The sequence below is a fragment of the Myxine glutinosa genome, chromosome 3 (genome assembly GCF_964187855.1).
Source record: "Myxine glutinosa chromosome 3, kmMyxGlut1.1, whole genome shotgun sequence".
NCBI classification, from domain to species: Eukaryota; Metazoa; Chordata; class Myxini; order Myxiniformes; family Myxinidae; genus Myxine; species Myxine glutinosa.
The window spans coordinates 142,603,791-142,716,290 of record NC_136263.1 but is presented as its reverse complement, the minus strand read 5'-3'; the positions used below and the strand labels follow the sequence as shown (position 1 = coordinate 142,716,290).

The following is a 112,500-nucleotide window of genomic DNA, read 5'->3' as shown; positions in this document are numbered from 1 at the left end:
GGCTCCGCCGCCTTCAGTGCTTCAACTTCTCAGAACTTCCCTAATAATTAGGGTGGGACCACTGGTCCCTGTAGTCCCATGAATAGCGGTCTCCTTCTCGGCCACTACCAAAACTACCGCCCAGTTGTCCTCTCCTGTAGATCTCTCGACGCCTACGAAATGCCTTCCCTACTGTTATGGTCCGACCCTCCAAATCCTTGCCATTCCAATTCTTCTCTGCCTCTCTGGCGTCTTTTGTGCTGGCAAACGTGACAAAGCCGAACCCTCTTGACTGTTGCGTTTCCCAGTCTCTTACCAACCGCACTTCCACCAGCGGCCCATATCTGTTGAAGACAGAGGTCAGAACTTCTTCCTCTGTTTTGAAGTTCAGTCCCCCTACAAATAACTTGGCACTTTGGTCGCCATCCCGAGCTGGTGTGGTGTTATTTTCCCTGCTGGGCTCTTTACCAACCCTCAGGTTACCATAAACTTGACCCCCGGCCAAATCATTCCCGATAACCACAGATACACCCTCTACAGGAAGCGTGGCTTGTAAACCGACGGTGACCGGTCCTGACACCAAATCGGACTCCAACTGGATGACCTGAAGGGGAGCACTAACACCGCCCCCGATCCCCTGTAAACGAACACTATCCCCCGTTGCCGTCTCCTCGGACCATGGCAAAATGCCTTCAAGCATTAAAGATTGATGGGCCCCTGTGTCCCTCAATATCCTAACCGGTCTCCGGTTAGTCGAGGCTCCATCCAGTGACACAAACCCCTCTGAAATAAATGGTTGGTAACCCTTTTGATGGCGATTTCTTACGCTAGCCATCGCATTCGGAGTTGTAATAGTCGGACTCCGCTCTGGGTTGTCCCTTTTCATGAGGTAACAACTGGACATCAAGTGTCCAGGTTTCTTGCAAAACGCGCAAGTAGGCCCGGAGGAAAAACTCGGGGTCTGCCTCGGGCCCCCCGAACTATAAGTTTGTCTTGGGCCCGCATCCCTCTGATTTCGAACCGGTGGGGTATCATAGTTGTCCCCATAATCATCTTGAGGCCGCCGCCATGTATGGTCGTTCTCCGCACCTGCTGTTCCCCACCTCCCCTGCGGAGATCTAGGCGAGGAGTTAGGTTCGTGGACCCCTATTCGGTGGGTTAAGGCATAATCATCTGCCATGGTGGCTGCGTCCCACAACTTTGGTACCTTCTTTTCCTGCAGGTACACTTTGATGTCCTCGTGGACACACTGCTGGAATTCCTCCACCAGGATCAAGTCCCGCAATGTTTCAAAGTCTTTCCCGACTCCTTTTGACTCACACCACCGATCAAACATGTTTTCTTTCACTCTGGCAAACTCCACATGGGTCTCACTCTCCCTCTTCCTGGCATTCCTGAATTTTTGCCTGTAAGCTTCCGGAACCAACTCATAGGCCTTGAGGATGTGCTTCTTCAGTACCTCATAATCTGCACATTGGTCCATTGGTAGCGCCGAATAAATTTCCTGAGCTTTCCCCACCAGCACACTTTGCACGAGTATGGTCCAGGCCTCCTCCGGCCAGTTTAATTGTCGAGCCACTTTCTCAAAGTGTGGAAAAAATTTCGCGACTTCTTTTTCACTGAACGGTGGAACCAGCCTCACATGTCTGCCCACATCCCAGGTTTTCTGGTTAGGTGTCGACCCCGTCAGCAAGGGTGGTGCCTCTCCCCGTTCTCTCATTAACTCCAGCTCCTTGAATTTGATTTCTTGCTGAAGCTCCATGTCACGTTCCTTTAATTCCCTTTCCGCTTTTCTCTCCTCTGCTTCGAGGTCCCTTGCAGCTCTCCTCTCCTCTGCTTTTCTCCCTTCTAACCTTTCCTGGAATTCTCGTTCCACTCTCCTTTCCTCTGCTTGTTTCTCTTCTCTCCTCGCTTCTGCTTTCCTTTCTTCTTCTGCTCTTTCCTTTTCTGCTTTCCTTTCTTCTTCTTTTAACCTTTCCTGGAGTTCTCGTTCCACTCTCCTTTCCTCTGCTTGCTTCTCTTCTCTCCTCTCTTCTGCTTTCCTTTCTTCTTCTGCTCTTTCCTTTTCTGCTTTCCTTTCTTCTTCTGCTCTTTCCTTTTCTGCTTTCCTTTCTTCTTCTGCTCTTTCCTTTTCTGCTTTCCTTTATTCTTCTTTAATCCGTTCCTGGCTCCGTAATTGCAACTCCAGTTTCCGGAGCTCAACGTCTTCTGGTTCTTCGGGTAGCCACTCCCAGGCTAACTCGTCCCATGTTCCTAATCCCACCATAGATTGTATCACCGTGGCCTGCAACTCTGCCTTCCTCAAATTAGTTCGGACCTCCAAGTTAAAATGTTTGGCCAATTTCAAGAGGTCCGACTTTAGCAACGCTCGGAACTGTGCCTCACTCGGGGTTACCCCAAAGTTCTGTGCCACAAACGCCATGGTGCCTATCGTTAACACCTGTTAACCTTCACCCAAGACTTTACCCCAATTTCTCAAATTTTTTTTTACCAATTAATAATTAATTAATAAATTTTAATTAATAAAAAATATTATTATTTTATTATTTTATACAATTTTAAATCCCGGACGTAGACCCAATTGCGAAACCGCAAATCGTAATTTGGACGAGCCCCCAATTCTGTTACGTGGTCCCCTCGGTGAATACCTGGTCTCGGTGACCCCCGGACCGTGAGAGGAACTCCGCCAGCAAGCTGTACTATATATGCGCTTTCGCCACGCAATCCATATGAATTTCACCCAGGAGACAACTGATGTTCAAGGATATATTTCCAATGGTAATGATACCATACAATTCCAATGACACAACCACGGAGATTTTCCCCGAGCAATCAACAATACACAACCATCAACAATATTTCCCAGCCACAATCAATTCCCTATGAATAAGATGGCCATCTTATATATGTGTGTCCCGGTGAGTACTCACACCCCCTTTCGGTCTCTGCTCCTCACAATGTCGCTGGGCCCCTCCTGACCAAGATACGGGTCGGCGTCTCCGCACTCGGGCGGTTGAACGAACCCCGGGTGGACGTTTCTCCACCGGGCAGGTATCGTACCAGGCACCGTGGCTGCAGCCCCTCGTGGCCACGCGGAGCGGGTACGGTAGAGCAAGCCAAACCCCACGCCGCTTGCAAGGCGCGTTAGGCCCCAACGTGCGACCCGCACGCGTCTGTTTAGACGGTGCCGCAAACGATACCAGACGCGGGGTCGATGCACGGCCCCACGTCACTTGACGTCTCCACCGGGCAGGTACACGTCCCGGTGATTCCTCTCGCCAGACAGGCTTCGGAACGCCGCTTTTCCACGCAGCGCAAGGTCGATCCCGCCTTTTGGTCGGAGCGGGGCGAGGAAGAATAATACTCGTCCTTTTTTCCTCGTGTCTTTTCTCTTCCGTTTCCGGTCACTTCCGTTTCCGGCCACTCCCTCAGAAGGGCTCCTGACCCTCCAACCACAACAACTACACAACAACTTAATATACTACACACGGATAAGCAAAGACCTGAAAGGTAATTCACATACATTCACATAAATATGTAACAACATCATCCTGTCATGTGACCAGATCCTCAGTTCTGATTGGTATACGTTTGAGGGGACATCCATACAGACGGACAAACACTGTTCTAGACAGCTTTTGCCTATGGGATGCACCGTAAAAATGTAAATGTAGAAAAACTGTTAATTGACATCATCCAAGATGGCAGCACAGTGCCTTATCTTCTCCCAATATAGCTCAATAAATATTGCATTATCGTGATTTGAATGTGAGCACACAAAATTTTGAATGCATTGTATATATTATTGCTGGATGAAGATGTCAGTCAAGCAGCAATCCATAAATGACATTTCCGAGATGAAACGGAACAAAGAATCACATGCTGATATTTTGGTGGACCTCCAGAATACATTCCAACTGTATGACAAACTTGTATGGCCAGTATAATTTCTGCAGATGGTCTGTTCAGACGATCTGCTTGATGGTGTTCACCAAAAAGTTCTGAAGAAACAAAAAGCTGCATGTTTATGACTGCAGCCCATGGAAATGGTTGGTCTGTTCTGCCAATTTATCGCAGCAGAACGGCCATGGAACTGATCTTCATCTACAATCGATCCAAAATAAATGCTGCTGTTTTTATCTCCACCACCTATGGTGGATGGAGGTTATGTTTTCACCCCTGTCTGTTTGTGAACAAGCCATCTCAAAAAGTTGTGGACGAAATTTGGCGGAGAGGTTTGGTGCAGTGCATTCAGAAAGTATTCAGACCCCTTCACTTTTTTCACATTTTGTTATGTTGCAGCCTTATGCTGAAATCGTTTAAATTCATTTTTTCCCTCATCAATTGACACTCAATACCCCATAATGACAAAGAGAAAACAGTATTTTAGAAAGTTTTGCAAATTTATTAAAAAGAAAAAACTGAAATATCACATTGACATAAGTATTCAGACCCTTTGCTATGACACTTGAAATTTAGCTCAGGTGCCTCCCATTTCTCTTGATCATCTTTGAGATGTTTCTACACCTTGATTGGAGTCCACCTGTGGTAAATTCAATTGATGGGACATGATTTGGAAAGGCACACACCTGTCTATATAAGGTCTCACAGCTGACGATGCATATAAGAGCAAAAACCAAGCCATGAGGACGAAGGAACTGCTTGCAGAGCTCAGAGACAGGATTTTGTCAAGGCACAGATCTGGGGAAGCCTACAAAAAAATTTCTGATCTTGTTTCTCATAGTCGAGTCCTTTACATGCTTTTTTGCAAACTCCAAGTGGGCTTTCATGTGTCTTTCACTGAGGAGAGGCTTCTGCCTGGCCACTCTGCCATAAAGCCCATGTCCGTTGAGTTGCTATGATGGTTGTCCTTCTGGAAGTTTCTCCCATCTCCACAGAGGATCTCTGGAGCTCAGCCAGAGTGACCATCGGGTTATTGGTCACCTCTATTTACCAAGGCCCTTCTCCCCCGATTGCTCAGTTTGGCCGGGCGGCCAGCTCTAGGAAGAGTCCTGGTTGTTCCAAACTTCTTCCATTTAAGAATTATGGAGGCCACTGTGCTCTTGTGAACCTTCAATGAACCACCTTTGGAGGCCATTTTTCCCCGCAGAGCAGTGGTTGGCCTGTTTTGGGCACCGTGGTCCCCTTTTTGAAGCAATGTTTTATGGCCGGATGCTCTTCCTGCCGCCAACCCTGTTGGTCGCCTCTTGCGACACACAGGGAATTACCAGTGAGCTGGTCTTGGGAACCTTCAATGCAGCAGAAATTTTTGCCGACCTGGACCAAATCAGAAACTCGTCAAACAATTGAAACACGTCTTTCAATCCTGACAAAATTCACACTCGCTGTCTCTCTGAAAAGACCACCTGGACAACCCTCCCATCTACTTTCTGAACAATCCACTCCAAGAATTTCTGTCACTCAAGCTTTTGGGTCTCACTATCTGCCATGATTCCTGGGAAAACCACATTTCCAAGCTGGCCTCCAAAGCCAGTCGCCGACTGGGCATTCTCCGTCGTGCGAAGTCTTTCGTTGGCACGCGTGAGCTCCTCACCACATACAAGGCTTTCATCCACAGCTCAATGGAACACTGTTCTCCCCTCTGGGCTGGTGCTCCTGCCGCACATCTAGCTCGGCTTCACACTGTTGAAACCAAAGCTTTCAGAATCGTTGGAATCTCCCGTGATGAAGCTAATTCTGAGAGCCTTTCACTCACTCACCGCAGGCAGGTTGGTGGTTTTTCTTCAGACTCCTCTCCGGCCTACCTCCCCCAGCTCTGTCTGTGCTCTGTCCCCCAAATATTCCTACAGGTCACCCAACATCTGCCTGCAATCCTCTGATGGTTAAACTGCCAAACTAAAGACTCTCTATTCACCTTCACTCTTTCAAGCCGCTTTTCTCCCGCCTCTGGAACAAACTCCCTCACTCTCCAATTCAACTCCTCCCTCCAGGTCTTTAAAACAGCAGTTCACCACAATCTCTTATCTTCCCCTATCCAAAACCTAGATCTTTTCTACCCCCGTTAATTCACCCCAGATCCACTTTTTACCTCAACTGGACTACTGTCCAGTTGAGTTCATCACATAATGAGGCGTCCGTCGTCGTCGTCGGTTAACTTTTTGACATTAACACTCCAGCGTCCACAAATATCAACCGATTCTGATCAAACTTGACATGCAGCATCCTTACCCCAAGGAACAGGTTTGTATTTCATTTCAGCCCGATCTGTTGAAAAATGGTGGACTTAGGCGACCATTTTGTTTTTGGTCATGAAAACGACGTCAACACTAGCATCCATAAATATTAACAGATTTTGATCAAACTTAGAATATTTAACCCTTACCACACAAGGTAGGTTACTATTGCATTGCAACCCGATCCGTCACAAAATGGCCGCCATAGGCCGCCATATTGTTTGCAGCTCGGAAACGACGTTAAGACTTTAATGTCCACAAATATTTATGGATTAAATTATTACACAAGGTTGTTGGTTTTTCATTTAAGTCAAATCTAGTACAGACAACTGACCTACTTTACAGTTGTCCAGTCAGTTCAGTTGAATTCTGCTTCCCTGGAAGCTCTAGTTTGAAATACCGACTTCTTTCCTGAAGTCTTAACAGTGTCCATGTGTTTTATACCTCTCACAAACCCCACCCCCCTCCCCCACGTCCCCCACTTACCATGCCTCCTCCCCCCAGGCCCTCTCCCTCCCACAGATCTCCTGATCGCTCTGCTCTCAAATGTTGTACGTGTGCTTCCCTCTCTCTCTCCCCATCTTGTCTCCCGCTCGTTTTGTGTTTTTGTGTGTTTTGTGTTTGTGTCCCGCTTACACGAGCCTCGATCTTGTATCCAAAAAAAAAAAAAGTACTGCGTATCATTCCCATGGTGTTACAGCTTGTTGCTACTCATATCGCAAAGGAAGTGGGTAACATTATTAAACCATGGTGGGGAGAAATGTTCTGGATTGCACATTCAAGAAGAAGAATCTGGTAGTCTCAATGAGCCACAAGTTTTTTGAAAAATGTTATCAAGTCTATCCATGTGAATTGCCAGTTGATCTTTCAGCGTTAACTCTTGCAGCCAATGTTGTTGTAAATGTTGAAGAAACATTCAAATTTTAGCTCTGCAGCCAACCATCTGTTCTAAAAGGATTCCTTTGAGATGCAAACAAGCCTTCACTTGTTGATGCAATTTGGTATATATGATGAGGAACAGATGCCTGCACCAAACAAAAATGTGTTGTATGCTTGATGGTGGCTCATTCATTCATTGACTGCCATAGAAATGCGATGCAACATTCGACGACATTTGCATCGGCTACGTAGATTACGTTTATCACAAATGCAGCAGCCCCACCACTGTTTTTGATGGATATGATACAGGCCCATCTGCAGAATATACCTTGCATATTCGGTGATCAAAGGGTCTTGTTATGGCCCCGTGTGACCTTTATTGAAGGCATGCCCATCGTGACAAAGACAGCATTTCTTGGCCAACAGCACAAACAAACAATAACATCCTCGTACTCCATGACAAGCCGAAAGGAAACTGATTTTACAACAATCCATGAAGGCAATTCCAGTTCGATCATTAATCTGACAGCAGTACATTCTGCTTCTAAATGTTCTGCTACTCGCATAGATTTGGATCTCCGATATATTTTGCTTCCATGTGGATCCCAGCTCATTTGTCCTATTCTTCTGGTCAGAAGGAAGACAGACCACAATTAAGTTGTGTATTTTGAATCTTAACTGGATGCAGAATGTGGTTGTTCCAGAGATGTTGAAACTGGTTGCCATTCGTGCAAGCGCCACATCACGCTTGTTTGGCATTGGGAAGAATTGCGTGGCTCTTCGCAAGTTGAGACATGAACCTGATTTCAAAAGCAAGCTGAAGTGTTTTCCAGTAAAGTCTTGAAGGATGATGTGTTTGCTGGTGAGAAGGTTTTCACTTGTCTTTATGTAGGTTGCCTTGGTGAGGGCTTGGATACACTACATTACAGGTGCTTTTGTGAGATGTCCACCAACATCACCACAGCAGCAGTGGATGGGGAAATCTGACAATTTGGATCCAGGACATTGGAGATGGCTTCCAGTGAAAGTTCATCTTGAGACACAAACGATGAATTTGCCAGCAGCCCCAGAAGCTTTACTCTGGGTCATCAAATGTAAATGCAAAACAGACCGATACGCAAAGGTGCACCTGCAAGAAGCATGGACGAGAATGCGTAGTTTTATGTGGTGAATGCAGAGGTGTCAGCGCCACAAATTTATCCTTGCTTTCTAAGGAAAGCACAAGTGAGGAAACTGAAAGAGGATATAAGATTTCTTGTACATGTTTCACAACAGCTGGTTATCTTCATGTATTAGGTATTTATCCACATTATTTGGTAAAACAGTGATGCTGAAAATCACATCTGTTTTATGATGGGGTACCTAGCTTCAAACTCCTTTTCTGGTGGTTTTGCAAGACGGTGGGCTGAGCAGGCCTGTTTGTTCTGAATCTACAGGTATTAAATGAAAATAAAATTTAGGCCTGCAAAGTATAGGAAGAGGTGTCTGGTCCATCCTAAAATAAAGCCTTTTTGTCCATGTGGAGCCCAGACAAGTAACAATTTAAAAATTCTCGTATCTGCAACCACATCTTCACCAAAATTGAAGCAATTCATCCTTGGAAGACACACAACCTGTTCACCAAGTTTTATCTGAATCCGTACGTAACGTTTTTGGGACATTATGCTCTATATCGTTTTTGGCACCACCTCTAAATGTCGAAGAATCACTTAAATAATTACGGTAAATAATATCTTTATAATCTGAAATTCGTCCTCGTCACATGCCCAACCTGTTCACCAAATTTCATTTGAATCCGTACACATCTTTTTGAGATATCCTGCTCGCAAGACAGATGGGTGAAAACATAACCGCCCACCTTCGTTAGCAGAGGGCATGGCAATAAGTACATGTAATAAGTATTTCAAATACTTACCAATCCCACAAGATGGTGGTTTTGTTAAACGTGTGCCAGACATGAATGATGACCCCGTGTTGTGGATCTCCTGCTGAGATGGTGATCGCCATAATAAATTGCTTTCTATAAATTCCATTGATAGCCCTATCCGAAAATGCCATCAAACATAATGGCCTCAGATACAAGATGAAAATCTCCCTTAGTTCTTGCTCGAGTAGTTTGTAAACCTGCTGTCATTGCCTCGCTCCTCCATGAGCTTTCAACTATTATAGTAAAGCTTTGACATCTTGGTACTATTATTGTCGATTATTTTTTAAAACTCTGTTCTTTGTCTGAAATATTTCAGATCCTTTTCATACCAGTGAAGGCTTGCAGCCAGGGACTTCTGCACGTAGCCTTGTCTCAACTCGTACAACACATACATCAGTTGCATACACTATATGTTGTTCCATTCTACGATACCAAAACCAGGTGCATAAGGAGTCATATTTCGTCAAAAGGTTGAGGATTTTTAAAAGGCATTCATTCTCTTGCCTGTCGATATAAATGCATTTGTTTTGTTCAGTTTTGATTTTTTGCTCTCTGACACTGCAGCAAGAGGTAATCGACGTCCTGGCTGGGATCTTCGTGGGAAACTTGAAGACCAGGACAAAGCGTTGAGGAATTGTGAGGGTCGGATTGCTTTTCTTGAGGACCAGAAATGTCACCTTGAACGGTATGTTCAACGTAAATCTACATTTTCCTCTCCTCAAGGAAAAGAGTTGGAGGAATTCAGTCAACTGAAAGGGATATTTTCCTACAGTAGTATGTAATAGATGAATCAAGAAATTCAATGTCCATAACTTTTGTCAGAAGAAGAATCACAAATTTTAATTCCTGAGGAGGACAACACTTTTGTTTACAAGGGAATACACAGCAAGGAACAATAACCTTTATCAACCAAGAAGAGCATACTACAATTCACAAAAGCACATTGCAAGATTCACAGAAAGTCCCAAGTGAAAAATCCTGGTACAGTAGAGATGTACATCAAAGGAAACATCATAAGGATGCAGTAGCATGCACAGTATACAGTCAACATACAGTGTAAACATACAGAATCGACCAGCCAATTGAAGTATCCTAAGTACAACATTTACAACATTACAAACTCAGTGATAATCCTAAATATTTGGGCATCAGTCCTGATCTTTATACAAGTTGAGAATGGGAGGAGCAAGTGGAGGGGGAGGAGCGAAGAGAGGGGAGGAGAGCAGTAGGATTGGTTAGGGAAAGTGCAGGTGGGAGGGAGCAAGGATCGAGGGATACAATGTGATTGGTCGAGTGAAATATTGAGCAGAGGGATATCCCGCTGATTCAGGAATGCATATTAAAATCTCCTTAATGAGGAAGATATGTTCTTCGAGACTGCAACGCCAAGATTCTCCCAATTGCATGTAAAGAATGTAACTACAAAAACTTTATATATATTTACTAATTCAAACTTTTAAATATCATCTTAGAAACAAGCATATCAAATTCATCTTTGTCGACTGCAAAACTCATTTTAACATTAAGTCGAATATAATATAACATTACATTACAAAACCCATATATATATATATATATATATATATATATATATATATATATATATATATATATACAGTAGTGACCCCTAATTCCGAACGCCCCTCATCTCGAACTACTCTAATTCCGAACCGTAAATTCGAGAAAATTTTGTCCCTAATTCCGAATGTATTTCTATAACCGAACCGCCAACATAGCGTTAGCGTCGTTCATATTTCCCGCCGCGAGCGTCGTTCATATTTCCAGTGCTGAAATTAGAGAACTGTGCTTCCATTGGTCTAAAACACAGGCCATTGTTGAAAAGTGGCACCCTATTAAAGCAGTGGTTAACAGGAGCATTAACTTGTTCAGTGACGATGTGATTGACCACTTCAGAAAAATTAAGAAAAGTCGCCAACACCAGGCAACTTTGGAGAGGTGGTTCTCTAAAGAAAGCAAGCCTAGTGAGCCCCAACCCTCTACAAGTGGTGTTAAGAGACAAAGAGAGCAAACACCGTAAGTCAAGTCATCTGATGTTAGCTTGGAAGGTGCCTCACCTTCCAAGCAATAAAACCCTCTCCCTCCTTCCTCCTCTCCAGCCTCCACATGCACCATCAGAACTCTCCACGAAGGTAAATGCAGTTATTTTCATGTTAGTACATTTACTTCTTGTTTTTATTATTATTATTAGTTGATATTTAGGGCATTTACTCATCTTATTTTACCTTGAATCATGTGTATTTGCAGTTAACAGTGTCTTGATAATGGGTTTTTGGGGTCCAGGAACGGATTAATTCACTTTCCATTATTTCTTATGAGGAAAATAGTTTCTAATTCCGAACTTTTCCCAATCCGAACTGCCGCTGGAACGAATTAAATTCGGATTTAGAGGTTCCACTGTATATATATATATATATATATATATATATATATATATATATATATATATATATATATATACTGAAACGCAAAAGAAACTTACCACCTTTGAAACCTTTAAATATCAACAATAACACTGCGTGTAGTAAATGTGTGAACTTATTTGTGGACAATTGTGTCCTCTGTCAGACAAAACGGTCACGGATGGTCACTTGAACCTTCAATGGTCACTTCATAGCACAGCTGTTGAACAGCCGTTTTGACTGTCAGTGATTAGCCAAGGGGTATGGGATGATTTTAATGAGCTGCACGTGATGTCTTGATATTGGCTTTAAAAAGGCCAGTGCAAAATGGGCATTTCAATCAACATGCCACGATTGTCAAGGGATCAACGGCAGCGTGCCCTGGGCATGCTGCAAGGCGGACTGAGCTACCGTGAAGTGGCACGTCGCCTTGGCTGTTCACACCAGACGATATCGGCCCTGGTGGTCAGAGACACCCTCCACAACTCTGCAGATGACAGACCTCGATCAGGGAGGCCAAGAGTCACCACTGCAAGGCAGGACAGGCAGATGGTCCAAAGTCACCTGCGGGATCGATTCCGTCCAGCATCCCGCACTGCGGCAGAAACTCCGGGGCGTGCAAACCCACGGATCTCCAATGATACTGCACGAAGACGACTGCATGAGTATGGTCTGACTGCCAGAAGACCATACAGAGGCCCCGTGATGACGGCTGCCCATTGCCACAACTGACAGAGATGGTGCCAGCAGCATCAGCGGTGGACCTTGGCGCAGTGGAACGAGGTCGCTTTCAGCGATGAGTCAAGGTTCTGTGTGGACAGTCCTGGTGGGCGTGAGCGTGTCTGGAGAAGAACTGGCGAGCGATATGCCGATTGTTGCGTGCGTCAAGCCAACAGGTGGGGTGGCCCAAGTGTGATGGTGTGGGCCGCCATATCAGGCCGGTACAGGACGCCACTGGTGGTTGTGGATGGGAATCTTAACGCCCAGCGGTATGTGGATAACATCCTGCGACCTCATCTGCTGCCATTCCTGCTCGACCACCCAGAACTGAGAACCTTTCAGCATGACAACGCTCGTCCCCATGCTGCTCGCTTTACCACTGCATTTCTCCAAGGCGAGAACATCAACACCATGCAGTGGCCTGCGCTCTCCCCTGACCTGAATCCCATAGAGCACCTGTGGGATGAGCTTGGGAGACGCGTAGTTGGCAGGGCCAGGACATGGGCAGAGCTGCTTCAGACATTGAGGACTGAGTGGGGCAGAATCCAGCAGCAATCCATCCAAAGACTGGTAGGCAGTATATGCCGACGATGCACTGCCTGTATCCAAAACAATGGTGGCCACACACGCTATTGAAAGGGGACTGACATTGCACCCTGTGCTGTTCTGTACTGTAGAACAAACTGATGAGATGGTGTATCTTGGTCAAAAACTTGACGTCATCAATAAAATGCCAATGTTTCAATTAGCAATTGTTGGCTTGTTTTATTTTGAACAGTTACAATTTTATTACATTTCAAACAAGTGATAAGTTTCTTTTGCGTTTTCGGTCTTTTTGAAGTTGGTCAAAATGGTCAAATTTTTCGGTCAAAATGCCCATTTTGCACTGACCTTTTTAAAGCCAATATCAAGACATCATGTGCAGCTCATTAAAATCATCCCGTACCCCTTGGCTAATCACTGACAGTCAAAACCGCTGTTCAACAGCTGTGCTATGAAGTGACCATTGAAGGTTCAAGTGACCATCCGTGACCGTTTTGTCTGACAGTGAGGACACTATTGTCCACAAATAAGTTCACACATTTACTACACGCAGTGTTATTGTTGATATTTAAAGGTTTCAAAGGTGGTAAGTTTCTTTTGCATTTCAGTATATATATATGTCGGTCAAAGACCTCAAGGGAAGGAAGAAGAAGAAGAATCAGAGCAACAATGTTTAATAAAATCGATTACAAACACACAGTGTGGAGCAAGGCTCGAGAATGCACCGCCTAACACGCAGCGGGCAATTCCTCAAGACACTCGCTGAAAAATAAGCAAAAAGGCATTTCATATATAGCAAAATATCAGACAAGAATCTGCGCTAAAGACAAAGCAAACCTGGGCCGTAAAGGCCCACCTACCATCATTCCTTCCTGAAGAAGGCCAAACTTAGACAAAAAAGATGTAAGCATAGGATAATGATTGAATACACATGCTGAATACACAACTATCAAAGGATGTGTAATGTCTATATTTCTTTCCAAGGTTGGTTACATCCTTGATTTAGGAGACATACTAGAAACTACAAAGATATATAATTAATTATTCCCTTTGTGAAGAAGGCGTTTGGCAACATGTTTTCCCTGTACGTGGGCGGTGAGCATATTATCTACTGTCTGGCACATACATTCAAGGACTTGTTTATTGGGCTAAGGATCCACCCTGCACCTCGAGCCTCGAAACCACATTTTGTCCACTCGCCTCTGCCTGCAGCTGAGTTCAAATCAGTTTTCAGAAGCACGATATATAATTTCAGATGTTATGATCAATTGAGTCATGGGATTTAAACCCTAATGGCTAACAGTTCCTTCCTTTGTCTTTACAAGACAATTCCTTGGAAAGACACCGTATACCCCAGTGGTCAGCATCCCAATTAGTCACATGCCAGGCACGACATAGCGTCACGTATGCTCAAAGAGAGATACCGGCCCTAACTGGCCGTCTAACATTCAACGCATAAATTGTTAGCCATAATTCGCGACGACGGCGCCTGGTTAGGAGATTGCTGCCGCCCGGCCAGATTCCGAATCCACCCTCGTCACGGCGTAGGTGCGACCCAGTTGCCAGCCAGATTTGGGGCCCTCCTTATGCAGGCGTGGTCCTCGCGAATCAGGGCAAACAATCGACGTCCAATGCCATCAAGCCTTGTACATGTGATTGCTGGGTGGTGTAAGTGGTGGTGAGGGTGGTTCTTCCGGATACATGTTTGCCATCCGCTCCTTACTGCTGACATAATAGCAATAACCTTTAAAAGAACCTACACTTTCTAAATCACAGGTATAATCATCCCAACTAAAATAATCATTATCAGAATCCCAAGCATCAATAGGTTCATCGATTACCCCACATACTCCTTCCTTTTCTGCCAACAACATATCCAAAGCCACTTGATTCTGCATCACCATCGTTCGCATATGCACTAATTCGTTTTCCAATTGTAGTTCTGCGATTCGGGTTTCGTTTCCAATTCGTTCCATTACTAATGCGAGACTATCTATTCGCCAATCATTCATAATACATAAGAGGCGTTAGCCAGTACACGCAAGGGGTTTACCACACAAGTATCACAGTCATCACAAACATCAATACAGGCATCAGCCAGTTCCCACAAGGGATTTTCAACACAAGTATCACAGTCATCACAAAAATCAATACAAAATTCTGAAGCGCCGGTCACATCTGCCTTGTTGAAGGACCCATTCAGGTCGACGGCCTCTGTGGTCAAGATCATGGTCTTCCGACGGCGGTTTCTTCATCGTCCATCCTGAAAAATACTTTCTTACACACACCATGATCAAATTCCTAGCCCCCCGTCCCACCAATTGGCATTTAGTTACCTTATCTCTCAGATGGTTGGCTTATTCATAGCCGCATTTCCTGTGTCGTGTCTGGAAATTCGAATGCCATATTTACTTTCACCAATTTCCGAAAATACCTTCCTTTTAATCATCTTCCCTACATCTAATAATACATGATTTACCAACCATTTCCCCCCCAGTGCAAGCCAACCCCTTGTATCACCTTCTTATCACGAAACAACAGTCCATAACTAACCACTTTCCTTTATTTCCTGTCTTTTCCATTAACTTTTATAACCTTTTCCTCCACTTTCTCATCAATTCCTGCAGTCACCTGTCATTGACAAATAATCCATCTGATTCGACTTTCCACTCCAATCATCTTTGCACTTTCCATGACCTTCTTCACACTTCCTTTTAAACCTTTTTTTCAGACACAACCCACATGAGTTATGAATACAATTTCCCCTTTCAGGCACGTGTCTAGCCACTCACAAAGTGTCCATAAGACAACGTCATCATATTTCACACCTCAGCTCTCGAGACCACCCAGGGGTCCCTTGAGAGATGCATCCTAATGTTAATCAGCTCTCGAGAGCTCAATTTTGAACGGGGGTAAAACCAGCAATACTCAATTCTGCCGAGCAAGAGGCCAGAGCAGTATCACTCCCTCTTCCCTCTGCCCACCATAACTGGCAGACAGACAATGGCGAGCCATAAGCCCCAAAATGACATTGCACGAACCCTTTCAATATCTGTCTAAACCTACTGCCATTTAACGACGCTTCCCAGATGACGGCTCCCATACACTATTCTGGCACAAAATTGTTGCATCCCACAGATGCCACGATTATTTGAACAAATTCATTTTCCTAATCCACCCTTTCAATTTTCATTTCAATTTAAAGTCAATCCAATGTCCTCTAATACCTCTCTTAGCATCCCATGCACCTGTTGCAGACACCTGTTTTAGCCTCTGGCCCCAGATAACTCTCTGCCGGTAGACCTTAATGGTTTGGTCGCCATATGCATATGTCTCCGTGTTCGCCCATGCCCTCATGTCCCCAGTGCTGGCAAAGCGGTATATTAAACTAAGTGTGATTGCCACCCCTAACAGGCGGTGGTGCAGCATCCTCGATCTGTGGTGGTGCGTTTGAGGTGTCTGTGTTTGTGGGTATGGCCAACTTACAATGTGTGGCATGTACCCAGGACGACTTGCCCTCACAAAACACCGCTGTTGGTGTGATCAGAAGAACTTGGTATGGCCCCGTCCACCTTGGTTCGAGCGCAGTCTTACGGGTGAAATGCTTCACCAGCACGTAATCTCCTGCCTCGAAGGTGTGGATAGGCTTGCTTGCTGGCTCCGGCAGGGCCTCCCGAACGCGTTCATGTATGCTGCGCGCCACATGGGATAGACCTATGCAAAACTTTAGAAGCATGTCATCCATGATAGGTAATTCAAGGGCTGCCATATCCACTGGCGCCGATACCGGCAAACTCATGGGCCGACCCATTAATATCTCGTGCGGAGAGAGACCAGTGGTGCGCCCTGGAGTGGAGCGCACGCTCATTAACGCTAGCGGAAGGGCCTCCGGCCACTTGAGGCCTGTCTCGTCGCAAATCTTTGCCAACTTACCTTTCAGTGTGCCATTCGTTCGTTCTACAAGTCCCGCCGATTGCGGGTAGTAAACACAGTGGAACGACTGTATCACTCCCAAGGCCTTTAACACGGCTTTAATGACGTCACCTGTGAAGTGCCCGCCCTGATCGGATGACACTTTCTGCGGGACACCGAATCGACATATAAAGTGCCGCAAAAGGCACTTGGCCACCGTTATAGCGTCAGCCCTGATGCATGGGTAGGCCTCCACCCACTTGGTGAACATGTCCACCACTACCAATACATGCTTAAAGGACATACAAGGCGGTAAATTGAAAAAATCGAACTGGATATGACAGAACGGCCCGACGGGAGCCGGGTGACCCACGTTGTGGCGGCGTCTGGGGGGTGCCCCCCTATTATGCCGTTGACATATAGCGCACGAGCGACAGACCATGGTAACCGCAGCCGAAAGGCCTGGTGCTGCCCAGGTGGAAGTGACCTGCCTCATCACCCCCCTATGGCACACATGGCCATTTTGATGCGCCATGCGTGCCAACCATGGTAATAAAGCTCGCGGTGCCACGGGTTTGTCATTAATCGTCCACATTTGTCCTTCCGCGGGGCGCTGAGCTCCCAATTTAATCCAATCTTGATGTTCTACGTTTGAGGCCGCGGCTTGGAATTGTATTACATCGAACTCTGTAGGTGCGGATGTCGGAACGTCTGTCTGGGCGGTCGCTTTAGCGCCCTGTTTGCGCGTAACTACTGGCATATTATACCCAATCTGTTGGTTTGCCGCTTGTGCTGCTGCTTCGTCGGCTCGGGCGTTTCCACGGGCCACAGCGTCGTCTGTACGCTGGTGACCTCGGCATTTAACTACAGCTATTTTACGTGGAAGCATAATACTATGAAGCAGATTTCGCACTAAGTCCCCATTTTTAATGAGTGCTCCCGCTGAAGTGAGGAACCCTCTCATTTTCCATATGGCCCCTTTGTCGTGGACCACTCCGTGTGCGTATGCCGAGTCTGTATAAATTGTCACTGCTTTTTCCTCGCTTACTTCGCACGCTCTCGTGAGTGCGTACAGTTCAGCTTGTTGTGCTGACCAGGTGGGCGGGAGGCGGCCGCTTTCGACCGTCTCCGTATCCGAGCATACTGCGTACCCAGATAACAGGGATCCGTCCCAAGCCCGTTTGGCTGAACCATCGACGTAATAGGTGTGATCGGCTTCCTGTAGCGGTGTGTCCTGTAAGTCAGGCCTTACTGTTGATATTAACTGCACCACGTCCGTACAAACGTGCGGGATTCCCTCCTCCTTTGTTGGCAAAAGTGTCGCTGGGTTAAGAACGGTACACCGCATCACCGTCACGTTGGGTGCCATAATTAATGCCGTTTCGTATTGCATCAGTCGAGTGGCTGTGAGATGCTGTGTGTTTCGCTGTTGTAGTAGTGTATGGACGCAATGCGGTACCTGTAAAAGGACAGCATGTCCCTTTACTATGTCGGCCGTCCGCTCAACTGCGTATCGGGCAGCCGCCACGGCTTGTAAGCACAGCGGAAAGCCTTGTTCTACCGCATCAAGCTTTTTGCTGAAATAGGCTACTGGACGTTCCCTATCTCCATGAGTCTGAGTTAACACGGATTGTGCGAATCCCCCTACTGCATGGGTGAAAAGTGTGAAGGCCTTTTTATAGTCGGGAAGGCCCAAGGTTTGGGCCGTTACCAGGGCTCGTTTGAGTCCTTCGTAGCAGCGTATTCGATTGTCCGTCCAGTTTACCATCCGTGGCTGGTCGTTTTTCGTCGCCTCATACAGAGGTTTTGCTAATAACGCATAGTCAATTATCCATGTACGACAGTACCCTGCCATTCCCAAAAATCGCAACACCTCCCTTTGTGTACGAGGCAACGGGGTTTCCATGATGGCCGTGACCCGGCTCGCGTTGAGCTCGCGTCTCCCATGCGAAATCGCGTGTCCCAAGTATGTAACTATTTCCCGCACAAATTGCAATTTTTCCCGGCCTACTTTGTGGCCTTTCTCGGCTAGCGCATTTAACAGCGCTAGTGAATCCGTCTCGCAGGCTGCCTGGGATGGAGAGCAGATTAATAAGTCGTCGATGTACTGCAACAGCACCGAGCCGCCTTCCAATTGGACATCTGCGAGATCGCGGTGCAGCGCTCGTGAAAACAAGGTAGGGCTATCTGCGAAACCCTGCGGAAGCACTGTCCAGGTGAATTGTCTCCCCCGGAAGGTGAAAGCGAAGAGATACTGGGACTCTGGAGCTATTGGCACTGAAAAGAAGGCGGAACACAAGTCTATGACTGTAAAATGTGTAGCATCTGGCGGAATGGAAGTCATCAGAACTTCTGCATTTGGTACAACCGGATGAATACCCTGAATTATTTTATTAATCTCTCGCAAATCCTGCACAAATCGCCACTTTCCTGTCATTGGTTTTGGCACTGGGAAAATGGGGGAGTTACATGGGCTATTAGTTTCGATTATTATTCCCTGCTGCACGAGCGATTCTATCACCGGAAAAATGCCTGCGTCAGCCTCGTGCCGAAGTGGGTACTGCCAAATGTGTGGTAAAGGTAACCCTTCTTTAATTGGAATCACCAATGGGGGTGCATCCCTAATGCGCCCTACTTCATTCTCGTGTTGCGCCCATAGTGACGGGGTGACGGTATCGAGCAATCCATCGGAGTCCCCTGGAGTCGTGGGGACCGCCCTGACCATATGTGCCGCTTTGGGTGGCAGTTCCACCATCTCAAATCGAACTCGTCTGTCCTGAGGTGCCAAATTAATTATGAACCCTTCATTGTTGTCCAACACATGGACCGTTTGGTGTTCAACATTGTATCGACGCCTTACTGGCATTTTCCGTAGTCGGTCCATCATCCATCCAATGCTCTCGGGTGGCCATCCTCTGGCGGTACTAAGGGTAACATGCGCTACCATCCCCTCGGGGTACTTAGCCTTTGATCTCTGGCGCGGCGACAAGGTTACCGTAATCCCAATGCCCTCTCGGCCAATCCATATGTGTGATAATTGAAGATCAGAGGTTTCCCCTAAAGCTGCCGCAACCATGTCTAAATAATAATCATCGCTTCCAGTCGCGTCATAACATGCGGTGCAATGCGGCGGATTATATTTCAATTTTGTGGCTATGTGGTGTTCTTCTAGCCAATCACGAATTTCTTGCGTTTGCGCGCCAATCGTGTCGATCACATGAGTCCATGTTGCTAAAGCCCCTTCCTCCAACCGCCACCAATACACGGTGGGGCTGGCGCGCTGCAATGCCATCATTAACAAATCACGGTTCGATTCTCTGACGTCGACGTATACACCTTCCTTGGTGCACGCAATGTCACAACCTAATCGACACAGCAAATCCCGTCCTAGTAAATTAGTTGGGGCAGTAGTGGTCATGAGAAATGCATGCTTAGCTTCTAGCGGTCCGAACATTACTCGGGCCTCTTTTGATACGGGGAGAGTTTCTAATTTTCCTGAAACGCCCTGGATTTGGACGCTTTTGTGTGTCGGTTTCAAAGTAGGTAGTTGTCCCTTATTGATACAACTGCGAGTCGCACCGGTATCCACTAAGAATTTTAGTGGTTGTCCATTTACATCTAACGTCAAGGTCGGTTCCTCATCTGGGGTCATTGTTATCAATGGACATTCCTTTGGCGGCCCGCATTCGTCCCGTCAATAGGCGTTTCCATATGACGGCCCTTGCTGTCCCTGGGGTCTTCGTGGTCCCCTTGGATAATTTGGACAATCCCGTCTCCAGTGGCCCATCTGTCCACATTCAAAGCATGCCCCTCTCCCTGGGGGTCCCTGTCCTGGACCCCCCTGTTGGTTTGGCCTTCGCCCCCCTTTGTAGGGAGGTGGGCGCCCTTGCCCTCCCCTCGGCATTTGTTGGACTGGGGCACAAGGCCCGTATGGCATGCCCGAATTGGGGGTAACCCATGGGGTGGGGCCCATATTGGAGGGTCCCCATTGCGGTGCCCATCCTGGCATGGGTGTTTGTGGTGGCCAATAGGCCGGCGGGGGACCTAGCACAGAACATGGTGGAGCAGCCCACTGGGGTTGTTGGGGTTGTCTCCACGTCTGATTCCCTGGCCCACTAGGCCCTTGTGGTTCCCGGGGTATTTGCATCATAGCTGCCTGCAGTGCCGGACCGAGTGTCTCGTCATCACTTGACTCACTCTCACTGTCACTTCCCATTATTTTTGCCCCCTTTTGTTTCTTCTTGCTCCCCATTGTTCTTGTTGTTTGTTGCTGGGCCAATTTTTCCCTTACTAACATCTGCAACATTTCTTCTTTAATTTCCTTTTTTTCCTCCGAAGAGGAGCCCGGACATTGTTCGAGTTTTGTCCATAATTCATTGGTCCCCATTCCTTTCCAACCGAAAAGGACGGCATGCACTTGTTTTTTTAATGCGGGCCGAAGCCCTTCTACTAGGTAATTGTTCACCAGGGGAGCGGGTAGGTCCTCGACTTGGATTAATCCTAACCCGCCCCATCGAGCTATCGCTTTTTCTATTCTCTCTCGATAGTCGCCGATAGTCTCTCCTGCTTTTTGTTTTATGTTGCCAATTTTTCCCCAATCTGGCCCTCCAGGTGGCGCGAGCGCATTGCCAATGTTGGTCAGGAGATGATTTTTCAAAATGACCCAATCGTTTCCGGTCATGGGTGGATTCTGAGCCATGGGGTCATCTATTGGCCATAATGAAAGGGTTTTAGCCTTTACCCATACCTTTGGTGGCAATATAGATGCTCCCAAATGACAAATATCTCTCCAATCTGGGGCATCCTCTGTAATCCAGTGACGGAGCAATATTACTATATCCAAAGGTTGGTCGATCAACATTTCCTGAACCCTCTTTTGCATGGCCGTTAAATCAGATTCTTTCCAAGGCACACGTTCCCTTACTACCACGCCGTTTGCGTCTATTCCCACGCATCGCATGGGGAACACTCCCTTTGTTTCTATCGCACGTTGCACTGGTGCCTGATACTCCACTAGTGAAGGGTATACTTTCTGACCTGGACCTATCGGGGGTGGAAACCCCGGGGTGTCTGTGCCGCTATCTCTATCGTCCTCGACTTGAGGGGCTGATGGTTGTGGGGTCTTATGAACTTTAGGGGGTCTCCCATTTGTTTCCCCTATAGCGCCCTGGTGTCGGGTACGTGCCTTAGATCCTGGGACTGGACCATGGGGGGGGGTAGGAAACAGGGATTTCATCTTCCTCATCCTGTTCCTTCTCATCGGAATTAATCCGGGCTACCATTAGCCTCTGACTTGTCTGCGCTGCGAGCGCCTTCATCTGTTTATCCTGTTTCTTCCGACCCCGTTTGCGCTCATCCTGGTATTTGCCCAACTCTCCTCGCAAACTCGCTTGTCTGGAGGCTGCCTGTCTCTTCAAGGCCTCCACCTTCCACCAACTATAGACCTTCCATGAATCAGGTGGGAGTCTCTTCTTCTTCTTCTCTAGGGCATCTAAAGCCCCATATAGCACATCTAACCTGTCTATTGCAAATGACCCTTCCTCTGGCCAAGGCGTATTCAAACCCTCGGTCAATATAGTCCATGCCTTGCTCGGTTGCAAAGCAGCATACCCATAATCTCTTTTCATGTAAAACGCTGGAGTGTTCTTCAACGGCTCTCCCTCCTTTCCTTTCCTATTACCCATTCTTCCTACCTTCTTGGGTTAATCCCTCCTGGTAGTCCTAAGATCGGGTCACCCCCCGATCCCTAGCCTTAAACGCAGTTCTCACGCCGGAGTAACTTAACACCTATTATCTATCACCCACATATGGGTCTACCTGCTTCCCACGCAGGAAGCTTACCTGAGGGATATCCCTCCTTATCTCGCGCGCCCTGTATAATCGATTCGTTACCCACTGCTGCTCTGGTTTAAACTAAATATGGTTCGGAATACAAGCCAGGTAGTACAGCCGACAGAGGTCCACACGTCCAAAGCAAGGCAGGAGGCTTCAATTTCGATGTGCAAAAATGCTTACCCAAATTTGATGCCGGCAGGCCTCCTTCCCGACCTGGAACGTGAGGGTCCACCTCGTCTGCACACCTGGATGATCCCACTTCTGACACCAAAATTGTCGGTCAAAGACCTCAAGGGAAGGAAGAAGAAGAAGAATCAGAGCAACAATGTTTAATAAAATCGATTACAAACACACAGTGTGGAGCAAGGCTCGAGAATGCACCGCCTAACACGCAGCGGGCAATTCCTCAAGACACTCGCTGAAAAATAAGCAAAAAGGCATTTCATATATAGCAAAATATCAGACAAGAATCTGCGCTAAAGACAAAGCAAACCTGGGCCGTAAAGGCCCACCTACCATCATTCCTTCCTGAAGAAGGCCAAACTTAGACAAAAAAGATGTAAGCATAGGATAATGATTGAATACACATGCTGAATACACAACTATCAAAGGATGTGTAATGTCTATATTTCTTTCCAAGGTTGGTTACATCCTTGATTTAGGAGACATACTAGAAACTACAAAGATATATAATTAATTATTCCCTTTGTGAAGAAGGCGTTTGGCAACATGTTTTCCCTGTACGTGGGCGGTGAGCATATTATCTACTGTCTGGCACATACATTCAAGGACTTGTTTATTGGGCTAAGGATCCACCCTGCACCTCGAGCCTCGAAACCACATTTTGTCCACTCGCCTCTGCCTGCAGCTGAGTTCAAATCAGTTTTCAGAAGCACGATATATAATTTCAGATGTTATGATCAATTGAGTCATGGGATTTAAACCCTAATGGCTAACATATATATATATATATATATATATATATATATATATATATATATATATATATATATATATATACAGTGGTACCTCGGCTTACGAGTTTAATCCGTTCCGTGACGGAGCTCGTAAGCCAAATCGCTCGTAAGTCAAAGCAAATTTTCCCATTCAAATGCATTGAAATGCTATTAATCCGTTCCAGCCTCAAAAAAAAAACACCAATTTTTTTTGTTAGGTGCTTTTAAATAACAAAAATGTACTTTATAAATAACAAATAATGTATAAACAAGCACGACCTCGTATATACTGTACATAATACAAGAGAATGTAAAGAAATAAACTGGTTTTATTAAGCAGAGGAGAAGAGCATGCCAGGTGAGGTGTGCGTGTTGTCGACTTGGCGAGGCAGTACGATCGTACTCCTTCTACGATATGTACGATTTTGAAGCAGAAGGAGTCCATAAAGGCTATAACGCCAGCCAAGGGCGTTACGATTATTTCAAAGCTCCGGACCTCTATCCATGAAGATATGGAGAAGTTGTTGTTTGTGTGGTTGAAGGAGAAGCAGCTCGCAGGAGATACCGTGACCGAGAGCATCATGTGTTTGAAAAGATTGAAACTCGGATATCGAGCACGGACCACGAGGTGTTTTTTCTTTTTTCTTAATCTCGGTTTCAGTGAACTTTTGCTCTGTGCTCACGTGTACTGTACCTGTACCTGTAATGGTACGTCAGAGGATGGCACCTGTTGTCATCATATTAAGTGCAAGATGTTCTGCATCGTAAGTTGGTACACCGTGGTCTTTCGGCGGTGTTTAAGCCGGCCGTCTTGGCTTCTGTCACCATTGGCATTGAGTCTTTCGATGTAGGTAGGTCGTTGTGTGCCGGTGCCTTGGCCGAATTCCTTCATTGCTGCATTGTTAGCTCACCTGGTTTTTTATACCACATCTTTGGTTATCGGACCAGCGAATGACGTCATCTCCAAAGTATGGCTTATTCTCACTTGTCTTGGACGATCTTCTACTTCTAGCCTTCCACCGTGCATTTGGTGTCCACTGTACTTACTGTACAGTGCCTGGTAAAATTGATGTAATGGGTTTTTGACCGTCAACGCCATGAACCGTCATGAACCGTCATGAACCGTCAACCGCCATGAACCGCCATGAACCGTCAACGCCATGAACCGCTAACACTCAAAAGCCCATTTATCGCGCCTTATAAAGCAAAACGCAAACCGAAAGCCATGCCTCTCAAGCGAGGCGTGCTTCCGTGGTCACGTGATCCACAGGTGTAGCTCATTATACCCGCACGCGCGACACGCTTTGGCGGTCACGTGACCAGCCACTCTGGAGGCGGGGATCCCCGCCGATGACGTCACCGGCTGGAGCAAGGAGATTCCTCGCTCATGTATTTCGACGATTGCGTGTTTTATATCCAAGCACAGATGCTTTCACGGCAAGATAACCGCGTGACCGGAACCGGAAGCCACAACCGGAAAATTCAAAAAAATAAATTTTTTGAGCTCGTACATCGGATCTCGGCTCGTATCCCAAAGCAACAAACCGCCCGAGCGACGGCTCGTATCCCGAAAAACTCGTACGTTGGGGCACTCGTAAGCCGAGGTACCACTGTATATATATATATTACGGTTTTTCGAACCTTCACATGTAAATTTAGTACTAAATTCCCTTATAAATGACCCCTGTGTACATGTCCCCTTAATTGGCTGTTAATTAAAGATTGCACCTTAGTTAGTCCATATACAACACGTAGGACACTTTCGGATCTCAATAGTTATGTCATTAGTATGTGTTTCAGGTAAGGCTGTGTTTCCAATAGTTGACTCTACGTTGAATCAATCAAATAAGATAGGTCCCTTTCAGTTCCCCAATCATCTCTGCAAAGTGCCAGTAACAGTTGGGCTGTTTTCGTGGGCATCACACCGCCTCTGCTAGCCCAGCAGCGTTCGCTGCCTGGCGCCAAACTCCATTACGCACGAGACCGAGAAGGGGGGAGGAGCCGCCAGAGCACGGGCGTGGCACCACCTCGTCATCAAAGGTGGAGCCAGAGAGCCCTTAACCAAACAGGGCTCGGTGGGCATGGCTTGATAGGGCGTGGCAAGAAACGTCTGGAGAGTTTGAGAGGGTTCCAAGGGCGTGGTAATAAAACCCTTGGCGCGAGGCCCCCACCAGACGCGTGAGGAGGTTCAAGAGAGTCGGCGGGAAGCAGATGAGCGAGGAGCACTGAAAGACGCATGAGAATGGAGCACTGGAGAGAGACGCGAAGAGAGACGCGCTGACGACCGGGTTTTTGCTGAACCAAGAGCGAGTGCGTGCACACGGGACACCAACGGAGTGCCGCAATTCCCGAACCTCCCTGCCCACCAGTCCTGTGGACCGTCTGCCCTTCTCATCCTTCCCGCCATTCCTGACTGAAAACCCCATTAGTGTACGTGAGTTTGTTCTGTTTCTCTTGTCCCTGGGTATAAGTAAGCCTGTTTAAGAATTGCCCTGTGTATCTTCTTCTTCGCCCTGTAAATTACTTTAGTTCCTTTCTTGGTTTTGGTTTTTGTGTAAATATAATTAATAATTCCCTGTTCCTTCTTATTCTTTGGCTTCTTTCTCGTCCGATCGCTTTAGTGATTTCCCCATTGAGTACCTGTGGCGCGATTTCGGCCGAACCGCTTACAATCGGGTTTAGTCTTCTGTTGATGGCCCGCGTTGCAGCTCGCTTAGCTCGGCACAATTCATCTATTACGCTGCGGCTCGGGCGGGAGTATTTCCTCGCGTACCAGAAGGCGCTTGTACTCAGGTCATAGGAAGGATTGGCCTACTACCCTATTCAGCGCTGACCGGGCGTGACGTCATACCCCCAGGACCGGTCGGACGGCCACCTTAACAGGAAAAGGGGATTAACCCCCCCCCCCCCTTGCTAGCAGGAGTGCCGTCCCCCGGATCCGCAACAATATATAACAAAAGATTTACTGAGAAAGTGGTTTTGTTTTAAAACTCAATACTGCACGCAATCTCAACTTGGATATAAAGAAAGGTGCATGGACCCAACCCCCACAAATCATCCACCTTCCATTGTCCAACGGGAACTCTTTGTCCAACACTGCAAAATAATTACCAAGTATTTTGCATTCACTTATCAATACAATGTTAGCTTAGACTTCGCACTGAGTCGACCATCATAGTCACAATGAAAACAAGTTTACTGGGCAATGATTAGTTTTACCAAACACAATGGGATTTGTAAAGCAATTCAGTGAATGCTAATTACTTCAGACAGCCTAGTTGGACGATTTGTTACCAGCTGCTAGTTTGTATTATTTACCAAGAAAACAATATCTTTGCTCACAATTTGCTTATTGAACTTCAGCCAGACATACTCGATCTAATATTACATTATTTCCAAAAAACACCCTATCTGTAATCATATTACCCTCAGTCATAAAAATGATTTTACCATGACAATATGTGGTCTACCATTGCCTCTACTAAGAATTTACTTTTCTCGAGCAAACGAATTTGGTCAGAGTGTCGGAGATAATTCGCCTACTGAAGGAAATCTCAACTTCTGCATGGAAATCACAAAAAACACTTGCACGCGAGGTGAGCAGGTTGTAGCTCATAGAAATTACTTGCTTCATAAATTTTGCGCTTCCACACAACCATTTAAGTAATATTCACTGTTTAGTTATCTTCTGACTGGGAAAGGGGAACCTAATTGCACAACACGAGGTAACTTGTTCATTAATCTCTGCATTCAAGTGCATCCTTTTTAATCTGCTTAAACTTTTCCTCTGTTGTCACAGCAAGGCTGATAATGAGCGACTATTGCAACAGAATGAACTGCTGCGTCTGTAGCCCTTCGAGGTTGAATGTGGTGAACTTCAACATTCAGTGGCAGAACTGGCAGCTGCAAAATCTTCTCTTACAGTTAAGCTCGATTATTCTCATGCTGGTTTGATCAGCTGAGGGGCTAAGCTGTTGGTGTCGTTAAATACAATATAATTTATTTTTAAAATCTTGTCCGTTTCTTCCTGATGCAGATACAACTCCAGCTGCAGAAGGATGAGTGTCTCCAGTGCAGCCTGAAAAACATCCAGCTTGAGGAAGTGGTTGACAAATTTAAAAAAGAAAATGCAGAACAAGCAGAATCCAAATCTTCTCTTACAGTTAAGCTCGATTGTTCAGGCCGGCTTGATCAGCTGAAAGGCGAATCTGCAGGTGTAGATAAATGCAGTACAATTTATTTAAGCTGGAGCAATGTGACTGCGTCACCAATATGCCTCTGCGTCGTCCCTGCCCGTGACAACAGGTGGATGCCCTCGTTAACCGTCCTAAAAATAAACGAGTTTGATTTAAATCCCTTCAGCTGTTCTCGAGTATCACATTTTTACCAGATATGACAGGTTTCGCATCAATGGGAGTTTTTTTTTATTTTTTTTTATTTTTGGTTTTCAAGCTAATATGGCTGCCAAACCATGTGGCTTATGACATCAAAAATGTACACTCTGCATATGTATAGGTAGAGGATCAGGTTTGTGAAGTTTCGTGTTGATCGTATAAGGTTCATTTTTCTATCCAAGATGGCAGCCAAAGCATGTGACTTATGATGTCATCATTTTCAAACTATATGCAGCAATGGTTTTAGATGACATTTGTAAAGTTTCACATCGATAGGGTAAGCAGTTTCTACGATAAAATTATTTAATATTTTCCTTCAATCCAATATGGCTACTGCCACACCATGTCACGAATGCCGTTTTCGTGATCAACTTTTAATCGCCATGCCAAGTCGATGACACTTGTAAACTTTTGAGTCTATCGCTTTGGTCGTTTGGGAGAAGATTATTATTATTTTTATTTTTTAAAGGTTTTAGGTTTAATCCAATATGGATGTCAAACCATGTGACTTATGATGTCATAAATTTAATATTCAATACAAATGGGTCAAAGATCATGTGCATGCAATTTAAGATTTTAAGGACAAGGCACTCTATTAAAACATTTATGGCCACTTTCACCGATATACCACTTCATCACTGATGATGTCATCATTGTCATGCTTTTGTTTCCCATTGGGCATACTCGACAATGTGCTGAGTTTACAATTTTTCCATTCAGAGGTTTCTGAGAAATATATATTTAATTATTTGTGTTAATATAAGGTGGCTGCCATTACTTTGTGATCTATGATGTCACGAGTATCATAGAAACATTCTACATGGGTGTCGCTCCTACCCTGAAAGTTTGTATCAAACGGACATGTAGTTGCTGAGAAAAATGAGGTTTAGCCCGTACGGGCGGACCACCTGAAAACATAATGCCTCCAACAACTTTCGGGGATGGAGGCATAAAACTATTGTCTATTTCTTCCTGATGCAGGTGCAACTCCATCAGCAGAAGGATGAGTTTCTCCAGTGCAGCCTGAAAAATATCCAGCTTGAGGAACTGGTTGACAAATTAAAAAAAGAAGTTGCAGCACAAGCAGAGAAGATCCAGTCCCAAGAAATGGAGAGGAGACGTTTGCATAACATTGTTGAAGAACTAAAGGTTACCCTTGTCCAAGTCATTTTGTGTTGGTGTGCCTAAAGTGTTGGGCATACTGTAGAACAGGGCAGCATTGTCCCATCACTAGTATCGTAGGCCATGCTTCTAACATGTTTTGCTTAAGCCACAAAGTCTTCCCCTTGAGATTCTTAACATTTGTGGTGTACTTTTGTTTTATGACTTTTCACCAACAATATAGCAAGCATAGTGTATTTGAAAGGAAAGCAGAACGATCCTGAGCGTACCTTGTTTGATGAAAGGGTGAACAGAAACACAAAGCAGTATAATGAGGGTGCAATGTGCCGATGTGGGGACAGCTGTATTGATGTTTAGACCTGAAATATAAAATGGTGCGATGGTCGGAGGGGGGAGGTGGGAGAAGAGAGGCAGAAATGGGCAAATGAGCGGAATATGGGAGGATGGAAGGGAAGACTTCTTGGGGTTTGCTGTGCGTGGACATCTGATTGGCAGTTCGTCCTTCCAGTTCATCAAAGTTCATTTTCCCAGACCAGTTACATTATGATTTGCTGTTTTATTACCTCCTCCACCAGAAGTGGACGAAAGTTGTTTTCACCCCTGTCTGTTTGTCAGGATATCTCAAAAACTTGTAGATGGATTCTGATGAAATTTGGTGGTCAGGGTGTATGACAAGAACTAATTGATTCGCTCTTGGTGAAGATCCGGTTCTGGATCCAGATGCCGATACCATAATTTATAGTGAATCTTCACCATCGAGAGATAGAACCAAAAACTATATATATTGTTGCGGATATGGGATTTGGCCTCCATCCATATCCGCTTGTAAATATTCCCCTATTTCCCCAATACTCCCCAACTATCCCCAATCCCCCATTCCCTAGTCCCATTATCTGTAAACAACACTCTGTAGCCCCGACCTTCCCCTTTTTCCCCCATTAAATGTCGTACCCAGGTTCACCGCATCTCACGTAGACAACTATAGGACATCTTGCTAGTTATTCTTAGTCTATGTCAGTTAAGGACTCGTTTTCATTAATTCTGACTCTTCGTTGCACCAGAATGTGATTGTATGGCACCATTAGTAAGTTTAGGACCTCCCAATACCTCCCCGCATCTCTTCCTCATGGAACAACAACACCAACAACAACAACAGCGGCGGCGGCGCGGCGGCGGCGCGGGAAGTGTGCGTCCTCACTCCGGCTTGGTTAGCCGCCATTGAACATGTGCTCCGACGGGGTTACCACGCAGGGCTCACTGTCAGCTCCTCGTCAAGGGCGGAGCCCGGTAACCCCCCGCACCCAATAAGAAGCGGCAGACCGATTCCATCTGGGGCGGAGCTAACGAGCCGAGGGCGTGTCACTCCCCGCTGGGCATGCGCAGGAAGACGGAGGTGACGTCAGATGCGCCTCAGCTTGGAGAAGAAAGGACGCCACCTCCTAGCGCTGAGAAATACCTCCCCGCCTCTCTGGACCGGACCGTGTCGATTCTGCCCCTGAGCCAAGGTGCACCTTGAGCTATCGACTGCCTGCCCTTCCTTGCCATCAATCCCCGTGTAAGTCAGTCTTGTCCCGTTTGTCTGTGGTCTGTCGGGACTAAGATAAGACTGTGTCTAAGTGTCCATCTTGCTGTGCTTTACCTCTTGTCGTGTAATCTAACCGTTCTGCATAACCAATATTATATCCTCCTCCGGAGGTCTTGAGAACTGTACCCCTTGTGTCGTTGCCTTAATCCCAGCCGTTGTGTCCTTTTCCTTCATTGATTTAGCATAGCGCGATTCGGCCAACGTTCGAGTGTAATCGGGTAACTTGTGCGAACACGGCGGCCATTCCGCTCGGTCAAGCAACATCCAAGTCGTGTCCGTAACAATTGGTGTCGGGAAGTGGGATTGGACCCGGAGCGCGTTTCACGCGCTCGAAATTATAACGTCGAAAATTGATTGTGTTTTACAAAAATAAAAACCCGAATTTTGAAAGTCGCGCTATGGCAGATCAAGACGGCTGGGTTCCGGTAGAGGAGAGTGAGGCAGGGTCGATCCAGGACCAAATTGAGGGACATGAGGAGAGCGAAGCAGTGAGGGTGGCAGGGTCGCAAAATGGCGGCCTCGCGCACGAGGTTGCGGGCGCGCAAAATGGCGCCTCGCACATAGCTACGGCGGCCGCACCCGCTGCACAAGTGGGAGGGATGGCCCAAATGCAGGCCCTCATGGAGCAATTTATGGTGCAAATGCAGGCGTCCCTCAAACTGCAGAGTGAGCAATTGGGGGGTAATGGGGAACCGGATGGATGCTCAGGGTGAGCGATTGGAGGGCCAAATGGGGGTCATGGGGGGCGAAATGGGGTCCAATAGCGAGAAATTGAGGGAGGACATGGGGGCCAATAGCCAACGGTTAGAACAAAGGATGGGGTCCAATAGCGAGAAATTGAGGGAGGACATGGGGGCCCAGATCGGAGGGTTAGGGAGTAGAATAGAGGGATTAGACAATAGATTAGGGGAAATACAGGAGGGGTTAATGGGGGTAGAAAACAGAATGGCCGCTCAAGAGAATCAAATGGAAGGGATGCAAAAGGGGTTAGAGGGGTTAGAAAACAGTATGGAAGGCAAATTGAGGGACATGAGGGACCAAGCGGAAAGGGAAGTTAAACAAATGGGGCAGCAGATAGAGGGGGTCAGAATGGGGGTAGAAACTAAACTGGATGCTCACAGGGAGGAAATGGAGCAGATGAGGGTGGCATCTGGGCAGGAGATGCAAGTGGTGGGAGAAGAGATCAGAAGAGGGGTGAGTGAGGAGGTCGGAGGAGTGCGCGAGGAGGTGAGGCACTGTAAGGAGCGCATGGAGAAGGAGGTGAGAAAGGGGACTGTAAAATTGCAAGGTGGTATAGAGGAGTTGACGCTGGGAGTAGAACAACTGACAGTGGGACAAAAGGAGTTGGGGGACCAGGTAAAGAAGAACACAGCGGTAATAGAGGGTTTAAAATCGACACAGAAGGAGATGAAAAATGACGTAGGGGTAATTAAAAAAGAGTGTCAGACGGTACATGAGGACCTGATGAGGAAAATGGACAAGGTGGTGGAGGTGATGGAGGTTAAAGAGCGGGAGGTGCGGGAGCACATAGAAAAAAATAAAGTGGAGTTAGAGGAAGAACTTAAAGGGGCGCACGAGGAGATGAAGGAGGTGAAGCAGAAATTAGAAGAAGTGGAAGAAGGGGTGAGCGAAATTAAGAAGCGACGGAGAGAGGATAAGAAAGAGATAAAGGAGGAAGTAAAAGAATTGGTCCAAAGTCTGTGTTCGGATCGTGATGATGTGCTCATTAACCGGACGAGGGATTCGCAGGTGATGGAGGAGAAGCGAAGAGAAAGAGGACCCGGTGTAAGTGGTGACCAATATGGTCGTGCGTATGATGCGCCAGGTGATTTAATAAGCTTGGGGGTCGAGATAGACCCGGATGTTCGTGAGAGGCCAAGAGTGAGGTGTATGGCTGGTCCGGAGGGTATGGAACGAGAGGTGCGAGGTGTGGGTGAGCAAGGTTGTGGTGGTATGGAATGGGTAGCGGGTTGCGGAAGTGTGACCCATGCATCGACACCAACAGGGGTAGTTGTTAGAGGGACAGGGGAGGCACGAGAGCCCCTTGGGGGTAATGTACTGTGGGGGCCCGGCCGGTTCGGCCCCGCGCTGACCCCGCAAGGGGCGACGCACGGGGTCCGGCAGGCGGGCAACGACTCGCATACGAGGTGGTCCCACAAGGTCCCACTCGCGCCGTATGACGGCAAGAGTGATCTACGCGCGTACCTGGCGCAGTTTGACTGTGTGTGTAAGGGCAACGGTTGGGGTGAGGACGAAGGTGGAGTACACCTGGTGGCCGCATTGTGCGGCGCGGCGGCGGAGGTGCTGACGGCATTACCAGCGGGTGCTCTCACCCTGCCAGCCCTCCGCGACGCCCTAATTAATCGATTCGGCATTGAACAGCAGAGCGAGCTTGTTAAAGCTCAGCTCGCGCTGCGAAAACGCAAGCCCCAGGAAGCCATCGGGGAACTTGCCCACGACATTCGCCGCGCAGTGGGGATCGCACATGCTAGCATGGCAGCGGATTCCCGGGAAAGCCTGGCGCTGGACCATTTTATCCAGGCCCTCCCGGATATTGAGCTCCGGCAACAGCTCGCCATGTGGCGCCCGCAGACTCTGAGCCAGGCGGCTGACGCTGCGGCCCGTTGGGAAGCAGCGAGGCCCCTGGCCCGGGGGGGCGAGCGTCACGCAATGGCGGTCCGCCAGGTGGGACCCCCGATGGAGGGCGGACCCCTTAGGGGGCCCGCCCCCGACGTGAGTCCTGACCTGGCGGGCATGGTCCGGAGGCTGGTGGACCAGCGCCTGGCGGGACCTGGACCATGGCAGGCGGCCCCGGAGGTGGCCCGCGGTGGACCACGGGCGGGTAATCCAATTCGGACCTACGGGGGGGGGGGAAATTTGGAATTCCGGAGACAAGCACCTTATCAGGTGAGGTGCTATACTTGCAACCGTCTGGGTCACCTGGCGCGGCACTGTCGAGCCACGCGCCGGGATGATCCCCGGCGGTTGAGGTCCTCAACTCCGCCCAGGGGGGAGCGGGTTAGTCGACCCCAGACACCCCCCCGCCAGACCCCGGGAAACTAGAAGGTGTCGGGCACGTAGGGCGGTGTTCGGCAGAAGAGGATGGAGGAGAGCCCTCATTGACGCGACAGGTCATTTATTGTGGCCAAATTGGAACCGGTAGCCTGACAATCAGATGCAAAATTGCCGGCGTGGGGGTAGACGCCGTAGTGGACACAGGAGCTAGCGCCACGATCATCAGCCCTGTGGTCCTTGATTCGAGCGCAGGTGGCTGGGATAAGATCCAGCGCCTGCAAAATTATAGTTTGCAACTTGCTACCGGGGTAACGGCCCCGATCATAGGGCGTGGTTCTGTGACCCTCAAGTTAGGGTCGGTAAGGAGGGAGATAGATGTTTGGGTGGCGGAGGTGTGCGACCCATGTTTAATAGGGTTGGATTTGTTGACTGCCAGCGGTTGTAAAATCGACTTGTGCCGGGGGATCCTGCAGGTGGGAGTAGAAGAGCTGCCGTTAGGGGGAGTGAGCACGGCCGAGAGAGCGGAGCTGGAGGCTTCCGAGGCCGTGACCATCCCCCCAAGGGCCGAGGCGATAGTGCCGGCCCGGTGGGCAGCTCGCCAAACATGGCAGGAGTCCTGCGGCCTGGTCGAACCGGTGGCAGCGCAGTCCATACCGGGTTTAATCGTGGGCCGCACCCTTGTAAAAACGGACGGACCGGTAGTGGCCGTCCGAGTAATAAATATAAGTACAGAACCACGCACTATAGTAAGGGGCACGAGGGTAGCTGGCTGCACCCCAGTTGAGGAAGTCGCAACAGTGAGGGGCGAGAACGTCCAGCCGAGCCGGCCCCGGGGGGAGCCTTCAATAAGAAGTAGGAATTGGCCCGATCCCATTTGCGAGATGGTAAATCGTAGTAGCGTAGAGTTGGGAGGTACCCAGAGGGAGGCCTTACACAAACTGGTTGGGTCCCATTTGGACCTCTTCTCCCTGTCCACCGAGGATATTGGACGTACGGGCCTGGTGAAACATCAGATCCACACCGGTGAGGCCCGGCCTATTCGTCAGGCCGCCCGACGGCTCCCTTGGAGCAAGAGGGCGGAAGCTGACGAGCAGGTTGAAAAAATGCTCGACGCAGGCGTGATCGAGCCCTCGGGAAGTCCTTGGATGTCACCTGTTGTGCTGGTCAAAAAGAAGGATGGGACCACGCGGTTCTGCGTGGACTATCGCCAGCTAAACAACGTGACACTCAAGGACTCATATCCCCTGCCAAGGATTGATGACACCCTCGATGCCGTTGCGGGCTCAAATTGGTTCTCAACTTTGGACCTCAAGAGTGGGTATTGGCAGGTGGAGATGGATAGGGCAGGGAAGGAGAAAACGGCATTTTCCACAGGTAAGGGACTGTATCAGTTTACTGTGATGCCGTTTGGTTTGTGTAACGCCCCCGCCACCTTTGAAAGATTGATGGAGCATGTACTAGGCGGCATGCCATGGCAATCATGCCTGGTGTACCTGGATGACGTCCTAGTACATGCCAAAACGTTCCCCCAGGCAGTAGCTAATTTGGACCAGGTGTTCGGGTGCCTCAGACAGGCAGGGTTGAAGCTGAACCCGAGTAAGTGCACCTTGTTTGCCAAGGAGGTGGCCTATTTAGGCCACGTCATCGGTTGCGAGGGGGTAAAAACGGACCCAGACAAAATTAAAGCGGTAGAGGAGTGGCCCGCACCACGTACCATCAAAGAGGTGCGGGGATTTTTGGGACTCTGCTCCTACTACCGGCGCTTTGTGGCGAAATTTGCGGAGTTGGCCCGTCCCCTCCACCGGCTTACGGAGAAGGGGACGCGATTTAATTGGACACGGGAGTGCCACGAGGCCTTCCAAAAATTGAAGGGGTGTCTAACATCCGCACCCCTTCTAGCTTACCCCACTAGCAACGGGGCATTTACCCTGGACACGGATGCGAGCCAGGAAGGATTGGGCGCAGTTTTGTCTCAGACACAGGAGGGCGTGGAGAGAGTGATTGGTTATTATAGTCGGGCCTTAAGTAGGCCCGAGCGAAATTATTGCGTCACTCGCAAAGAGTTATTGGCTATGCTGGCTGCCATGAACCATTTCCACCCGTACTTGTACGGGCGGAAATTTTTGGTTAGAACTGACCATTCCTCCTTGCAATGGCTCCTTCGGTTCAAGGAACCAGAGGGCCAAATTGCAAGGTGGTTGGAAAAGTTGCAGCAGTACGATTTTGATGTGGCCCATAGGGCCGGGAAGGCCCATGGTAATGCGGACGCACTCTCTCGGCGTCCTTGTCTGGGGGAAAACTGCAAATTTTGTGCGAGACACGAGGAGAGGGAACAATTGGGCGATTCGGACCCGACCCTCGTTGTCCGGGCAACCCGGGTGAGAGGGCCAATTTTGCCACTAACCGCAGATGAGGAATTCGGAACTTTGGCATGGAGCACGGCCCAGCAGGAGGATCCTGTCCTGGGGCCAGTGTTCAATTGGGTCAAATTGGGGCAAAGACCTAATGGGGAAGAGGTCACCCCCCTCGGGGCACAGACCAAGGCGTATTGGGCTCAGTGGAAAGCCCTGGAATTGAAGGATAACATCTTGTATCGCAAGTGGGTGGAGGTTCCCTCTGATAAAACTTCCTGGCTGGTGGTAGTCCCAAATAAATTTAAGACCGATATATTGCAACAGGTGCATGGTACCCGCCCCGGCGGCCATTTGGGCAGGACAAAGACGACATCGCAGGTACGCCGGAGGTTTTATTGGGTGAATATGGGGCGCGACATACAGGACTGGTGTCGGAGATGCGACGCCTGTACTGCCAAAAAGGGACCAGCACGGAGGATGAGGGCCCCCCTTCAATTACACCAGGTGGGGGCCCCCCTAGAGCGGGTGGCCATGGATATCCTAGGCCCACTACCCCGCACCCGCCTAGGTAATAAGTACATCCTCGTTGTGATGGACTACTTCACCAAGTGGCCGGAGGCCTACGCCCTCCCCAACCAAGAAGCAGGGGTGGTAGCGCAGGCCTTCGTGGAAGGATTTGTGTGCCGGCATGGGATTCCACAGGAGTTGCACACCGACCAGGGACGAAATTTTGAGAGCAAATTGCTAAAAGATGTGTGCAGTCTCCTGTCAATTCGGAAAACCAGAACAACGCCTTTAAGACCTCAATCTGACGGGATGGTGGAAAGATTCAACCGAACTTTAATCCAACAACTGGCACTGTTCACCGCCACCCGTCAGGATGACTGGGACGAACATCTCCCTTATTTGCTCATGGCCTACCGAACCAGCCAGCACGGGGCCACCGCATGCAGTCCAGCGTTGCTTATGTATGGGCGGGAGTTACGGGCTCCCGCCGACTTGCTATGCGGTCCCGTGCCAGATACAGTGGTTAACCCGCTGAGGGAGGGGTACGCACGTCACCTAGAGGAAGGCATGGAGCTAGTCCATGCCTTCGCCCGCCGCCAACTCCATCTGGCGGGGGAAAAGATGAAGCGCAGGTACGACCACCGGAGCCAGGGGAGTCAGTATACTCCGGGGATGAAGATTTGGTTCTTCAATCCCCGGAGGAGGAAGGGTAGGTGCCCGAAACTCACCTCTCCCTGGCAAGGCCCGGGGGTCGTCCTGTCGCAAGTCTGTGACGTGGTAGTAAAAATCAAAATGGGGCCACGAGCCCTCCCTCGGATCGTCCACGCCGACCGGATAAGGCCTTACACCGGCGAGCAGGCACCCCGTGGATTGCCTCGGCTTTAGATGCCGAGGCGGGACCCAGTACCTCTGAATAAGGGGGGCTTATTAGTGCCAGAGGACTGGGGGATTGATGAGCGATGGGCCCGGTGGGTAAGGGTGGCATCCCTGCCACCCTTCCCAAGTGGGGCAAATGCGCAATAGCTTATGGGGTTGATGGCAGTGAAAACTAGCCCGGGTGGGTTAGGTTATATTGTGTGTAGGGATCTAGCGAAGATGACATTAGGTAACGTTAAGGTTAGTTAGTGACAATGATACCTGTAGTGGGGACGCAGGTAGATTAGTGTGGATTATAATGACGAGGGAGCGCAATAGTTTAAAGGGACGACTGGGAAGCGCAAGTTTCAGAGGGGAGTAGTTAGATGAGATGATGCTGTGTGAGAACTGGACAGGTGTGTGGAGCAGTGTATGAGTAGTGAGTGTTGTGGATCAGCGCGAATGCGCTTGGGGGAGAGAAGGGTGCAGGTGGCACCAGGTGTGAGAGCACAGGTGTGCAAGTAAAGGTGGTGTGGAGAGAGTTGGAGTAAGTGGTACGGAGTGGTGTGCATGGTGCGAAGGTGTGGATGAGGGAAGAGTGGACCCCTTTCACGAGTACCCGGGGCGGGTAGTGTAAGTGTTAGGTAGAGGGTATAGGTAAATTGTGGTTGGATATTGGCATTTGTGGTGCGGTTGCAGAATGGTATTGTGGATGGGTGCATTAGTGTTGTGGAAATGGCTGGGCGTGTAGCCTGTTAGTGTGTGTAGTTGGTTTGGGCACTCCACCACTGTGAGGATGTCGGCCAGGTGAGGCCGCAGGTGGGCTCTGGGAGCCGTTAGTGTCAGTGGGTGCCTGAGGATCCCGGGTGTGGATCGGGCAGCCCGTGCCAGAGAGGGCACTGAGGGGGTGAGAGTGCGAGAGGGCCTTCCCCAGTTAGTTAGGTTAGGGTGAGGAGCAGGTAAGCTCGGGTGGCAACTACAGTGGTGGAGGTGTGCATGTGGGTAGACCTGCTGGGAGAGCTACACGTCACAGCCCAGAAATTGTGCGAGAGCACCGAGTGTTGAATCGGGGGAGTGAGACCCCAAATTGAGAAGCACCACAGTTTGGTCAATGGGAATTGGTTTTTAGAACCCATAGTGTAAGTTGGCCAATGGATTGGCAGGGAAAGACCCCGGGTAATGTAAAGTTGTTAAAGTCATTTAGGAAATAGTTAGGATTGATGAACCTGTCGCACCATACGCAGCCACTTACCTGTGGTGATGATGATGACTCCACACCTGTGTTTTCTTTGTTCTGTGTGCAGGAAATGAGAATTGCTGTGTGGATTGGTGAGACGCATCACGACGTGGATGAGACATTGGGGTGATTCCATCTCTCCCTCCTTAGGAGGGACTGATGATGAATTAGTGATGGCAAATTTTGATGTTGAGTTGGAGATGGCAAATTTTGATGAGAGTTGGAAAGAGCAAATTTGATTGGTTAGGAGGGAGAGAAGACGAATTTGGTTTATGGGAGGAACGGGGAAGACAGTAGGGACGTTTGTTGATGTGTAAAGTAGATGTTTATGGGTAGTGTTGTGTTTTGTGGATACAGTAAGGGGTAAGGGAGGGGCAATGTAGGTTACCTGGTGGGGGGGGGGGGGCATACGGTAGGAACGTACCTGTCTCACCTGGTTCCCATGTGCCCCCAGTGTGCATTACCTTATATTGCGTGCACTTTTGCGCCCTTACCACCTTACTCACTTGTCTTCTTCTTTTGTCTCCCACCTCCGAGGATCTGGCTTTGGGGCAGAGAGAGAGGAGAGAGAGGTGCTGGCTCCGCAGTTGTGGGCCTGTACTTTCGCTGCTTGCTGCCTGGATCGATACACCATATGGACCGCAATTTTTGTGGCCGCCCACCATGGACCGCAGTTCTCTTGCGGGCAAGCACCACCCGTTGATGGACCTATGGGTCAACGTGGCACCTATGCCATACAGGTGAACCACTTTTAGTTGGCCCCCTGACGGCCACAATTCAGAAATGGACGCGGTTGGCGCCTTTCTTTATTTTTTAAGGAAGCTAGAAGGCCAAGTGCTTCAAGAAGGCAAGACCAGCGGCAGAACATCGGCCGGCTGCGACACCACCGGTGACGTTGAACATTTTATTGGTGCACCGGATGGTGCTGACTGTGTTATGGGGTGGTGCTTTCGGTGCTTGGATGGGGTGCTCTGCACATTATTAAAGGCCGTAGGGCCACAGAGCACTCGTGGGTTGGTGTATCGATGCTGGCATGCGTGCTCTCTCTATGCATAACATCTGCATGTGTTCCTCCAAAAACAGGTCCTGGATCGTAGTGTAAATATCAGTGTAGTCTTGTGTAAATAATGCTCCCTACCGGCTGTATGTTTAGTTTGAGGATTCTTTCCGCGATTCGGTTATGCTGTGGGTGTGTTTCTGTGAGGAGAAGGGTGCAACGTCGCAGGGGGACATATTTACTCATTTGTGAACATCTATAAAACTGTCGCACTCAGGGTTGAGTTAATAGTAGAGGGAACTACATCTGAGTGCCACACTAACGTAGGTAAAAATTTATCGGGTCGGGACGCCCCGAGGTAGAGAAGGGTGCAATGTTGCGGATATGGGATTTGGCCTCCATCCATATCCGCTTGTAAATATTCCCCTATTTCCCCAATACTCCCCAACTATCCCCATCCCCCATTCCCTAGTCCCATTATCTGTAAACAACACTCTGTAGCCCCGACCTTCCCCTTTTTCCCCCATTAAATGTCGTACCCAGGTTCACCGCATCTCACGTAGACAACTATAGGACATCTTGCTAGTTATTCTTAGTCTATGTCAGTGAAGGACTCGTTTCCATTAATTCTGACTCTTCGTTGCACCAGAATGTGATTGTATGGCACCATTAGTAAGTTTAGGACCTCCCAATACCTCCCCGCATCTCTTCCTCATGGAACAACAACACCAACAACAACAACAGCGGCGGCGGCGCGGCGGCGGCGCGGGGAGTGTGCGTCCTCACTCCGGCTTGGTTAGCCGCCATTGAACATGTGCTCCGACGGGGTTACCACGCAGGGGCTCACTGTCAGCTCCTCGTCAAGGGCGGAGCCCGGTAACCCCCCGCACCCAATAAGAAGCGGCGGACCGATTCCATCTGGGGCGGAGCTAACGAGCCGAGGGCGTGTCACTCCCCGCTGGGCATGCGCAGGAAGACGGAGGTGACGTCAGATGCGCCTCAGCTTGGAGAAGAAAGGACGCCACCTCCTAGCGCTGAGAAATACCTCCCCGCCTCTCTGGACCGGACCGTGTCGATTCTGCCCCTGAGCCAAGGTGCACCTTGAGCTATCGACTGCCTGCCCTTCCTTGCCATCAATCCCCGTGTAAGTCAGTCTTGTCCCGTTTGTCTGTGGTCTGTCGGGGCTAAGATAAGACTGTGTCTAAGTGTCCATCTTGCTGTGCTTTACCTCTTGTCGTGTAATCTAACCGTTCTGCATAACCAATATTATATCCTCCTCCGGAGGTCTTGAGAACTGTACCCCTTGTGTCGTTGCCTTAATCCCAGCCGTTGTGTCCTTTTCCTTCATTGATTTAGCATAGCGCGATTCGGCCAACGTTCGAGTGTAATCGGGTAACTTGTGCGAACACGGCGGCCATTCCGCTCGGTCAAGAAGCAACATCCAAGTCGTGTCCGTAACAATATATATATATATATATATATATATATATATATAAAAATATATATATATATATATATATATATATATATATATATATATATATATATATATATATATATATATATATATATATATACAGTGGAACCTTGACTTACGAGTTTAATTCGTTCCGTGACCGAGCTCGTAACTCAAATTGCTCGTATCTCAAATCAAATTTCCCCATTGAAATGCTATTAATCCGTTCCAGCCCGCCAAAAACCACACCAATTTTTTAAAAAAATATACAGTATATATAAAAATATCTCGCGCTTTATATTTCACCTGTATGCAGCATACAAGTTGGCAGGATGGCCTGGACTGGAGGTACGCACACTTGACTCTAAAGTCTAAACTGTCCAGCCTGGGTTTGAATCCCGACCCAGCTATAACCTGTCATGGGTGAATCACAGGCAGGGTGATTCATCAATGTGTGTACCGCTAAACTGGGCGCCCCGTTTGCGTCCCATTAGTTGTTGGATGTTAAGGATCTCACCGTGTTTTCCACAAAGAGAAGGCGAGCTATCGCCGGCACTCTGAACAAGTTGTGGCCTGGCATGCTCTTCTCCTCTGCCGTTATATACGTCCTCCTCGGCACCTCGCTCATGTTTTTCGACGATTGCGTGTTTTATATCCAAGCACAAGTTTTATATAAAACACGACGATTGCGTGTTTTATATCCACAAGTTGTGGCCTGGCATGCTCTTCTCCTCTGCCGTTATATACGTCCTCCTCGACACCTCGCTCATGTTTTTCGACGATTGCGTGTTTTATATCCAAGCACATCATCCTCTTCTTCTTCTCAGCACTGCACTTGCCACTCACTTTCTTAGGCCCCATGGTTAAAACTAAGAAATTTTCCGAAATAACCAAAATGCGAAAACAAAAATGCAGCGCTGTACGACAGAGATACGTACTGTACTTGCACGGCAAGATAACCACGTGACCAGAACCCACCTGGCGGCGTTAACTCGAAATAACCAAAATGCGAAAACAAAAATGCAGCGCTATACGACAGAGATACGTACTGTACTTGCACGGCAAGATAACCACGTGACCGGGTGGCGAAAGCTCGTAACTCGGATCTCGGCTCGCATCTCAAAGCAATAAACCGCCCGAGCGACGGCTCGTATCTCGAAAAACTCGTAAGTTGGGGCACTCGTAAGTCAAGGTTCCACTGTATATATATATATATATATATATATATATATGTATATATATATATATATATATATATATATATATATATATATATATATATATATATATATATATATATATATATATATATATATATATACATACATACATACATACATACATACATACATACATACATACATACATACATACATATATATATATATATATATATATATATATATATATATATATATATATATATATATATATATATATATTGTTACGGATCTCCGATGTCGGGTCTCCCCTTATCAAGAGGGGGTTAATCCCCTTGTCCTCTTATCTGGCCGACGCGACCCTGGAAGTTCTAACGTTCCTTCCGGTCGGTGGTAAATAGGGTTGTTGGTCGAATTTTAGTCCTATTACCTAATTACTACCACCGACCGTAAAGCAAGGGAATAACTCCCGCCCGAATCACGGATATCAGGTGGAAACGCCGAGCGGATAGCGATCCGCGATCTGAGCTGTTAACAATGACTAACCCGATTATAGCGGTCCCGAATCATGCCTCGTTTACCCAATGGAGAAAAGACTAGGACGATCGGATTGAGAGGAAACCAGGAAAATAGGAAGAACAGATTGGTTTATTAATTATGTACAAAGAAGAAGAGGAAACGAAAGAATATACAAGAAAGAAAGAGGAAGGAAAAGTACACAGGGCAGTCTTCGACAGTCTTACTCTATTCCCTGGACACGGGCCCGATCGCTCTCTGATTCGGTCTCAGACTCCAGACTCACACGGGGATGCAGATGGTAGGGTGGAAGGTCCGGCGATGGTGTCCAGGCTCCAGTCCAGCAGACGAAACCCGGCAGGCAGCTCTCCTCGTAGTGTAACGCGAGCGGACAATTATAATGACGGGGGGAAGGTAAGCTTGGGCTATTTATTGGCGTACATATTTTGTGTACCGGCACTTTTGTACTGGCGCTACCGGTCTTACTCGCCCCAAGTGCCCCCTCCCCAATGTCCTGCACGCTGCAGTTCTTAGCAATGCGTGCCGCGCGCTCGCCCGGTCAGCCCTCTCGTAAAGCGCACTTCCTTACAGTGCCATTCTTTGGCTTCAGTTCTGTTGTAACGCACACGTCCCAGGTCAAGCGCCTCTCCCTCGCCGCTCAGACCTGAAGGTCAACCTCCTTCCACGGGTGCAGTTGCGTCAGTTCTTCGTAATCGCATCAGTCCTTTCGAGGGCTTTGCGTGCGCGCTTTTATAACCAAGCCAGCGAACGCTCTCGAAGCCCAAAGCCACGCCTGTCAGGCGATCTCACTCCAGCCCTGGTTGGCTGGTTATGGCTTACCGGCCCCTCCTTGATGGCTGGGTGACGTGGCCGCACCTTCTTCCTGGCGCTCTGCCCCCTTTTAGGGCCTTACCTCGTGGGTTTCTGGGCTGGTTTGGGCGGAAGCCCAGCGAGGTTGCGAACGCTGCTGGCAAGGTGCGTAACCAATTGGGAAGGGCCATGGGGCACAGACTGGGGAGCGCTTAATGGCGTCACTTGGAAGGGAGGCTGCCAAAATGAACGGAAGGGCCTACTCTTATTTGATTGACGCAACGCAGATGCAATTATTGGGAATGGCCTTATCTAAACACATACTAAGAAATAACTGACATTTATTGTGGCCTATCTATGGGGTGCAACCTTTAACCTTTAATGATGTTATCCGTGTGGGTTCTCAAAACCGCATATACGAGGTGTGTTCAAAAAGTATGCGACCTTAATTTGTCGTACGTAAACAAATGAAGCTAGGGAGGCGTTCATTGGTGCACGTATGGAGGCGATCCTAATGCGCACGCGTGAATTTTTTCCCACGTGCAGAAGCTGTCATTCGACGGCAGACCGCCGATGAGTGAGGAAGTGTAAGTGAGCGCCGTCGGATTTTCGTTTTTGACAAAATGACGGAAAAACTTGAACAACGCTACTGCATCAAATTTTGTGGAAAGCTTGGCGATTCCCAAGTGGAAACGATCCGCAAGATTCAACAGGCCTTCGGGGACGAAGCAATGAGCACCACACAGATAAAGGAGTGGTACAACCGCTTCAAAGATGGCCGCACATCAGTGGAGAGTGAAGCACGTTCGGGTAGGCCCTCAACATCCCAAAATGAGATCGTCATTGACCAACTGAGGACCCTGGTGATGCAGGATCGTCGAATCACGATCAGAGAACTTGCAGACAAGGTGGGCGTCAGCATTGGATCCGTTCATTCCATTATGAAGGAGGATTTGGGCTTCAGGAGAATCTCAGCGAAGTTCGTACCAAAGCTGCTAACGATTGAGCAGAAGCAACTCCGTTTGGAGATCGCACAGGACATGTTGGAGACTGTGAACAGCGATCCCAGCTTCCTCAACACAGTGATCACTGGCGATGAGTCCTGGGTTTATGGGTACGACCCAGAAACCAAGTTGCAGTCATCACAATGGAAGCATCCAACATCCCCGATGCCAAAAAAAGCAAGGCAGGTCCGCAGCAATGTCAAAGTCATGCTGACCGTCTTCTTCGACTCCAGTGGCGTGGTTCATCACGAGTACGCACCACACGGCACAACCATCACCAAGGAGTATTACCAAGAGGTTCTGCGTCGCCTTCGTGACGCTGTGCGACACAAACGGCCGGACCTGTGGGCAGCGGGCAGCGGGCAGCTCCATCATGATAACGCACCCGCCCATTCTTCACATTTGATAGAGTTTCTTGGCCAAACACAACACACCTGTTCTTCGTCAGGCTCCCTACTCTCCCGACATGGCTCCGTGTGACTTCTGGCTTTTCTCCAAACTGAAAATGCCCCTGAAAGGGACCAGATTTCAGTCCAGAGAAGACATCATGCGGAATGCGACGGACCAGCTGCGCGCCATCCCAAAAGAGGCGTTCCAGCGCTGCTTCCGACAGTGGCAGAACCATTGGGAGAAGTGTGTGGCAGCCCAAGGGGACTACTTTGAAGGAGATTAGTGTAAGTTTGTTGTATCTGGATACGAGTATTTTTTATGAACAAAGGTCGGATACTTTTTGAACACACCTCGTATATATATATATTTTTATATATATATATATATATATATATATATATATATATATATATATATATATATATATATATATATATAATTTATATATATTTAAACGATTTTGAGAAGTGTGTAACGAATTTGAGAAGTGTAACGGTTTTTGAGAAGTGTAACAATTTTGGAGGAAGTGTAACGAATGTGAAAACGTTACAATGTGAACGTTACAAAAGTATGGTAACACCCTGTTAATGTAAATAATGGTCGCAGCCGGCCTCCTAGTTAATTCCATGAAACTTACACGCAGGTCACGATATATCTTTTAAATAGTGTATTTCCTTATTCCATGTAGGCTAAATATGTGTTTCCCACTAGATTGACTTTGCATTGTATCAAACAAAATAAGCGTAGGCCCTTCCAATTTCCCCAAACATCTCCGCTCTCCAAAGTTCCTTTCAAAAGGGGAGTTGTTTTCAGTCCCGCAGGCCGCCATTGCCCATGTGCTTTGAGTCGGAGAAGAAAGGCGTGTCTCCACCTCGTCATAAGAGGGAAGGAGTGAACCAGCCCTAACAGCCAATCAGCACCGCGGTGAGCGACCCGGTAGGCGTGCCCTCGGAGCCGGCGGCTTGATTTCGCCCGAGGTGATAAAAGCGACTGTAAGGGACTGCTTTACGGGATGACCTGGGAGGAGCAAAGAGGCGGCACCAAGAGGAGCGGTGAGATGCGAAACGCTCCAAGCCAAAGAGGAGAGGTACTCGGCAAGGAAACCAGCTTTGGAGAGACGCGCTGAAAGGAGGGAGACGGCTCCACCACAAGAAGAGGAGCAGGTGTGCCGAACCAGCGCGTGACGTCTACCGCAGCGGATACGCGACGGAGGGTTTTCCCGCCAAAACCGCGAGGAATTGCGAGCTGCTGCCTCCCGACTTTGCCTCCCTCTCAAGCAATCCACCTCAAGCCCTACCTGCCTGCATTATCCCCTGTGTAAGTGTGAACGTCCTGTCCTGCTCGTTGTCTTGGGGTTAAGTAAAAATGAATAGTGTAAGTTAACGATTCGCTGTGTTACTGCTTCTTCCATCCATTGCTTGTGTGTGTATAATAAATCTGTTCTTCCTCCGTATTCTTCTTCTTCTTTTTCATTCTCTTTCGGTCGCTTTAGAGGTTTCCCGATTGAATATCTGTGGGGCGATCTGGTCAACGTCGGGTGGAATCGGGTTCTAATCGGGGAGTAACTGTTCGGACACGGTTAAATACACCACCGCTCGGTCAATATAACATCTAAAGCCGCGTCGGTAACAATTGGTTGTCAGGAGTTGGATTCGGACCTGGGACTAAATTTGTTAGGCCCAAATTTTGGAACACCAATTGTGTTATAGCAGTAACAATTGGTGTCGGGGAGTGAGATTCGAGGCCCGAATCAAATTTTTAAAACGTGTAGAAAAAATTTTTTGGTCAAAATTACGAGCTGACGAAATTTGTTTTGTTTTAAAGCAAAACCCGAATTTTGAGATCGCGCCATGGACAATCAAGGCGATCGGATGTCGGTGGGAGAGATAGACAGGGTGGAATCGACCCAGGACCTCGGGGAAATGTATGTGGAGGAAAGGGAGGAGGAGAAAAATAGCAATGTGGTTGCGGAGGTTTCAGACGCACAAAATGGCGCTCTCGCGCACGAGGTTGGGGCAGCTGCGGCCGCACCCTTGGTACTACCAACGGTGGCCCAAATGCAGGACTTCATGGCGCAATTCGCCGAGATGCTGAGAATAAACGGGGAGAAATTGAGTAATAAAATGGAAGCAATAACGAACGAAATGGAGGCCCTTATGGAGAAGAATAGCGAGCAATTGGGAGTAATGAGGGACGAAAGGAGGGCTAACAGTGAGCGATGGGGAAACCAAATTGAAGCAATAACCAACAGAATGGGTGACCGCATGCAAAAATGTGGGGAGAACATGGATCGCATGGTGGGCGAAAGGGTCCCAGGGGTGCACAAGGAAGTAACGCGGGTCGAGAAGCGCCGGTTGAGCGAAGCGGAGGAAAGCACGGGTACAATGACGGGGGTAGAAATCGCGACACGGGGTTTGGAAAAGCCGGCGACCGCTGAGGTAGAGGAGGGTGTTTTATTAAAGCCAGCGGTCGCCGAGGTTAATAAAGAAAAAGCAGTAGCGGGAATTAAAATTGAAGAGATGACGGAGGTAGCCCGAGAATTGCAGGGAGAAATGGATTATGTACAAAGTCCCTGCTCACATCATGATGCTGTGCTTAACCCGAATGGAAGTTTGCAGGTTCGCGTGGAGAAAAGGATCCCCCAGGTGAGTCGTGCTGTATATTGTGCGGGTAGATTTTGCAGGAGGATGTTTAGCGACAAAAGAATTTTCGCGCGCTTGGGATCGAGGAAGCATCCGGGCGTTGGTGAAGGGTCCCGTGTGAGTGGAAATGGCACGCGTGGGAGGAAAAAGTGTGCGTCGGCGAGTGGGTGTGTTATAAAGTGTGGGAGTGAAACCGAGTCCGAGCGAGAATGCACGTCGGGGTATACGGAGTGTGACACGAATAGTGAGTTGGTGATGGCGCAGGTGCGAGAGGGCACATCGGAGCGCGAGTGTGAAACCGAGTGCGAGCGAGAATGCACGTCGGGGTGTACGGAGTGTGACACGAATAGTGAGTTGGTGATGGCGCAGGTGCGAGACGGCACATCGGAGCGCGACTGTGAAACCGAGTGCGAGCGAGAATGCACGTCGGGGTGTACGAAGTGTGACACGGAGAGTAAGGTGGTGGTGGAACGTGTGCGAGAAAGCACACCTGAATTGGTCATGGCGCGGGTGTGGGAGAGCCCATGTGAGCGCGTTAGTGGGTGGATGCAAGAGTGCACGCCCATGGTGAGTGTTACGGAGGACGTAACGGAGGAGAGGTGTGGACCAAAGTGTGCGCGAGAGGTGTGGTGTGTAACAGGGAGAGCGTTGGTGGAATGTACGGACGGCGTTGGAACGCCAGGTTTTGTGAGGGTGAAAGGGGTAGCGTATGCTTGTAAGCATGCAAGTAAAGCATCGACGGTAACCAGGTTAGTGGTTAAAGTGACGGATAGCCGATGCGAGCACTCGGTGCGAGGGGTGCTTTGTTGGGTGCGAGGCCCGGCGCGTGTCGATGCTGCGTCGCTTCTCTTCGAAGCGTCGTTGCCGATTCGGGCTTGGCCCCGCCCCGCACGGTCGAGTCCGGGCTTTGTCGGGCGAGGCGACCGGTCCGGTTCAAGGGCGAGTGGGAGGAGGCGGAACGGTGCCCCCTCGTGGGGACGGGGTTCCGACCGGGGGAGATTGAGCCATCGGGCCCGGGACCGCAAGGTGCCGCGCCGAGATGGTGCGTGGAGCCTCGGTCCAACCAAACCACCTCCCTTGAACCGAAAGCCGGACGGATTCAACCTGCAGGCAACCAAACCACCCGAATTCATTGCTCGGCTTTACGAAGCCGAGTTTAATGATGTCATGACGCACCGAGGCTAGGATATAGCGGACTGTGATGATGGTGATCGTGATAGTGATAGTGATTTAAAACGAAATTTAGAAAAGTGAGTAGAATTGGCAGTAAATGGAAAATTTTTGAATTGGTTGGAATCTGGACGAACAAAATTGATAGTGAGAGACCCCCGATGTGGAGGGATGGCAAATCCACCATCCCTCACAGATGGGGGCAAATGCGCAATAGTTTATGGGGTGGCTATGACAACCGAGCCAGGGAGGGCTTGGATAATTGTAGGGATCTAGCGAAGATGACATTAGGTAACGTTAAGTTTAGTTAGTGACTGATACCTGTAGTGGGGACGCAGGTAGATTAGTGTGGATTATAATGACGTGGGAGCGCAATAGTTTAAAGGGACGACTGGGAAGCGCAAGTTTCAGAGGGGAGTAGTTAGCTGAGATGATGCCGTGTGTGTGAGGATTGAACAGGTGAGAATGGAACAGGTGTGATTGCACAGGTGTGCAACTGAACAGGTGTGTGGAGCAGTGTATGAGGGAGTAGTGGTGATTGCGTGTTGTGTTGACCAAATGGTCCAGGAAGAAAGGAGGGTGCAGGTGGCACCAGGTGTGAGGGCACAGGTGTGCAACAACAGGTGTATGTGGCTGTGTGGAATAAATGGTAGTGTGGAATATCTGGAGTATTGGAATGGATGGTCGTGGAGTGAGAATGGTGGAAATTGTGGAGTGGAGTGGATGGTGCGAAGGTGTGAATGGGGGAAGAGTGGACCCCCATCACGGATACCCGGGGCGGGTAGTGTAAGTGTTAGGTAGAGGGTACAGGTAAATTGTGGTTGGATATTGGCATCTGTGGTGCGGATGCAGAATGGTATGTGGATGGGTGCATTAGTGTTGTGGAAATGGCTGGGCGTGTAGCCTGTTAGTGTGTGTAGTTGGTTTGGGCACTCCACCACTGTAAGGATGTCGGCCAGGTGAGGCCGCAGGTGGGCTCTGGGAGCCGGTAGTAGTTGTTGTGGATGGGGCCCGAGGATCCGGAGGACGGACCCGGGTAGCCCAGTGCCAGAGGGCACCAAGTGGGGTGACAGAGCCAGGAGGGGCCTGCCCCAGTTAGATAGGTTAGGGTGAGGAGCTAGGTAAGCTCGGGTGGCAACTACAGTGGTGGAGGTGTGCAGGTGGGTAGACCTGTTGGGAGAGCTAGACGTCGCAGCCCAGAAATTGTGCGAGAGCACCGGGAGATGAATCGGGGGAGTGAGACCCCAAATTGAGAGGCACCACAGTTTGGTCAATGGGAATTGGTTTTTAGAACCCATAGTGTAAGTTGGCCAATGGATTGGCAGGGAGAGACCCCGGGTAGTGTAAAGTGTGTTAAAGTCATTTAGAGGATAGTTAGGATGAAGGATCTCCTCGCACCATCTGCATCCACTCACCTGAGGTGACAGGTACTCCACACCATGCCATGTTTTGATTATTTTTTATGATGCAAATGTTTGGATTGTGAGACGCATCATGACGTGGGTGTGACATTGTGCGTAATTCCATCTCTCCCTCCTTATGAGGATTGATGATGAATTGGTGATGGCAAATTTTGAAGTAGAGGGATTGTGGTGACGAATTTGGTATAGGGGAAATATGGGGAAGACGTGACAGTAGTGACGAATTGGTAATGTGTAGATTTTGTACATATGGGGTAAGGGCAAGGGTAGGGTAGGTGACAGGGGGGTGACGTACGGTAGGGACGAGCTTTCTCACTTCGCCCTCCGTACGCATTTCGCCTTGCATTGCCTTATTGACGTGTACCCTTGTGACCTTACCCCTCGCTCAATTGTCTTTCTTTTGTCTCCCACATGACCTGTGCGCCATTGGGTGCCGAGGGGAGCGTGCGTGAGGTGGCCATTGTGCGCCCGAGATTCCCAGAACCAGCATGCATTGCGTTGATGTACCACTTTATGGACCGCTGTTCTGCGGCCAAGTACCACTTGATGGACCCCAGGTTCTGGGGCAGGGCACCTCTGTTGGAGACCGGCCATAGTGGCCAGGGAATCTTGCTTGCGGACCTCGGTAAGGTGGCACCTATGCCAAACAGGTGGACCACCCTTAGTTGGCCCCTGAGGCCCTAAATAAAAAACGAACACAAGTTGTGCTTTTTTATATTTCCAAGTAGGCCGCATGAAGCCAGAAGACGTCGGGAAGAACATCGGCCCAGCAGAGAAAAAGAAGACCACCACCAGTTGTTTTGTTGTGTTTATTAAGAACCATGGTGACTGCGCACCGAGTGGTGTTTGTGGTGCTTGTGGTGCTTTTGGTGCTTTTGGGTGCTTTGGTGGTATTGGTACTGGTGCATCGATGCAATGCGTGCTGTCTCCTCCCTCCCAACAGGAATTTCTTTTTTTTTCTTGTTCCCTAAAAAGAAAAAAAAAACACAGGTCCTGGGTTGCATTGTAAATAAGAAATCACGTCATTGTAAATAATGCTCCCCACCGTAAATGTATAGTTTGAGAATAATTCCGTAATTCGGTTAGCTGTGGGCTTGAGTCTGTTAGACAGGGTGCAATGCAATAGGGGGACATACTTATTTGTGTTTTAAAATTGTCACACTCAGGGTCAGGTTAATTGTAGAGGGAATTACACCTACGTGTCACACTAAGTTAAAGTTTAGTAGGCCCGAGGACGGGCCTGAAGAAAGGAGGGTGCAGTGTAACGATTTTGAGAAGTGTGTAACGAATTTGAGAAGTGTAACGGTTTTTGAGAAGTGTAACAATTTTGGAGGAAGTGTAACGAATGTGAAAACGTTACCATGTGAACGTTACAAAAGTATGGTAACACCCTGTTAATGTAAATAATGGTCGCAGCCGGCCTCCTAGTTAATTCCATGAAACTTACACGCAGGTCACGATATATCTTTTAAATAGTGTATTTCCTTATTCCATGTAGGCTAAATATGTGTTTCCCACTAGATTGACTTTGCATTGTATCAAACAAAATAAGCGTAGGCCCTTCCAATTTCCCCAAACATCTCCGCTCTCCAAAGTTCCTTTCAAAAGGGGAGTTGTTTTCAATCCCGCAGGCCGCCATTGCCCATGTGCTTTGAGTCGGAGAAGAAAGGCGTGTCTCCACCTCGTCATAAGAGGGAAGGAGTGAACCAGCCCTAACAGCCAATCAGCACCGCGGTGAGCGACCCGGTAGGCGTGCCCTCGGAGCCGGCGGCTTGATTTCGCCCGAGGTGATAAAAGCGACTGTAAGGGACTGCTTTACGAGATGACCTGGGAGGAGCAAAGAGGCGGCACCAAGAGGAGCGGTGAGATGCGAAACGCTCCAAGCCAAAGAGGAGAGGTACTCGGCAAGGAAACCAGCTTTGGAGAGACGCACTGAAAGGAGGGAGACGGCTCCACCACAAGAAGAGGAGCAGGTGTGCCGAACCAGCGCGTGACGTCTACCGCAGCGGATACGCGACGGAGGGTTTTCCCGCCAAAACCGCGAGGAATTGCGAGCTGCTGCCTCCCGACTTTGCCTCCCTCTCAAGCAATCCACCTCAAGCCCTACCTGCCTGCATTATCCCCTGTGTAAGTGTGAACGTCCTGTCCTGCTCGTTGTCTTGGGGTTAAGTAAAAATGAATAGTGTAAGTTAACGATTCGCTGTGTTACTGCTTCTTCCATCCATTGCTTGTGTGTGTATAATAAATCTGTTCTTCCTCCGTATTCTTCTTCTTCTTCTTTTTCATTCTCTTTCGGTCGCTTTAGAGGTTTCCCGATTGAATATCTGTGGGGCGATCTGGTCAACGTCGGGTGGAATCGGGTTCTAATCGGGGAGTAACTGTTCGGACGCGGTTAAATACACCACCGCTCGGTCAATATAACATCTAAAGCCGCGTCTGTAACAATATTTATATATATATATATATATATATATATATATATATATATATATATATATATATATATATATATATATATATATATATATATATATATAATTTATATATATTTATATATATATATATATATATATATATATATATATATATATATATATATATATATATATATATATATATATATTTAGGGTGGGCTTCAAAAAATCAAAATGCAGATTTTCTCCGGGACATGGTCTATTTTTGTTCCTTTGGGTGTCAAAGGAAACCACACCAAATTCGAATGGAATCCAATAATATTTAGGGGTGCCACATCAGTGATGAATTTTCCCCCATGCAAAAATAGGAATTCCCATTTTTTGGGCTGTATATACACAAAATAAATATATAATTATATATATACATTAAATATAATATTAAAAATAAATATATAGTAAATATACATTAAATAATAAATATACATAAATACACATTATACAATATATATATACAATATATTATACATACAGTTTTGAGACTTCCTATGATCACTATCTGGGCAATTTTCATGCATGTTTTGTACAGGTTCCCGGGGTCAGGGGTACGCTTTTTTAGTGTGTACTATGTAGGCCTAACTTATTGACTGTGGCTCTTTTGTAGAGAGTGACCCTGTGGAGTAAGAATTAACAGGATTTTACCCACATTCTTGCTTATTTTGCAGATATGGCATGTGCTAGTACCAGTGTTTCATTGAAAACTCGGGCTCAGGATAATGTGTATCTCATTGGGTCCACTCCTGGAGATGCCATCAAAGGTGCCAAGCTCCTGACTGTGCATCAATCTCTTGTCCTGTTTTTCCATCACCTGAAGAAGGAGAATCGCACTGCCCGGGAGAGTGCAACCCTCACCATTGAAGAGGTTGTGAAGTTCTGGGAAAAAGCTCACCTACCTACAACGACGAAGCAGCACTGCATCCATCGTTTGGAGAGGCTATATGAAGAATGGAGGAGCCTCCAAAAAGGTGCAAAGCGGGGTGGTGCGACCCAAGAGAAAAAGGAAGCATCCTTCAAGGCCTCCTTGGAGAAGACGTTTGATCTTAGGCATGCAGATTCGGAGGCCATAATCACCAACCCCGAGGACAGGAAGTTTCTTCACGATCAATTCTCAGAGAGGAAGGCTTCAATGGGATCTGTAGACACTGTGTTGGAAGCAAAAACGTTCTTGTGTGTTTGAAAGATCAGCAGCCACGAGATGATTATCGTGAACTCCTAGAACTGACTGTCATCTACATGGGAGGAATCCCACCTCGTGGAATCTGGATCATGGCTCCAGGAGCAATGCACAGAGCCAGATGGATGGCAAAAGCACTATATTCACTACAGGTGTTCATGTTTCGGTCAGAGTTCCACTTGACACTTCGAGAGGCGAGAGAACTCCGAGCCTTCAACATTTTTGTCTGCCTTGTGTATGTACAGGCTTGGTTTCGGGCTCCACAAGCTATTGAGGCTCCCCTGAATGACATTAACCTCTTCAAGAAGTTGGAAAAGTTTGAACAAATCAATCAGAAGATGGCTCAGGCAGCCTTGAAGGCACTTGGCCGCCACACGTGGTACATGAGCCCAGTACTAGTGGCATTTGCATTCTTTGACACCAGAATTGACAAAGACAGCAAGATCAATATGATTGAAGCATTGAAAAATGACGGTGAAAACCCCTCTCCAAAGAGACCAGCTATCAAACGAGGAACCGCCCTGTCAATCGCTGGCCTCATAACAAAACACACCAAGCATTTCTTCAGCATCCTATGGACCCCAACTGATTGGATGGATAAGGATCCTGGTTCATGGGAGCAAGAAACCAGCTTTCAGGAAGCAAAGAAAGCCGCCAGTGGCTTCGTCGTGGTGAACGACAGGGCAGAAAGGGGTGTCGCATTGATACAAGACTACAATAAGCTCCTTACAAAGGATGAAGAGCAAAAGCAAGCTCTGCTCCAAGTTGTTGCTGCTCACAGGAAGATGTACCCCGATGCCAGGAAGGCAACAGTGGTGAAACAGGCCCAGAAATAGGAGTTACATTTCTCATTATATTTGGGTTTTTTAATATTATGTGATATGGTGTCTCTTCATTTTATGAACTGAACATTTGGATTGTTATCATTGAATTTGAGTTTTCATAGCAATATAGTGCTATTTGTGCAGCTATTGTAACTTGTGTTTGCTAGAATACAAAGAAAGTGAGTGGAGGGTGGATTTTCATAAAACAAACTTCTGGTTTTGCTTTCGATCCATATATAGAAAAGTTTTGTAGACACCTTTAGTTTGAAGGCTGATGTGGCACCCCTAAATAAAATCAGATTGCTTTCATATTTGGTGTCTTTTCATTTTGGAACAAAAGGAACAACATAAAGACATGTCCCAGTAAATATTTAAAAAAAATTATTTTGAGCACCACCCTAATATATATATATATATATATATATATATATATATATATATATATATATATATATATATATATATATATATATATATATACATACATACATACATACATACATACATACATACACACACACGCGGTGCTTCAAAAAATGTTAACACTTGCATGGGACTATATATCTCAGAAGTGTTAACATTTTTTGAAGCACTCTATGTATGTATGGATCAGGCCTGGCTCACAGTCGGCGTTCCGATTCATCCCAATGGTGTTCGATGGAGTTGAGGTCAGAGCTCTGTGCAGGCCAGTCAAGTTCTTCCATACCGATCTCGACAAACCATTTCTATATGGACCTCGCTTTGTGCACAGGGCATTGTCATGCTGAAACGGGAAAGGGCCTTCCCCAAACTGTTGCCACAAAGTTGGAAGCACACAATCATCGAGAATGTCATTGTATGCTGTGGCATTAAGATTTCCCTTCACTGGAACTAAGGGGCCTAGCCCAAACCATGAAAAACAGCCCCAGACCATTATTCCTCCTCCACCAAACTTTACAGTTGGCACTATGCATTTGGGCAGGTAGCGTTCTCCTGGCATCTGCCAAGCCCAGATTCGTCCGTTCCACTGCCAGATGGTGAAGTATGATAGAGATCGCGTTTCCACTGTTTGTCCAATGCTGGTGAACTTTACACCACTCCACCTGACGCTTGGCATTGCGCATGGTGATCTGAGGCTTGTGTGCGGCTGCTCGCCCATGGAAACCCATTTCATGAAGCTCCCGTCTAACAGTTATTGTGCTGACGTTGCTTCCAGAGGCAGTTTGGAACTCGGTAGTGTGTTGCAACCGAGGACATACTATTTTTACATGCTATGTGCTTCAGCACTCTGTGCTCCCGTTCTGTGAGCTTGTGTGGCCTACCACTTAACGGCTGAGCTGTTGTTGCTCCTATACGTTTCCACTTCACAACAACAGCACTTACAGTGGATCGGGGCAACTCTAGCAGGGCAGAAATTTGACGAACTGACTTGTTGGAAAGGTAGCATCCTATGACTGTGCCACGTTGAAAGTCACTGAGCTCTTCAGTACGGCCCATTCTACTGCCAATGTTTGTCTATGGAGAATGCATGGCTGTGTGCTTGATTACATACAGTCACGTGAAAAAGTAAGTACACCCCATGTAAAGTTTTGACTTTTTCAACATATTTCAACATACAGGTATTTGATCTTCATTTCAACAATATTGAAAGATAAAGGTGATATAATACAACAAATATCATGTAACATTTACATTTTGTAGTCCATTGTATAATTTAAATAAACATAAATGCAAATTTCGCATGTGGAAAAAGTAAGTACACCCTTGGCTCCAATAGGTGGTATTGCCCCCTTTGGCAGAAACAACCTCAAGTAGGTGTTTCTTATAACTGTCTACCAGTCTCTGACATCGACTGGGAGAAATTTTTGCCCACTCCTCCAAGCAGAATTATTTCAGCTGTGTGATGTTTGAGGGGTTTCTTGCATGCACAGCTCGTTTCAAATCCCCCCACAACATCTCGATGGGATTTAGATCCGGGCTTTGACTTGGCCATTCCAGAACCCTCCATTTCTTTCTTTTCAGCCATTCCTTGGTGGATTTCCTGGTATGTTTAGGGTCATTGTCATGTTGCAAGGTCCACCTTCGGTTGAGCTTCAACTTTTTTTTTTCTTTTTTTTTTGTATACAGAATCGAGGCTCGTGAAAGAGCTAACATTTATCAAACAAACAAATCAAACAAACAAGCAAACAAAGTATATAAAAAGGGGAGCGGCAGACACGATGGGGAGAGAAGGGGGAGGAAGCACACAAACACAACATTTGAGAGCAGGGACATCGGGAGATGTGTGGGAGGGAGAGGGCTTGGGGGGAGGCAGGACAGGTATAAAACTCAAGGACACCAAAGACTTCCAGGAAAGCAGTTGGTATTTCAAAAAAGTGGATTTGGGGTGAAATTAGCAGGGGTAGAAAAGATCAAGGTTTTGGATTGGGGAAGATAAGAGATGGTGGTGAACAGCTGTTTTAAAGACCTGGAGGGAGGAGTGGGATTGAAGAGAGTGAGGGAGTTTGTTCCAGAGGTGGGAGAAAGGAGTGAAGGTGAGCAGAGTGTTGACTTTGGCAGTTTAACCATAAGAGGGTTGCAGGCAGACCTTGTGCGACCTGTAGGAATATGTGGGGGACAGAGCACAGACAGGGCTGGGCGGGCTAGGCCGGAGAGGAGTCGGTAGAAGACGGTAAGACCACCAACCTGCCTGCGGTGAGTAAGTGAAAGGCCCTCGCAGATAGCGTCATCGCGGGAGATTCCAATGATTCTGAACGCTTTGGTTTCAACAGCGTGAAGACGAGCTGGGTGTGAGGCAGGAGCACCAGCCCAGAGGGGAGAGGAGTACTTCATTGAGCTGCGGATGAAAGCTTTGTATGTGCTGAGGAGCTCAGGTGTGCCAAGGAAGGACTTCGCACGATGGAGGATGCCCAGTCGGCGACTGGCTTTGGAGGCCAGCTTGGAAATGTGGTTTTCCCGGGAAAGATCATGGCAGATAGAGACCCAAAAGCTTGAGTGACAGAACTTCTTGGAGAGGATTATTCAGAAAGTAGATGGGAGGGTTGTCCAGTCGGTCTTTTCGGAGAGACATCGTAAGAGTGTGAGATTTGTCAGGATTGAAAGACATGTTCCACTTGTTTGCCCAGTCTGTGATTTTGTCCAGGTCTGCAGAGAGTGAGGAGGCTGCAGACTGCCGATCTGAGGGATGAGGAATGGAGCTGCAGAGAGTGGAGTCATCAGCAAAGAGATAGAGAGGATTTTCGAGAGAGTCAGAGAGATCATTGATGAAGACCAGAAAAAGCACAGGGACCAGAACACTGCCTTGGCGAACTCCAGCCTGAACAGGAAGAGGAGATGAGAGAAACCCATTCAGGGCCACATGTTGACAACGACTAGAGAGGAAGTCCGCCAGCCATGCGTGGAGATTTCCATGGATACCAAAGGAGGAGAGTTTGGTGAGCAGAGCGGGGTGCCAGACCGCATCGAAGGCACGTGATATGTCGAGGGAGACGGCTCTAATTTCCTGTTTGGCATTGAGTACCTCCATCCATTGTTGAGACAGCAGAAGCAGCATGTCCAGAGTAGAGTGACCTGGTCTGAAACCAAATTGATGATCAGAGATCAAGCCATTGGAGAAGAGGAAAGATTTCATATCCGAAGCAATGATGGATTCCATGACTTTGCTGATAATTGGGAGAAGGCTGATTGGTCTGTAGTTGCTTGGATCTGTTTTTGCACCTTTTTGTGTAAAGCGATGATGTTGGCTGATTACCAAGCAGATGGCAGTTGACCTTGAGCAAAAGAGAGGGTGAAGAGAACAGAGAGAGGGAGTGAAAGAGTGGAAGAACAGGATTTTAGGACCCGTGGGCTGATGCCGTCAGGTCCAGTTGCAGAATCAGAGTCGAGGGTTGACAGAAACTTTTCCACCTTGTCAGGAGGAAAGGACACAGAGTCCAGGAGCAGCTGGTTACGCCTGGGTACGGTGGGTACAGAGAGGGATGGGTTTGGGACACAAGATTTAGAGGCAAACACAGAGTTGAGGCATTCAGCTTTTTCACGTGCGGAGTCAGCTGTGTCACCATTTGAGGTAAGGGAGGGGATGGAGGGGGAACAAACACCAGAAACAGATTTGACCAGACGCCACCAGGATTTGGAAGAGGGAGACAGATATGAGAGTTCGGTCTTGAGAACGGAGAGATATTGTTTCCTGGCTCTCCTGAGGGTGGACACACACTTGTTTCTGGCTTTGTGAAAGGAAATGAGATTTCCTTCCGTTGGATTTGCTTTCCAGGAGACGAAGGCAAGTTGTTTCTGGGTAACAGCCTCACCACAAGAATCCGTGTACCATGGATGGGAGGAAGGGTATGACAACTGAAGACGAGATGGGATAATCTGTGCATGAGAGAGAGCAATTTACTTTGGAAGAATTCCCAGGATGAGTTGATGTCAGAGGTGGTAGAGATGGGAGACCAGTCCTGATGATTGATGGCTGCTTGAAGACCGTGCCAGTTGGCCTGAGTGAAATGCCAGACTCGTCGACGCTGAGCAGGCTCCCTGAGAATGGTAAGAGAGATGTCCACTTTAATAAGCACATGATCAGATGAGCCGATTGGAGCAGAAGAAGAGTAGCAGACATTTTCAGGGAGGTTAGTCATAACCAAGTCCAGAAGAGAAGATGCTCCATTGACTGAGATCCGGGTCGGGAAATTGACAGATTGCGTCAGTCCCAGTGAGTCGCAGAAGTCCTTTGCTGAGGAGCCATGGCTGATGAGAGAGGTACCCACACCCAGCCAACTGGCATGGTGACAATTGAATTCACCACATATGAGGAAGAGAAAGTTGGGATGAGTAGATAGAAGTTGGTCCATATTATCAGACAGCAAGATGTAGATGGAGTCATCACTGTTTGGTGGACGGAACAACACACATATGAACAAGAGGTGGGAGCGAAGGGGAAGCCGTAGCCAGAGGTATTCCTGGGGGTGAGGTGGAGAGAGTGCAGTGCAGGGCGAGTGAGGAAGAGAGTTTTTGATAAAGATAGCAACCCCACCTCCAGGACGAGGCTCAGGTCTATCATACCGGAGGAGGGAGTAACCCGGGAGAGATACTCAGGAATCAGAGACATCATGAAGGAGGAAAGTGTCTGTTAAGCAGATCACGTCTGGTTGGTCAGAAGCAACCTGTATGGAGAGATCAGTTATGTTTGAACAAAGGCCCCGGATGTTTGAGGTCCATACCGTGAATGAAGAGGAAGGGGGAGCATCGGATACAGAACAGGGGGGAGGTGGGGTAGGGTAAGAGGTGGAAGAGGTAGGGAGAGCTGTTGAAGGTGTGTCAGAGATTTCAGAATAGCTCGGAGAAAGGGAAGGATGGGGCGGACAAAAGGTTTGATGGTGATTGGGTGAGGCACAATGAGGTGTTATTTGAGGAGGGGGAAGAGCGAGGCAGAAGGTTGGGGGAGATGGAGGTGAGAGTTGGAAGGGGGAAGAAGCTGGGAGGACGCTTTGAGGAGGAGGGGTGAGAGGGGGGAAATGGAGAAGAAATGAGGGTGGGGAGATTTGAATGGGAGGGGCGAGCGGGGAGTTTATGTGGGGAGGGGTTAGGGGGGAGTTTAGGAGGGAAGGGACAAGGGGAGGGATTTGAAAGGGATGGGATATGGGGGAGATTTGGAGGGGAGGAGTGCGGGGGGAGTCTAGGTGGGGAGGGGCGAGGTGGAGTCTTTGAGGGGAGGGGTGTGGGGGGAGTTTAGGAGGGAAGGGGCAAGGGGGGAGATTTGAAAGGGATGGGTGATGGGGAGGATTTGGAGGGGACGGGCAAGGGGGAAGATTTGAAAGGGATGGGTGATGGGGAAGATTTGGAGGGGAGGGGTGATGGGGAAGATTTGGAGGGGAGGGGTGAGATTGGATTTTAGAAAGTGTACGATTAATGGGAAACGAACATTTGTTGCAAAATGAGTTACTTGTGACCTTCGAGTCAAAAATACGTTTAAGGACGCTGGAGGGAGGATGGAGTGCAGGAGAGTTTAGGGAATGTCGAAAAGAGGCACTGTAAGAGATGGAATTTTTTTGGGGGATGAATAGATTTGGGTGAGCAAGTCGAAAGCAACTTTTTAAAGAAGAAGAAAAAAATAGGTGTTGTAATATATGACAGAATACAGAACTTGAGGGGAAGGTTTAAACATTTTAAAGTTTAACAGTGAAAACTATCTGGGGAAATGGGGGAGAAACACGTGGTTCAAGAACGAACGAACGAATAAACGAATAAGATCAACGAATAAGAACAGAGAAGGAAATGTTGTTTTTTTTTTTTGAGTTGAGATTTTAAACAAGGAAGTAGGCTATGGGGTGAAAAGACTGGGAAAAACAGAGAACGAAAGTTATTGGAGCACAAACGACGGACCGCTGAGAGAAAAACAAAGCCTCAAGGTTGGACACTGTACAAGGCCTCAAAAGACACGACACAAATTAACATGATTTTCTATACAGGTATGAAAGATTTTCACTGAGAATCTTCCTCCGGACACACTATATACGTACACACACCATAAAATAAATACAGTTATAATGAAAATACAAATGGGAACAATTACTTAACTTCGATTTCGATGGAGAGCGTGGACAGCTGCGAATAAACGAAACCTCGCCGGCAAGACCGGAAGCGGAAGTGACTTTCCGACAGTTGGCCTCACATTATCCTCAAGCACCCTCTGGTACAATGAAGAATTCATAGTGGATTCTTTGATGGTGAGCTGCCCAGGCCCTGATGCAGCAAAGCTGCCCCAAATCATAATATTTCCACCACCATGCTTTACAGTTGGTATCAGGTTCTTGTGGTCAAATGCTGTCTTTGGTTTTCGCTGAACATGTCTTCTGGTACTGTGGCCAAATAGTTCTACCTTTGACTCATCTGTCCAGAGCACATTGTTCCAGAAGTGCTGGTCTTTGCCTATGTGTTCATTGGCAAACTTTAGTCTTGCGCTGATGTTCTTTCTGGACAGCAAAGCTTTCCTCCTGGCACACCTCCCATGCAGATCAAATTTGTGCAGCATTTTTCTAATGGTAGACTCTTGCACTTTGACATCAACAGTGGCAATAGCTACCTGTAGGTCCCGTGATGACATTCTGGGGTTCTTCGAGACTTCTCTCAGCATCTTGCGGTCTGCTCTCGGGCTGAACTTGCTGGGGCGGCCTGGCCTGAACAAGTTGGCAGTTGTTTGGAATCTTCTCCACTTGTAGATGATCTTCCGGACAGTCGAATGATTGATTTCAAATTGTTTGGCGATCTTTTTAAATCCCTTCCCAGACTCGTAGGCATCTATAACCTTCTTTCTGAAGGCCTCAGAGAGCTCTTTTGATCGAGGCATGGTGACGCCGCACACTTCAACAACAAAGAGCAAACCAAACTAAATGTCTGAGGTTTAAATAAGACAGGTTCCTCCAAGATCCTCTCTGACGATGTTCTAATCATTTGCACCTGAGCTGGTGCACCTGATTCTAAATTTAGGTATTTGAAGTAGTGATAAATGTAGGGGTGTACTTACTTTTTCCACATGTGAAATTTGCATTCATATTTATTTAAATTATACAATGGACTTCAAAATGTAAATGTTTCATGATATTTGTTGTATTACCTTTATCTATCAATATTGTGGAAATGAAGATCAAATAGCTGTATGTTGAAATATGTTGAAAAAGTCAAAACATTACATGGGGTGTACTTACTTTTTCACGTGACTGTATACCTTTCAGCAATGGGTGTGGCTGAAATGGCCGAATCCACTAATTAGAAGCGGTGTCCGCATACTCTTGGTCATGTAGTGTACAGTATGTCAGATTTGAGAGAAGTGTGGGTGTGGATGCAAGAGTTTGAGTCAGACGGTTGCATAATGAGAGACTGATGGGCTGTGTGCATAAGGTGTGTGATAAGGATTTCCAACAACGCAGTGCCTTTGGCAAGGTGCACGTAAGATGACTGGGAGAAACAGCCAAGCAGCAAACCACAGTGTTGTGTATGTCCTTGGGAGGGAGAGGGGGGTGGTGGGGGGAGGGGGTTCTTCAGCAGTGAAAGGATGTGAGGAGAATGAAATGGCCAGGTATTGGAGATGATGGATAGAGTGGTGTGTGGGGTGCTTCAGAGTTTGAAAGGAAGGGTGGAAGGTACATTGAGAGAGATAAATGAGATTGTGTTTGTGTTTGAGTATGCGTGTGCCATGTTTGGAGTGATGGATTGTGGTTTTGAGAACCACATGGCCACGAGACTCGAGGAAGTCAGTAACCCAAATGTATCGTCGACTTTGGATGCCACAGGGAGTTTGGACAGCAAGGTGGGATGCCAGAGTGCATTGAGAGCTTGAAATATGTCTTGAGAGACATCCCTTCTCTCATCTCTGACATTGAGGGGCCTCCTCCATCCATTGTTGGAAGAGTAGGAGCAGCATGCCCCATGGTGCGGTGATCCGATCTAAATCCAAATTGGTGATCTGAGATGAGGCAGTTGTAGAAAAGGAAGGATTTCGTATCACCTGTGAATGTGGATTTTATGATCTTACTGATGATGGGAATTATGCTGATCAGCCTGTAGTTAAGGGGATCTCAATCCTACATTTAACAGCCTCTTCGTCCAACGGACTTCAACTTCTCCCACTGCAATTATTATTTCTGTACACACCATCAATTATTGGTGCTTTTGCCTTCTTCATCCTATTCAATGCTGTCCACACCTCCTCCTGTGATCTCCACCAGCTCCACTTTCCCCTCCACATACCTCGGTAGCTCCAGCTCCCTGTTTCTTCCTTCCCGGTTCAACAGCTCTTTGAAATATCCTTCCCACACCTTCAATACTGCTGCCTCCATCCTTTATTGGATCCCTCCTATCACTCCTCCCAACCCCCCATTCATGTCCTTACTATTCTCATGATGTGCAATATTCTGTTGACTACTTTCATTACTTCAGCAAGGTCAAATAACACCTCCAAAAGTAGGCTGCAATGTTTACCTCAAAACGAATGAATGGGACGAACAAGTTTTGCTTTGAACTCGTAACTGATTTCATTTATTGTTGTTTACTATTTTCACTTATGTATTTCTGTGCATACTTTATTTTTCTTACCTATTATACATCGATTAAGGCTCATTGAGGGCCTCTTGCACAAATCTTGCATTCAGATAGACTTTGGACAACACTGCACTTGACTTTAAACATCAGACAAATGCAGCACTCTGGGTGCTGCCGACGCCATCTTGTGACCTCACTTTTCTCTTTGCAGTCATGCTCAGTGACTCCATATTTATGGAGTGCAACCGTACTCGTTTTTGTCTCGGAGCATTATTGATGGAATGCCTGGTAACGACAGAACTTTCTCGACCTTCCTGGGTGATAGGGACCAGAGGGTGGAGGGGAAGCTTTCGCCAAAGATGGACTTGACAAGGCATCACTATAATGGAGGAAGGAGACTGGTTGGAGAGTTTAGCCTTGAGATTTGCAAAATGACATTTGGGTTGGCTCAGGGTGGATACATACATGTTTTAAGCCTGATGGAGTGACCCAAGGTCACCATTGAGTTTGCTTTTTATATTGACAAGGGTTATTTGATGACGACCACCTCCTCATTTAATCCTGTGTACTGAGGCCGAGACCAGGATTTCCCAAACCCAGGGTCGTAACCCGAACTTGAAAACCCCTTTTTGAAATCTTTTTTTTTTTTGTGTTAATAAATTGGTATACAGAATCGAGGCTCGTGTAACAGCTAACACATTGGACATGAAAAACATGCACAGACAAACAAAACATGCAATGAAGTGAGCGGGCGACGAGGGGGGAGAGGGAAGCACACAAGCACAACAACAGAAGAGAACCGGGATGCCGGTAGATCTGTGGAAGGGGGAGGGCTGGAGGAGGCGGGAGGGGTACATGGTACAAAGCGAATGAACACTTCTAGGAACTCCAGGAAAGAAGCTGGGGATTCAAAGAAGTGCATGTGGGGTGTTTTAACAGGGGTAGAAAAGATCAAGGTTTTGGATGGGGGAAGATAAGAGATGGTGGTGAACAGCTGTTTTAAAGACCTGGAGGGAGGAGTTAGATTGAAGAGAGTGAGGGAGTTTGTTCCAGAGGTGGGAGAAAAGAGGAATGAAGGAGTGAAGGTGAGCAGAGTCTTGATTTTGGGAGTTCCACCAGAAGAGGGTTGCTAGCAGATCTTGTGTGTCCTGCAGGAATATTTGGGGGACAGAGCACAGACAGAGGTGGGGGAGCAAGGCCGGAGAGGAGTTGGTAGAAGACAGAAAGACCACCTACCTGCCTGCGGTGAGAGAGGCCCTCAGAATCGGCTTCATCGCGGGAGATTCCAATGATTCTGAACGCTTTGGTTTCAACCGCGTGAAGCCGAGCTAGGTGTGAGGCAGGAGCACCAGCCGAGAGGGGAGAACAGTATTCCATTGTGCTGCGGATGAAAGCTTTGTACATGGTGAGGAGCCCAGAAAGTACTTTGCATGACGGAGGATGCCCAGTCGGCGACTGGCTTTGGGGGCCAGCCTGGAAATGGGGTTTTCCCAGGAAAGATCATGGCAGATATTGAGACCCAAAAGCTTGAGTGACAGAACTTCTTCAAGAGGATTGTTCAGAAAGTAGATGGGAGGGTTGTCCAGACAGTCTTTTCAGAGAGACAAAGTGAGAGTGTGAGATTTATCAGGATTGAGGAAAATGTTCCACTTTTTGACCAGTTTGTGATATTGTCCAGGTCTGCAGAGAGTGGAGACGGCTGCTGCCTGCCTATCTGAGGGTTGGGATATGGAGCGGCAGAGAGTTGTCATCAACAAAGAGATGGAGGATTTTCCAGAGAGCCCGAGATCATTGATGAAGACCAGAAAAAGCACAGGGCCCAGAACACTGCCTTGAGGAACTCCAGCCTGAACAGGAATGGGAGAAGACAGTATTCTATTCAGGGCCACACATTGACTGTGACCAGATAGGAAGTCTGCAAGCCATGTGTGGAGGTTTCCATGTATACCATACGAGGAGAGTTTGGTGAGCAGGGCGGGGTCCTAGCCCATATCGAAGGCACAAGATATGTCAAGGGAGACAGCTCTGATTTTCTATTTGGCATTGAGGTCCTCCATCCATTGTTGAGAAAACAGCAGCAGCAGCATGTCCTGAGTGGAATGACATGGGCTGAATCCAAATTGGTAATCCGAGATCAAGCCATTGGAGAAGAGGAAGGATTTGATGTCAGAAGCGATGATCGATCCCATTACCTTTGACTATTGGGAGCAGTCTAATTGGTCTGTAGTTGCAAGGATCTGCTTTTGCCCCTTTCTTCTGTAAAGCGGTACAGATTGGCTGATTTCCAAGCAAAAAACAATTTTTTATGAAAAAAAACTTTTTGAGGGGGCTGTCACGTCGCAAGTGTTTCCTCTGACAATCTTTATCGTAGGTACCAGTACCATTTGGTTCTCGAGGCGAATGGGATTTACAATGTTGGGTGGTGGTCAAAAAAGTTTGGGAACCACTGGCCCTGGAGGTTCGGTCAGATAATGACCTGATAGGATAAACTGATGCAAGAAAAATATACAGTTTTGTGAAAGTATTTTATTTTGTAGTGTTTGCTAAAAGCTTAACCATCTCTTGCTTATCACATTGGTTTAAGCATTGCCTTGCATTGAAATCTTTTCTTTTATATGACACGTTGGTGTGATTATGATGGAAACTTTCTGTGCATCTTCTGCAGGGGAATATCAGAGTATTTTGCCGTGTGCGACCCTTCATGAGAAGTGAAGAAAATTCTTTTGAGCACATTGAGCTCACAGGAAACAGTATTACCCTGGAAAATACCACAGAGGTAAATGTTGCACCCTAATGCTGAGTCGATAAAGTATCGTTGGTTGGGGAGGGGGGGGGGGGGGGGGGTGGTGTTGGGGATTTAAATTGTTGAAACCACCAAACTCGGTGGGGGGGATTTAAATTGTTGAAACCACCAAACTGTGCAAATTCTGTAGTTCAAGTTACCCAAGTTCAACTTTTTAATGTTTCTTGAAGTCCCTTTTTGCTCACCTGGAACGTAATTCTAGTGTGCTCCTGTAAACACATACAACTTCTCCAAAACTGCAAATGGGATTGTGACCAAATTTGGCAAAAATTATATTTGTGATGTTGCGACTCGGGTTTGTTCACGGCATTGAAAATCGAGGTCTCAGTGGATCCAGATCTGACCCCCCCCCCCCCCCCCCCCAATAGGAATTTGCTTTTTCCTCTAAATACACACACGATTTCGATGAAACTTGAACACAACCTTTATCACCCGTGATGTACCCATGTTTGTTCATGGCATTGGAAAAATCGAGCCCGAAGAAGGTGTACAGGGTGTTTGAGCCACCCAAATTAGGTATTTGCTTTCTTCTCAGAAACTACACACACAATTGTGATGAAACTTGACCACAACGTTCCGTTCATCACCCATGATGTACGAAGGTTTGTGCACTACAACAACAACAACAGGCATTTTAAGGCCATTTTCCCTGCTAGAGCGGGGGTAAACCTTGTGGTCCCCATGACAATCTTCTCCATTTTGCCCTATTTTCTGCATCTCCCCTTGTTAACCCCCTTGCCCGCATTTCTTCTTCCACCATCTTCAGCCAAGTCTTTCTCGGTCTTCCCCGTCCTCTACTTCCTTCTCCATTCATTTCCATCACTCTTCTCAACCAGTCACTTTCATCCTTCCTCAACACATGACAAACCATCTCAACCTGTTTCTCTTCACAGCATCCATCACAGGCTCTATTCCCATCATCTTTTGCAATTCATCATTTGTCTTCCTCTCTCTCAACGATACTCCACACATCCACCGAACCATTCGCATTTCCACCCTTTCCAGCCTTCGTTGCTGCTCTACGTTCATTACCCGTGTCTCGCTCCGAAAATCACAACACTTCTCACACATGCAGCATACACCTTTCCCTTCAGCTTCAACGACACTCCCCTCCTCGTGAGCATGCCACTCAGTTCCCGAAACTTCTTCCTTGCACATCTCTCCAGCAACCGTTGCCGAGTCTGATCCACCTTCTCCATTCAGCCTTCAGCTTCACGCCGTCTCCAATATCTAACTCAACATTTCCTCCATCTGCAGCTCCCTCTGTGCACACCTTACACTTGAATGTAGCTGCCACACTGGTTAATGACCCTCTCAAACCACTACATTTTTGAGGACCCACTCAGTGCACATTGTACATTGAATGGAGTTCACTCCGACACCCTTCCTGCACACAGCACACGGCCACTTCCCAGTTCTTTCCACCTCACCACATGCTTTACCACTAGCCATCACCTTCGCTTTCCGATATTCACCTTCAGACCTTTTGTCTCCATACATTCCTTCCACTTGTTCATCTTCTCCTTCAGTCCATCCATACTTTCTGCAATCAACACCAGATAATCTGCATACAACAACTCCCACGGCAAACCCGCCTTTACGTTCCGAGCCAGCACCTCCATCACAGCTACAAATAGTAGTGGACTTAGTACCGACCCCTGTTGCACTCCCACCTTCACCCCAAACTCACCACTGTTCCCGTCCTTCGTCCTTACACCTGTGCGCTCTTTCGTACATTGCCATCACTACTCTGATCAACCATTCCTCCACTCCCAACTTCCTCAATGTCCATGTCACTACTTCACGTGGAACCCTATCGAATACTTTCTCCATATCAACAAACCCAAGAAACAATTTCGTCCTCTTCTCCATGTACTTCTCCTGCAACTGTCTTTCAATAAAAAGCGCGTCGTTCCTCTTCCTGGCATAAATCCAAACTGCATTTCGTCAATCTTCACTTTCTTCCTTATCCTCCTCTCCAACACCCTTTCCAATACCTTCATTCCATGCTCCAATAACTTTATCGCTCGATACGAGTGACAGTCCAGAGGGTCATCTTTCCCCTTGTATAGAGGGACGAGGGTACTCACTTCCCAATCCACTGGAATGCGGCCTTCTTTCACCACCAGATTACAGATCTCTGTCATTTTCTCCACACCCCAACTTCCTGCTGCCTTCAACATATCTCGCACAACTCCCGTTGGCTCTCCCGCTTTTCTACTCTTCATTGCTTTTATTGCTTCCTCAACTTCCTTCTCATTTAACTTCTTTGCCGGTCGTAAAACTGGGTAGCTCTCTTTGTTGCCGTCCCATTCATTCTCTGCATTCAACACCATTTCCATATATCTCTTCCATCTTCCTTTAATTCCATCTGGGTCCACAACGATTTGTCCCACTTCATCCTTCAAGCAACTCACCCCCCATCACATCACACCTCTCTTTCGCTGTCTGCTTTGCAAATCCTGAATACCACACTGACCCTCTTCCGAATCCAAGCGTTATCCGAACATTTTCCTCGATGCCTCCTGCGCCTTTGCTACCTCTTTCTTTGCAGCCTTCTTGGCTGCCTTATAACTTTCATGCTCTGCCTTTTCTGTCTCCGTACCCTTCGCCTTCTGCCACTCCTTGAACTTCTTCCTCTGCTTGTCAATCATCTTTCCAACTTCATCATCCCACCACCATGTTTCCGAGTGCCTCGGTGGTCCTTTTGTCCATCCACATACGTCACCAACGGATCCCATCAGACTATCTTTCATTGATATACAACCATTTTCAAGCTCAACCACATCATCCTCTGCCATACTCAGCCTCTCTTTTAATGCCCCCCTCACTGTCACCTCTTTCAACCTCCACACCTTCATTCTCGGTTGGTACTTCACCGCTGAGCTCTCCTCGCACCTTTCACCCTTATGTCGCAGACAACCAAGTGGTGCTGTAAAACAACCTCCTCCCACGGGATCACCTTTGTGTCCCGGAGGTGCCTCATATCTCGCATACGCACCATAAGGTCGTCAACGGTTGTCGACCCACCTGACATTTATGTAACAAGCTTATTATCCTCTTTCTGGAACTGAGTATTACAAATCTACAAATCAGCTCCATCAGCAAACTCCAAAATCCTTTCACCATCTCCATTTCTCACATCATATCCGTAACCCCCATGAACTCCCTCAAAACTGTCCATTCTCCTTCCCACATGGCTATTTCGGTCTCTTCCTACCACAACAACTTCCTCATCTTTCACGTTTTCCATCAGCTTCTCCATCACACACCAGAACTTGTACTTCTCTTCATCGCTTCATCACTGCGGAGCATATCCTGAGATGACGTTCACCAAGAGCTTTCCAATCATCATTTTCACCATCATCAACCTTTCACTCACTCTCGTCCCACTCACCACACTACAATCTCCTCAGAAAACAGGACACCAAAACCATGCACGCCTTCTGGGCACCCTTGCCACACAAACTTGTATTTCTGTCCTTGCCCACCCGTCACCATTCTCACACCACTTCCCTTCCATCTTGTCTCCTGCACACAACATATATCCACTCTAATTCTGACCAATACTTCCACCATTTATATTGTGCACAATGTGCACTGCATTAAAAAAAAATTGAGGTCTAAGTAGGTCTACAGGGGAATGAAGGGAGGGGTTGCCCCCAAAATAGGAATATTTTTTGTTAAATTTTGTGATTATTTTCAGATATATTCCATATAAAACCACCTTTAGAGGCCATTATATATATATATTCCATATATTGTCATATATTCACAGGCTGAATATGGTAGAGCATGATGTGGTTGAGCTTGAAAGTGGGTGGATGTCAATGAAAGATAGTCTGTTGGGAGCCGTTGGTGTGAGGTATGTGGATGGATAAAAGGACCACCGAGGCACTCGGAAACATGGTGGCGGGATGATGAAGTTGGAATGAAGATTGATGAGAAGAGGAAGAAGTTCAAGGAGTGGCAGAAGGCGAAGGGTATGGGGGCAGAAAAGGCAGAGCATGAAAGTTATAAGGCAGCCAAGAAGGCTGCAAAGAAAGAGGAAGCAAAGGCGCAGGAGGCATGTAGGAAAAAGTTCGGGGAACGCTTGTATTTGGAAGAGGGTCAGAGAGCGGTATTCAGGATTGCAAAGCAGATAGCGAAAGAGAGGTGTGATGTGAATGGGGTGAGTTGCTTGAAGGATGAAGTGGGACAAATCGTTGTGGACCCAGATGGAATTAAAGGAAGATGGTGTAGCGGCTACCGCTGGGTTTTCACAATCGCCTTGCACCTATCAAGGACGTGGAGCGATCACCATGCCGGGCTCGTCCAGGACGCCCAGGCAGGCTCGCCCTCAACTTGCCAGGCCGCAGCCAGGACGCTGGGCCACGCCCCCTCTCGCCTTTCCTGGGCAAACGCTCCGGGATAATATGTATATATATTGCTGCCCGATAAACGGGCTTTTCAGAGTGCCTGAGTGTTTGGTTTGAATAAAGCAACTCGGATGAATTCCAGCTTTTTGTCGCGTCCATTCTTCCGATCGACGTGGGAGCCCCAGCTCCTTCATTGGTGACCTACCGACATGGACACGGCAGTCGCCCTTAAACTGCCTACCTTCTGGGAGGCTCACGCGGCGGTTTGGTTCGCACAGGCGGATTCCCTGTTCGCCCTGCGAGGCATCACGGCCGACGACACCCGCTTCCACCATGTGGTAGCAGCGCTCGGTTCGGCCACCGCGGCCCGCGCCCTGAGCCTCCTCGAGAGCCCTCCAGCCGCTGACAAATACGGCGCGATTAAGAAGCTTCTCCTCGACGCTTTCGCCCTCCCATCGGCGGAACGCGCACGGCGCCTGCTCGACCTGCCCGAGCTCGGCGACACGCGCCCTTTCGAGCGAATGGACTACATGCTTTCACTGCTCGGCGAGCACTCTCCGGCATTCCTGTTCCGGGAGCTGTTCCTCCGTCAGCTGCCTAACCCGGTACGCCTCGCCCTGGCAAGCACGACGATCACAGATCCCCGGGCCCTTGCCAGAGAAGCCGACAAGATCTCCGCCGCAGGTCAGCGCATCGCAGCGGCGACATGGGACCCACCGCCGTCCGACGCAACACCCATGGCGCCCGAGCACCCGGCACGGTCGACGACCGAACTGCCGACGCAATTGGCGGCCGCTACACCGAGCCGACCACCTCCAGCACGACGACCGGGGCCTCCACCTGACCAAGCGTGGTGTTACTATCATGCCAGGTTCGGACAGAAGGCCCGGACATGCCGACCCCCGTGCACCTTCGGCAGGCCAGGAAACGGCCGGGCCGGCGTTCATTACCAGCCATGAGCGCCGGCCACACGGGCAACTTACTGTTCATCACGGATAAAGCGTCCGGACGGCGCTTCCTGTGCGACACCGGCGCCCAACTGAGCGTCATACCCGCCTCTGACCAGGACAGGCAATCCGCGGTTTGCGGCCCCTCCTTGGTTGCGGCCAACGGATCGACCATCCGCACCTTCGGCCCGCGCAACGTCACCCTCTGCTTCGGCGGCCAACGCTTTGCTTGGACGTTTGTAACCGCAAACGTGCCCATGGCTCTGCTAGGCGCCGACTTCCTCTGCGCACACGGACTGCTGGTGGACGTCCAACGGCGTCGTTTAATCAACGCCGAAACCTTCAGCTCCCTGGTATGCACATTGAGCAGCTCCGCGCCGACCGAGCTGGCATGCGCCGTCCTGGCGGCGAACGAGTTTGCTCGCCTGCTCACGGAGTTCCCGGCCCTCACGCGGCCGAGGTTTTCGGCCGTCGCAGTACGGCATGGGATCGAGCACCACATACCAACCACGGGCCCGCCGGTCTACGCCAGGGCCCGCCGCCTCGACCCAGCCAAGCTCGCCGTGGCGAAGGCCGAATTCGACGCGTTGGAGCACCTCGGCATCGTGCGGCGCTCCGATAGCGCGTGGGCCTCGCCACTGCACATCGTGTCAAAGCCGGGGGGTGGATGGCGCCCGTGTGGCGACTACCGCCGTCTCAATGACGCTACCACCCCCGACAGGTACCCGATCCCGCATATCCAAGACTTCTCCGCCAGTCTGGCGGGACGGGTCATTTTTTCGAAAATTGATCTCATACGGGGATATCACCAGGTACCTGTCAGGGCGGCCGACGTCCCTAAAACGGCAGTCATCACGCCGTTCGGCTTATTCGAATTCTTGCGGATGCCGTTTGGTCTCAAGAACGCGGCTCAGGCGTTCCAGCGCTTGATGGACGGCGTGCTGCGTGACCTGCCGTTCCTTTTCGTTTACCTGGACGACATCCTCGTCGCCAGCACGTCCCGGGCCGAGCATCTCCTCCACCTCCGAACACTGTTCGGGCGCCTCAGCGAGCACGGCCTCATCGTCAACCCGGCCAAATGCCACTTTGGCACGACGGCCGTTGATTTTTTGGGCCACCACATCACCAAGAACGGGGCCGTGCCGCTGCCAACCAAGGTCGAGGCCATCACCACGTTCCCGCGTCCCCGCACCATAAAGGCCCTGCAGGAATTCCTGGGAATGGTGAATTTTTATCACCGCTTCGTGCCCCGCGCTGCTCAACTCATGCGGCCCCTCTACGAAGCCCTCCGGGGCAAGCCGGCCAAGCACGACATCGCCTGGTCTGCAGCAATGGATGCGGCCTTCCAAAGCTCAAAGCGGGCCCTCGCCGACGCAACACTGCTCGCTCACCCGGTGCTCAACGCTCCCATCGCCCTCACCACGGATGCCTCCGACTACGCGGTGGGCGCCGTACATGAGCAATGGGTGAACGGGGTTTGGCAGCCACTCGCTTTTTTCAGCCGGCAGCTCCGGCCGAACGAGCTCAAATACAGCACGTTTGACCGGGAGCTCCTCGGTCTACACCTGGCCGTCCGCCATTTCCGCCACCTCCTGGAGGGCCGACCTTTCACGGCGTTCGTCGACCACAAGCCGTTGGCTTACGCCATGGCCAAGGTCACGGAGCCGTGGTCGGCCCGCCAACAGCGCCACCTCTCCGCCGTGTCGGAGTTTACCACGGACATCCGGCACGTCGCCGGCAAAAACAACGCCGTGGCCGACTGTCTTTCCCGGGCCAGCGCGAACGCGGTCCACCTGGGCGTGGACTTTCGCTTATGGCGGCGGACCAAACCACCGACACCACGGTGCAAGCCCTCCGGGCGGCGGACACGGGCCTCCGCCTGGCCGACATCCCCTTCGCGGACACTGTCCTGCTCTGCGACGTCTCCCAAGGCCAGCCTCGCCCCATCGTGTCCGTCACCTGGCAACGCCGCATCTTCGCCTCCCTCCACGGCCTTTCCCACCCGGGCCGGAAAGCTTCCCAGAAGCTGGTGTCGGCGCGATTCGTCTGGCACGGCCTTCGTCGGGACGTCCGCGATTGGACCAGCACCTGCACGGCCTGCCAACGGGCCAAGGTCCACCGACACACCCAGGCCCCGCTGGCACCTTTCACCGTGCCCGAACGACGTTTCGACCACGTCAACGTGGATCTGGTGGGCCCCCTCCCCCCGTCACGGGGGTTCACACACCTGCTCACCATGGTGGACAGGACCACCAGGTAGCCGGAGGCCGTTCCCCTCGTCTCCACCACCACCGCCGACGTGGCGCAGGCTTTCATCGCCACCTGGGTCGCCCGCTTCGGCGCACCGGCGGACATCTCGTCAGACCGCGGACCACAGTTCACCTCCGAGCTGTGGGGCGCGGTCGCCCGCAACCTGGGGGTCAAGCTCCACCGTACTACGGCCTACCACCCCCAAGCAAACGGGTTGTGCGAGCGATTCCACCGCTCCATGAAGGCCGCGCTCATGGCCGGCCTTCAAGACGGCGGTTGGGCCGACCGGCTGCCGTGGGTCCTTTTGGGCCTCCGCACGGCCCCCAAGGAGGACCTCCAGGCATCCACCGCCGAGCTTGTCTATGGCCAGGCGCTACGCGTCCCGGGCGAATTCGTGCCCGACGCTACCAGTCCCTGGTCCGCAGCTCACCAGCGCTCGGACCTCCAGGAGGCCGCCCGACGGTTTGCCCCCGTGCCAACATCCCACCACGGTGACCCCCAGTCCTACGTCCCCCCAGCACTTCGCACAGCGGAGTATGTTTTGGTGCGTCACGACGCACATCGGGGGCCACTCCGGCCGCCGTACGACGGGCCCTTCCGGGTGCTGCGACGGGACGACAAGTCGTTCGTCATCGACATCGGCGGCAGGTCGGACCGGATTGCGGTGGACCGCCTCAAGCCGGCGCACGTGGACGTCGACCACCCACCACGGGTGGCCCTTCCGCCGTGGCGAGGCCGCCCCCCGTCCACGGTGCCCCCCACTCGACCGCCCACCACCACACCGGACCCCCTCCCACGACCCGCCAGGGGTCGCTTCGGCCGGGTCATCAGGACCCCCCTCAAATTGACCCTGCCGGTGCAAGTCGATTCTGGGGGGACGTGTGTAGCGGCTACCGCTGGGTTTTCACAATCGCCTTGCACCTATCAAGGACGCGGAGCGATCACCATGCCGGGCTCGTCCAGGACGCCCGGGCAGGCTCGCCCTCAACTTGCCAGGCCGCAGCCAGGACGCTGGGCCACGCCCCCTCTCGCCTTTCCTGGGCAAACGCTCCGGGATAATATGTATATATATATTGCTGCCCGATAAACGGGCTTTTCAGAGTGCCTGAGTGTTTGGTTTGAATAAAGCAACTCGGATGAATTCCAGCTTTTTGTCGCGTCCATTCTTCCGATCGACGTGGGAGCCCCAGCTCCTTCAATGGAAAAGATATATGGAAATACTGTTGAATGCAGAGAATGAATGGGATGGCAACATGGAGAGTAACCCAGTTTTAGGACCGGCAGAGAAGATAACCGAGAAGGAAGTTGAGGAAGCGATAAAAGCAATGAAGAGTGGAAAAGCGGGAGGGCCAACGGGAGTTGTGGGAGATATGTTGAAGGTAGCGGGAAATTGGGGTGTGAAGAGAATGACAGAGATCTGCAATCTGGTGGTGAAAGAAGGCCGCATTCCAGTGGATTGGGAACTGAGTGCCCTCCTCCCTCTATACAAGGGGAAAGGTGACCCTCTGGACTGTGGCTCGTATCGAGCGATAAAGTTATCGAAGCATGGAATGAAGGTATTGGAAAGGGTGTTGGAGAGGAGGATAAGGAAGAAAGTGAAGATTGACGAAATGCAGTTTGGATTTATGCCAGGAAGAGGAACGACAGACGTGCTTTTTATTGTGAGACAGTTGCAGGAGAAGTATATGGAGAAGAGGAAGAAGTTGTTTCTTGGGTTTGTTGTTCTGGAGAAAGCATTCGATAGGGTTTCACGTGAAGTAGTGAAATGGGCATTGAGGAAGTTAGGAGTGGAGGAATGGTTGATCAGAGTCGTAATGGCAATGTACAAAAGAGCGCGCACAGCTGTAAGGACGAAGGACGGGAACAGTGGTGAGTTTGAGGTGAAGGTGGGAGTGCATCAGGGGTCGGTACTAAGTCCACTACTATTTGTAGCTGTCATGGAGGTGCTGGCTCAGAACGTAAAGGAGGGTTTACCGTGGGAGTTGTTGTATGCAGATGATCTGGTGTTGATTGCAGAAAGTATGGATGGACTGAAGGAGAAGATGAACAAGTGGAAGGAATGTATGGAGACAAAAGGTCTGAAGGTGAATATCGGAAAAACGAAGGTGATGGCAAGTGGTAAAGCATGTGGTGAGGTGTAAAGAACTGCGAAGTGGCCGTGTGCTGTGTGCAGGAAGGGTGTCGGAGTGAATTCCATTCATTGTCCAATGTGCGCTGAGTGGGTTCATAAAAAATGTAGTGGTTTGAGAGGGTCATTAACCCAGTGTGGCAGCTACATTCAAGTGTAAGGTGTGCACAGAGGGAGCTGCAGATGGAGGAAATGTTGAGTTGGATCTTGGAGATGGCGTGAAGCTGGAAGGTGTGAAAACATTTTGTTACCTAGGAGACATGCTGAATGGAGAAGGTGGATCAGACTCGGCAACGGTTGCTCGAGTGAGATGTGCATTGAAGAAGTTTCGGGAACTGAGTGGCGTGCTGACGAGGAGGGGAGTGTCGTTGAAACTGAAGGGAAAGGTGTATGCTGCATGTGTGAGAAGTGTTATGATTTATGGGATCGAGACATGGGTAATGAACGTAGAGCAACAACGAAGGCTGGAAAGGGTGGAAGTGCGAATGGTTCGGTGGATGTGTGGAGTATCGTTGAGAGAGAGGAAGACAAATGATGAATTGCGAAAGATGATGGGAATGGAGCCTGTGATTGATGCTGTGAAGAGGAACATGTTGAGATGGTTTGGTCATGTGTTGAGGAAGGATGAAAGTGACTGGTTGAGAAGAGTGATGGAAATGAATGTAGAAGGAAGTAGAGGGTGGGGAAGACCGAGAAAGACTTGGCTAAAGATGGTCGAAGAAGAAATGCGGGCAAGGGTGTTAAGGGGAGATGCAGAAAATAGGGCAAAATGGAGAACATTGTCATGGGGACCGCAAGGCTAACCCCCGCTTTTGCAGGGAAAATGGCCTTAAAATGCCTGTTGTTGTTGCTGTTGTTGTTGTAGTCTTGTGATTATTTTGGTATGATTCTCCGTGCTGCCTTGTCTCCGAGCAACCATTGAAATTAGTTTAAAATACCGTGATGCTATTTAAATACCTTTAGTCTGTGTCGTGAATGAATGATCGTTTTGAGGCCATTTTCCCCGCTAGAGCGGTGGTTAGCCTTGCGGGCCCCATGACAATCATGGTTCCCTGTTTGAGGCAATGTTTTTATGGCCGGATGCCCTTCCTGACGCCAACCCTTGGTCACGCTCCTAGGATGCGCAGGGATACCGTGTACCTATTCTAAACCGGGGTACACACCGGGATCATTCATCCCAGCAAGCTGGTACTCAATTTGCCGACCTCGGAAGGATGACAGGCTGAGTCAACCCCCCTGGCATTAATTCAGCGATCGAACGGGATTCAAACCCAGGATCCTAGGATCCCAAGCCGGCACCCTAACCGCTAAGCCAACACCAGGCCTCTGTGTAGTATACTGCTTTATACCTCTGTGTAGTATACTGCTTTATACCTCTGTGTAGTATACTGCTTTATACCTCTGTGTAGTATACTGCTTTATACCTCTGTGTAGTATACTGCTTTATTCTACGAGCACCCAGGGGTAGTGGAAATGTATGTTACAAGATGAAATTGTTAGCTTATTTATTTCCTTCAACCCCTCCCTTGTAGTCTCGAACTGGACGTGACAAGAAAGAGGCAACTCGTTTCATCTTTACGTTTGACCAAGTCTTCTCTCCGTCGGCTAAACAGAGCACTGTCTTTCAGGAGATATCGCATTTGGTGCAGGTAACTGCTGAGGATAATTCGGTGTTGTCTTTGCCTTGTCTTTTGTACAATATGCAAAGCAAAGTATTGTCCATGAGCATTGACAAACTTGGCATTCAGAACTTGAATTGTCGAGGAAAAATTTCAGCTTGTGAATGTTTTGCAAATTTCAGACTGATCATCCAAAACAAAATGTTTTTCTTTGCAGCATGGATTTGGTTATTGTGATGTATATCAGGAACCTGAGGGTACCATCTTTGTTTGGAAATACTTGGAATGCACTTTCATGCCGATTATAGCAGAAGGCTGTGGGCATGGGTTGTGTGCATTTTTTTTGTTTAGTCTTGTGATGATGTTGGTATGATTCTACATGCTGCCCTGTCTTCCAGCAACCATTGAAATAGGTTTAAAATACTGTTGCGGATCTCGGTGGTCGGCTCTCCCCTTATTAAGGGGGGGGTTAATCCCCTTGTCTTTTTAGTTGGCCGTCCCGAGTCCTGGAAGTTATATAACGTCCTTCCCGGCGTGGCGTTAGGTAGGGTTTGCTAGGCCTCGGGGTTCGCTGCTACCTAAGTACTGACGCCCGCCGGAAACGAGGGAATAACTCCCGCTCGAACCACGGATATGATTGATAATGCCGAGCGGTTAGCAATCCGCGATCCGAACTATTAACAAAGACTAAACCCGATTCTGAGCGGTTCCTAATCGTGCCACAAGTACTCAATTGATAGAAGGGACGGAGGCGATCGGATTAGGGAAAACCAAGAAAGAACAAGGTAATTTATTTACAAACCAAAACGAAGAGGAAAGGAAAGAATGTACAAGAAGAAGAAGAAGAAGCAGGACATGGCAGTCTTATGACAGTCTTATTCTACGACCCCAGACAAACAGACACACTCACACGGGGATTGTAGCTGGTAGGGTGGAAGGTCCATGTAGATGGTCCAGGCGATGGGGTCCAGGCTCCGGTCCCGCGGGCGAAACCCGGCAGGCAGCTCCGCGCATAGTTGGAACGCGACCGGACCTTACATATGGCGGGGTGGGGAGACTCGTGTCCTTTGTACGTAATAAACGTATGGTCGAGTCAAACGCTCTCTCTCTCTCTAGTTCTCTATTCAGCGCCAGCGAGTGAGTCCTCCTTTGCCAATGTGCGCTCCGTTTCGGCTTTCGCAATGCACTCAGCGCTTTTTCATCAAGTCCACCAAAGGAAGAAGTCCGTGCACGTCCGTTACAATCGGACGTCTCCGCGCAGTCCTCTTAAATGAGCGCCGCTGAATAAGTCCTGTGAAAGGGCTTTTCGTTCGCGCTTATATTACGTGAGCCCAGATCACTCCGCCAGCCAAAGAGCCACGCCCGTCGGTGATCTTGCCTCAGCCTTGGTTGGCTGGTGAAGGCTTACCGGCCACGCCTTTGACGGCTAGTTGACAGGCCACACCTTGTTCTTGGCGTTCTGCCCCCTTTTTCCTCGGGCCGACCGCATGGCTAATGGTGTCGTTTGAACGAGCGCTAAGTCAGCGAACGCTGCTGGCAAGGCGCGTAATGGCGACGCTTGGAGAGGGAGGTCGCAAAATGGACGAAAGGGCCTACTCCTTATTTGATTGACGCAACGCAGATTCAACTATTGGAAACACGGCCTTATCTAAAACACATAATAATGAAATAACTGAGTTCCTATGGTGGCCTACGTGTTGCTTGTGGACTGACTAAGGGTGCTACCTTTAACCTTTACTGTCATATTTACAAGAGTTATTTATTTACAAAAGTTTGGGTTCTAAAACCTCAACAATACTTTTAGTATGCTGTTTGTTCTACCAGGTGAGGGTATTGCCCCTATATTTATTATTTCCCCCCCCCCCCCCCCACCTCCCACTTACCCCTTTGACACTCTCCTTCTCCTTCCCCCTTCACACTTTCTCCTCCCTCCTCCCCCTTTTTAAATTTTTTTTTGTATACAAGATCGAGGCTCGTGTAAGGGCCAACATCAATCACAAAAAAAAAAAAACGGACACACAAAACATACAATAAAGGGAGTGGGAGACGAGATGGGGGAGAGAAGGAAGCACACAAGTACAACAGCAGAGAACAGGGACAGTAGATCCATGGGAGGAGAGGGCTTGGGGGGGGGGGGGGGGGGGAGGCATGGGAAGGTGTGGGGGAGGGGGGGTGTAATAATGGTACAAAACACATGGACACTGCAGAACTTCCAGGAAAGAAAGAAGTCTGGATTTCAAAAAAAGTGGATCTGGGTTGAATTAATGGGGGAAGAAGAGATCAAGGTTTTGGATGGGGGGCAGACAAGAGCTGGTGGTGAACAGCTGTTTTAAAGACCTGGAGGAAGGAGTGGGATTGAGGAGAGTGAGAGAGAGTTTGTTCCAGAGGTGGGAGTAAAGAGGAATGAAAGAGTGAAGGTGAGCAGAGAGTCTTGATTTTGGCAATGTCACCAGAAGAGGGTTACTGGCAGATCTTGTGTGACCTGGAGGAATATTTGTGGGACAGAGTACAGATAGAGCTGAGGGAGCTCGGCCAGATAGGAGTCGGAAGAAGACAGAAGGACCACCTACCTGCCTGCGGTGAGTGAGTGAAAGGCCCTCGGAGTTGGCTTCATCGCGGAAGATTCCGATGATTCGGAAAGCTTTGGTTTCAACAGCGTGAAGACGAGCTCGGTGTGAGGCAGGAGCACCAGCCCAGAGGGCAGAACAGTGTTCCATTGAGCTGCGGATGAAAGCCTTGTATGTGGTGAGGAGCTCAGGTGTGCCAAGGAAGGACTTTGCACGACAGAGGATGCCCAGTCGGCGACTGGCTTTGGAGGCCAGATTTGAAATGTGGTTTTCCCAGAAAGATCATGGCAGATAGTGAGACCCAAAAGCTTCAGTGACAGAACTTCTTGGAGAGGATTGTTCAGAAAGTCGATGGGAGGGTTGTCCAGTCGGTCCTTTCGGAGAAACATAGTAAGAGTGTGAGATTTGTCAGGATTGAAAGATGTGTGCCACTTGTTTGACCAATATGTGATTTTGTCCAGGTCTGCAGAGAGTGAGGAGGCTGCAGACTGCCGATCTGAGGGATGAGGAATGGAGCGGCATAGAGTGGAGTCTTATTCTAGAGAGTAAGTGATATGTCAAGGGCGATCTTCCCAGATCGAGATAACAATGATGTCACTCTATCATCCATCAGCAAAGAGATAGAGAGGATTTTCCAGAGAGTCAGAGAGCTCATTGATGAAGACCAGAAAAAGCACAGGGCCCAGAACATTGCCTTGTAGTGTAGCAGCATAGCAAACCTGTTGTGCATTTTGTGATACAAGCACCAAATTTGGCACAAATGTACATTAATATGTTGCGAACATTTTCAGATATTGGGCCACTTGAAATTCCGTAATTTTTTTTTTCAAATGTTTTCAAATTTCGTAATTTCAAATTTTTCGGGTGACACCGTCACAATTTCGGTCTTCGAGGCCGGCCGATATAGTGGGGCGGCTTAGCCCAAATATTCAAAAGAATTGTGCATTTTGTGATACAAGCACCAAATTTGGCACAAATGTACATTAATATGTTGCGAACATTGTGTGGTCAGCAATGAAGACGAGAGTCTGAATTACATGTATGCAAAAGACCTTGTGAACCAGTGAAGCAAATACACGGGTAAGCATGAATTAAATCTAGGGCATGATATAATTTCCATGATGTTTACCTCTACACTCAATGGTGGAAGGAGGTAATGTTTTGATCCCAGCTTGTCTGTATGTCTGTTTGTCTGTTAGTCCACAAAATTCCAGACAAAGCTTGTAGTAGTGGTAGTTGTAGTGGTAGTGGTGATAACAGAAATTGTTATATAGAACTGAACTTATATTATTATTATATGCAGAAAATAACTTCATTTCTATATGCCCTGCAGTGGACAGGTTAATTGGTTTATGCACTGAAGGGGTCACCCTGGTGTGCACTGCTGTGTTCTGCCTCACTGAGTTGTTCAGGTATGATGTACTCAGCACAAGCTTCCGGTCGGCCCAGAGGTGGGGGTGCGGGGCCTGTCACGGAACGTCAAAACAAACGGCCTGCCGGGGCCGCCCAAAAGTCGGGCGTGAGGGGCGCGTCCACTAATGGAACGCCTCTCGCTTCCCAGATTGAGGACCACGTGGTCAGGAGAACCTCGTCCCTTCCGGTCACACTTTGCCTATCGGCCGGCCTCGAAGACCGAAATTGTGACGGTGTCACCCGAAAAATTTGAAATTACGAAATTTGAAAAAATTTGAAAAAAAAAATTACGGAATTTCAAGTGGCCCAATATCTGAAAATGTTCGCAACATATTAATGTACATTTGTGCCAAATTTGGTGCTTGTATCACAAAATGCACAATTCTTTTGAATATTTGGGCTAAGCCGCCCCACTATTGGGAAACTCCAGCCTGAACAGGAAGGGGAGATGAGAGTAACCCATTCAGGGCCACACGTTGACTCCGACTAGAGAAGAAGTCCATAAGCCATGCGTGGAGATTTCCATGGATACCATAGTAGGAGAGTTTAGTGAGCAGAGCGGGGTGCCAGTCCGTATCGAAGGCACGTGATATGTCAAGGGTGACAGCTCTAATTTCCTGTTTGGCATTGAGGACCTCCATCCATTGTTGAGACAGCAGAAGCAGCATGTCCAGAGTAGAGTGGCCTTGTCTGAAACCAAATAGATGATCGGAGATCAAGCCATTGGAGCAGAGTAAAGATTTGATATCCGAAGCAATGATGGATTCCATAACTTTGCTGATAATTGGGAGAAGGCTGATTGGTCTGTAAAACCTTGTGCTCCCCTCTCTTTACTCCCTCCCTCCTCCTCCCCTGCCTTCCCCACCCACCCCCTTTCTCGCCCTCTTAGGCTTCATGATCAGGATGTCTTTTCGATTAATTTTATTTTTTTCTGGAGCCTCTATCATCCAATTTTATATGTGCTTTGATTTTATCAAAGGAAGCCGGAGTCACGAGGCATAATTCCTCGTGCTGTGAGCCAGGTCTTCTCGACGGCAGAGCAACTTCAGGTTCAAGGCTGGAAGGTAGGAATGTGGTTGCTTCCTTATCCACACAATATTGCTTGATGAATCCCTGCTCGTTCATTAGTGTATTAACACAAATCTTGGTGTGTTCAGTACTCCTTTGTGGCGAGCTTCCTGGAAATATACAACGATATGATCCAAGACTTGCTTGTATCTGGTGCATCCAGACATGATTACGAGGAAAAGCACAAACCCAAATCGTCCAGATCCCACGAATTCTATGTTACGAACTTAAAATATGAGCCTGTGATTTCTGAGGAGGAGGTAAGCAGACCAAGAGCAGAATGCTTTTGCTATCCTACCAAATGCTTTATGGTGTTGTAATCATGTCGTTGACATTATGCTCCACGACTTGACAGGTGGAGATGTTGCTTCGCAAGGCCAGTGAAAATCGATCTGTGGCAGCAACGGCAGTGAATGACCGATCGTCTCGCAGTCACAGCATCTTTCAACTCCACATTGAAGGGTCAAATGAATGCACAGGACAGGCCTGTTTTGGTATATTAAGTGGGTTGCAGTTTGGGTGGTTGTGGTTGTTGTAGTTAATTATCTGTATGTGAAGGAGAGAGGGAATGTCTGTGTGCTGAGTTCATATGTCATGGTTGCTGCACTGGTGTACAATTGGCCATGTGGCCAAGGCACTTTTTTTCTTAGATTATTGACTTGTCTTTGCCGAACTAATGATCATAGTAAGATGATGGAATTCCTCGACTTGGTTGGCAGGCGATTTGATCATTTGGCCACGTCTTGATGGTTGAAAGACACTATTCTGTAGTATGGTGGAGTAAACAGTTTGGATTTCGGAATGCCAATGTGTATCGCTCTGGGCATTTGAGTGTCACCCTGAAGGTTCTGGCATCCACCTTGTCGCGGTTTAAGCAAAATATTCAGGTGACAGCACAGTTGTACGTATATTATCATAATTTACTGGTGTGTCCAGTAAATACAGTGCCTTCAGAAAGTATTCGTACTCCTCGATGTTTTTTCACATTTTGTTGAGTTTCAACCTGAATTTAATTTTTTTAAATTTTAATCATTAAATTAATAAAATTTATTACAATTTAATTCATTGAGATTTTTTGTCACTAATCCACACATAATACCCCATAATGTCGAAGTGGAATTTTTATTTTCGAAATTTTACAAAATCATTAGAAATGAAAAGCTGAAATGTCGAGTCAATAAGTATTCAACCCCTTTGCTGTGACCAAATTGAGCTCGGGTGCATCCAATTTCCTCATCATCCGTGCGATGTCTCTACAACTTGATTGGAGTCCACCTGTGGCCAATTCAATTTATTGGACATTATTTAGAAAGAAACACCTTTCTATATAAGGTCGCACAGTAGACAATGCATGTCAGAACAGAAACTCCACCATGAAGTCCAAAGTATAACTCTGAGACTGTCACTATAACTCTGAGATATAATTGTGAGGAGGCAGAGATCTGGGGAAGGGTACAAAACGATGTCTTGTGTTGACAAAGCACACTGAGCTCCATAATTAGGTAATGGAAAGAACATGGAACAACTCAGACTCTTCCTGGAGCTGGTCGTCCGACCAAACTGAGCAACTGGGCAAGAAGGACCTCTGTCAGGGAGGTGACTAAGAACCCAAAGACAACTCTGACAACTATAGAGTTCCTTGGCTGAGATGGGAGAACCTGACAGAAGGACACGAGTCTCAGATGCAGCCCTTCACAAATCTTGGCTTTATGGAATATTGGCAAGAGGGAAGCCACTACTGAGAAAAAGGCACATGACTTCAAATTTGAAGTTTGCAAAACGGCACGGGAAAGACTGAGAGCATGAGGCAAAAGATTCTTGAAAATTAAAATTTTCCCTTGAATGCAAAGCGCCACGTCTGGCGGAAACAGAGCACAGCTCATCACCCATGTAACACCATCCCTACCGTGAAGCATGGTGGTGGCAGCATCATGCTATGGGGATCCTTTTCAGTGGCGGGGACTGGGAGACTTTTAAGGATGAATAGACGAAACAATGAATGGAGCCAAATCCTTGTGGAGTATCTGCTTCAGAGTGCAAAACACCTTAGACTGTGGTGCTGATTTACATTCCAACAGAACAATGACCCCAAGTATACAGCCAAAGAAACACTGGAATGGCTTCAGAACGAGAACATGAAAGTCCTTGAGTGGCCCAATCAAAGCCCAGACTTGAATCCCATTGAGAATCTGTGGAAAGATTTGACGATTGCTGTTCACCGACACTCTCCATCCAACTTGACGGAGCTTGAGCAAATCTGCAAGGAATAATGGGAGAAACTCCCCAAATCCAGATGTGCAAAGCTGATACACAAATGCCCAAGAAGATTTGAAGCTGTAATCACTGCCAAAGGAGCTTCTTCAAAGTATTGACTCAGGCGGTTCAATACTTACAGTGCCTACAGAAAGTCTACACCTCCTTTCAAAATTTTCACATTTTGTTGCCTTGAAGCCTGGAATAAAATTGCATTATATCAGGCTTTTTCCACCTTTATTTACACATCGTAAACCACAACTTTGAAGTGAAAAACAAATCCTACGAATTCCAGAAAATTAAAAATGCACAAGTAGATCTTGGTTGGATAAGTACCCCCCTCCTCTCCTCCCATGCCCTCCCCCATCCTCATCCCCACCCGGAGTGAGCTAGCACTTCTAAATTTCAACTCCAACTCGTACTTTTTCTTTGTTTGATCCTGAGTGGGTGTTCTCTAGCGCAAATCTTTCTTTTTATTGGTGTGTGCGTAATGTGCATTTTATTTTATCTCTAGCAATGCTCACCCTGGTGGACCTGGCAGGAAGTGAGCGTCTAAACAAATCCCAGTCGTGTGGTGAACCCCTCAAAGAAGCACAGGCAATTAACCTCAGCCTGAGTTGTCTGGCTCAGGTTATCACAGCACTCGGACATAAGGTATGTTCATGTTGTGCAATTGTCATGGTTGTTCATAAGATGTGCAGAAAAAATACTGAATAACTTTTGTCCTTTCCAGGACCAACATGTTCCATTCAGGAACTCGAAGCTCACCTATCTCTTACAGGACTGCCTCGCTGGGAACTCAAAGACGTGAGTTGAAAAAAAATCCTTCTTGCCTTATAATGCTTCTGTTGCTGACTCTTGTCAATAACACTACTACCACTACGACGCCTGGGTTATAATCCTGACCCAACTGTAAACTGTTTGTTACAAACAGCATGATGCATCAATGTGTGCACCACCCCTCAGATGTGTGTTAAACTGGGCATCCCACTGCCAGCATGAGTTGGTGGATGTTAAATATCCCACAGTGTCCTCGAAGTGTAGGTGAGCCATCGCCTGTACCGTGAACAAATTACAAATTCCTGGTCTAACCTACTAGGGGATATTGCATCAGTGGCACCCCCACGCCCCCAGCAAACTTGTTACCCGCAGCCATTTGCTGCATTTGAAAGGAAAGTCTACTACCCCCAACTTATCGTCGGTTCTGCTGCAGATTACCCCAATTCTTTCACAACATGCTGAGCAGACCTGATTCGGAAAACGAATCAGAAAATGCTTTTAATTTATAATTATCATTCAGGAAATGGCAGACGATTGTGATGTTTTGTATAATTTTGGCTCGTCTGGAACGAAGTTCTGGGGGGCTTACGCGATGGCGCGTCGTCCGTCAGTCTGTCCTTCCGTAAACACTTGCAACTTCCTCTCTGAAACCACTGAATTGATTGTGACCAAACTTGGCACAAATGATATTTGCTGTGTTGTGACTAAAGTTTGTTCACGGCATTAAAAAAAAAATCGGGGTTTAAGGGGGTTTTGCGGGGTCAAAGTGGATCCAGGCTTGACCACCCAAAATAGGCATTTGATTATTCCGCTGTAACTACACACACTTTTTCGATGAAACTTCACCACAACCTTCACCACCCATGATGTACCAATGTTTGTTCAAGGCATCAGAAACATTGGGGTCTGAGGAGGGAAACGGGGGGGGGGGGGGGGGGTGGGGGGGGAGTAGGGATTGGCCCCCAAAATTTGTTTTTTTTTAATGTTTGTTTAAAGTCTTATGATTATGTTGGTATGATTCTTCATGCTGCCCTGTCTTCTCGCAACCATTGAAATTGGTTTAAAATACCTTTAGTCAGTGCAGTATACTGTTTACTCTACCAGGTGAGCGCCAGGGGTATTGCCCCTATGTTTGTGTTTTTCATGGAGGCTTTTATTTATTTTGCACATCAAATCATTTTTCTGCTGTTTTGTTGAGGATGTAGTTTCTCACTTTCCTTTATTTGCATTTTAGGTTGATGTTTGTCAACTTGAATCCCTCCTACAATAACCTAAACGAAACACTGAATTCTCTACGGATTGCCGCCACGGTGGGTCATTTTTTGAATGAAAATTTACACTTGGATTTTGTTATAGGAGAATAGTAAAATGATTTATTTTAAGGTTTGATTGTCTTGTATTGCTAACTTTGTGCTTGCTGCTGATGATAGTGCAACATAACATTTTGCAGCACAGTTTGTTTAAGATGGAGGAATTTATTTTTTTTCGACTTTGTTCACAGAATAGCTTTGGCCAGAATATCAATCCTGATGCAAACATCCGTCATTGTTGCATGACATTTTCTTTTATCAACTACGAGCAGGAGTACCTGGTGTTGCTGGGGAGGGGGAGGGGGAAGGGGAGAGAGGAGAGGGAGGGGCGAGGAAGGGAGTGGGGGGAGGGTGCGAGAGGTGAGGGGAGGGAGGGAAAGGATATACTACATATACATCTTTTGTGGGGGTGGGGGGGGGGTGGCTTTGACAGGCCCCTCCGTTTTGGGGGAGGGGAATGAGAAGGAGAAAAAATTACCCGTGCAAAGAGTGCTTCAACCTCAGTGTTTGTTACCCAGGTAAAAAAGAAAATTGCAATATCCTCTGCCACCAACACCAGGTGTTGGTACACATTTACACAGATAACTTACACCCCTCCCCCGGCCCCCACGCCCCCGCATGAGGCTGCACCCACATAGTCGATGTTACCCCCCAGACAAAGTTGTATTTGTATTTGGACGCCGAGTAAAGTATATCAGCATTTATATCTGGAGTACCCGGCATTGATCAAGCGAAAAAGAAACATTAACATATTTGAAATGAGGGAAAATAAAATGGAAAATCAATTTCATCCAAATCAGAATCCATCACAAATGTGAAATCATCATTTTACCTTTTTAACTCAACTGGACTATGTCCAGCTGAGTTTTTGTCGATACCCAGTGTCCATGGTCCGTCTCTCGTCTGTCGTCTGTCTGTAAACAATTCGACGTCTGCGCTCTGAAAGTCACAAATATTGATAAAATTTGATGAAACTTGTTATGCAGCATCTTTAAGACATAAACTAGTTTGGGATTGCATTTGGGTGTTGCACGCCCAAAAATGGGCGCGGCAGGGCGGCCATATTGAAAATCAATTTTTGTCATATATTTTTAGCACATATATACTATATATTTTGTGGTTCTATGATGCATATTCTAACCATATTGATAGAGACCAGTTGAGTTCAGGTTCCCTGGTTGAATATATGCTGGTGACTGTGCCATTCATCACGTTTCTGAGTTAAGTATGATGATGTTCAGGAAGAAGAAGAAGCCTTACTTCCAACTTCGCACACTTCCGGAATTGTTTGATTTATTTGTGTTGAAATGTTTGCGAGTTGTTTTGTATTTATTTATGGGAATGTGTACTTGTATATAATTATAACTGTCATTAATCAAAAAGGCTGAGGCGCTGCAGAGTTTTTTTTTTGGGGGGGGGGGGGGTTTGCCTAAAACACTTCCTGGCACTCACTGATGTACCTCTTAAAGTTTGACGAAGATCCGTTCAGCCATCTCTGAGAAAGATGGCGACACACCGACACAGACAGACAGACCAACAGCTCTCATCGTATAGATAATGATATACTTTAAAATATTGCCGCGTTTCATCGCCCACACCATGACTGCTAAATACACATCTGTTGAGGGGCTGTAAATTACTGAAGGAGTCAATTTGAGGGTGGCTTAAAGTTAATTTGAAGGCAATTTTTCAGCCTTGCAGAGATCAGCAATTCTGCTCTCAGGCTCTCGCTGTCTCTCTGGTTCCCATTTGCTCTCGCTGTCTCTCTGGTTCCCGTTTGCTCTCGCTGTCTCTCTGGTTCCCGTTTGCTCTCGCTGTCTCTCTGGTTCCCGTTTGCTCTCGCTGTCTCTTGTTCCCGTTTGCTCTCGCTGTCTCTCTTGTTCCCGTTTACTTTCGCTGTCTCTCTTGTTCCCGTTTGCTCTCGCTGTCTCTCTTGTTCCCGTTTGCTCTCGCTGTCTCTCTTGTTCCCGTTTGCTCTCGCTGTCTCTCTTGTTCCCGTTTGCTCTCGCTGTCTCTCTTGTTCCCGTTTGCTTTCGCTGTCTCTCTTGTTCCCGTTTGCTTTCGCTGTCTCTCTTGTTCCCGTTTGCTCTCGCTGTCTCTCTTGTTCCTGTTTGCTCTCGCTGTCTCTCTTGTTCCCGTTTGCTCTCGCTGTCTCTCTTGTTCCTGTTTGCTCTCGCTGTCTCTCTTGTTCCCGTTTGCTCTCGCTGTCTCTCTTGTTCCCGTTTGCTTTCGCTGTCTCTCTTGTTCCCGTTTGCTTTCGCTGTCTCTCTTGTTCCCGTTTGCTCTCGCTGTCTCTCTTGTTCCCGTTTGCTCTCGCTGTCTCTCTTGTTCCCGTTTGCTCTCGCTGTCTCTCTTGTTCCCGTTTGCTTTCGCTGTCTCTCTTGTTCCCGTTTGCTTTCGCTGTCTCTCTTGTTCCCGTTTGCTCTCGCTGTCTCTCTTGTTCCCGTTTGCTCTCGCTGTCTCTCTTGTTCCCGTTTGCTCTCGCTGTCTCTCTTGTTCCCGTTTGCTTTCGCTGTCTCTCTTGTTCCCGTTTGCTTTCGCTGTCTCTCTTGTTCCCGTTTGCTCTCGCTGTCTCTCTTGTTCCCGTTTGCTCTCGCTGTCTCTCTTGTTCCCGTTTGCTCTCGCTGTCTCTCTTGTTCCCGTTTGCTTTCGCTGTCTCTCTTGTTCCCGTTTGCTCTCGCTGTCTCTCTTGTTCCCGTTTGCTTTCTCTGTCTCTCTTGTTCCCATTTGCGCTCGCTGTCTCTTGTTCCCGTTTGCTTTCGCTGTCTCTCTTGTTCCCGTTTGCTCTCGCTGTCTCTCTTGTTCCCGTTTACTTTCGCTGTCTCTCTTGTTCCCGTTTGCTCTCGCTGTCTCTTTTGTTCCCGTTTGCTCTCGCTGTCTCTCTTGTTCCCGTTTGCTCTCGCTGTCTCTCTTGTTCCCGTTTGCTCTCGCTGTCTCTCTTGTTCCCGTTTGCTCTCGCTGTCTCTCTTGTTCCCGTTTGCTCTCGCTGTCTCTCTTGTTCCCGTTTGCTCTCGCTGTCTCTCTTGTTCCCGTTTGCTTTCGCTGTCTCTCTTGTTCCCGTTTGCTTTCGCTGTCTCACTTGTTCCCGTTTGCTCTCGCTGTCTCTCTTGTTCCCGTTTGCTTTCGCTGTCTCTCTTGTTCCCATTTGCGCTCGCTGTCTCTTGTTCCCGTTTGCTTTCGCTGTCTCTCTTGTTCCCGTTTGCTCTCGCTGTCTCTCTTGTTCCCGTTTGCTTTCGCTGTCTCTCTTGTTCCCGTTTGCTCTCGCTGTCTTTCTTGTTCCCGTTTGCTCTCGCTGTCTCTTGTTCCCGTATGCTCTCTCTGTCTCTCTTGTTCCCGTTTGCTCTCGCTGTCTCTTGTTCCCGTTTGCTCTCGCTGTCTTTCTTGTTCCCGTTTGCTCTCTCTGTCTCTCTTGTTCCCGTTTGCTCTCGCTGTCTCTTGTTCCCGTTTGCTCTCGCTGTCTCTCTTGTTCCCGTTTGCCCTCGCTGTCTCTCTTGTTTCCGTTTGCTCTCGCTGTCTCTCTTGTTCCCGTTTGCTTTCGCTGTCTCTCTTGTTCCCGTTTGCTCTTGCTGTCTCTCATTCACACACATACCCACACACACACCCACACACACTTGGTGCAGTACCTATTGAAAACTATAATTACTAACTAATTTAGGATACCAAAATGCAAAAATGAGCCCTGAAAAACGATTGGCTTCAAAAATTACCAACTTTCATGTACCTAATCCATTCATTTGATTTTGGTCTGTTCAGAAATGAAATTGCACGTTGTCAAAATATTCCCATCAATTTAAGACTTGATTATTGTGCTGAGAAGATGTGAACCCCTTTGTCCCATCATCCTTTAGTATACATCCAAATAACTTGACCTGTTAAACATGCAGATTTTATAGTTTCTTGTCTTGAGCTTTCACGATTTCCTCAATTTCCTGTTTTTATGTTTTCTATTTTGTTGTTTTTGAAAACTGAAGCGCTGTTATTCCTCTCGCAATTATTGCTTGTTATGAAATGACTCGATTTCAGGGTCCTTGAGTTACTTTTTGTAACTTTAAGTACCAAGAAAATATCAATCCTGTTACATATGCACTTGTTTTCACATTATTGTTTTATTATTATTGTTCTTGTTGTCTGCAGGTGAATGACTGTGTTATTGGAACGGCACAGGCAAACAGGAAATGATTTTTTTGTTTTTCCCGCTCATCTGTTTACTGCTTTGGTTCTTTTCATTTGCTTGGACTTTTTTCAGTTAGTCCTCATTTTTTAATCATTTAGACCTTATTGTAATAAAGGACAGAGGTCTGCAATAGACCACCTTAGACTCATGAATTTTAAGTATGTTGTGGCATTTAGCTGTTCTGTATTAATTCAGCCTCCCCCTAGAGGATAGGGGAAGGCTTATCTTATCGCTGTTGTAGAAGCTTGTTTATACAATTAGCTCCCCCAATTATAATGGTACCTCAGAGTTTATCAGATCCATACAAGTACAAAACCACCATTTAGGAAAAAAAATCTTCGTACACTCCCAATTCCCAAGTTATCAATTTCCGAACTGGATCTCGGAGCCAGCTGGGACTTTTTGGAATGAAATTTTGCATCAATAATGTGAATTATCTGAAGGTGGTACTACATCTTTCGGGAGTAGGTTGTAGACAGCAAACACCCTGGGTGGTACTACCGTCCTGACTTGGGAGCGTTAAAGTGGTGCCCGGAACCATCTTACACTCTCCATATCAGGATTGCTGGCTTTCTTTTGTCTCATTCAAACTAGAGCTACCAGGCTGGCTTCAACCTCTTTCTCAAAAAAACAAACACCACACACTTTTCATCATCGACTTTTCTTCTCTTTTATTTATCGGCCTCGATGAGGGAACAGGTTGAGATGGTTTGGTCATGTGTTGAGGAAGGATGAAAGTGACTGGTTGAGAATAGTGATGGAAATGAATGTAGAAGGAAGTAGAGGACGGGGAAGACCGAGAAAGACTTGGCTAAAGATGGTGGAAGAAAAAATGCGGGCAAGGGGGTTAACAAGGAGAGATGCAGAAAATAGGGCAAAATGGAGAAGATTGCCATGGGGACCGCAAGGCTAACCCCCGCTCTAGCAGGGAAAATGGCCTTAAAATGCATGTTGTGTGTTGTTGTTGATGAGGGCTATATAGTCTGTGACTGGAGCTATATAGTCCAACATAAAAAAAGAATAAAGTATGCATGGTTTTTTTTTTGACATTCAGTTGTAGACATTTTAACATCTTTCACCATAACTCCACTAAAGTTTGTCTATTTGGAATGATATTGCCCTCTAGATAGCTGAGAGCAGTAGTTCTCAACTTTTGTTTGCGGAAGACTTGAAAATTGCTGAGTCTCGGCGGACCACTTGATATACTTTTTTGTTGTTGTTGTTCTCAAAATCAAAGGACACGATTCATATTTTAATATCAATAGTCTTGCCTTTCTAATTCGATGGATGTGCATGTTTTTTTTTTTTGTTTTTTTTTGTTTACAGAATCTAGGCTCGTGAAAGAGCTAACATTTATCACACAAACAAATCAAACGGACAAACAAAGGAGAGAAGATGGGGAGAGAAGGGGAAGCACACAAACACAACATTTGAGAGCAGGGACATCGGAAGATCTGTGGGAGGGAGAGAGCTTGGGGGAAGGAGGTGTGGGAAGGGAGGGGGGGTGGGGGGGGGGGGGGAACACAAGGACAATGCATGGACTTCCAGGAAAGAAGTTGGTATTTCAAAAAAGTGGATTTGGGGTGAAATTAGCGGGGGGTAGAAAAGATCAAGGTTTTGGTTGGGGGAAGATGAGAGATGGTGGTCAACAGCTGTTTTAAAGACCTGGAGGGAGGAATGGGATTGAAGAGAGTGAGGGAGTTTGTTCCAGAGGTGGGAGAAAAGAGGAGTGAAGGTGAGCAGAGTCTTGATTTTGGCAGTTTAACCATAAGAGGGTTGCAGGCAGATCTTGTGCGACCTGTAGGAATATTTGGGGGACAGAGCCCATAGAGAGCTGGGGGGTAGTTAGGTCCAAAACTTCAATTCCGTGACCATTTTCTGGCTAGTAAGGTTTGACGATCGATTTGACTTCTATTGACATTTTATAACAAAAATAGCCTCTATGTCCCTCCCAAAAATCCCGGCATTTTTCGCCAGAGGCCCGAATCCAAGATGACCGCCGGCACTATCTTGAAAAATTAAGTTTTGAACCAGAACACCTACAATCACGTACAAAGACACTTTTTGGGGTAATTTGACCACGAGGATTCCGAATCTGACATTAGTTTGACGTTATGACATTATTTTGACCCAGAAATCCAAGATGGCCACCATCCAGTAGAGCGAAAATGCAACTTTTAAATGGGAGAACATATGATCATGAATTAACACATTATTTTGGGTAAATCTATACTGGCCACGGAATTGAGGTCCTGATTAGTGAATTGCTATTTTCTTGTTTTTTATTTGTCTGTGTGTGTAATGTCATATACTTATTTCTGTCTTTCCAGGGAGTATACGAGCGAATGAGACGGCACTGAGAAGCACAGTATTCAGAAGATAGCTGTCAAGAGAATGTCCACCGTTCCGTGTGTCCTCCAGTGTGGCGGGCTTTGCAATGAAGCCACTGATGTCGTTACCTCCGTTGAGAGTTGGGAAAATCTCAAGAAAAAAGCCCTGTTATGGAGCGGTCTTGACAAGTTCGGAGACGTTTATGCAACAGTCAATTGGGATAATGGTCCCAGCAGACAATGTGTCCATAAATCATGTAGGCTGACCTTATGGAATGCTAATAAACTGGAGCAGGCCAAGACAAGACAGAAAAAACGAGAAGTCAAGGAATGCCAATCTCAGTCTTCGTCCATGTCTGAGGCTTTCCCCCCGGCTGCTTCTCCACCTGCCAAGCGGTTGCGATCAAGTGTAGAAGGGCTGATACATGAAAAAACAAAATGTGTCTGGTGCTGTAAACCGGAGTCGGCAAAGCACCCAGAATCAAAGCTGTCCCTGATTTCGTATGATAATGCATGGGCAACGTTCAAGAGTCACACGGTGGTCCTCGAAGATCAGAGCATGCGAGACAGAATCAACTGTGTGATCGATTATGCAGCTGATGACCCATATGCGATTGAGATCAGATATCACAACAAATGCTGGTTGAAATATGTGCGTAGTTACCAGAAAATGAGTGAAGATGACAAACTCCCACGCATGCACAATGTCAATCTCCGTGAGGCTCAGACTATCTTCTTCGACAACATCAGAACAGTTATCTTTGAGGAACGTGAGCTAAGGTCACTACAGAGCCTCCTCAAAGACTACAGCTCTATCATATCTCGGTATGGCTTCTCAACATCCAGCATCAAGTCATCCTTTATCAAAGATATCCTGACCCGGGAGTTTGAGGGCAATATCGGCTTCCACTCCCGCCCTCAGAGAAACCAGAGCGACCTAGTCTATGACACGATCGACAGACGCAACATGGCATCCCATACAAGTGGTCAGACTATGTCCACAAGGTGTCTTCCATCATCCTTGCCCGCCATGGTGATGCTGAACGTATCTTCTGTGTGAATGACCCATATGACACACCATACTCTACTAAAGATGACGAGCGAGACCTGCGGGTACAGGGTAAGGCACATATACCCAACACCTACATGAAATTGAATGACCCCTTCCCTTCTGCCCAAGCATTCAAAACACTTCTATGTAGCGTCAGCAACAAGGGGCGGATGCAAAAGCTGATATGCACCTACCTGACAGACCTTGCAGAGAGTGTTGATGCAGAGATTGTCTACTCTGTTGGCTCCCACTGCACCAATTTGTCAACCCAGCAACCAATGGAGAACTACAGCTTTGACCAGTCTGAGGCTGATACTGTCCTCTTTTCTGCTTACGCAGTTCTGCGTGAATCAGGCTACAGTGGCCCTGTTGTCATTGATACCGCTGATACCGATGCCTATGTCGCGGCAGCAGTCATCTCGCAGCAGCTGCCCGGAAAGCTCTATCAAGAGGAAGAAGGAGACTATCTTATGTCATGGCCTGGTTAATGACGAGATGGCAGACTGTATTGTGCAGCTGCACTGTATGACAGGCTGTGATGCCAACTCAGGCTTCTATGGCAAGGGTAAGAAGTTGGTGTATGACCGGGTGGCGAAGAGCCCTGTGGCTCGACGGCAGCTCTCGCTGTGTGGAGATAGCCTTGACCTTGAGGAGGAGGTGCTAGAGGAGCTCTTCCAGTTCACACGACATGTCATCTATGGCGACGAAAAGAGTAGCACCATGGCTGAGGCCCGTGCAGCAAAGTGGAAGACACTGAAAAACAAATCATTTATCCGTCTCCCTCCAGATGCAGACAGCCTACGCCAACACTGCCTCCGAGCAAACTACTTGGCATATCTTGTGCGTCATCCCTCCAAGAAACACCACCCCTCGCCACTCGGACATGGCTGGGAGCTGGTGGGTGGTCGCTGTCGCCCTGTCCGCCACACGCAACCTGCTCTCCCGACACATCTACCTGCACCAGGGCCAGCTGAAGAGAGTGAGGAAGATGAGAGCCAGGAGGGGAATGAGGAGCAAGATGATGATGTACAAAGGCGGGGAGATTCATCGGAATCTGATGATTCAGATTCTAGTGAAGCAGAATGCTCTGATTCGGACTAATCATATAATTAAAGGTCATATTGATTAATTACTTCATTTGAAAACTGTTCAAGTCACAGCTATTAAAAATAGCTTATTTTGAAGTGTAATGAGTTTACTTGTCATGCAATCATCAATTACTTTACTGCAAGATATCCTTATGGAGGTAGTTTCTTTAACATGTTTAAGTACAAAAGTTGCATTTTCACTCTACTGGATGGTGGCCATCTTGGATTTCTGGGTCAAAATAATGTCATAATGTCAAACTAATGTCAGATTCGGAATCCTCGTGGTCAAATTACCCAAAAAAGTGTCTTTGTACGTGATTCTAGGTGTTCTAGTTCAAAACTTAATTTTTCAAGATAGTGCCGGCGGTCATCTTGGATTCGGGCCTCTGGCGAAAAATGCCGGGATTTTTGGGAGGGACATAGAGGCTATTTTTGTTATAAAATGTCAATAGAAGTCAAATCAATCGTCAAACCTTACTAGCCAGAAAATGGTCACGGAATTGAAGTTTTGGACCTAACTCGGGGCAAGGCCAGAGAGGAGTCGGTGGAAGACGGAAAGACCACAAACCTGCCTGCGGTGAGTGAGTGAAAGGCCCTTGGAGTTAGCTTCATCGCGGGAGATTCCAATGATTCTGAACGCTTTGGTTTCAACAGCGTGAAGACGAGCTAGGTGTGAGGCAGGAGCACCAGCCCAGAGGGGAGAGCAGTATTCCATTGAGCTGCGGATGAAAGCCTTGTATGTGGTGAGGAGCTCAGGTGTGCCAAGGAAGGACTTCGCACGACGGAGGATGCCCAGTCGGCGACTGGCTTTGGAGGCCAGATTTGAAATGTGGTTTTCCCAGGAAAGATCATGGCAGATAGTGAGACCCAAAAGCTTGAGTGACAGAACTTCTTGGAGAGGATTATTCAGAAAGTGGATGGGAGGGTTGTCCAGTCGGTCTTTTCGGGGAGACATCGTAAGAGTTTGAGTTTTGTCATAAAAATTTTAACATAACTTTATAATGACAATATGGGAAAGGCAAATTAACAATTCGGTCAGAAGGTCAAAGGTCAGCATCACATATAATGACAAATTTTTACCCGATTGACCTGAAATATTAGGAATTTGCATTTTGGGTCATAATTAGTTCACCAATCAAAAGCTTGAACCTCATTATTTATTTTGGATGCAAAGGTCAAGGCTGGATACATTTTATTTATTTTTTAAACTGTTTTCGTCATATTTGGCTTATGCAAGAAGACGCCTGAAGACAAACAAATGCTTTTTTGGCTTTACATTTTCAGATGCTCTAGTTCCCCTCGCCTGAGGAGAGGGTATTACATTTGAGGCCGTTTATTTGTTTGTCTGTCTAGCTCTTTTTTTATGTCTGTCTGTTTGTCCGCACAGAATAAATATGATTTTCTTTACAACCGTTGGTCCGATTGATAGGAAATTTTCACCATAGGTGCAACTCCACCTGTATAATTTTGTAATGATAATTATGACGTCATAGGTCAAGTGGTTTGGCCGCCATCTTGGAAAAACCGAAAAACTTTGCACCTCTATCTCCGAAAGCACTGAATAGAAAAAATTGAGACATGGCTCATTATAAAGAACTCTCCATGGGGAATAAAATATGATGATTATTATGTCATTGGTGCCTCCATTATGACGTCATAATTCGACAAATACAAAACTTCATCGATCAAGATGAAATTTCTCTACGAATGGAGATCAACATCCATTTAGCCTGTGAAACATTGGCCATATCTCCAGCACCATAAATGAAATTATGCACTTGTATATAATCAAAGCGTCACTCACCAATTGTTCGAGGGGATTCAGCGCATTGTTCTTCATCGTAGGTTGATCCACGTCATCTTGCATTAGATTCAGCAGCCAACAAAATGATTCCTTTGAGAGATCAATCCCCCTTTCACTCTCATCCATCCATCCTTTCACTCTCATCCATCCCTGCTTCCACTCATACATCCCGCCTTCCACTCATCCATCCCGCCTTCCACTCATCCATCCCGCCTTCCACTCATCCATCCCTCCACTCATCCATCACTACTTCCACCCCTCCTTCCATAATCTCGGAATAAATTAGTGGGGAAAAAATAATTATGTCATCAGTCACGTGGTTCAGCCACCATATTTGTTTTAACACAAAAGCCTTAAAAACCACTGAAAATACATGCTGGTGAGGGTTTGCAATCTCTGATTGCTCTTTCTTGTTTTGGATTGTGATTTATCCTTCACCCTTGAATGCATTCATGGGTTGTATTGATGTGGCATGATTTTTGTTTCGCTATAACTTTGTTATAAAAACGTATTTACTATTTATGCATGACCTTTCCTGTATGCTTCAAATAAAGGGCAATACATATTCTTGTGTGTTTTTTGTTTTCTTTCAGCATTGTGGAAAAAAAGTAAAACAAACAAACAAAAAAAACGATGAATGCATTTGTGGGTCATTTCGACCCAGCCATGATTGCTTGTTTCACCACAACAAAACATTTTTATGCATGACCTTTCCTTTATGCTTCAAATAAAGGGTAATACACATTTCTGTTTTTTTTTTTTGTTTTTTTTTTTGTTCTTTAGGATCGCATGAAAAATTATTTTCAACTTTAATGCCCCCAATAATGCATTTGTTGGTCATTTTGACCCTGCATGATTTTTGTTTTTGTGAAGCCACAAACAGGTAAGCTTGGCACAACATTTGCCGCAAGGGCCTGCAACACTTTGAATCTGGGAGATTTGCTATCGAGAGACAGCAGATGCAAGAAAGGAAAACCTGCCAATGTCGATCTCTGCTCGGACCAGTGATACTGTGGGTTTGTCCTGCTTGTTCCTGTAAAGCCATTGCACAATGCTGAGTGAGCACATCAACAAAGGCGTTGGGGGGGATTTGTCGAAAGCGATTACTCACACCATCATAACCTACTGTTACATGCTCCTCCCCAAACCCCGGTCACGGTGAACCTCCGAGCCCCGAGAGGAGTCACGGCAGAAAGATGTGTTATTCTGTGTGTCAAAGATCAATGGTGAAACCACACCAATTGTTACCAACAAACAAGTATTGTATTAAGGTCACACAAGAATAACAGCACAAAAACAATAGTAATCAATTGTACAACCAATATATCATTCCTATGATGGTACCATCAGTTTCCTACAATGTAACTCGCTGTGCTCCAAGTGAGCGAAAATAACATTCCCAATGTATCTGTCCCAGATTTAAGCCAAAGTCGATCCACGCTCCAATGATCGTCAGAACGATGTATCGAGACCAGAATCCCGCTCAGTTGACAGTCACACTGCCAAAGATGGGCAAAGGTGTCCTCAAGAGGTGACTGGGAAATCACACCTTCGGGTATGGACGTTCAACGGCTCCCAATCGGCAAACCGCAATTTCCCACTCAAAATCCACATTACACACACACACCAGGTTAATGGCTGGATGCGTTGAAATGGTTGAAGCGAGGTGAAAAACCTGGAGCGATACGAAATCAGGTGCGAGGCAAAATGGCCAACGGTCTGTTCTCGAGACGTAACGGCACTCCAATGATTCTCTTCGGAATCAACCTCAAAACCTGTCATGCAGCTTTATCTGTCACAGCGATAACAACTCTATCGCAAGAATCCCTTTCCCAGGAAACCCAAAGTTCACTTGTGACCCCCGTTCGCCAGCGTTTGCTCAAAACCTCAACGCAGCTCGGCTCCTTATCTGACCTCACACGCTCCACCTCTTCTTCCTCTGCTTTCTCCTCTTCCTCCGGTTCCTGATCCGGTTTCTGGTTTCTTTTAAAACACTAACTTTTTTAACCTTCTGAAAACAGTTATCTCTATTTCATCTAAACGATAACAATAATAAATGTTTACAGTGGATGAGAACCACAACAACGGAAGTGACGAATCCGTAACACCTACCCAGTACCCACCTTGATTGAATGTGATCCATGCTCTTTGATAAATAAGCTTGATGAGCACGTAACAACACATCGGGCCAAATTTACAAAAGGCGTTTCAGTTAGGCTGGTTAATTTTTTTTTCCTGTTTATCATCACTGTTTTTCAAAAAAGTGGTTAGGGAGGGACGGGTTTTTTTTGTTTTGTTTTTTTCCAGAGTGAAATTTTAATGGATTATTCAACGCACAATATGTTTTTTTCTAAAATATACTTGATCGCACATACATGATGAATCATGTTATGATTTCTAAACTAGTAAACCTTCGTATGTACACACTGATACGATTCAAATAAAGAAACCTATGTCACATTGAGTTCTGTTTACTTTTAATATTTGCTGATACATATAACAATGGTGGACCAAAACTTCGGCTTTTAAGAGTAATGTCCGGTTGCCATTAATGTATCTATCAGCAGCTACTGCTATTATAGCACTCATAGATGTATCTATCTATCAGCAGCTACTGCTATTATAGCACTCATAGATGTATCTATATAACAGCAGCTACTGCTATTATAGCACTCATAGATGTATCTATCTATTAGCAGCTACTGCTATTATAGCACTCATAGATGTATCTATATAACAGCAGCTACTGCTATTATAGCACTCATAGATGTATCTATATAACAGCAGCTACTGCTATTATAGCACTCATAGATGTATCTGAAGGAGCTGCGCTCCAACGCGAGTCGAAAGAATTGACGCGACCAAAGACGGAATTCGTCCGAGTTGCTTTATTGAAACAAAACAGCTCAGGTATTCTGACAAGCCCGTTTATCGGGCAGCAATATATATACACATTTATGCCGGGGCGTTTGCCCGGGAAAACCGAGACCGGGCATGCCCGGGTGTCAAGGGCGAGTCCTGGAAAGGCGTCTGGACATGCCCGGGCGTCCTGGATGCGGCCTGGCAAGTCGAGGCTGGGCGAGCCCTGGAAAGGCGAGAGTGGGCATGCCCGGACGCTCTGGGCGAGCCCTGGAAAGGCGAGTCTGGACATGCCTGGGCGGCCTGGCAAGTCGAGGCTGGGCGTGCCCGGGCGCTCTGGGCGAGCCCTGGAAAGGCGAGAGCGGGCATGCCCGGGAAAGACGAGACCGGGCATGCCCGGGAGGTTTGGGCGTGCCCGGGAACAGCGAGTCTGGGCATGCCCAGGAGAGGCGCGTCTGGGCCCGTCCGGACGAGCCCGGCATGGCGATCGCGCCCTGGCCGCGTCCTGGCAGGTGCAAGGCGATTGTGTACATTCAGCGGGAACCACTACACACGCCCCTCCAGAATCGACCTGCACCGGCAGGGTCAATTTAAGGGGGGTCCGGATGACCCGGCCGAAGCGACCCTTGGAGGGTCGTGGGGGGGGGGGGGGGGTCCGATCCGGTTGTGGGTGGTCGAGCGGGGGGAACTGTGGATGGGGGGCGGCCTCGCCGCGGAGGAAGGGCCAACCGTGGTGGTCGGTCGACGTCCACGTGCGCCGGTTTGAGGCGGTCCACAGAGATCTGGTCCGACCGGCCGCCGACGTCGTCGACGAAGGACTTGTCGCCCCGTCGCAGGACCCGGAAGGGCCCGTCGTACGGCGGCCGGAGTGGCCCCCGGTGCGCGTCATGACGCACAAAGACGTACTCCGCTGTGCGAAGCGCCGGGGGGGGGGGGGGGACGTAGGACTGGGGGCCACCGTGGCCGGAAGTTGGCACGGGGGCAAATCGTTGGGCGGCCTCCTGGAGGTCCAAGCGCTGGTGTGCGGCGGACCAGGGACTGGTAGCGTCGGGCACGAACTCGCCCGGGACGCGGAGCGGCTGGCCGTAGACGAGCTCGGCGGCGGACGCCCGGAGGTCCTCCTTGGGGGCCGTGCGGAGGCCCAAAAGGACCCACGGCAGCCGGTCGGTCCAACCGTCGTCCTGAAGGCCGGCCATGTGTGCGGCCTTCATGGAGCGGTGAAACCGCTCGCACAACCCGTTGGCTTGGGGGTGGTTGGCCGTGGTGCGGTGCAGCGTGACCCCCAACGAGCGGGCGACCGCGCCCCAAAGTTCGGACGTGAACTGTGGGCCGCGGTCGGACGAGATGTCCGCCGGTGCGCCGAAGCGCGCGACCCAGGTGGCGATGAACGCCTGTGCCACGTCGGCGGCGGTGGTGGAGGTGAGGGGCACGGCCTCTGGCCAGCTGGTGGTCCTGTCCACCATGGTGAGCAGGTGGGTGAACCCCCGCGATGGGGGCAGGGGACCCACCAGGTCCACGTGGACGTGGTCGAAATACCGTGCAGACACGGTGAAAGGTGCTAGCGGGGCCTGGGTGTGGCGGTGGACCTTGGCCCGCTGGTAGGCTGTGCAGGCGTTGGCCCAGTTGCGGACGTTCCGTCGAAGGCCGTGCCAGACGAAACGCGCCGACACCAGCTTCTGAGAAGCTTTCCGGCCCGGGTGAGAAAGGCCGTGGATGGAGGCGAAGATGCGGCGCTGCCAGGAAACGGGCACGATGGGGCGAGGCTGGCCCTGGGAGACGTCGCAGAGCAGGACGGTGCCCACGAAGGGGATGTCGGCCAGGCGGAGGCCCGTGTCCGCCGCCAGGAGGGCCTGCACTGAGGTGTCAGTGGTCTGGTCGGCCGCCATGAGCGCGAAGTCCACGCCGAGGTGGACTGCGTTCGCGCTGGCCCGAGAAAGACATTCGGCCACGGCGTTGTCTTTGCCGGCGACGTGCCGGATGTCCATGGTGAATTCCGACACGGCGGAGAGGTGGCGCTGCTGGCGGGCCGACCACGGCTCCGTGACTTTGGCCATCGCGTAGACCAACGGCTTGTGGTCGACGAAAGCCGTGAACGGGCGGCCCTCCAGGAGGTGTGGGAAATGGCGAACGGCCAGGAATAGACCGAGCAGCTCGCGGTCGAACGTGCTGTATTTTAACTCGTTCGGCCGGAGTTGCCGGCTGAAAAAAGTGAGTGGCTGCCAAACCCCGTCCACCCATTGTTCATGGACGGCGCCCACCGCGTAGTTGGAGGCGTCCGTAGTGAGGGCGATGGGCGCGTTGAGCACCGCGTGAGCCAGCAGCGTTGCGTCGGCGAGGGCCCGTTTTGCGCTCGCGAAGGCCGCGTCCATGGCCGCGGACCAAACGATGTCATGCTTGGCCGGCTTGCCCCGGAGGGCCTCGTAAAGGGGTCGCATGAGCTGAGCAGCGCGGGGCACGAATCGGTGATAAAAATTCACCATGCCGAGGAACTCTTGTAGGGCCTTGATGGAACGGGGACACGGGAACGTGGTGATGGCCTCAACCTTGGTCGGCAGCGGCACGGCCCCGGTCTTGGTGATGCGGTGGCCCAAAAAGTCAACGGTCGTCGTGCCGAAGTGGCATTTGGCCGGGTTGACAATTAAGCCGTGCTCGCTGAGGCGACCGAACAGTGTTCGGAGGTGGAGGAGGTGCTCGGCGCGGGACGTGCTGGTGACGAGGATATCGTCCAGATAGACGAAAAGAAATGGCAGGTCGCGCAGCACGCCGTCCATTAAGCGCTGGAACGCCTGGGCCGCGTTCTTGAGGCCAAACGGCATCCTCAAAAATTCGAACAGGCCGAACGGCGTGATGACGGTCGTCTTCGGGACGTCGGCCGCCCGGACAGGTACCTGGTGGTATCCCCGTATCAGGTCAATTTTGGAAAATATGACCCGTCCCGCCAAACGGGCGGAAAAGTCCTGGATGTGCGGGATCGGGTACCTGTCGGGGGTGGTAGCGTCGTTGAGGCGGCGGTAGTCGCCACACGGGCGCCATCCGCCCCCCGGCTTTGGCACGATGTGCAGTGGTGAGGCCCACGCACTATTGGAGCGCCGCACGATGCCGAGGTGCTCCAACGCGTCGAACTCTGCCTTTGCCACGGCGAGCTTGGCCAGGTCGAGGCGGCGGGCCCTGGCGTAGACCGGCGGGCCCGTAGTGGGTATGTGGTGCTCGATCCCATGCCACACTGCGACGGCCGAAAACGTCGGCCGCGTGAGGGCCGGGAATTCCGCGAGCAGGCGAGCGAACTCGTTCGCCGTCGGGCGGGCGCATGCTAGTTCGGTCGGTGCGGAGCTGCTCATCGTGCACGCCAGGGAGCTGAAGGTCTCGGCGTTGACAAGGCGACGTCGTTTGACGTCGACCAGCAGCCCGTGCGCGCAGAGGAAGTCGGCGCCCAGCAAAGCCATGGGGACGCAGGCTGTCACAAAGGTCCACTGAAAGCGCTGGCTGCCGAAGCAGAGGGTGACATCGCGCGGGCCGAAAGTGCGTATGGCCGAGCCATTAGCAGCGACCAAAGAGGGGCCGCAAATGGCGTCCCACCTGTCCTGCTCGGAGGCGGGTATGACGCTCAGTTGGGCGCCGGTGTCACAAAGGAAACGCCGCCCGGACGCTTTGTCCCGAATAAAAAGCAAGTTGCCCGAGTGGCCGGCGCTCATGGCTGGGAATGAACGCCGGCCGGCCGTTTCCCGACTTGCAGAAAGTGCACGGGGGTCGGCACGTCCGAGCCTCGTGTCCGAACGTGACGTGGTAATAACACCACGCCTGGTCAGGTGGAGGCCCCGGCCGTCGTGTCGGAAGCGGTCGGCGTGGCGTGGCGGCTGCCAGTTCCACCGGCAGTTCGGCCTCCAACCGCGCAGGGCGCTCGGGCATCGTGGGCATCGCCTCGGACGGTGGCAGGCTCCAAGTAGCCGCGCCGATGTGTTGGCCCGCCGAGGAGATCTTATCGGCTTCCCTGGCGAGGGCGCGGGGATCGGTGATCGACGTGCCAGCCAGGGCGAGGCAGCTGGCGAAGGAACAGCTCGCGGAACAGAAATCCGGAGAGTGCTCACCGAGCAACGAGAGCATATAGTCCATGCGCTCGGACGGGTGCGTGTCGCCGAGCTCGGGCAGGTCGAGCAGGCGCCGTGCGTGTGCCGCCGGTGAGAGGGCGAAAGCGTCGAGGAGGAGCGTCTTCAGCGCGTCATACTTGTCAGCAGCCGGCGGGTGCTCGAGGAGGCTCAGGGCGCGGGCCGCGGTGGTGGAACCGAGCGCTGCCACGACGTGGTGGAAGCGGGTGTCGTCCGCGGTGATGCCTCGCAGGGCGAACTGGGAGTCCGCCTGGGCGAACCAAACAGCCGCGTGAGCCTCCCAGAAGGTAGGCAGTTTAAGAGTCACTGCCATGTCCATGTCGGTAGGTCACCAGTGAAGGAGCTGCGCTCCAACGCGTCGAAAGAATTGACGCGACCAAAGACGGAATTCGTCTGAGTTGCTTTATTGAAACAAAACAGCTCAGGTATTCTGACAAGCCCGTTTATCGGGCAGCAATATATATACACATTTATGCCAGGGCGTTTGCCCGGGAAAACCGAGACCGAGCATGCCCGGGTGTCAAGGGCGAGTCCTGGAAAGGCGAGTCTGGACATGCCCGGGCGTCCTGGACGCGGCCTGGCAAGTCGAGGCTGGGCGTGCCCAAGCGCTCTGGGCGAGCCCTGGAAAGGCGAGAGCGGGCATGCCCGGACGCTCTGGGCGAGCCCTGGAAAGGCGATTCTGGACATGCCCGGGCGGCCTGGCAAGTCGAGGCTGGGCGTGCCCGGGCGCTCTTGGCGAGCCCTGGAAAGGCGAGAGCGGGCATGCCCGGGAATGACGAGACCGGGCGTGCCCGGGAGGTTCGGGCATGCCCGGGAACAGCGAGTCCGGGCATGCCCAAGAGAGGCGCGTCTGGGCCCGTCCGGATGAGCCCGGCATGGCGATCGCGCCCTGGCCTCGTCCTGGCAGGTGCAAGGCGATTGTGGACATTCAGCGGGAACCGCTACATATCTATATAACAGCAGCTACTGCTATTATAGCACTCATAGATGTATCTATCAGCAGCTATTATAGCACTCATAGATGTATCTATCTATCAGCAGCTACTGCTATTATAGCACTCATAGATGTGTCTATCTATCAGCAGCTACTGCTATTATAGCACTCATAGATGTATCTATCAGCAGCGACTGCTATTATAGCGCTCACAGATGTATCTATCTATCAGCAGCTACTGCTATTATAGCACTCATAGATGTATCGCTCTATCAGCAGCTACTGCTATTATAGCACTCATAGATGTATCTATATATCAGCAGCTACTGCTATTATAGCACTCATAGATGTATCTATATATCAGCAGCTACTGCTATTATAGCACTCATAGATGTATCTATATATCAGCAGATACTGCTATTATAGCACTCATAGATGTATCTATCTATCAGCAGCTACTACTATTATAGCACACATAGATGTATCTATATATCAGCAGTTACTGCTATTATAGCACTCATAGATGTGTCTATCTATCAGCAGCTACTGCTATTATAGCACTCATAGATGTATCTATCAGCAGCTACTGCTATTATAGCACTCATAGATGTATCTTTATATCAGCAGGTACTGCTATTATAGCACTCATAGATGTATCTCTCTATCAGCAGCTACTGTTATTATAGCACTCATAGATGTATCTATATATCAGCAGCTACTGCTATTATAGCACTCATAGATGTATCGATATATCAGCAGCTACTGCTATGATAGCACTCATAGATGTATCTCTCTATCAGCAGCTACTGCTATTATAGCACTCATAGATGTATCTATATAGCAGCAGCTACTGCTATTATAGCACTCATAGATGTATCTATATATCAGCAGCTACTGCTATTATAGCACTCATAGATGTATCTATATAGCAGCAGCTACTGCTATTATAGCACTCATAGATGTATGTATATATCAGCAGCTACTACTATTATAGCACTCATAGATGTATCTATATATCAGCAGCTACTGCTATTATAGCACTCATAGATGTATCTCTCTATCAGCAGCTACTGCTATTATAGCACTCATAGATGTATCTATGACTGCTATTATAGCACTCATAGATGTATCTATATATCAGCAGCTACTGCTATTATAGGACTCATAGATGTATCTATCTATGAGCAGCTACTGCTATTATAGGACTCATAGATGTATCTATCTATGAGCAGCTACTGCTATTATAGCACTCATACATGTATCTATATATCAGCAGCTACTGCTATTATAGCACTCATAGATGTATCTCTCTATCAGCAGCTACTGCTATTATAGCACTCATAGATGTATCTATATCAGCAGCTACTGCTATTATAGCACTCATAGATGTATCTATATCAGCAGCTACTGCTATTATAGCACTCATAGATGTATCTATCTATCAGCAGCTACTGCTATTATAGCACTCATAGATGTATCTATATAGCAGCAGCTACTGCTATTATAGCACTCATAGATGTATCGATATATCAGCAGCTACTGCTATTATAGCACTCATAGATGTATCTATCTATCAGCAGCTACTGCTATTATAGCACTCATAGATGTATCTATATAACAGCAGCTACTGCTATTATAGCACTCATAGATGTATCTATCTATCAGTAGCTACTGCTATTATAGCACTCATAGATGTATCTATCTATCAGCAGCTACTGCTATTATAGCACTCGTAGATGTATCTATATAGCAGCAGCTACTGCTATTATAGCACTCATAGATGTATCGATATATCAGCAGCTACTGCTATTATAGCACTCATAGATGTATCTATCTATCAGCAGCTACTGCTATTATAGCACTCATAGATGTATCTATATAACAGCAGCTACTGCTATAATAGCACTCATATATGTATCTATATATCAGCAGCTACTGCTATTATAGCACTCATAGATGTATCTATCTATCAGCAGCTACTGCTATTATAGCACTCATAGATGTATCTATATATCAGCAGCTACTGCTATTATAGCACTCACAGATGTATCTATCTATCAGCAGCTACTGCTATTATAGCACTCAGAGATGTATCTATATATCAGCAGCTACTGCTATTATAGCACTCACAGATGTATCTATCTATCAGCAGCTACTGCTATTATAGCACTCAGAGATGTATCGATATATCAGCAGCTACTGCTATAATAGCACTCATATATGTATCTATATATCAGCAGCTACTGCTATTATAGCATTCATAGATGTATCTATCTATCAGCAGCTACTGCTATTATAGCACTCATAGATGTATCTATATATCAGCAGCTACTGCTATTATAGCACTCACAGATGTATCTATCTATCAGCAGCTACTGCTATTATAGCACTCAGAGATGTATCTATATATCAGCAGCTACTGCTATTATAGCACTCACAGATGTATCGATCTATCAGCAGCTACTGCTATTATAGCACTCAGAGATGTATCTATATAACAGCAGCTACTGCTATAATAGCACTCATAGATGTATCTATATATCAGCAGCTACTGCTATTATAGCACTCATAGATGTATCTATCTATCAGCAGCTACTGCTATTATAGCACTCATAGATGTATCTATCTATCAGCAGCTACTGCTATTATAGCACTCGTAGATGTATCTATATAGCAGCAGCTACTGCTATTATAGCACTCATAGATGTATCGATATATCAGCAGCTACTGCTATTATAGCACTCATAGATGTATCTAGCTATCAGCAGCTACTGCTATTATAGCACTCATAGATGTATCTATATAACAGCAGCTACTGCTATAATAGCACTCATATATGTATCTATATATCAGCAGCTACTGCTATTATAGCACTCATAGATGTATCTATCTATCAGCAGCTACTGCTATTATAGCACTCATAGATGTATCTATATATCAGCAGCTACTGCTATTATAGCACTCATAGATGTATCTATCTATCAGCAGCTACTGCTATTATAGCACTCACAGATGTATCTATATAACAGCAGCTACTGCCTTTATAGCACTCATAGATGTATCTATCTATCAGCAGCTACTGCTATTATAGCACTCATAGATGTATCTATATAACAGCAGCTACTGCCTTTATAGCACTCATAGATGTATCTATCTATCAGCAGCTACTGCCTTTATAGCACTCATAGATGTATCTATATCAGCAGCTACTGCTATTATAGCACTCGTAGATGTATCTATATAGCAGCAGCTACTGCTATTATAGCACTCATAGATGTATCGATATATCAGCAGCTACTGCTATTATAGCACTCATAGATGTAGCTATCTATCAGCAGCTACTGCTATTATAGCACTCATAGATGTATCTATATAACAGCAGCTACTGCTATAATAGCACTCATAGATGTATCTATATATCAGCAGCTACTGCTATTATAGCACTCATAGATGTATCTATCTATCAGCAGCTACTGCTATTATAGCACTCATAGATGTATCTATATATCAGCAGCTACTGCTATTATAGCACTCACAGATGTATCTATCTATCAGCAGCTACTGCTATTATAGCACTCAGAGATGTATCTATCTGTCAGCAGCTACTGCTATTATAGCACTCACAGATGTATCTATCTATCAGCAGCTACTGCTATTATAGCACTCATAGATGTATCTATATATCAGCAGCTACTGCTATTATAGCACTCACAGATGTATCTATCTATCAGCAGCTACTGCTATTATAGCACTCAGAGATGTATCTATATATCAGCAGCTACTGCTATTATAGCACTCATAGATGTATCTATCTGTCAGCAGCTACTGCTATTATAGCACTCACAGATGTATCTATCTATCAGCAGCTACTGCTATTATAGCACTCATATATGTATCTATCTATCAGCAGCTACTGCTATTATAGCACTCATAGATGTATCTATCTATCTGCAGCTACTGCTATTATAGCACTCATAGATGTATCTATCTATCAGCAGCTACTGCTACTATAGCACTCATAGATGTATCTATCTATCAACAGCTACTGCTATTATAGCACTCATAGATGTATCTATCTGTCAGCAGCTACTGCTATTATAGCACTCATAGATGCATCTATATATCAGCAGCTACTGCTATTACAGCACTCATAGATGTATCTATCTATCAGCAGCTACTGCTATTATAGCACTCATAGATGTATCTATCTGTCAGCAGCTACTGCTATTATAGCACTCATAGATGTATCTATCTGTCAGCAGCTACTGCTATTATAGCACCCAGAGATGTATCTATCTATCAGCAGCTACTGCTATTATAGCACTCACAGATGTATCTATCTATCAGCAGCTACTGCTATTATAGCACTCATAGATGTATCTATCTATCAGCAGCTACTGCTATTATAGCACTCATAGATGTATCTATCTATCAGCAGGTACTGCTATTATAGCACTCATAGATGTATCTATCTATCAGCAGCTACTGCTATTATAGCACTCATAGATGTATCTATCTATCAGCAGCTACTGCTATTATAGCACTCATAGATGTATCTATCTATCAGCAGCTACTGCTATTATAGCACTCATAGATGTATCTATCTATCAGCAGCTACTGCTATTATAGCACTCATAGATGCATCTATATATCAGCAGCTACTGCTATTACAGCACTCATAGATGTATCTATCTATCAGCAGGTACTGCTATTACAGCACTCATAGATGTATCTATCTGTCAGCAGCTACTGCTATTATAGCACTCATAGATGTATCTATCTGTCAGCAGCTACTGCTATTATAGCACTCACAGATGTATCTATCTATCAGCAGCTACTGCTATTATAGCACTCATAGATGTATCTATCTATCAGCAGCTACTGCTATTATAGCACTCATAGATGTATCTATCTATCAGCAGCTACTGCTATTATAGCACTCATAGATGTAACTATCTATCAGCAGCTACTGCTATTATAGCACTCATAGATGTCTCTATCTATCTATCAGCAGCTACTGCTATTATAGCACTCATAGATGTATCTATATAACAGCAGCTACTGCTATTATAGCACTCATAGATGTATCTATCTATCAGCAGCTACTGCTATTATAGCACTCATAGATGTATCTATCTATCAGCAGCTACTGCTATTATAGCACTCATAGATGTATCTATATAACAGCAGCTACTGCTATTATAGCACTCATAGATGTATCTACCTATCAGCAGCTACTGCTATTATAGCACTCATAGATGTATCTATCTATCAGCAGCTACTGCTATTATAGCACTCATAGATGTATCTATATATCAGCAGCTACTGCTATTATAGCACTCACAGATGTATCTATCTATCAGCAGCTACTGCTATTATAGCACTCAGAGATGTATCTATATATCAGCAGCTACTGCTATTATAGCACTCACAGATGTATCTATCTATCAGCAGCTACTGCTATTATAGCACTCAGAGATGTATCTATATAACAGCAGCTACTGCTATAATAGCACTCATAGATGTATCTATATATCAGCAGCTACTGCTATTATAGCACTCATAGATGTATCTATCTATCAGCAGCTACTGCTATTATAGCACTCATATATGTATCTATATATCAGCAGCTACTGCTATTATAGCACTCACAGATGTATCTATCTATCAGCAGCTACTGCTATTATAGCACTCAGAGATGTATCTATATATCAGCAGCTACTGCTATTATAGCACTCACAGATGTATCTATCTATCAGCAGCTACTGCTATTATAGCACTCAGAGATGTATCTATATATCAGCAGCTACTGCTATAATAGCACTCATATATGTATCTATATATCAGCAGCTACTGCTATTATAGCACTCATAGATGTATCTATCTATCAGCAGCTACTGCTATTATAGCACTCATAGATGTATCTATATATCAGCAGCTACTGCTATTATAGCACTCACAGATGTATCTATCTATCATCAGCTACTGCTATTATAGCACTCAGAGATGTATCTATATATCAGCAGCTACTGCTATTATAGCACTCACAGATGTATCTATCTATCAGCAGCTACTGCTATTATAGCACTCAGAGATGTATCTATATAACAGCAGCTACTGCTATAATAGCACTCATAGATGTATCTATATATCAGCAGCTACTGCTATTATAGCACTCATAGATGTATCTATCTATCAGCAGCTACTGCTATTATAGCACTCATAGATGTATCTATCTATCAGCAGCTACTGCTATTATAGCACTCGTAGATGTATCTATATAGCAGCAGCTACTGCTATTATAGCACTCATAGATGTATCGATATATCAGCAGCTACTGCTATTATAGCACTCATAGATGTATCTATCTATCAGCAGCTACTGCTATTATAGCACTCATAGATGTATCTATATAACAGCAGCTACTGCTATAATAGCACTCATATATGTATCTATATATCAGCAGCTACTGCTATTATAGCACTCATAGATGTATCTATCTATCAGCAGCTACTGCTATTATAGCACTCATAGATGTATCTATATATCAGCAGCTACTGCTATTATAGCACTCATAGATGTATCTATCTATCAGCAGCTACTGCTATTATAGCACTCATAGATGTATCTATATAACAGCAGCTACTGCCTTTATAGCACTCATAGATGTATCTATCTATCAGCAGCTACTGCTATTATAGCACTCATAGATGTATCTATATAACAGCAGCTACTGCCTTTATAGCACTCATAGATGTATCTATCTATCAGCAGCTACTGCCTTTATAGCACTCATAGATGTATCTATATCAGCAGCTACTGCTATTATAGCACTCGTAGATGTATCTATATAGCAGCAGCTACTGCTATTATAGCACTCATAGATGTATCTATATAACAGCAGCTACTGCTATAATAGCACTCATAGATGTATCTATATAACAGCAGCTACTGCTATAATAGCACTCATAGATGTATCTATATATCAGCAGCTACTGCTATTATAGCACTCATAGATGTATCTATCTATCAGCAGCTACTGCTATTATAGCACTCATAGATGTATCTATATATCAGCAGCTACTGCTATTATAGCACTCACAGATGTATCTATCTATCAGCAGCTACTGCTATTATAGCACTCAGAGATGTATCTATCTGTCAGCAGCTACTGCTATTA

At 47.7% G+C, this 112,500-nt stretch overlaps 2 protein-coding genes across 2 annotated transcripts in view; both read left to right on the top strand.

Moving 5' to 3' along the window:
- LOC144891094 (uncharacterized) overlaps positions 1-9,761 on the top strand; it is a 32,995-nt gene extending 23,234 nt beyond the window's left edge. The window contains exons 6-7 of the mRNA XM_078773481.1: positions 9,296-9,376; positions 9,544-9,761. Coding sequence (XP_078629607.1) covers positions 9,296-9,376; positions 9,544-9,761 — 299 coding nt within the window. The remainder of the gene's footprint in view (positions 1-9,295; positions 9,377-9,543) is intronic.
- A 16,296-nt stretch (positions 9,762-26,057) lies between these two features.
- Positions 26,058-91,293, top strand: LOC137424153 (carboxy-terminal kinesin 2-like). The gene is made up of 14 exons (XM_078773480.1): positions 26,058-26,150; positions 27,217-27,288; positions 27,402-27,527; positions 28,741-28,908; positions 66,147-66,257; positions 77,500-77,616; positions 77,834-77,913; positions 82,546-82,630; positions 82,724-82,894; positions 82,990-83,128; positions 85,402-85,541; positions 85,621-85,694; positions 86,902-86,977; positions 91,112-91,293. The coding sequence occupies exons 1-14, from the start codon at positions 26,058-26,060 to the stop codon at positions 91,154-91,156; spliced, it is 1,497 nt and encodes a 498-aa protein (XP_078629606.1). The 3' UTR covers positions 91,157-91,293.
- The last annotated feature ends 21,207 nt before the right edge of the window (positions 91,294-112,500 follow it).

Coding starts and splice junctions, on each gene's coding strand:
- LOC137424153 (XM_078773480.1), top strand. CDS start 26,058: ATGGCCCGCGTTGCAGCTCGCTTAGCTCGGCACAATTCATCTATTACG. Junction 66,258..77,499: donor CCCTGGAAAATACCACAGAG/GTAAATGTTGCA, acceptor CCTCCCTTGTAG/TCTCGAACTGGACGTGACAA. Junction 82,631..82,723: donor TTCAGGTTCAAGGCTGGAAG/GTAGGAATGTGG, acceptor TGGTGTGTTCAG/TACTCCTTTGTGGCGAGCTT.